Genomic DNA, 144,179 nt, shown 5'->3' with positions numbered 1-144,179 from the left:
TTTTTCCCCAAATACAGACAATCTGATTCCCAGCGAATGCAATTTAATTACTCTGGACCTATCATTATAAGTCGGTCTGGTGGTTAGAGCCCTGTATTACCACACCCTGAGCCTTAGGTTTAATTCCACTTATGGATCAGCTCAACTATGGTCTCCTGGAATACATGAGGCAACACTGAGCATCTATTTAGCCATAGGGCTGGGAAATTTCCCTTTAAAAGCCTGGTAGCAGACTCCATGATTCAAAAGTCCGACGACATGATCATTATGATCCCTTCTGGCCTTAAAATCAAACCAGAATCCTACATCTGAACATTAAGAGCTGAACTTTTCAGCTTTGGTTGATCTCTAGATAATTATAGTTATTATACAGGACTTTACTAAATCTGCATCTTAGTATTATATTTCACTAATTCAATATTATCATTGTAAAAAATTACATACACTGTTGACAGGTTTTCTTTTTGTCAGCTAGTTGACATCTGTTAGAATAAAAAAGCATTTGTGTTAATATGAATAAAATTCTGCACCCTCCATTCCACAATTAAAGATTATATGCATCACAAACTCTATTTTTAGCCACATGACACCACATTTTAAAAACTCAAAAGAATTTATTTGTACAATACCGTTCAAACAAAAAGTATGACAAAGCATTAGACAGAAGACTGCAGCTAAGTTATAACTAGTTCCATTGGGAGTTTCAGCTTTGAAGAAATCCCAAAATTCTAAGCAAAATTCAACTGACAGTATCAAACATTGCCTGGACACTATTTGAGTCCACCTGTTCTCATGGTATCAACCCATAATTATTATTCAGCAGAGACTTCCTTGAAACTAAACTCAAACTCACCAAAGTGTTCAAAGCAAATCTGGGCCAGTGTTAAAGTTATTAATGAATCTCTAAATCAGGCAAATGTTACATGGTTTTGAGTTTTGTTTTGAAAGGTTTGTAGAAGCCTACTTCTGATATATTATACAGGTGGAATCTGATGGAAAGGGGTGAAAAATGGGAACAAAGACCAAGGGCAGTTAAATCAATGGCAAAACTCCCATCTTCAATGGGGTCAGGATTTCACCGCAAGTTTCAGGATTCTGCCTTACCTGATGTTCCAGGAGGTATTGCTATGCTCAGATTCCAGTATACCTGTCTGTCTATACCAGTATTTCTCAGCCCATGGGTCATGACCCAGAAGTGGGTTGCTAGAATGTACGAAAGGTTTGCAAACAAACTTTAAAAATAGATAATATTTTGCATACATATTTTTAAACAGATGTCGCTTGTGCTTCACCGTATAACAACACTGTGCATACCTAGGGTGAGCATATTTCAAGTTCCCAAATAAAGGACACAGCTAGGGGGAGAGAGAGTAGGATGGGGAGAGGGGGTACAGCAGCCACTGTTCTTTGCCTTTCAAGCTCTCAGTAGCAGCGCAGAAGTAAGGGTGGCAATACCATACCATGCCACCCGTACTTCTGCGCTGCTGCAGACAAGCTTCTGCAATTACTTTCCAGACAAGCAACTCAAGGGCAAAGAATGGATATGAGATCCATTTGGAGTTGTGTTGGAAAACATGAGTCTACCTGTGGAGGAAGAATCTCAGCTGGTTGAGTTATCTTGCGATTGCAGTCTACAGAGAAAATATACTGAAATGAGCCTTCTCCAGTTTTGGTGCAGTGCTGCTGCTGGAGAATAGCCTGCTTTTGCTTGCCATGCTATTCGAATCGTTTTGCCTTACAATACAATATACTTGTGCAAAACTGGATTCTATGCCTTGGCTCAACTGAAGAATAAAAGCAGGAACAGACTTGATGTTGAACATGACCTTCGGATTGCGCTGACTACAATTACACCAAACTTCGATAAACTTGTCAAAGAAAAGCAAGTTCAAGTTTCTCATTAAGTGGAACCTAGGATTTATTATACTGTTGTTAATGTGTTCCTGTTGATGTTGATTTCTGCCTTTAATTTTCTGACTTGAGCTGCTTTAACATTACAGTAGAACCTCACAGTTAAAAACACCAGAGATACGAATTGACCAGTCAACCAAACTCCTCAGTCAGGCACCAGCTCACACACATACACAAAAAGCAAATAAGTACAGTACTGTGTTAAGCGTAAACTACTAAAAAATAAAGGGAAAGCAGCATATTTCTTCTGCACAGTAATGTTTCAAAGCTGTATTAAGTCAAAGTTCAGTTATAAACTTTTGAAAGACCAACCATAATGTTTTGTTCAAAGTTATGAACACTTCAGAGTTACGAACAACCTCCATTCCTCAGGTGTGGGTAACTCTGAGGTTCTACTGTATTATTAATTAATTATTATTATTCTATGTAGCAAGTAATAAGCATTCTGAGGCCAAAACACCTCTGTGTTTTCTACTTAAGCTATTTACTCGGTTGGGACTGGCCATCAATATTTACAAATGGATCCTGGTCCAAAAAGGTTGAGAACCACTGGTCTATATCACATTCATTACTCGTCTCTGCTAAAGTTCCACACTTGTACCTTCTTTGCCTAGCTTCATTTGCTTGCTGTGCTCATCTCCTCATATCAAAGTCACCAGCATCATAGTATGCATCTCCATTTTACATAGTCATTGAAGTGATTAGATGCACTGTCAAGGTCTGTGGACAGAGAATGATAAATAGAACAATCCAGTTTCAGTAAGCAGCATTAATTAATACTTCTCACTTCAAGAAGGGAATCTGAGTGCTCCTCCCCTCATTCCAGGAAGGAAACTCAAATTAAATACCACAAAATCTTAAATACAGAATATGATGTTGTTCCAGCCTGGTATCTTGGCAGTTGGTTGTGTTCCAAATAAAATGGGTATTTACCCTTCTAGAATTATGCCCCTCATTCAAAATGTATCATATTGCACCCTTGTTGCATCCAGTCTCACCATTTATAATACCAGTACAGATCAGTCCTCCAAATTACAGCAGACGATTGGGCCCCCTTTCTTGGGAAAGTATGAAGCTGGACTAACAACAGATGAGATTTTTTTAACATGTTCTGCATTGGCCTAACTCTACTCCCATTGAAGTCTATCATAAAACTCCCATAGACTTGACAAGGAACAAAGTTAAGCCAATGCTAAAAAGCTTTTGAAAATCTCACCCAATGTGTACACAATATTCTCTAAACCTCAACAGATTTTAATACAAAAAGGGGGGTCGGGGTTCTTTTAAGATTTTGACCTTTCAGGAAGAACACTCTAATTTCAGACACAGCAAAAGTTATACACCATTTCCTTGTCACTTTTGCTTTCATAACTATCCTGCTCATATTATATTTTTAGAGAATTTGCAGAATTCTCAGAATGGCTTACATTAAAATCTTTCACTTTTTTTTAAGTAAAGAGGCAAAGTCTTTTCTAGGCTAAACCTTGTAACTAATAAAACATCAAAGAAAGATGATGAAAGAGATACAAAGATAGTTTATGTAAATGCTACCGAGCGACCATAGAGTATATGATGAATTTAGTATAGCAAAGATTTGGAATTGCCAATTAATGTTTTAAAAAAGGGACTCACTACAACCTTACCCCTACATTTGCTAAGGAGTTTTGACCATGCAACTCCAATTGGAATCCATGGAATTTGCACAAATAAACCTCTGCCCACTCCTGCAAATTTAGGGATGCTAGCTACCTTCTTCAGAAGCAAGTGGCCACCTCTATGGCATGTTTCACCCCTCCCTCAACCCAGCAAAATACCTCCATCGTGGGCTCATGCTCTGCCAGTCTGGAGAAGGCAGGATTTAGAAGGATACCAAGAGCTAACTGTGTTCCTTCAAATTCTCCATCCGCCCCCAAAATTCACAGGGGAAATCGGCAAAAATCTGCTCCATATGAATTGAGCACCTTTCTGCTCCACTGCATAATCTTGTAAATCCAACTCCTCTGCAGCTAGGCAGTCTTCAATCATTTCTCATCCCCACTTATGGCCAGACTCTGCCCTCAGATTCACACACACTCACAAATTATGTTGATGTCAATGGCAGCGGTGCACTGACAAAGAAGAATTCAGCTCTTTGTTATCATTTTCCCCACTCCGTGAGGTTTTTTCCTCTGACACAAGGATTTTGACCTAAAATTCTATTTAAATTTAGGATCCTTAAAACATTGTAAAAGTCAGCATAACCTCAGATAAGTACCTCTTCAACAAGCTTCTTCTTTCAATGATCTGCTGCCTCTGTCTGCTGGACCTACTGCACTAGTCTGTTCAACTTTTTATGCCCTGGGGTTTCCTTAACAAGGTACAATGTATACTGGAAGCCTCTGACCCAAGAACCCCCAAAACATGCAGGATTTGAATAGAATGGCCGCACTAGGCCACCAAAGAGACTTCTGGTCTTTGTGATTTGAAAACAATAGCTGGGGGCTTGCTGAAGTTTCACAAGAGAGAGGTGGCGTCTCGGGCTAGTTTGGAGCCAGAGAAAGTGAGGCGAGAAAAGATTTTTACTAAGAGAGAGAAAAGTTGCAAATAATTATCCAAGTTTTCTGTGTTTTCTGGAGTAAAACCTCAACCCCATCCAAGGGTTGGGTATCACTAGTCAGCATATGGCTGACAACTATGAAAGAGTATTTTGATTTGAAAGACATAAGGGCTAGTAGGTAAATTTTCTTCCTGTGCCTGAACTACATCTTCTATTGCTTTGCTTGCTTTCTGGGGGGCTATGGTGAGCTTTTTATTGAGCATGTCACTGTACTAAAGAATGACAAAGTCCTCCAAAATTATTCTAGTCCACTGGTTCAGATTCTTCTTTCAACCAGCCCCTCTTGAGTTAAGAGAGAGAATTGAAAGTGCTCTTTAATTTCAAATGAGAACAGTCTCCTGGACGGCTTTAGCATTACCTTTCAACAGCCCAATTTACCACAGAGTCAGCAATTTAAAATAAAGTTAAGAAGAGAGGGGGAGAGAGAGTGTGCACACATAAATCCCAACTATTCCTGCCAAACCTATAGATAATGCTTAGCCTTGCAAACCCAGGTCATGAAGAAAAAATTAGCATTTTACAGGGTTGGCCTCATTATGTATTTACAACCTCTACAAAGTGCTTTGTGAAGAACCTTCAAGCACCACGAGTTTAAAAAAAGAGAGAGAAAAATATGGGGATTTGGTCACTCCTGACTCCCCTTAAGAGTTTGGATTCCAACTGTTCCTTCTGCAGTACAGCCCTCTCACTCTTAGCACTGCCTGACTCAGAGCCAGCAGTTGAATCCTCACATTGTAGGCTGCAGCTCAGCTGCACAGTGGTATCTTTACATCTGTGCCAGCTAAGGTTATTACTGAGTTTTATAACTCCTGCTATAAATAAAGCCTTGTCATCTAAGCATTCAATTTAAATACCTCTCCATTTATTTTTGAACAGTGGAAGTTAATAATAAATATCATCTTTGTTTTCTAATTTTTTTACTGAGTTGATTTAAATGCTCTTGACAGCTCCAATCCAATACTCCCGTCCAAGCTGACAAGCATGACATGCATCTCTGCATACAAGCTCTCAATTATGCATAATCCAATGTTTTCTAGGGTTTTAATTGAATCACAAGTCTCAAACTTGTTATTTTTAATTTACAACATTTGATTTCTGACACCGGCCCCTCTATGCCATAAATTATGCAGGCAAGAGCCTTAGTTGTGTGGGTGATTAAAAAAAAACTAATTAGGCATGATTAAAAAAAAATAAAACAGAGACCTGTTAAATATGTGCATGTTACCATGTAAGAGAGGCTTATTTCACTGGAAATGCCTGGGTGATTTTTTTTTCTCTTTCTCTGAGAGATTATGTTCAGTTCAGTACAATTTGATTGATTTTGACAGAAATGAAAGAAAATGTAGGATTTTTTCTTCCTGCATATATACCAGAAATTGCATTACATGGCCCGTTGATGTGAATTTCTCCCACAGCTCATTGAATGTAATTTTGTTAAGTGGGCAGGAAAATGAATATGAAGAAAACTGAATAGAATCCAACATTTTCCTTGGCACCAGCAGCAAAGCTCAGATATGGCATCTATAGATATAAATATAATATACATGTGAGGTACAATTAGAGGTATTAACCTTTTTATGCCTCAGCTAATGATAGCAATAAGGGAAATATGCAGAGCGTTCAACTAAAAAAAGGGTACTTAGGGTAGGAAAGAAATGGTTGAACAGACTGCAGCAATGCAGCAAGAGATTAAAGGACTAGAGTGGTTTTCCCTTAAGTGAATTTAAGAAGTTACAACTATACATGCTGCATGAACTGGAAAATATTTATTGTTATTATTCTCTGACAGCCTAAATGTGGCTACTTAAAATACACTAAATCAAAATAAGGATCTCCCCCCCCACCACCTTTACACGCACACACTTTGTTTAAATGTTCCTTCTGCAGCAAGCAGGAAAAACTGAGGAAATATCACTGCTCCCCTTCTATTACTTTTCATAATCAGATGTAATAGTTCCTGCGTAGCACAGAAATTAAAGTTTTGTATCCTGCCGCCATAAGACACGATGGCAGTATGTCTAAACCGAAGATGGTGTTTAAGTTCTGAAGCCCTGATTAAACAAGAATTTAATCATGTGCTCAACTTTAAGCATGTAAGTAGTCTCATTGATTCCAGTGGTACTACTCATATACTCAGACATAAACATGGTCTTCATTGATTTGCTGGATTAGAATCAGAGGCTCAGTAGGATGAGGCTAAGGAAGAGGTGGCAGATCTGTTGGACCTAACACCCTTAAAAGTTCAGAATGGTCAACTGACCCTCATCAAAATCCAGTAGGCAATCATTCATGACAAACACCAGTGCTCTCAACTGCAAAGTAAGATCCAAATTCTGGCTAAAACTTACTTGCAGTGTCACTGGTGTCCAAATGCAGTACCCCAAAGATGATAAAAGTGTGGTATTTGGAAAGAAGAGAGCTGAGATCTCTAAATCTATGGCAGAGATGATCACTCAAAGACAAGAAAGCATGAGGGAGAGAAGACAGCACATTTCCTGGCTTCAAGGATACTTTTTTATGTGACTAGCTCTGTATTGTCATATAGCAGGATCACTGGCCTACTCCGCATTACTAAGAGAGGTATTATAGGCGAGAGCTTATTGAAATGTTTTGAAAATCCGAAATTGTGATGAATATTTTTCACAACAAATTCAAATATGTTTGGCAATAAAATGTTACCAATTTTCAATTTTCAAACAGCTCTTCTGTAGTTCAAGAACTGTACAAGTACAGACACAGGGGAAAAAAGGAGATTTAAACTCTCTGCCTTTTCAAAGCTCTCCCTCTGTAGTCCCTAGCAGAGGTTTGTAATCAGTACCTGACACATCAGTGGCAATTAGAAAAGGGCAAAATTTTACATCCAAACAAATTCATGTCAGTTTCACCAGGACCCAAAAAATTCTGAAAAATGTAAAAAAATTAATTTAGACATTTTTTAAATTAAATGTTTTGATTTTTAGGGTCCAAATCACTTTTCTGAATTACCTGCAATTTTATTTTTAAAAGATACAAACAAGTAAAAAATGAAAAAACCCAAAATTGAAACTGTTTTTGTTTGTTTGTTTGTTCGTTCGTTTGTTTGTTTGTTTAACTTTTCAATTTGCTGAAAATTCTGAAACATTTTGGTTTTGGGTCAACCCAAATTTTTTTTTTCAGTTATTCATACCTTTCAATGAACTCAAGCATTCATTATTTGCACAGCTCTAGGGGCAATAGCAGGTATGTAGAGATATTGTGTTTAAGATCTGAGAAAGTTTGACCTCAACCAATCCATCCATCTGCCTCCCCTGATTCTGGTCTCAGCAAGGCTAAAATGCCATTTCATCACAGTCTGGTGGGAATTATCTCTTTTATAGGTAAACAGAGATATCTTCTGGAAGAGAACAGTGGAGAACATCAGAGAAGGCCTACACACACTGTTTCAAGGATTAGAAGAGGCACTAATTGGAAATATTAAAGGTAGAGTCAATGTGCTCAATTTTTGTTGTCTGCACTCCTGTGGTTCCCAACGTCCACTCTATTAACTGCCCTGTTCTAAACATTTGTGCGCAGATTTTAAAGTCATTTAGGCATTGCTGGGCTCAGCATTGCAACACCTATCTGATTTAGGAACTTGAATCTCATTTTCAAAAGTGATTTAGGCACTTAGAAGCCACATCCCATCGATTGTCAGTGAGATTTAGGCTCCTAAATCAGGTAGGCATTGCAATGCTGAGAGTGGTAATGTCTAAATACCTTTAACAATCTGGGCCTAAGTCCCTAAACCAGTTCATGACTGCCCAGACATTTCTCATGGACAGTCTCAAAAGGTCACTTGTGGATGCTAGGCATGTTAAAAAATCTGGCTCATAAAGTCAGTGCTAATTAAAGGGGATTATCTGGCAAAAAAAAGTACATTTGAGCAAAGCCTTTTTTACCCGCAATCCCTAGGATTCCCATGGAAGGGAGTGTTGTATCAGTGCTGGATAGCAGAGTTTGGGTTGTGCATTGTCACAGGGTTCCTTATCCATGATGGTCAGACCAGCTATAAATTCCCTAAAATCTATATCGTGCTTGGTCCTTGTATGTGCCCAGACATACGTGAAGAAGGCAAATGAGAAATAGCCTTCCCCATGCCCAAGCAACCTGCTCTAAAAATTTACTTTTACTTAATAAAAACCAGGAAGTGCTATGAAAATGAGTGAAAACGTTTGCAACATTGATGGACAAAATCTAACAAGGGTATGGAGAATCCGACATGGCACAACGTGTCTTTAAATGTCTTTTAAGCCGTAAAGTATGGCCTGTAGTGTATGTGCACATGCACACACACACACACACACACAAAAGACCAAATTCTGTTTCATGCACAATAGTGTAAATCCCAAGTAACTCCACTAAACATGAAAACAGAATTTAACCCCGTCTCCGGTTAGCATTAGATTAGAACTGGTACTCTACCTGCTGTTTTACTAAAAATGCTACTCTCAAGCTTTAGTGCAGTAAAATGCATTACGTACTCTCTATCCTGGGCCTGTAATTGCTGAGAGAAGGTATACAGTAGTGTGGAGAATGATGGTATTATGGGAACCTCCAGCTAAGACTGATAGGTTGTAAATCTGGATGCCTCTTGAAGATTCCAGTTCCTAAGCCAGCAGCCCAGGCTGCCATGTCATATTATAGAGAGTCCCTGGGGGAGACTACAACAGGGGACACACAAGTAACTGAAGATGATGAACACCCTTCCCCAAATTATATTTTGTTAAGACTTACAAAAGGGACAATTGATTAGACCTCACCTAACTCCCAGCAGGTAATACCACAGCACCCGGGTCTGTCAACAAGGTGATACAATATCAGCATCGTAAAATAATGCTGTGGATTTCTCCCAGTCCATGGAGCAGCAGGTGAGTCACTCAGAAGACATAAAGACAGACTTAAATGAAGTTCTAAGAAGCTAAGTATAGCCCAGTGTATAGGGAACGGCCTCTACAAAAATATGCTAGTTAGAAGCTTCTGAAGGAGAATCAGTTGAATTGGTTTATTTTATAATAATAAGTAACTAGTCTACGCAAAATCATATTTGTATTACTGGTACCCCATTTCCTTCCAGCCCCCTTCTCCCTGTTTGTTCACCCACCTAATGTATTTTGTCTTGAACTAATGGTCTTTTATTATACAGCACCTAGCACAATAGGCCCACTGACTGGGGCATCTAGACACTACTATAGTATAAATAATAATAAAGAAATTAACTCCCACCGCGGGATCCAAAAAGAAAAATTAAATTATTAGAAGACTTCAGATAGTTGTCTTAAGCTACCCCATCTGCATCTTTGCTGTCTTCTAAAATTCTCTATAGTATTCCATAGTAAAGGCCAATCTGCAGTGGGCCAAATTCAGTACTGATGTACGAAAACAAATGGAGCTGTGCTCACATACTCCAGGGCTGCATTTAATTCCTATATATGATCTTACCATATTGTTACTAGTGTTGGAGGCCCTATTATCAAATACTGTTGTCTCTTTTTTGAGGACTTTTTCCACTCGCATAATACTGGCCAGTGAACTGTGTCATTCATCTGGGCCTGTACGTTTAGTATGGTTTGCTGTACATATGACAACCTAACAATTAATTGTCACTTTGACAAAGAAAAGAAGACCTGGTTAAGCACAAACCAGAACAAACTTGACTGCACAGGCCAAAGAAAATTACCAAAATTGAGAATGATTTCTCTATTTTTCTTCAGCAGGAATTTTAGACGCCCATCTTATTACTTGAAGACATTCTGTAAAACAAAGTCCCTTTTCTAACTAAGCATCCAAAAGGAACTGCAATCAATCCTAATAAGCATTCCTTATCTGTCATGAGAAAGAAGACTGTGCAGTTGGCTCTTTGAATCGCCTCTGTTATTCTGGAATAAATCATCCACATTTCCAGAACATGTTAGTTCTGTAAACCTGTCATTCATGATCAGCAAATTGTTCGACATTAGGATACAGAAGAGCGTGGCTTTGATACACAAACCCTTGATACAGGTGCTGCAACTTCAGCACCAAAGATGTATGGTTTCTGCAAGTATGTGAGATGAAATTTTATACCAAAAAAGCCTCTACTATTATTCCTTGAAGACTTCTCAGTAAGGATTAGAATATACATATTTCATGCAAAAATCAGACATAAAAAACAAAATGGCTCTTATTTATGAGTGGGGAAATTCAAAACCTGGAGCTGCAACCTTTACTTAATGCCAAGGCCATGAAAATGCAATGATCTACAGAAATTCACACATTCGTCTCTGGGGGCATTGTTACAGGCTCATAAAAAGTCAAACTGCTGTTACTTGAGCTTGCAAATAATTTATACCTATCATTTGTCTTCTAGTCCCACGCATTTGCCTGCTGTGCTGACCACCTACCCATGAATGTATGTTGTAGTAATCATATTCTTGACACAGTCAATGGAAGAGAAGAATGTGTAATCTGAGAGTATTTGAAATGCCCAAACCCAATCTACCAAAACAAAATATTATGGTCCATGTACTTAAAGTATTTTTCTAAAGTACTGTATTGTGAGTTTATAGTGCATTTTTTCAAAAGGTAAATGACTATGCAAAATAGTGAGGACCAATTGCTCTGATTGACTTTTGCTTAACTTCTCTGTAGAGTTAGTGGATTGTTGAAACTCTATTCAGAAATAATCCAACAAAACAAAATCTAACCAGGATGTGTGTATAAAAGTTAAGTCCCTGAAAACAAAGCTTTGAGCAACCTTTTCTTCATAAAGAGTTTTTTTAAATTATTTAAATAGTAACCACCCCTATTTTTTCTAGTTATGGATCACAAACTGTAGAATGGTTTCAGAGTAGCAGCCATGTTAGTCTGTATCCGCAAAAAGAACAGGAGTACTTGTGGCACCTTAGAGACTAAATTTATTAGTCTCTAAACTGTAGAATGTCATTCAACAGGTTCTGAAATATATCACCATCCTGATCTTCCCAAAGATTACAAATAATGGTTACACAATTTATTCTGCTAACTGTGTGCATTTTCACATGCAGCATAGACAGAAAGGTTTTAACTATTTGATAGCATTCAGTAAAGTCTATACTATTTGATTCCTATAATTTCCTCTTTGATTGTAATGCTGCATTTGGGGAATGGGAGAAGATGTTTCTTCTAAGCAACTGCTATTTGCAATAGTTTCAACGTTTCAAAACTTTGACTGTGGGGATAGTTGGTTCCGTATCTTTTCTCCTTGGAACCATATAAAAAAGTTAGGCAGAAAAGGTTTATTGGATCACCTAGTTCATCCTCCTGCCTATCACTAGATCAGTAAGAACAACAATCCTGGGAGTACTACATATGAAGCATCTGCAGAATAAAGCTCAATATTTTTATACCCTTTCTTGCTGTATGTGGCCAAAAAATGTTTGAGAAGAAAGAAAGAAAGAAAGAAAGAAAGAAAGAAAGAAAGAAAGAAAGAAAGATGACCAATTCATAAAGGCCTGCAGGAGCTACACTACAACTGAAGTTTTTCACTTCTTCTTAGTTAATTTCTTACACAAAAGGTAATCTAAGTGAATTTACAGTGATGTCAGTCCACAAAGTAAGTGAATTCCCATTTACAGTACCAAAAGGAGAGAAGCATTAAACTTTCATCTAATAAAGTAGCAATATTAGGTCTAGAGAATATAAGAATCAAAATATTCTAACGTTTCCCCAGGTTCAGTTTAATTCAAATCTACACCATCCAGAAATTAGCAAGCTATATCCCTTGCTGAGTTGTTTCAGTCCCACTCTCTCCCCTCCCCTGACAAATTCAGAAAAGAAAATTGCTGCAAATCAAGCACATTCATGTTTCCTCTTTGTTATCAAATGGTGCCTGGGACTGCTGAAAACAATTTATTTCCACAGACATTTCCATCTTTACATTAAAAGAAAAAAAAATGAAGATTCTTATTTGTCAGATGTAATATTGATCCTAATGACTTCTGCAAGTTCCAAGGAGATATTAGTCCTGTTCCCTTGCAGCTTTGGAAAAATGTAACTGTAGCCTAACATCCTCAAACTATTTCACATTATAAGACAATCATTAATTAATTAATTAATGTTGATGATCTTTCGTTGAATAGTAACAATCTCATTGACTTGTATGGGAATAGGATCTGGCCCTTACATAGTTGTATGAATTAACTTTTCCAATATACATTTAGTTAAGAACTATTCAGACTGTACTAAGACTTTTACCTTTGGCTAGTTCTATTACAGTAGTTAGTACTGTATATTTCATCAAACCCACAGTATGCCTCACAGACAGTGTGTCTCAACTGAAAAGACAAAACTCATCAGTTGCAAGCGTTCCCATTGCTAAACTTGGCAAATGGCCTGATTAGTTCTCACTTTGGGACAAAACCTCAATATGAAGTCTGAAAATTAGTTTGTCCCTTCCTCCACAGGGAAAAATAAACAAAAGACCTCTAGCCCACTAGGAAGCAGAAGTCCTGCCTGAAGAATATTCCAGGTCTCAGACATGACATAAAGCTTTCTCCACAGTGGAATCAGAAGAAAAGAAAAGAAAAACCAGTCACCTAAAGACCTGAATCCAAAATCCTTCCAAGTCAATGGAAAGACTCCCAGAGAAAGAGTTCAAGGGATTTGAGGTCTAATCCCAAACATTTAAGAAATATTTTCTGGTCTATTTTCTGAGCCTTAGGCGAGAGTAATTTAAAAGTATTCAGTATACCTGTACTATGTATGTGTAATATAATTCCAGTGCATACTAGTAATTAAAGAATCAGTAATATTATAAGCAAAAGTACTGTTATAAATATGTAAATATATTTTAAAATAATATGTGTGTGTATGTATTTACTGCTACTACTTTCTCAAGGTTTCAGGCTGTTTCCATATATGAAACAAAAATAAATAAAGTTCAGTCACTAGCTTCCTTTTATTAGATTTCCCAGCTACATAGTAAAAAAAAAAAAAAAAAAGCAAAATATAAATTTACCCTTTCCATTTAACATATTCTCAAAACAACGGGAACGGTATGTTGAAACTTCCATTCAAAACTATTTCTTTCCCATAGAATGTTTTGAAATGACAGGGAAAAGGCAACAAAATTAAAATTACTAGAAATGATGTTTTGTTTTTAAATGAGATGAGTTTTGGTTTGAACTACCTAACCTATTACCAAAAGTCTTTATGGTAAACATTTTACTTACATTTATTAATCAGGTTAATTTTTTTTTCTTTTTTCTTTTTTTAAACCAAAACCACAAGTGTTACCATAAAAAGCCCAATCCTCTTTGTATTGACAGCAAGAGCACCAGGTTTTGGCACAGAGGGGCTGAGTCAAAGCTCATTGAAATCAATGGTAGTCTATTCATTGACTTCAGTGGACTTTGGATCAGTCTCTAAGTGTATTTCATGCTGTCCTGATGTTTAAGTGTAAAATGATATTGCTCACATTAATGATGGTTTGGTGTCATTGCTGTTCTAGATAACTAATGGGATTTAGCTGAATATATTTTAAGAACCCAGCTGAAGGTATTGATGGCCCTACTCCTGCAACAGTTATACATGTACATAGCTTTACATACCTGAGTAGTTCCACTGAAAGTCAATGGGGCACCTCACATGTCTACAATTAAGAACCTGCAGAAGTGTTTGCAGAATTAGGGCCTATATGTATAGGCCATGTCTATTTTTAGGACATCTAAAATAAAACTTGAAGGGGGGATATAGAGAGCAGCTCATGTGTCTCCATATGTGCTAGTTTAATTTTCAAGACAGACAGTAATCAGAAACTTGCCATGAGTCTATGCTGCTCTTTTTCTAACCTGTTTATTTCTTTATCATCGCCAGGATGCAATGGGAGTTGCCTCATTAGCTTGCATATGCTTTCACTCTCAATAACTAAATGCTGCAAAAAAGATAAAACATGATTACTTCGCTAACATTCAGACAAAATCACATCCAGCTGTACTCATACCATATTACCACTAATACACAAGCATGCACAGCCCATCTGATGATACATTTGGATTTATACCCCGCAAACCCTAAGGAGGTATTTGATTTTTTTTTATGTCCACTCAATAGGCATGGTAATAGTCATAATGTTCCCATTTTATGTCTTTAATCAGTAATTTTATTCTGAGGCTTGGTTACTCTATGGCGGGTTTGACTGTTAAACCCACAGCAGAAATCCCTAATAAAGGAATATCAACCTGATGTCCCCAGTGCAACCTCTGTGATATAGCAATGTACCCCTTTCCAGTTTAAGGCCCCAATTCAGGAAAGCACAAAACACACACATTTTAATTTTGAAATGACTGACAGAGGTCTTTAGTGCTAAATCCTGTGTCCCAGGGGACCTCACACATGTTGGGGAGCAATGAAGAATGAGGAAGGGATGTATGTATTTGTTTCTCTTTAAACAAAAAAACTGTTTTACAGCTAGGCTTGTAAGGATTGGATTTTTATCAGTAAATGTCAGTAAAAATTGATTTTGGCGTAAAACACAAGCTGACAAAAAAATACTCCCCTCAGGAACTGAAATTTACAGATAGGCAAAGAAAGAAAAAACGCTGCTTGGGAACTCATTAGAGTCAAAATCCAGTGATTTATACTTTTGACGTAGGCTTGTTACAAATGGACTAGCAAATGAATAGTAAAAACAGGTGTGATTTGTTCATTTAAGGATATTTAATTTGTATGCCATAATTTGATGTTATTCTGATGAATTATAAAGCGTTAACTTTTTGAATCTCAAAGTCTACGGTCACTAAATAATTTCCAGCAACTGTGAGAATTTAAATCAATAACAATATAAAAAAAGTTTTAAAATAAATATCAATATTATCAGTCAAAACTATACAAAAATAAAAATTGCTTTATGCCAATTCTGTTTATAACCAAAACCAAGGTAAATGTCCTATCAATACAGGCAAAGGAAGAAAAATACAAATCTCTCTGGAAGAGAAAGGAGGTGCTACTGTACCAAATGAGAGTCATACACTGTCCATTCCAAAAACATGTAAAAACATTTCTGAAAGAAAGAAAAAGACAAAATGCAATTATTATTTTTTAAATACTTAGTAATTAGGGGCCCACATCCAGTACTCATTTAAGTCCCAGGAAGAAGTCCCATTGACTAAAATAGTCATTGGATCAGGCCCTAAGACAGCTATAACTCAAGTAGCTAGCCACCAAGAGAATATCAACTGCTTTCAATACTGTGGATGAGTAGATAAGCCAACAATATTTATATAACATAGTAACATAGTAACTCTGGTTCTGCCAAAGATTTCCAGTATGCCCCCGAGCAAGTAATTTAGGCCAAAATTTTCAAATTTGGGTGCCTAACATTAGGCAACCCATTTCATATCTAGGTAGATAAATGAGAGGAAATGTATATATAAATACAAGCCCAAGTAGAATGGAACTCACTGCCATTCAAATATCCAGCAGGCATTGTAACTTGTGTTCTAAACAGTCTTCAGTTAATAGTCTTAGTTTTGATGGTTTTTCAATTAGCTATTGAGCAAGGAAAACATATGTTAAAAAGTTAGATAGAAGGACAACAGAGTTAAAAGAAATTGTGTTCCCTAGTTCGAACCAATTCTCAGACATAGGCAAAACATTGCAAAAATAATATTTACTTTGTGTTTTACCTCTTCAACAAGCCACGGGCAGGGAGGGGGAAGGAGAGGTAAAACAAGCATCCTAAATGTTGGCTAAGAGTTCCTGCATAACTAAGGCACCTATTAAAATGGTTACTGGTGAGTGAAAGGGAGCCATGTTCAGGTCTAATATCTGCACCAGGCCTGAATTTAGCAAAACCATAAAACGAATAAAGTTTCAATAGTTGGCATTATCAGACCAATATATCAGAGACTCTAAAAAGCATGTCACACATCCTATTTGCCTTACACATGGAGAGCACTCTTTAGATTAAGAGAGACCACTTCTGGGCTACATCGTCACAGCCCTTAGTCACCATGCAGGGGAAATGGGTGGGGAGGGGCAAGCCCATTTTAATCTCCTGTTTGGACCTGCTCAGATCACTTCTTCAGTCATGGGTAGGAGAACAGTGCCTACATGCTCAGTACTCCCCACTGTGAACACGTGTGTGAGGAGGTGTTGGAAGGAGAGGGGTAGGGTGTAGGAGGAGCTCTTGATCTGCCACCTAGCCCCTCAAATTGCCAGCCAGAAGACAATCAGCTGCTTCACAAACAGAGGTGAAATGACTTCTTCCCCATACTGGGGAAAATTTGTCTCTGGTCTGTGCCTGGGATGGTGAGCTCTGGACTGCATGCATACTATAAACGTTGCAATTTAGCTCTCTGTAAGTTGGGCTGTCGGTCATGTATAAGTAGTGCTCTTTTTCTAACCTGTCTGAAACCACTACGTAACAACCAGTATAAAATATGTGTGTTCCTGCAATGTGTATAGGGTCTCAGTCCCCTTTTCACATTTTCTCCTTCCTGTATATATCATTGTAGTTCTTATTGTTCAACATTATTTTTTAAAACCTGAACTCTTCTGGAACCAATGCCGTTTTTATATAGACCTGAAAGTGGATAAAAACAATATTGAAAGTCATTGGCCTACCTACATCTCATTTAAATAAAATGCTATTTCTGATGTCAGTGCAGCTGTGATTTTAAATTAAATACTGTTTTACAAGCAATAAGTCTTTCAGATATAAGCTGAAAACTTAAAACAGACCTAACTGGGGGTGGAAGCATTTAAATGCCTGAAATACATTCTTTTATAAATAAAATTGTAATCAAAGCTATAAATAAGTAAACCCCTATTAAAACTTGCAGATGATGTTGGTGCTCCAGATCCTTATGAGTGATGAAAGGCTGCTCATCAAAAAAATAAATCACCCAAAATAAAATCATTTTTGCATACACACAATATAGGCTGCATCTGACAGCTGCTCCATGGGCAGAGCTCTCTTTGGCCTACATTGTGTCACTAGGACATAGCCCAGAGTAAGAAGTTTTATCCCAGGAGCATCCCTCGAAAGCACTTGTGGCTCAGTTCCCTCTTTGATGCTCAGAGGAATTAGTTTGCTGCTGGCAAATTACTACCCACCTTTTTCCTAGTGCCAGCTCATTTCTGCTTGTTGGAACACTGAGAGGGTAGAGCCTAGTCGCCATCCAGTCCCCACCTAGCCTGTCCATCTACTTCACAGTGGAAATATGGGGGCATGCTGTGTTCTTTTATGCTATGTTCCTGAACCCAAGGTCCAGGTAGCCCTCACAGAGGCCTAAAGGAGACAGAAACTAGCTCTCCTGAGTTAGTTAACTGCCTTGGAGACAAAACCATCCCATCTTTTCCTGAAGTTCCCTGCTTCATTCACCGCACACCCTCCATCTTTTCCAGCAAATGAGGCAGGTGTCCCATGAATAGCAACCTAATTGACTATATAACCTTGGTTCATTTCTTGAGCACTGCTTATCCAGTTCACTGAATGAGGCAGATGGCTTGTGGAACAAACGTTATGTGATCATGTAATTAAAAATTATGTTATAATGCATGTACACAACGGGGCTGAATTAAGGTTACACAGGCAACTATAATTCTAATATTTCCTAACTTTTTAGTGCTTTAGTTTGCAACCTTACCAATGTTCTTTTGAGATAAACAAACAAACTCTAAATTGATCATTTGTTTGTGGGAGGGGGATTTGTACATGTACAGTAATACTCTACAGAGAAAGGAATCAGTCCAATGTAGATCAAAACTTGCTTCACTACCTTTGGTGCTTGGATCTGGGGATTCCAGTTCAACACGACTCCAATTATATCTATATACACACACACTTTTATTGGACTAAAATATATATAGTGATATAGGCATAAATTCTTGGCTAACTGGGCTCCTTTTCATGGGTGCAAAATTTACACCACAATCCAATACATGCACACTTGAATGAATAGCTATCTAATTTGCACTGGAGCACTAATTAGCTGTCCAAATGCAATCTAAATTCAAATCTGCATCCAAAATGAAAACATTTTTTAAACCTGTATAACAGAAACATAGAAAAAAAATCCTAAATAAAGTTTTGAAAATTAATTAAGAACAGAGATGGTCAATCCGTCAATTCAGTTGAGAGCAGAACCAATCTGCACAGGGGCCCTGGCACTTTCTATGCATATCTCGGTGTTGACTTACCCTTTGTCTTTGTGTGCGTCTGAAGTTATTGCAGGTTCTCCCCTCACATGTTGTCTATTAGCATCTGGGCCAACTGTCTGTATAATTAAATGCATTACATTAATTTATTTCTTCATTATTTGCTTGTTATTTTTGACATTTCTCCTATCACAGGGTGAGAGTCTCCACAAGAAAGAAGAGCTTTCCTCCCTGACAAAGCTGAGGGGGAAATAGTTTGTTCTGCATTACTCATATATGAAATTCAGATACAATAATAAAATGCACTCTTATGTAAGGTACCTTGTTCTCTCTATCACCTTGTTGTTGCCAGCTTCCTGCTGACAAATGCTGATTAACTCAACCCCAGAGCACAGGCCAACGTGAATTACAATGTGATGTCTAATTCCTTAGCAACACTTTCTCAAGGAACCAGATTTTTGCTTTTAAATGCAGTTTAGGTAACTAAATGTGAGGAAACTGTAAGATTCACAGACTGTACTGTACATTAGCTTCCCAGCTGCAGCTTTATCATATTATCATTTATAAACTTGGCTCCAAGTCCAGAGGGATTTTGGACTGCTTAATATTCAGTTAATTTCTGTTTGGATTGGAAAGGGGAAAGTAAACCTTTTGGAAATGAATTCATCATTTCAAACTGCATCACGGGCTTTACTGAAATGCGGTCTGCAATGTTCTTAAGTCAGCCTCATCACTGAATGTTGGGACTTATCTTAATTATGGTTGGTTGTAATACTGTACTTATATTAATAATGTTCTTATGTTAAAGAGATTTTTTTGACCTTTTGGAGTGCAGAAATCGATAAGAAGTTGATAAAGCCAAGTTCATTGCTGCCTAAAGTAAAGCAAGCCTGATTTGTTTACTTACCTAAGCTTCATCTGTCAGGCCCATTCTGAAATGATTTATAGACCTCTACCCAATGAAATCATTTAAAGTAGATTAGATTCAGGGAACAATCACCTCTAATATGACAAGCTGATGGAGGCTGACAGGTAACCAAGTTGCTCTGGATGGCAAACAAGTTCCTGAAATTCTGATTAAATTAAAATATTAATGGTACCACTGGGAAAATAAGATTGAATCATGTTAGGCGAATTCAGTATTAGAACCAAAATGCAAATACAGAGTCATTCTGTGTGAAGAAAGCTGGCTGCGGTACCAAGGGAAGTTGCCTCTAGTAAACAAGAGAGCAGGAAGTGAATTCCAATGAAAAGTATTGTGTCAAGAGCTCACCTTCATCATTCTGAGGTCTCTGAAACTCAGGGTCTAACAGGCTCTGGGGTGGTCTGAACACTTTTGAGAGGTTACATATCTATTTGGACTAGCAGCCTAGTGCTAATGAACAACTCTTGCTTCCTTAAGGTTATAAGATTAGTCTTTGAAGCAATGGTCCAAGCTGTTTTTCCTTTGTCTTTTTATATTTTAGTTTCTGTTTGCAGTCTCATACATTAAGTGGCACTGACTGCACTATAATTGCTATATAACTAAACTAACTGACCCTGTCTGTTTTGAGATCTGTATTAATTTTGACTCACAGAGTAATAAAATGTGCAATTCTTCTTGCGGCATTAAAACAACAATAGATGCCTTTTCTGTAGATATAGTCGGGTGTACACCAGATACGCCAAGATGTATAATCACAACTCCGTGAGGTTAATTTTGTGTTTCAGTTCATCGCAGCTATTGACAAAACTGTGAGATTTTCAAACATTATCTAATGGCAGCTGTCATGCTCGAGCTATCTCCTTGTTTTACATATGGGGAACGGACACACAGAGAGATTAAGTGACTGTGCTATGGTCACATAGGAAGCCTGCAGCATAGCAGACTACTGAAGCTGGGTCTCCAGTGTAGCACCCTAACCACTAGCCAATCCTTCTTCTTTAGATTGTGACCATAGGCACAACCCTGTTTAAGGGTCTATAGCAACCTGAATAGAACTTAGAGGGAGGAGCACAGTTTGCAGGAGGGAAGAGTTTGGAGGAGGCACCAGAAAATCAGTCTGTGTGCACCAGGCTAGAATGCTAGCTGCAGCGGCAGCATCTCTTTCAATAATTCTCTTCACAGAGAGGCAGTTTAATTTTAGAAACATGGAATTCTCTCATGTTATTATCCAGCCCACGGTACACGAAATGGGGGCAGCGTATAACCTATCCTGCTCCAAGAAGAAAAACTGACTCCGTTACAGTTTCCCCCTATTCTGGTGGGAGAAGAAATATTACACCATCCAAAGGAGTACAGCTAGGGTAACCAGGCAGCAAGTGTGAAAAATCGGGACAGGGGGTGGGGAGTAATAGGCGCCTATGAAAGAAAAAGCCCCAAATATCGGGACTGTCCCTATAAAGTAGGGACATCTAGTCACCCTCAGTACAGGCTTATTGCTTCCACACACCAAGCTAGTTCCTACATCTCTCTGCCACTCCTAGCCCATTTGCCTGCAACGGAATAGCCAGAGCTCAGCCCCTCATGTCTGCATAAGACCTGGACCCAAGATCCAGGAAGTAATAATGTGACTATGTGGGAGAGGGGGAAAGAACCATTTCTCCCCTGAATATGTCCAGCCCTTGATGATCATATTATGTGTAACTGTTGACCTATCTTGGGATATTATGGCAAAGTTTTTTTAAAGAACAGGGCCAAGTTTCCCTAATGATGTTAGGGAGCACACTTTTCCCAGAATTTCATCTCATTTAATCTATTTCCTGCTCTTTCCTTTCCAAAGACGATAAGATAGGAAGCTTGTAGGCTGTCTATCTTTCCACTCATAGTTAGGGCCACGCTGAGCATGCAACAAATTTCACTGAAATCAATGGAAGCTTTGAAAATCAGATAAGCCATCCAGGTGCCTAAATAGAGATTTAGGAACACAACTTTAGGCTCCTATTTTTTAAAAAAATCTTGCCCATTCCAAAAAACTTTGGAATATAGTGATGGGAAGCATGCGTACAAGCTATCAGTTACTAGCTTAGCTACAGCCCTGCTTTTCATAACATCAACTTACTTATCTATTAACTTTGGTGCTATTATTGTATTGCATACTTGTTAACTGGGCAATTTTAAATTCACTCCAACTATGCACTCAAGTGTCTGAGTCTAGTGTTCAGCAACAGGATTGAAGTCACTACATAAGACTATATAAGCACCAAACCATGAGGCAAAAAGGGGCAGGAAAAAAAGTAGATACGGCCTATGTTTAGTAGCCCAGCAAGGGGGTGCAGATGTGGTGCAGAAATTCTGATCGCTTGTCTAGGGAAAACTTAGACATGAAATTTGGTCATCTCACCAGAAAAGATGGTTGTCTCAATTTTTGCAGAGTGTTATTTTCTTCTAGGAAATAAAATGAAATATTGATCCTGATGTGATACTCCAAAGATATTGCTCTGCGTCTGTTTGTTCATACCATCATGCAAAGGTTGTTCTGATTTGGATTACTGCGCCATCAACTCTCATTTTCATTCTCTTGTTTTTACTGTGTCTGACTTTAATTTGGTTTTATGTGTTTTTGTTTTAGCTTTGCTTTAATATGCACTTAAATGCCACTTCCACCACCAACCACCTCCATTAGTCAACACTGAGATGATGAAAGAGTTTATTTCAAATCCAAGTAAATATTCCAACATCTAACTAATGTTATTGTAACCCTTCTGCTAGGTGTTGTTGGCAGCAAAAAGAGCCAGGTTCAATTTTCTAGGGATTCCTTCTAAAGGCTCAAACAATATTGGCTCAGGTCCCCACCCACCCTGGGAAACTATGCATACCACTTTGGTCCCTCCTGATGGGCAATACTTCCCCCACTCACAAGCACGGAGGCCAGGGGTTTAAAACAAATAAAAACTTTCCGTGGGGGGAAAAGAGGGACAACAGAATGAACTTGGGAAAAGCAGCAATTAATAAAACAACATTATTAAGTAAGGCTCCCACCCCCAGGACATCTTCACAATACTTCCAACCCCAGTCCTCTTCTGGCAGTTAAGAGTGGTTGGTTCAATATGGCACTTCCCTTGTCCTCAGCTTCTCCACTCACACTTTGTTGTCCTGGGTTGGTGGAGTCCAAGGATTATGTCAGGTCAGTGCTGCCTGGGCTGCTCCCAAAGCTCTACCTCCTGACCCAGCTGAGGTAATTTCAGCTTTGATTGCTGGGTAGGGAGGTCCACACCAGGGTCCCTTAGTTAGTCTGTTGTTCTCAGCACAAGACCCATCCATTCCCTTGAAACTGCCTCAGCACTGTGCCATCCATCACCTCGAAACCACACCATTGTTCAGCATTGCTTTGCAGCAGTCTAAAGGCATTAGAGATATCTAGGACATTTAATAAACTTCTTACCACCAGAGCAGCACTCCCAGAAAAAGGGAGGGGCCTCAGTCAGGATTACCCCAGGCACATATGTTGGAGAGCTCCTCTCTTCATTTCCCAACAGGGTCAAAATCATTTTATTGCTCCCAAATGCAAAACTTAACTGTATTTTAACCAAAATGCCCCAAAATGTCACACAACTACAATGCAAATGGGATTTGGTCCATTCAGTCATTCTCTCTTGCTCACCAACAGATGCTGACTGAGAACTCCCTCCCAAGTGGAGCCCCTGGTCATCTGGAGTTCTCAGGCATTCCTCATTAGTGCTAGGCACAGGATACTCACACAAACATATTCAGAAGGGTGGTACCAGACCACCCCGATACCAAATATGATACAATCCCTTCCTCCTCCCCGCCCCCCCCCCCGAAAGATAATGAGAACCCACTGACCCCTCCTAAAGATAAGGTTAGGGAGACAGTGTGGTGAATAGAGATGTTTTGATCAAACTAACCCGTACAAGGTAACTAGCCACGTCAGAGGGGCAATACATAACTTGTTTGTATTCGTGTATAAAATGGAGTCTCAAAAGAAATGTCTTTGGCCAGCCTAGGGAGGAATGGAAAGTCCTGCCATTCACTGAGCTGCGTCCATTGTCACGGGTATATATGTCTTAGTATCCCTTTAGAGTCCGACGGGTACTATTACCATGCTTCATTGACAATAAACCTGGCTGGGTGCCTTCATACCTTAACAGATCTTGTGGTTATTGGGTAGTTTGACTGAGGTCTGCTGTGCCAGCTACCTGCACAGAGCTGGAACAAACAGAGAGAACACACACACACTGCTTTGAAATCTAAATCTGATCACTTTGAATACCAATAGGCTAGTCTTCTATTAGTGCTATGTTCTGTTGCTGTTGAGTACTAGAGCTGATTGGGAATTTCCTATCAGAAAGGTTTTCCAACAGAAAATGCTCTTTTCACAAAATCAACATTTTCTGTGGGAAAATTTCAATTTTGCTGAAACATTTTGATTTTTCCATTGAGAAAATTGAAATGATGCCCCCTGTCTGCCAGCTGCCCTCATGGAAAATTGCTGTTGATTTTTATTTCTCCCTGCAGGCAGAAAATGACAAGAGCCTTCCAGATGGCAGACAGCAAGCCAAAAAACATGTTTTCATTCATCTGAAATAGAAGTTTTTGACATTTCTGGCCTGTGAAAAATTTTGAGGTTTTTACTTTTCATCCCAAATTGGGAGGATTCCCCTCCAGCCTTCAAACTTTTCCATAGAATGGAAATTCTTTTTTCCAGCCAGCTCTATATAATACTTCCTGTGATTGTGCCCATAAATATGTTTTGTACTTGATCTGCCTTCAAGCAAGTGGATAATAGCCTGATGGGATTGGAAAGCAGCAACACTTGTGCCATTTAATTATACCTTCATCAAGTGCTGGAGTATGCTTCACGGTCTATATGTGTGTGGGCTTGTTTTGATTAAATTCATTGTGGAAACTAATGTTCTACCACTGCAGTGCAATAGGAAAATCAGAACAATATTTTCACCAAGAGCAATATATCCTGAAAGACAAGTGGCCTGGTGGCTGAAAGCTTTATTAAACATTCATGTGTACTGGTTGTGAATTTGATGGTATTTAAGTGTAATTTTAGAAGCAACCACTGATGTGGGGCATTCATTTTCCTCTTTACTCAATATCTGTGTAGAGTGGAGTAGCAGATTGTCAATTTGTGCTCTGTCATAATGGGTCAATTCTTTAAAAAAAAAATCGCTCAGCCAATGTGTGGAATCAAAGCGTGTGACTAGTGGTTGCTGTAACCTGGTGACTATGTCATTCATATATCAAATTGCAACTTAAAGCATCCAAGTCTGATTTTTTTGCACTATGTGGCTTTAATGACCTGGTAATATATACCCCTTCAAATGTGGCATACCTAATTATATGTTTTTGGATTAAGAGCCAGGAGTGTATTTCACTACTACAGATTCTAGTAGAGTTCTAGTTTTTCCAAAGTTTTCTTCTCTTCAGACAAGAAGACACCTTTTCCTCGAAAATTAAGGAAGGCTTCAGTTACAATGTGATTAAGTCCATCAGAAAATACAATGTGTATCCAAATTAGCATGCCCTCATTTCCTTAAGAATGCCCCTAACTCTGACTACATCAGCCCTTGACTCACTCTCTGCTGTGTTCTAAATGGATGACAGCCAAATGCTATTTTATCCTATCTCTTTGTGTTAGGGCTTTATCACCATGGTATCTGAACATCTCCCACATAAAGTCAATCACAGTAGCAAAGAACCTAGCAGATTTCATGGAGTCTTTTCTCCACTGGGGGGGGCAAAACTCTGCTTGGAGTAGGGGGGATTTTTGTGCGTTGGTTGTTTGAGAAGAAGAAGATTAATAGGGGGTTGGAAATAGAAGGGGTTGTCCATACTGTGAGCGTCACTTCAAAGAGGTTTTGCAAGGTTTCCTAAAGACAGTCAGATTCTGGATTCACCTCTTCTCCTTTGGCAGATTGTTCCATAGCCAGATCCCTTCAACAGAGAATACTTTGTTCTCCACTCTCTTATGCTTCATGATGGGCTCTATGATGCACGTTGCATCAGAAGAATGCAGATGTTGCAATGGTTCATAGACCAATATTTGATCTCTGACGTAGCTGGGCTTTGATCCATTAATTGCTTTGAAAATTAGGACCAATGCGTTAAACTGGCATTGGAAGCTGACTGGGAACTAAGGGAGGGACTTGCTGATGGGGCTGATGTGCTCACAGAGGCCAATGTGCTCACAGGGGCCGGAGACATGGAAAAGGTAGGCAGCCACATTTTGTACCAGCTAAACACTGTGCAACTTGTTCATATGCAGCTTAAGATGTAATGTGTTACAGTAATCCAGCCTGGAGGTGACAAACCTATGGGTCACTGTGACCAGGTTCTTATCTGGGAAAAAGGGGAAAAGTTTTCTAGCAAGCTGGAGGAGAAGAGACACTTTTGGATACTGCCACTACCTGGTCATCCAAACGTAGTGAGGACTTCAACAGAACCCCCAAAGATTCAGACAACGTTGACAAATGGGGGCTGTATGCCTTTGATGGAAGGTGGAGACAACATCTTGGCCAGCTGCTCTTCATTCATGAGCTGATTGGTTGTAGGCATTCAAACATTTTAGAAGCACAGGTGGTTGCATCAGTTAAGAATGAGATATTTTCATTGGCATACTGTTGTGAGCTCAGCCTATGGTGCCTCACTGCCCCTCTCTGTGATCTCCTGTAGGTATTGAAGAGGGGATAGCATGGATCCCAGGAAATGGGGGGGTGAGAGATGCTTGCTGTGAATGGCGGAGGGCAGAGTGATAGGAGGGGAGCTACTGAGACTAGACCGTGTGGGGCAGCTGGCTCCATGCTGGGAAGGGGGTCCTGGTGCTTTCTACCTGCTCCCACACCTGACCCCAGAGGTTGCTCCAGTCCCTGCAGCTCCCACTTTCAACACCATAACACCCCTTCATGTGTGAACAAGTTTACATGGGAGCAGAGTCCCCACAGTATTTGGTAGAGAAGAAGGTGATCAGGAACAGACAACATGGATTCACCATGGGCAAGTCATGCCTGACCAACCGGATTGCCTTCTATGGTGAGATAACTGGCTCTGTGGATATGAGGAAAGTGGAGACATGATATACCTTGACATTAGCAAAGCTTTTGATACGGTCTCCCACAGTATTCTTGCCAGCAAGTAAAGAAGTATGGATTGGATGAATTGACTATAAGGTGGATAGAAAGCTGACTAGATCATCAGTTCAACAGGTAGTGATGAATGGCTCAATGGCTAGTTGTCAGACGGTATCAAGCGGAATGCCCCAGGCGTCAGTCCTGGGGCTGGTTTTGTTCAACATCTTCATTAATTATCTGGATGATGGGATGGATTGCACCCTCAGCAAGTTTGCAGATGACACTAAGCTGTGGGGAGAGGTAGATGTGCTGGAGGGTAGGGATAGAGTTCAGAGTGACCTAGACAAATTGGAGGATTGGGCCAAAGAAATCTGATGACGTTCAACAAGGACAAATGCAGAGTCCTGCACTTAGGAAGGAAGAATCCCATACACTGGTACAGGCTGGGGACCGAGTGGCTAAGCGGAAGTTCTGCAGAAAAGGACCTGGGGATTACAGTGGACGAGAAGCTGGATATGAATCAACAGTGTGCCATTGTTGCCAAGAAGGCTAACAGTATATTGGGCTGCATTAATAGGAGTATTGCCAGCAGATCAAGGGAAGTGATTATTCCCCTCTATTTGGCTATGGTGAGGCCACATCTGGAGTATTACGTCCAGTTTTGCACCCCCCACTCACCCGAAAGGATGTTGACATATTGGGGAGAATCCAGCAGAGGGCAACAAAAATGATTTGGGGGTTGGGGCACATGACTTATGAGGAGAGGCTGAGGGAATTGAGCTTATTTGGTCTGCAGAAGAGAAGAGTGAGGGAGGATTTGATAGCAGCCTTCAATTACGTGAATGGGGATTCCAAAGAGGATGGAACTAGGCTGTTCTCAGTGGTGGCAGATGACAGAACAAGGAGCAATTGTCTCAAGTTTCAGTGGGGGAGGTCTAGGTTGGATATTAGGAAACGCTATTTCACTAGGAGGGTGGTGAAGCACTGGAATGGGTTACCTAGGGAGGTGGTGGAATCTCCATCCTTAGAGGTTTTCAATGCCTGGCTTGACAAAGCCCTGGCTGGGATGATTTAATTGGGCTGGGTCCTGCTTTGAGGAGGGGGTTGGACTAGATGACCTCCTGAGGTCTCTTCCAACCCTAATCTTCTATTATTCTATGAATATTTACATTTTCCACCCCACCCCAGTTCCACTGCCCCATGGGACCCACAAATTAGAGCCTTTGGAGAGGAGGAGCAGTCACCCATTACCATTCCCTAAGTTCTGCTGGAAGGGGACAACTGGAACCACTGCCATGTTGGGCCATCTATTCCTGCTATGACATGTAGGTGAGTTAGTAGAACCTTGTGGTCCATTGTATCAAAGGCTGCAGAGTGGTCCAGCAGCATGAGCCTGGAGATCTTACCTGTGTACATGGCAGTGAGGACGTCATCTGTGTGCTGTGGCCTGGTCTGAGCCCTGATTCTGAGGCAGCCACAATGTTGGCTGTTGCCACACATTTCTGGAGTTTGGTGGTTATTATTTTCTCAGTTGTTTCCCCCCAGGAATGAAGGCTGGAAACAGGATGTTAGTTGAGGAGATCTTCAGGGTCAAGGATTGGCTTCTTGAGAATTGGCCAAACTGCAATTTCTCAAGGTGTTTTGTAGGTGTTCTCTTCTGAAGAAGGTATTGACTCTGTACATTAATAGTGAGCATAGTTCTTCCTTGGCTTTTACCAGCCAGGGGTGGATCCATTTTACAGGTTGTGACTAATATTTTGGGGACTTCTTGAGGTTTGGCATGTGTGATAGGGCCAAACTCAGGAAGGGGTGGATAATGAAGCCTGGTCAGGGATAGTTTTTTTCCCCCAGTTTCCTCCCTATGTAGTCAGTTGCTCTTATCAGTCAAGTATACTAACAGCTCTTCACTGCAGTCAATGCCTGGGGTGGCTAGGCTATGCAATCAGGTTTGATTACCAGTTGCTCTAGGTGAAATAGCTCTGCTAATCATGATTCTGCCACAATGATCGCAGCGGAGTAAAGGACTTATTTTGCCTCCTTTACTGCAGTGGCTTAGAACTGAAAGTATTGTTTGTGCTGCTGGCAGAGGGATTCAGCATGGTTTGGTTGGCAAATTAAGTTGTTCCTGCCTTGTCTGGCAAAAATAACTGTCTTTGAACTATTTGCCTGTGGCCTGTAGCTTGCAAACTTTATTCTCCCTCTTAAATTCCAATCTCACTGTGACTTGCACCACCAACAGCTGCTGGTCCTAAGTTTGTAATGCTCTAGAAGTGGTTATACAGCCTTCTCGGGCATGGCTGGAAATTTAAAGCAGTGTTTGGTTTTCTGGCAAAAATAATTGCTTTGGAATTACCTAACTGCAGGTGTTCAGACAGAGGTAGAATAATCTTCTAATCTATTGGATCGATTCAGATCATGTCCCATGACCTCCATTCCAGACATCACTAGATGTGTGTTTTCTTTATTGGCTGGAGTAGTTTATGGTTGCTGGTTTCAGTTAATATTTTGTTTTAATGGCATTGGAGTTTATTTTTAAAAGAAAGATTTTAACCAGAATAGCTACTGAAGTCAGTGGACAGTGACCCCTGTTACGTGAGAGGAATATTAACCTTTGGTAACACTACCCACTGTCATGTGACTCTTACCAGCACTCCTCATATGTTACATCTTTATAGTGTTTGGTGATACTGCGCATGAATAATTGGCCTAGACCAAGCAGAGTTAAACGAGCACAGATGCTGTGCATCCCTAAATCTGTCAGGCTAGTCAGAAGCTTTGGAATCTCTACCACAGACCACCACTATTCCCCCCTCTTCCTGCTCACCTGGGAGCAAAGCCCTCAACAAAAGATTCTTCGCATCCAGATTCTGGATTCTTCGCATCCAGAAAGAGGAACAGGCTGGGTGATCATCCTGGAGAACACAACTATCCAAATAATTCTTAAATACTAAGACCTCTCAATAGGACTATCAGCTGGAAATATCCTTTGGTTCACACGGATGTGTGCAGCGCTCATATCGGCATTAGCAGAGACACTCTCAAACTAACATTGTATCATCTCCTCAGCATAGCCACTTTTTAGCTACTTGAATATTTCTATGACACCATTCTTAATTTTAAGATAATATAGGTGACATAACTTTCAGCACTTCTTGAAGGACTTTTTAAAGTCACTCAGTTGGCCCCTTATAGTTGATTTCAGTGATGTAGGTATCTGGATGGTTTTCTCATGGCATAGCTGCTAACAAAACTCTCACCAGGGTAATGATGGCAGGCTTCAGCCCCATGCTTGTGTCTAATAGCACTGCATTTGATTCATTAGGAAATTTTGGTTCCTGTAGTTCACTGGATCTAACACAGATTCTCCAGTTCCCTAATCTATTCCTAGAGGCATCAAGTTTTCACTGTCTCCTGTATCTATTGATAGCTGGGATGTCTCAGATCTTTCAAATAAGTCTTGATTTCCCCCAACTTCTCATTATCCAGTTGCACAGCATCTAATCATGGCTCTGCCGTGTCGGTAACAACTCTTGCTGTTTTCCTGTCGGTGACAGCTGTTCCTACGTGGGCTGATTGTCTGACTGTCAGCCTGGAGAGTAGTTTTGTGTGGCCGTATAGCACCACTTGTTCATTTGGCCTATTTCTAGTTGTATGTGTAAGTCCAGTACTTGTGTAGATCTCAGTAAGTGAGCTCTTGTGGGGAGTGAAATCCTTGTTTGTGCACTGGCCTCCGTGCTAGGGAAGCCAACCTTTCTAGTGATGTAATTCAAACTCCAGAGAGGATCCTAGCTACAGATCCTAACATGGAGTTTTATGGCCACGTTTAAATTTCTCCAAGAGGTTTTTTCCCCTTTACTGTGAAGCAAGGAGGTTTGGGGATAATATAGATTTTCTTATTCTAAGTAAGTCTGATGTTCAGTGATAGAAGGGAGCAACTGTGTCTGTCATTCTTTACGTTGTCACAAGAAGGACCAAACTGGAAAACAGGAGGGCAGTACTCTTCCAACCTCCACACACAAAATGAGCTCCACCATTATGAACTCCAAAATATAGCTGTTACAATATGTTGTGCAGTTATTCAAAAAATGATTGTATGCATTGATTGGCTCCCCAATATGGCCATGGGTTTTACTAGCCTTCATCCCATACCCCCTCTCGCACCTCAACCCCCTATCCCAACCCTGAGCCCCCTCCCAAACCCTAAATCCCTCCCAGAACCCCCACCCACACCCCAACCCCCTGCCCCAGTCCTGAGCCCACTCCTGCTCTCCAAACCCCTTGGCCCCAGCCCAGAGCCCCCTCCTACACCCCAAACCCCCCAGCCTCACCCCAGAGCCCACACTCCCAGCCAGAGCCCTCACCCCATCCTGCACCCCAAGCCCCAGCCCAAAGCCCCCTCCCTCACCCTGAACCCCTCATTTCTGACCCCACCCCAGAGCCTAGGGGAAGCCCTGAGCTTCCATGCCCCCACATGGTGCTGTGTATGTCCCGAGACTGATTTTTTCTTTGCATCATTGGATCCTGATAGAAAAAAAAAGTTTCCCCAGCCCTGCCATAAAGAGTTGCGGGATTTTAATCTTGTCTTTGCTAGGTTCTGCAGGTCATCATGCAGCGGGATCCTCATATTTGCATTGGTATGGTTAAGAAAGCGAGCTGTCTGAGCAGCTCTTCTAATCTGTGGAGGCTGGATGCACGATAGGATGGGGAACCAGTTGACTGGAGTTGATTTGAGCATCGCTGACACTATGTGCATTACATTCTTGAGTTGAGCGTCAAGGAGTTTAGAGTAACTGCTGTGAGACCACACTAGTGCACAATATTCAGCTGCAGAATATACCAAGGCAATTGTTGTTTGGCATAAGGTCTGTGAACTGGAACCCCCATGATGTTCCAGCCAATTTTCTGATAATCAGGACAGGAGACCTGACCTTATCGCAGGTATTGTCAAGGCGTTGAAAGGTCAAACTCTGGTCCAGTGTAATGCCAAGATACTTTGGATTAGACTTGTGGCTGATGCTTTCACCGCAGAACTGCACATCAAGTTTGGTATGAGCCATTTTATTGTTCAAATGGAAAGTGGTTACCATGCCTAACTGATTTAGGAGCTTAAATCTGATATACAGGCACCTAAATTAGTTAGCTGAGCACAGGAAAATGTAAATACCTTTAAAAATCCAGACCTAAGTCCCTGATGCTTAATTATAAAGGTTAATATGTGACCATGAGTTCCAAACAGGCCCCCAGCTTCAATCTTTTAGTTCCAGAATCATGTACTTCCTGCCTCTTGTATTGACAGCTGATGCTTGGTATGAACTCAGAATGGTGAGTCCTGGTCTCTGGGTCTGTTGCTGTTCTGATCAGGGCTCCTCTGCTAGGTCTAAACCACTCTTCCAGCCTGGATGCAGGTCTACCTGACTGGCTCCCTGGGCCATTACCCTCTCCTGGGTTCAGGCTGCATTTGGGCCTCCTGCCTCCAGCAGCCGCAGCAGTAACACTTATGCCTCATCCATGTGGCTCTTCTCTTGAGCCCCAACCCTGTTCCAGCTGATTGTCCGCAGGGCTGAGCTCCTTTTCTAGATCCCTGAGTGAGGTATTTAAACAGACCTAACCCTGAGTGCTAGGTTGATGGGAGAATTCTCCTGTCAACCTAGCTACTGCCTACACCACTGGGAGAACCCGTTTTGTCAGCATAAGTAGTATCTTCCCTTAAAACACTGCAGTGGTGTTGTTGTAGCACTTCAGTGTAGACAAGCCTTATTCTGGAGAACAAGAGAATAGTTTCAGTCAGATGCAAGTACTCGCCACTATACCAGCTATTTCCAAGCTCTGGTGTGCAAGACATTTGTACGTTGGTAGAGCCTAGCATGATGGGCCAGCTGGAATGACCTCTAGGTATTACTGTGATATAAGCCAGGATGGGCAAGGATGGTGTCACTAGCCTCTGTTTGCCAGAAGCTGGGAATGGGTGACAGGGGATGGATCACTTGATGATTATCTGTTCTGTTCATTCCCTCTAGGGCACCTGGCACTGGCCACTATTGGAAGACAGGATACCGGGCTAGATGGATCTTTGGTCTGACCCAGTATGGCCATTCTTGTGTTTTATGTTTAAGTGTCAAAAAAACAGTTATAAAAGTAGTAATAATAAAGTTTGTCAAATTCAAATAAGTCTTCTCCAAAGTTTGTCCATTTTTTTTCTAGAATTTCATAACACTCCAACTAATCTTTTTAAAATAGATACATGTATCACAATGGGCTCGACTATCCAGGAAAGATGCTAACATTTGTATTTGGAGAGAGCAAATTTGATAAAGTATCATATATGAAATAAGTAGGATTTTTTATTATTATTATATGCATATGCTGAAAGGTAAAAATATTCATTGCCACAGAAAGAAATTTAGACTGGTTTTCAAAATATGGTAGCTTTAATGAAAATAATTAGGTGCACTTTGCTTCCAGCTTCCTTTGGTATATTAAAGGAAGAGCATGGAAATAAAGATATTAACATGTTAATGTTTTTGTTGAAGTATGTGTATACAAAACACATTCCTTCATACATTATTTAACATTTAAATTGCAAAAATGTAGAGAAGTTTAATAATTTGGCTGCATGTTTTTGTCTTAACATAATTTTCCACACATTTTAAATGAAGCTATAAAGAGTCACTACCTTTAGCAATATTTAAAATGGTCTTACATCTGAGGAACCTAAATCATAGCATCCTGAAAATATTACGAGTAACATGGCATTAAGCGCAATGATTATTTCTATCTTAATCAAAATGTGATGCATTGAGAATTTGAGCAAAACTATGATGAAAAACCATAAAAGTGCCCAGTGAAGGAGGGGGAAGGAAAGTTGATTAATCATAAATTGGCTGTTGAAATATACTGTCCGTATATGATAAACTATGCCTGGCAATCTGTTTTATTTCTCTTCAACTTATTCTGGCCAGTGCATTTTATTGCATTCCCAGGTGTCAGAGCTCAGACTCCAGCCTGAGTAGGAACATCTACACTATTTTTAGCCCCATAGCACAAATAGGTTGGCCACTAATGCATCCCCAGGATACTAGACATTCTGGTACTTCTGGGAATGATGTGGGGCCTGCCCCCGTCGGCATGACCTCACATGCACAGTGCATGCAAGATCATGCCCCATAGAGGAAGTCATTTTGAGCAGCACACCACCCTGCCCTGCCAGCATGACCAGCGCAGATCACTCTTCAAAATGGCATCTTCCATGCCCAATACTAGATGTAACCGTGGTGCTGGAGGGGCCATGCTGAGAATGCCAACTCAGGGCAGACTGCAAGAATTAGGGCAGACAATTCCCAAGACTGGTGATTTATTCTACAATTAGATTCACCAGGCCAGTAACAAAACAACTTCTGTAATACCATGCTGGTTAACCAGAAGTCAGATATAGTCCCCTTTAGGCAATCCATCCTTTGGCTCCCATCTAGACAGCCATGTCTAATATAGTGAGGAGTTATTGAAAACCTTATTCCACATACTTAAAATTCTACCAATCCCAAAGGACCAGACACATTTCCCACCGGGTCAATGAATATTTCAGACCTCACCCAAATACACACTTATAGCCAATCCTTATAAATAAAATCTAAGATTTATTAATAAAAGAAACAAAATAAGTTATATGGTGATTAGCTCCTCCTGCAGTGGGAGCCCCTAACATTTGGCAAATGATCAATGGGTGTGAGTGACTGTGCTGGGCTGTCCCCCGACAGGAACTTTGGTTGAAATTTGACTAAAAGTCACAGCCTGGTTAAAACCCATACCACATGTCTTTGCCTTCTTCCACACAGCAAACACACCAGTAGATGCACCCATAGTTGTGGTGAGTGCTGGACTGATAGTAGGAAGTTTACTCCAGCTCTGAGAGATTTGGAATATTTCAGGATGGGCTTGGAGAAATCAGACCTGCCCTTTAAATTTATTCTAAATGGATGATGACTGCAATAAAAATATTCTTTTACAGCCACTTTAGAGTTGAGGGCAAGTGCATAACGCTTCTAGGGGATTTCTGAGTGCACCATTAGTTCTGGCTTTTTTAAAAAAGAAAAATTTGTGGATATCTTTTGACTATCATGAGCCTTGGGAAAGCAAGACTTTTGAGGGGGAAATGTAGGTATTAGAGAATTGATCCTGCACCATTTAAGTCTACAGAAGTTTTGCCATGGACTTCAATGGCATTGCGAGTGGGCTCTATCTCCTCAGCTTGCTGTAGGGAGTGGGGAAGTGGATACCCTAAACAGAGACTAAGGCAGAATTCCAAGTTTCACACCTGACTATAGACCATCAATAAGACTCTCTTGCTAATCTCAAACTAGCGCTTTCCTTGAGAAAACCAGCTATTTCAGTATCAAAGACACTCGGGGCAAAATTCACCCCTCTGATTCACACTGCAGTTCTCTTATTGATTTCAAAGGGAATACTGCCTGTGGGCAAGAGTATAGAATATGCAAATACACTGCAGGCCAGAGAAAAATTGACTTTAAATATAAATTAAGGCATATCTCCTCAACAATCTACCCTTACTCCAGATATGCCAGTAGTATGCAGTAAAAATTAAAAAAAAAAAAAAAAAAGAGAGAGTCACCCTGCTAAAATGGGTGCAAACATACTGAGGTGGAGGGGAGGGTCAGGTAAATTACTTGCAAGTCTTTTTCTTTTTGTGTACTTAGGCTGACATCTCTTTGATACAATACAGTCCATTACCCATGCCAGAGTAGGGATGGCAGTGATGAAGAAGCATTGTGCAATTTGGATGTTCTTTTCAGAGTTTGTGTTTTGATAATTAGGCTGGAAGAACTGCAGTAATATGTCAGAGGTTGAGGCACATTTAGGATGAAGAGTTGGGATGGTTCTTTATGTATCTGAAGGGGCTCCTCCATCCCTAATTATGGGAAGTACCTTGAAAAAAAAAAACTAGTAATTACTTCAGTTCTTTTTTCCCTTAGTTCTAAAACTCCTGATCCATCTGCAGTACAAGATGACAACAGTTTTGCTAAAGAACCTGTTCACAGGTTAGTCTTTATTACTGTGTGTGCATTTCCAATCTATGTGGAGAGGGGAAATAGTGACCTTTATTAAAGAAAACGGACACTTGAAAATGAAGGGGGTAAATAAAGGAAAAAAATCTAGGCAAACCCTGGGACACATCAAAATACTCCCATAACTGGAATTAGGGTAGGAAGGAACAGTCCCCAAAGCAGGAACAAAGGACCCGCACCAGGTAGTCATTGAGCCACATCTGCTCAGCATGCCCGTACAGGACACAGGTTCCCTGCACCAGATCAGTGCAGAGCCACAGCCTCACCAACTCAATTTTGACCAGTTTTCAATCCGCAGAACTCCAGACATAGAGATCCCCTTCCCGCTGCACGCCCTGTCGTTGGAGAGCCTGCCCCAAAGAGTGTCCCATGGCTGAAAGAACAACTCACTGATGCAGAAGGGCCCAAAGAAAACCCAACAGAAAGGCTGCCTTGAAGATTGCAGCTTCACTTCCTAAGACATAGATCTGAGGAAGAACCTCAGTGAATTATAGAATCATGGAACCACAGGGTTAGAAGGGATCTCAAGAGTCATCTCATCTAACCCCTGCCAAGATGCAGGATTTGCTCTGCCTAAAAATTGCCTTTGGACTGGCAATGTCACAGGCTTCCTGACATTGCACCATTCCCAGAAGCCCAGGCCCTATCCTCCCACATCCCGTGGATCATGAATCCGCAATAGCAATCCAGATGACCTGGAAGAAAGGCTACCCCAGATAACCGGTTATAGTAAGATCATGGACCACCGTATTTGGGGTTCTGGTAAAGGTCAGGCTCTGGGTAGACCCTCACCCCCACTCCCCCACGCTGTTCAAATGCAAGTGTGTAAGCTGAAAAGAAATGTGTTGCAAATGCTCCCCTGACCATGGACACAGGTTCTAGATTCCACAAGGCCACCAGCAACTGTTCTGGCACTTCCCCGGCTTCCACAGCTAGTCCCATAGGGCAGTAAGCAGCCCCTCATGGGCATGGCCTACACCCTAAGGCAGTCAGGATTTCCCACTAGGACTGTACTTGGGCCATGGTACCCTGTCCTCCCTAGGAATTCCCAACCCCCACTGCCCTAGCGCCCCAAGCCTCACAGGGTAGGGGAGGCAGCCCTTATCTTGGCCCAGGACTTGGCCCATGAGCAGCTCCGCATGAGGCAGCACAGCAGGGAACCACTCTGAGGTAAAGCATTCTGGCATGATCCAACCAGCTCACACAGCTGCCGACCCTCCCTACAGCAGCAGGCAGAGCCCAGAGAGGCTGCCTCACTGCTGCCCCCATCTGGGCAAGAAGGAGGGAGATTGGATTGACTTACGGAGACCAGCAAACAGGAAGTGGCTCTTATCATGGCTCCAGATCTCAAGCCAAATCTGATGAAACATCAAGCCTACCCCAGAAGTCCCGTGGGGGCTAAGTCTCAAGGGAGCTGTCCTGCCCTTTTTGCCCCTCCCATCGTAGGCCCCACCAAAACAAACCCCTTGCTAGGCTCAGGACCCTCTTCAGGAAGTTGTTATTCAAGATTCGTGTCACAGAGGGAAGGAGAGAAGCCATAGGGTGGCTGCTCCTTCAAAAAGAGGATGAAGGAGGAGCTGCACAGCAGTCCTGGTGCAGTTTCTTCAGTTTTCAGGATGGGAGAAGGGAAAGGAAGCAGAGTGATGCGGCAGCTGTTTTAAGTGGCTTATGGACATAGGGAGAGAGTCTGTGAATGACTGGCCATCTGGGAGTGGATTGGTGTGCTCATGTGAGTGCAAGTGGGTGACTGGATTCAAATGGGTAGGTGTGTTTATCAATGAGTGAATGTATGCGTGTGTATGGGTGAGTGGGTGTGTGTGGTTGTATGTGGTTCATATGTGAGGGTGAATGGTTGAGTGCACGAGTAGGCATGGTGTTTGTAGAGGAGTCCATCCTTCAGTGTGTGTGTTTATGTGAGCCTGTCAGTGAGTTAGGGGGTATGTTTTATCTATTTATTATAATAATTTGAAGGCTGCAAATGTATATAAAAATGACTGTATTCCCCTACCATTCCTATCTCATTTTCCTTCTTAGGCCCCAGTCCTACTGCTCAGTCTATACGGGTGCCAGAAATCAGGCTCCTAAATCCACATTGAACAGATAAGGAAATTATCTGATTTTCTGAGCACCTGCCAGTTCCTTGGACTTCAGATCAAGCCCCTGGCGAGTGTAGCAGAGTGGGAAGAATTCATGAGTGTGGAAGAAAGGTGGAGAATCCTAAAAAGTCTTCATTAACGCACAAAAGTCTACAGACCCTCTGAAAAGATAATGTAAGGAACAAGAAGTTGCCAGTGTAGTTGCAGAGACTGACTGCTCAAAGATGTGAGTGAAAAAGTGTCTGTACAATAATTAATTAAGCTTTAAAACATCCCTCTGAGGTAAGTAAGTATTATTAAACAAGAATATACAGAATTAATTAAGGTTTGCAGGGAAAAGAAAGGGCAGAAAAAAGGAGAACGAATTAATGCTAGCCAAAGGGGCTGAGGATAAGACTTTTACAGACAGAATCCGGAGAGAAAGATATAATAGAGAGAAAGTATGGCCATTAATAATGGGGCTGTTATTGGAAGTGATTGCCAATGCCTCCCTAAGGGAGGGCAAAGATGCCAGATTCTTTGAAAGAAGTAGTTGTTAGACCCTTGCTCAAGAAAGCATCTCTTTATGCTGACAAGGGCTCCAGGTATCATCTTATTTCAAGTCTTCCTTTATGGAGGGAGGAGGTAAGGTTGTTGTGATGTGGGCCCAGCTGGGATACCTAAACACTCTGGGACCACAACTGCTGTTGTCAATGCCACTCATTTACCACCAGGGTAAAGCTCGTTTGTGCAGCCTGTCATGAAGGCTGTGTGACGGGTTGGGTCATAGAACCTCCCTTGGGACTGCCACCTGAAGTTCTGGGACTACCTCTGAGCCCGTTTTCCCTGGCAGCTTGGGACATCAGTACCTTGTCTTCATAGACTATCAGGGTTGGAAGGGACCTCTGGAGGTCATCTAGTCCAACCCCCTGCCCAGAGCAGGACCAATCCCCAACTAAATCATCCCAGCCAGGGCTTTGTCAAGCCTGACCTTAAAAACCCCTAAGGAAGGGGATTCCACCACCTCCCTAGGTAACTCATTCCAGTGTTTTACCACCCTCCTAGTGAAAAAGTTTTTCCTAATATCCAACCTAAATCTCCCCCACTGCAACTTGAGACCATTACTTCTTGTTCTGTCATCTGCTATCACTGAGAACAGTCTAGAGCCATCCTCTTTGGAACCCCCTTTCAGGTAGTTGAAAGCAGCTATCAAATCCCCCTTCATTCTTCTCTTCCACAGACTAAACATCCCCAGTTCCCTCAGTCTCTCCTCATAACTCATGTGTTCCAGTCCCCTAATCATTTTTGTTGCCCTCCGCTGGACTCTTTCCAATTTTTCCACATCCTTCTTGTAGTGTGGGGCCCAAAACTGGACACAGTACTCCAGATGAGGCCTCACCAATGTCGAATAGAGGGGAACGATCACGTCCCTCGATCTGCTGGTAATGCCCCTACTTATACAGCCCAAAATGCCATTGGCCTTCTTGGCAACAAGGGCACACTGTTGCCAAGAAGTCATATCCAGCTTCTCATCCACTGTAACCCCTAGGTCCTTTTCTGCAGAACTGCTGACTAGCCATTCGGTCCCTAGTCTGTAGCAGTGCATTGGATTCTTCCGTCCTAAGTGCAGGACTCTGCACTTGTCCTTGTTGAACCTCATCAGGTTTCTTTTGGCCCAATCCTCCAATTTGTCTTGTTGAGCCAGACATACCAGCCTGCTATAAACACAGGCCCAGGTCTGAACCACATCCCCCAAAAGCTGCAGGCTTAACTGAAGACAGCTTAAGTAGTGCTCCTGTCTCTAGCACCTAGATACCCAGTTCCCAATGGAATCCATACCCCAAATAAATCTGTTTTACTCTGTATAAAGCTTATACAGGGTAAACTCATAAATTGTTCGCCCTCTATAATACTAATAGAGAGATATGCACAGCTGTTTGCTCCCCCAGGAATTAATTACTTGCTCTGGGTTAATTAATAAGTAAAAAGTGATTTTATTAAATATAAAAAGTAGGATTTAAGTGGTTCCAAGTAATAACAGACAGAACGAAGTAAATTACCAAGCAAAATAAAATAAAACACGCAAGTCTAAGCCTAATACAGTAGGAAACTAAATGCAGGTAAATCTCACCCTCAGAGATGTTCCAATAAGCTTCTTTGGCAGACTACACTCCTTCCTAGTCTGGGTCCAGCAATCACTCACAACCCCGTAGTTACTGTCCTTTGTTCCACTTTCTTCCAGGCATCTCTTTAGGGTGGAGAGGCTCTCCCTTGAGTCGTCTGAAGACAAAATGGAGAGGTTCCCAGGGCCTTATATAGTCTCTCTCTCTTGTGGGTGGAAACCCCTTGTGTTCTCCTGTGCAGAATCAAAGCTACAAGATGGAGTTTTGGAGTCATATGGGCAAGTCACATGTCCATGCATGACTCAGTTCTTTACAGACTGATGCCATTGTTTACATGTTAATTTGAACATTCCCAGGAAAGCTCAGATGTGGATTGGCGTCTCTCAATGTCCCTTGTTAATTAAGTACTCCCAATTACTTGAATAATTACTCACACTATGTTGACCAAATCTGTCTTATGTGCTTCCTACAGCAAACACTTTAAATACAAGTATAGAGCCAACGCTCTTAACTTCAGATTTAAAAGTGATACATGCATACAAATAGGATGAATATATTCAGTGTATGATAACCTTTGCAAAGATATGTTACATGGTACCTCTAGCATAAAACATATTCAAGTTATGTCATATTTACACTCATAAGCATATTTCTATAAAGCATTATGGGGTGCAACGTCACAGGCTGATCTAGGACCATGGAACTCACTAAGACAGGTTCTAGAAGGGCAACAAACTATACCAGTTTCTCCTCCACTACTTTGACCTAGAACACAAGAATGGCCATACTTGGTCAGACCAATGGTCCAGTATCCTGTTTTCTGATAGTGGACAGTGTCAAATGCTGGCCTTCATTAATAAAATTACGTGGCACAACATACATAAGTAAAAGTTAAAACAATATTTTAAAAATCCAAATGGACTTTTCCCCTAGTGAGAGGAAGGGAGAAAACACGCACAACAAGCATTAATCACATTACATCCCTTCAAACATTATTGGAAGATACTCAAATACAATGGTGACAGATGTGGTTTAAGAGACTCAATAAAACAGAATAGTGGACCTAACTCAGCCAAAGTCTTCTCTGATGTAATTCCAGTGATTCATTGCAATATTTTGCCCTCTACACATACCCCAATGCAGCTCTCTTTGACATAAATGAGAGTCATGCTTGCATATTTGGTCCTGCTCTGAGCAGGGGGTTGGACTAGATGACCTCCTGAGGTCCCTTCCAACCCTGGTATTCTATGATTCTATGATCTGAGAGCCGAATCTTAACCAATGTGAGGTTAAATAGACTTCCCCCCCACCCCCCAAAAAAAGCTTTCACATTTTAAGCCACTATAAATCAAGTTTTGATTTTCTTCTAGGTTTCTTTATAATTTAATTATCTGCAATAAGAAACAAAATAGTTGAAATGTGTTACCTTTATTTCCAGGAATTTATGTTTATATCTAAAGAGAATTGGTCATCTCCTCTTCACTCCCAATGGAAAGTTTGGAACAAAGAGATTGGTTGAAAAATTGATTTTCTCCCTGCAAAAAAAGTTTAGGACAAGATCTTTTTAATGTGAAAATTTTTCATTTTTCCACAGGAAAATTTAAAAAATAATGTTTTGTCAAAAGCAGTTAAGTATTCATGTGAAATCAATTTAAGAAAATTTCCCACACATTAACTTCTTTTGATCAGCTTTATTCAACTTGCCACTAAAGCCATCAAAAATTGAATGTTTTCATTAAAAGTCATCCCTTTCTGTCAAAATTCAAAAATGTCAATGAGACGTGTCATCAAAACATCAAGAGTCAGAGTTTCAACCCATTCTTCCTACCACTATTGAGACGATCCTGCTTGACTGCTGCTGCTATGCTCTCTAACCCCTGTTCAAGCTGTCCTGTTTTTTCCCCCAAAATATAATTCTATCATTTACACACCAGACGATAAGAAGTACTCACTATTCTTTTTTTAATATAATAGATATACAAGCCAGGTTTGCCACTACCTAAATGCCCCTTCATGGCCAGGGGTTCTTCTGCATGCACTGCCTCTAGTAGCCCCCCCTCTTATGGGCCCCATAAGCACTTCAGAGAGAGTGTTTGTCCTGATTTACCACATCCCTTTCTGGGGCTGGTTTGGTACTAAATACAGTCATTCCTTAATCACAAAATAATTCAACAAAGTCCAAAAGCATAAAAATCTATCTGAAGACAGGAGTTCCCAGCCCTCTCTCTACCTGGAGCTCAACCCTGTTTGTTCTCATTCTACCAGCCACACACCTACAGCTTCCTGCTGCCTTTTATATTAAATCAACTGATTCCCCTCAGGTGAAACTCCTCTTGTAATCAGGGCCAACTTAGCCCCAGGCTCTCCAGCCCACAGACAGGCCACCCTGTTACATACATACGGATAGATATAAAACAGGAGTAATCAAAGAACTGCCTGGATATCATATGCAGCCCAGCAGAACAGTCAGCACTACAATAAGCATGTTCACATTTATGGTCCTCTGAAAAGCCAAATGTGCAATTAACTCAGTGGTGGGCAACCTGCAGCCCACGGGCCGCATACAATCCGTCAAGGTAATCCGCTGGTGGGCCACGAGACAGTTTGTTTACATTGATTGACCATCTGCAGGTACGGCCACCCGCAGCTCCCAGTGGCTGCGGTTCACCATTCCCGGCCAATGGGAGCTGCAGGAAGGGTGGCCAGCCCACACAGCAGGTTGCCCACCACTGAATTAACTGCTCCCAGCTGCTGCATTTGTTGCCATGGGGACACATGGGGTGGGGAGGGGTCACAAAAAGTAAATAGTAAAGTATTTTCCATCCTAGAAGGCAGTATGGGTAAAATAACTACAAGAGACAAGCAAGTAAAGCCACAGTGGCCTGAGGCAGTGCACTGCGTCAATACGTAAGAAGAGAAAGTGCAGCAACAACCCTGGGTCCATTTGGACATCTCGAAAAGAATATACTGCTAGTGATCACTGTCTACATCCCATGAAAGAATGTTCTCTGATCTTCTTGAAATATGGTTCAAGTCAATTTTCCAATGCATCAGCTGTGCTATCCATTTTAAATATTTTGTAAATCTGCAGAAACCTTAACAATACAGGGATCAACAGGAAAATTTGGCTGTCTTTGCACGGGGTCAATAAGGTATTTTTATATTCACCAGTGTTGGAAATGCCATGTTTTACATACAGCCAGGAAAGAATGGGGAGAAAGGTGGTGGTAAGCCAATTTTTCGCCTTCCCCCATCCCACCGCCAGTCTTAGGACAGCTCTACTCTACACTAGTTGATCACTGATCCAAGACACCATCTCAGAGCCAGGACCTGCACAGTACACACCCATACATTGGTTGCTGGGACAAGGCTTTGCCTAGGAGCTCTTACAATTGCCCATGGCACCTGGTATTCCCCCGTGCTGGTGGTTGGTTAAACCTATGCTCCTGCTGCTTTGTGCTGCCATAGTGACCCAAAGTAGTCAGAGCACAAACCAGGATCTCTCCCTAAGTGCACTCTACAAGTATATCTGAGGTGGGAAGCTGGTTTTAAGTTACATGGTCAGCCCTCAAGAAGATGGCTGCTCTAGCATTCAAAGACTGAAGCTAGTGAGTCTGCTGAAGAGCTGGGCACTTATCCAGTAGTGTATTTGGATTACAAATTAGTTTAACCCTAGATTTTAACATAAAATGGTCCCACTGAAGACACAAACTGTGTTATGTCTATTAAGTAATATGAAAAATACTGACTAGGGATCAGCCACATAAGCTGGCAGTAACTTGAACCCTGGCACATGAATTATGAAGGTGTTTCCCCATTTCACTTCAGTTTTTAAAGTTTTTTTTTTTTAAATTTGGTAATGACTGTTCCTTCTGCAAGTGTTATTATGCATGTCGTACAAAGTCCTGTATCAAATGACCCACGGTAGAGGGCATTGCATCTGGCACCAAAGGGATGAAATATTAGTCTGTTTTTAAAGTGTTTGAATTTCTGTTTCATGAACTCAGATCACAATTTATTTGATGCAGTTTTTCAGCAGTGTTCGTTAATCTGTCTGTGAGGGTTTGCAGTATGTTTACCAGCTGTTAGTGAAAACTAACAATAGTTTATGCTATTAGCTCATCCCTCACACAAACAAAATCTGTGGTTAGAGGTTTTCATTACAGAAGCTCTAAAGTAAGTAAGTAACATTGCCATTTTGTCTGATTACAAGAAGGACCTGATTCAACTCCCATTGAAATAAATGGACAGAGCCCTATCCACTTGAGTGAATCTGGATCAGGCCTCAAATGAGAAACCTGAGCTCCTGTGAAAGACGTCGGGAGGGGGGAATTTATTTGGGGGGCTGTTTTTGTTGTTCGTTTTCATTTGTTTTTTTTCCTCCTGTTTTTAAAATGTTATCATTTAAAACAAGAATGGATAGGGCTAGCAGTGCAATATGGCTGCACGCTAATCCAGCTCCGATATTCCCATGGAACTGGATTGGGAATCCCTTATTCGCAGGAGTCGTTCCATTGAAGACAGATTGCTCATGTGAAATAAGTGTTCACCAGTGACAGTCAGGAGCCTGCCCTCAGAATGTAACACACTAAAAACAGAGGGACACATGCTCTTCTTGACATGTTGGACTCAGGCAATATCAGGGTGATAAAATTTGTTGACCTTGAAGAGTGGACATTGGGTTTTTTGATACCACTGCTCAGCACTAGTTATGCCTATAGAGCAATCCAAAGTGTGATTGCAGCTCAGGTAGACATACTTATGTTAGCTTTAACATTGCTAAAAATATCTGTGCGGATGCAGGGGTGTGAGCTTCAGCAACGTGAGCACCCAAAGTTCCAGGCAGGCTTGTACAACCCATGCTGCTGCATCTACTCTGCTACTTTTAGCCATGCAACTGTGGGTAAAGCGAGTGTGGGTATGTCTACCTGAACTGCAATTACACCTTGGATTATACCCACTGTGTGTGGAGCTTCTGGTGGGAGAGCTCAGTGGCTTTGAAGAGAGACACAGATTGAAAGGAGGACTCAGCAGCCCTAGGAAGGGAGAAGTACATAAAATGGGAATTGGGCTCAGTAGCTCTGAACAGAAAGTTATCTTTAGAGGAAGACTTATTACACAGGAAGAGGGAGGAATATTGGCTGGGAGAAGAGCTCAATACCTAAAGAGACTCTGTCTTCTATGCATTTGTAGTCCTATAATATTTCACCAGTCTACCTAAAAGTCAAGTAATAGCCTTGGAATGAGTTTATTCTTAAGGAATTAAAAAAGGACAGAATCCAAGGAGCAAAGCACAGCAGAACATTTTCTACAAGTACATGCCAGTGGTTCATATCCAGGTGCCCTCCTCAAAGCATTTTCAGGTGCAGTGGCTGAGTGGTTAAGGCAGTTGACGTAAAGTTGATGGTGGGGGGATTGGCATCTCACACTGAAAGGCCACCTCCTCTTCACCTAACTGCAAAAATGGGTCCCTAATCCATGGGGCTAGGGCTGTCAAAGGTAGCTGGGCATGATGCCGACCACATCACTCCTTTGTGTACTGTTAGCTATGAAAATGATGTGTGTTAACTGGATCCACTCAAAGAGCCAATGGCTCACAGGATCTTTGACATGTCTGTGAATAGGCCCAATGTGCACCAAATAAAGAAATAACTAAACAATTCATAACAAATAATTTATTCTATGAATGTAGCCCCCTTCTCTGCTTGCAAGTTATCCAAGAACAGACTGTTTGAAATTTGTAGTTGTTTGACAGTTGTGCAAACAAATTTCAGCTTAATTTTTTCAAACTGTTTGCTACTAGTATTCATTTGGGAATTTAGATTCTCAAATCAATTTTTGATCAGTGTGACCAGTCACCTAATTAGGTGCTCAGATGCCATGATGATAATTATTGTTTCTTTTCCCCAACTGGATGACCTAATATGAATATTAGGAGCAGCGTCTAAGGAAATCATTGTTCCATGGAGAGAGAGAGTGTAAGAGACAGCTTGAGATAAACAGGCATAGGGATATTTTGAACATTTAAACCCTTTTCTTTTCCTCTTTTTCACAAGGAAGAGCATTACAAATGGTCCCCAATTGTAAAACATTTCTTTCTTTTCTGAGAGAAAGAGAGAGGCCTGCCAGCTGTATATATTATTAAAGACTACTTCGCATTTTTTATATTCACCTTTCTCATCACATTCACACAAACTAATCATGTTTGCATGTATAGATACAGTCCTATTTGCAAATAATTCTGGCATCTCTATCATATGATTAAATGCCTCAATACCAGGCTTTGACTGGGGGATTTAGGGAACAGATGTGTATTCTTCATCCCATATACAACATTGTTTCATCTTCCCTGGTCTCTATTTTATGTCATACTATTGCCAGTAACGCTGTCAAAACATTTTTGACATTTTTTTTTCCATTGGAAAATTCCAATTTGTCAAAACCCAAACCTTTTTGTGGGAAAGGGTCAGTTTTGATTAATTTCTCATTTTGTAAAGTAAAAAAAAAATGAAATTATTTTGAAATCTTCATAATGAAAAGTTCAAGTTTTCAATTCAAAACAACTCTTTATTTTGAACTGTAAGTAAAACTCTTTAATTACAGTTGAAAACAAAGAAGTTTTTTAAATAGTTTAAAGAGGGGGTTAAAATCAGAACAAAGCATTTCAGAATTATCAAAATGAAATGTTTCAATTCACCCAAACCATTTTTTTTAATTATCAGTTCACAAAAATTTTCAAGATTTCTACTTTTTGCCCCCTTTCAGGATGGGAAAATGTTTTCAAAATATCAAAGTTTTACAGGATGGAGAAAACATTTCCTGTGAGGCTCCAATCACCCACCATTCCCCTGACCAGCTCTATTGGTTATAGTGTGGTATAAAACAGAGACCAATGAATATGAATTAATGTTGTATATGGGTTGAGGAACACACATCTGTTCCTTAAATCCCCCAGCCAGAGCCCTGGCACTGAGGCAATTAATCAAGTGTTGTTAATTGCATGTACCTGTGCAGTTCTGTTTGTGCAAGGTAATCTCACCTATCTTTAAAAAAAGAAAAGGAGGACTTGTGGCACCTTAGAGACTAACCAATTTATTAGAGCATAAGCTTTCGTGAGCTACAGCTCACTTCCTCAGATGCATATCGTGGAAACTGCAGCAGGCTTTATATATACACAGAGAATATGAAACAATACCTATTCCCACCCCACTGTCCTGCTGGTAATAGCTTATCTAAAGTGATTTCCAGCACAAATCCAGGTTTTCTCACCCTCCACCCCCCCACACAAATTCACTCTCCTGCTGGTGATAGCCCATCCAAAGTGACAACTCTTTACACAATGTGCATGACAATCAAGCTGGGCTATTTCCTGCATAAATCCAGGTTCTCACATCCCCCCCACCCCCATACACACACAAACTCACTCTCCTGCTGGTAATAGCTCATCCAAACTGACCACTCTTCAAGTTAAAATCCAAGTTAAACCAGAACATCTGGGGGGGGGGGGGTAGGAAAAAACAAGAGGAAACAGGCTACCTTGCATAATGACTTAGCCACTCCAAGTCTCTATTTAAGCCTAAATTAATAGTATCCAATTTGCAAATGAATTCCAATTCAGCAGTTTCTCGCTGGAGTCTGGATTTGAAGTTTTTTTGTTTTAAGATAGCGACCTTCATGTCTGTGATCGCGTGACCAGAGAGATTGAAGTGTTCTCCGACTGGTTTATGAATGTTACAATTCTTGACATCTGATTTGTGTCCATTTATTCTTTTACGTAGAGACTGTCCAGTTTGACCAATGTACATGGCAGAGGGGCATTGCTGGCACATGATGGCATATATCACATTGGTGGATGTGCAGGTGAATGAGCCTCTGATAGCGTGGCTGATGTTATTAGGCCCTGTGATGGTGTCCCCTGAATAGATATGTGGGCACAGTTGGCAACGGGCTTTGTTGCAAGGATAATACTCACCAACAACCACATACCACACAACAGAACCACTAACCCAGGAACTTATCCTTGCAACAAAGCCCGTTGCCAACTGTGCCCACATATCTATTCAGGGGACACCATCACAGGGCCTAATAACATCAGCCACGCTATCAGAGGCTCATTCACCTGCACATCCACCAATGTGATATATGCCATCATGTGCCAGCAATGCCCCTCTGCCATGTACATTGGTCAAACTGGACAGTCTCTACGTAAAAGAATAAATGGACACAAATCAGATGTCAAGAATTGTAACATTCATAAACCAGTCGGAGAACACTTCAATCTCTCTGGTCACGCGATCACAGACATGAAGGTCGCTATCTTAAAACAAAAAAACTTCAAATCCAGACTCCAGCGAGAAACTGCTGAATTGGAATTCATTTGCAAATTGGATACTATTAATTTAGGCTTAAATAGAGACTTGGAGTGGCTAAGTCATTATGCAAGGTAGCCTGTTTCCTCTTGTTTTTTCCTACCCCCCCCCCCAGATGTTCTGGTTTAACTTGGATTTTAACTTGAAGAGTGGTCAGTTTGGATGAGCTATTACCAGCAGGAGAGTGAGTTTGTGTGTGTATGGGGGTGGGGGGGATGTGAGAACCTGGATTTATGCAGGAAATAGCCCAGCTTGATTGTCATGCACATTGTGTAAAGAGTTGTCACTTTGGATGGGCTATCACCAGCAGGAGAGTGAATTTGTGTGGGGGGGTGGAGGGTGAGAAAACCTGGATTTGTGCTGGAAATCACTTTAGATAAGCTATTACCAGCAGGACAGTGGGGTGGGAATAGGTATTGTTTCATATTCTCTGTGTATATATAAAGCCTGCTGCAGTTTCCACGATATGCATCTGAGGAAGTGAGCTGTAGCTCACGAAAGCTTATGCTCTAATAAATTGGTTAGTCTCTAAGGTGCCACAAGTCCTCCTTTTCTTTTTGCGAATACAGACTAACACGGCTGCTACTCTGTCACCTATCTTTGTTTCCTTGATCTGAATGGTTGCCAGGCTTCTCACCAGGAAGGCTTGGGGAACTAAAATGTCGTTTTAAAAATTCCTCCTATCAACCTCCAACCTCTGTGATATGCAGCACGACTTCATATACCTACCCATAGCATGGATTGAACTGAGTGGTGTCCATTTCCTTTCACCTTCACTACCATCAGTCAGTCACAAACACAATTTAACACTTGCATGGACAGGCTAGGTTCCAGATGCAAAGGAGCAAAGTATCCTCATTCATCTAATTTGATTAACTGTGATAGAACCACACCTCTGGTCAGTAAACAGCTGTTTAATGTTCTGTTGAATGTCCATATACAAAAATATTTCTTCTTAACAAAGTGGTTAAATTTAATGTTCTCTGTTTTCTAATTTCCAACACCAATCATCGCAATCATTTTCACAATCTGGTCTAGTCATATAATTGCGGTCTTAGTTGTGAAGCAACTTATCTTTGTGCATTTCATTCAATTAACTGCCCCAGTGCCAGGTCTCTGGCCAGGGGTGTATAGGTAACTGCGGTGTTAAGTGTCCCATCTCATATACAAAATATTTATATCTACCAAGTGCATTTACTGAATGTACTAGTCTCCATTTTCTGTCACTGCTATCATCATTCATGACAGGCATTTGTCAGAAATAATTTAGCAGAAGTGTATGTGTTCTGTCAGCCCTAGCTGCAAAGGACACATTCAGATCTCTGTAATAGTCTGTGTGCCACAGTTTTGGGAAACAGATCTGTCCCCATGCCATCTTATATTAAACAGTGTTCCATTAGTAACTTCATATAAGAGGGCACATAAATAATCAAAGTAGTTATAGCAGAAGGGAAGGAGATTAGGCCTGTGCCCTAATTTAAAGACTGGTTTCGGGTACACACAAACTATTGATAAATTATATAGTCAATTGCTTGACCACACTTTGGTTCATTATGAAATATATTCAAGAGGCCAAATAGCCAATGTCAGTTAGGTTTATTGCTCTCAGCCAATAATATACTGGGAAAAGGTTCTATGTGACACCAGTCTCCGGGATCCCACTCCATGCAGCAATGTTACATTCACCTTAAGCAAAAGGTGTGCTCCGACAGTTACACAGCTCAGCTGCTGGTATCTATATGATGATTTTACAGGTTACACGTCTCGTTACACGTCACGAAAATCCAACCCATCAGTCTGTCCCAATTCCCTAAGCTGTTGTTCTGTTCCTTCCTTATCTTTGTTTTGGATCCTAGCGTTCCAGGTACTGGTCTGTGAAGGCACGTCTCTAGATTATACTAAGACACAGAATGAATGTATCTGCCTATGCCGAATGCTTGCTTCAGTAAATGCAAGGTGCTGTGGGATACTCATTATAAGTGAGCAGGATTACGGTATAGGTCAATTTAGGCTATATCACTGTTACAATATTTGTGTTTAATGTTATTGGTGCTTAATGTGGAGAATACATATAATATACATATATGCTAGCCAGTATATATATTAGTCAGCAAGACATAGTGGGAGAGCGTCCTAACCTGGGCACCACTGGCATAGCTTTGTTCTCACAACCTGTCACTTTTGATACTACCAAATCACAGGGAACTGCTGCACCAAAATAACAATTTCATCTGAAAAAATGTCAGGGACGGAGGCTGGGGCCTTTGAGTACAAAGGATCTGCAGGAACTCTCAACCACTAACTGAAGGGTGCAGAGGAGGACAGATGTAGCTTCACAGAAGACTGAGCAGGGGAAGAAAAAAATAAAAACAATGAGAGTGCTACTATAGTACCAAAAAGAAAAGGAGGACTTGTGGCACCTTAGAGACTAACACATTTATTTGAGCGTAAGCTTTCGTGAGCTACAGCTCACTTCATCGGATCACGAAAGCTCATGCTCAAATAAATGTGTTAGTCTCTAAGGTGCCACAAGTCCTCCTTTTCTTTTTGCGAATACAGACTAACACGGCTGCTATTCTGAAACCTATAGTACCAGTTACTCCCAAGGAGCAAGAGGCATCCGAGTGAAATCCTGTGGTGTGTCTCAGGGCATGTGGTTTGTGTAAATAGAAGGGGAGAAGAGCCTGGAATTCTATACTGACATTTTACTTCAAGAGAGTCCCAAAAGAAAGTGTCCATAGGGTTGTGAAGAACTTGTTAATGCTAGTGGAACAAAAGAAACTGAAGGCATTAGGAAGGAGATTTCCAGGGTGCTGGTCCACACACAGTAACACTTTCATATATACAATGTCTGGCCTCCAAGACAGAAGATGATCCTGCGGATGGGACATCAACTAAAATACATATCCATTCCCTACCATATGCTCAGAGCTAACAAAGGCTGAGTGGACATTGCTGGGCCATTAAGAAAAGCCTACTATAAAATCATTGTAGAAGTCTTATAACCAGAAAAAAATGTGGGTTTCTATTGGAGTGAAGCAATCTATCTTCTGGGACTGGGAGGAGGCCAGAAAATGGGTTAAAGAAGTCTACTCTGAGCCCCAGATGAAGAGATTGAGAAATGGGACATGGATCACCACAAATTCCAGACTGAGGCAGATATTTTGTACCAGAATGCACCCTATTTATCCTTTTTATTTGTATGGTATGCACACTTTCTTCTGGGACTCTCTTGAAGTAAAATGTCAGCAGTGTACAATTCCAAACTCTTCCCATCCCCCCATTTACAGCTGATCTCCCTCATATTTTCTCTGAAAACATTTGGGTATAATATGTTTCTTTTTCATTATACAGAACTGTTTCTGTTTAGCTCAATAATGGAAAAAATTCAGGAAATATATAGAAACTGTACAGAAACGTTACTGGCCTGTCATTACTATTGTGGAAAAAAGAGTAGACTAAGCAAGAGATATCTGTATAGAACCACACAGAGAAAAACAACAGAGAGAGACTTAAGCAACAAGGGGATGTTTTTCTTATCTGTTTGCTTTTATAAATGATCATTCAGAGCCAGATTCTGTAAACTTTGCTCAAGTTGAGTACTGTCCTACTCCTCACACAATCCCATTCACTGCAATGGGACGACTCAAGGAGTAAAAGACTATGCAACATTAGGTTAGAATCTAGCCCTACATTATTGGTTGCTGGGCTCTTGATAATCAATTAGATTGTCCTTCTCCTGGTACTGCAGGCCCACGGTGTCTTTAACATGGTATGTACAGCATTATTTGCTTGAAATAAAAATTAACAAAAAATTAAGTGAAGACTTTCAGTTTGGTAATTTCTTGAGAAACTAGTGTGAATTTTATGTAGAGTTTGAAAAAGATAAGTGTCTTTGAGCTTGTGAACATGCTACTATGATGCAGTAATGTTGTCCTAAGAATGAAAAAGACATTATTTGAATTAACTGTTCATTATTTTCTGAAAGATGTTTATTGTGGCATGCAGGGAATAAAAATAGAAGCACACTGCTGAGAGATGGAGAATCTTGATATTGTTTTGTTTTCACATATGTGCACTTAATGCAGTGATTGTTATAAGTTTGACTTTTAGACATTTCCATTTTCAGGGGTAAATATTCAATATTTAGAGCTGATAAAAATGGAAAATAGACAATACTCGCTATAACCAAGTGTGGTGCAGGCGGGCACTGCTCATGGTTCCTGACGTAGCCTTCTAAAATCAATGCTTTTCAGTACTCTGAGTGAGCATGGTGCTATTAGTAACAGATTGTGGGGTGGGGTTTTTTGTTTTTATTTTTCTTATGTGGTCTAATGTTCACATAGGACTAACCTGAGCCCACCAAACTCATTTAGCAAGTGACCTAAGTCAAATTTGAATCTAGCCCTCCAGTAGTGAAATTCTAGTATGTTAAAACCCTGCACCAAATTACTCCCCACAAGTCATGTTTTCATAAACCAACTAGTGATCAAAATCCAATTAGCCCATCTATTGAGCCCTAAATGTTCCACTCTGTTTGCAAAGTCAAGAAATTATATTCAGAAATGATGTAGTCCTGTAATATGACTTATGAACATGATATTACTGTAGTTTGGTTAACTGTTCTCACTAGACTTTGCTTAATAGACCTTATATTTTATGTTTTCAATGAACAACTCATACAGGGTTGAGCCAAGGGCTTAATCACTCTTAATACAATAAAGCAGCACTTTAAAATATTATTAACCTCATCTGTCTAGATTTGGAACTAATAGACCATTGTGTGTGTATTGTCTTTATCCCTGCCAGTTATGTACATATTTATTAATCCACTCTTCCAGAGGAACAATTTCTAAAGGAAAACCAACAGTAACCTTCAAGTGAGCGGGCACAGGTTAGAAGGGCACTAATTAAATGTCAGACTTGACAGATTAAAATTATGAAATTTAAAATCACCGTGGAGCTCTTTGTCATTGTCAAATTAGGAGTCAGTGTGATGAGGAGCAGGGAAGTGAATGGTTTAATGAATTGAATGGGAATGTGGCTTAGCAGCAGGCTTCTCTTGAATTCAGATCAGCCTGTAGTTCAGATCAAAGGCTGCTAGTTCAATTTCACATTCAAAGAGTTGGAGCTTACCTGCATCAGTAATAGATGTGTATATGCACTAAGGTAAAAAAAAGGAGACAAATACCTTTCATGAAAAATAAATTTTGCTCACGTGATTTATGGATTTAGATTAGGGTAGCAACATCATTTTCCCCATTATTTGGGGTGTGAGGTATTTCATGGCATTTTACAGTCAACATTTTGCATAGTGCTCATCATTTGTTTTTGAAAGCAACTTTTCCATTTAACAACATGAAGCAGAGAAAATGATATATGTTAGGTGGATTATGAAAAAGAGAACGAGATTAAATTCAAGTGACTGGGCTACATTCTGAACTCAGCTGCACTGGTGTCAATCTGGAAGAACTCTGCTGGCTTTCCGTAGAATGTACACCAGTATAACTGGATGATATTAAATGATATGGAAAGGTATGACAATCAGAATCAAAGCATACTTTATATATAAATTCGCCTTATGAGGGAAAGGATTCAAATAGCCTTGTTACAAAGTAAAAAAAAAAGTTATATCTGAGTTTATTCTATTTCCTTCTCCTTCCGAAGACTGGATGTAATAAAAAATCATTTAAATCCAAAAATCTACTTCTTGTAAAGAATGTCTTACCAAGAGAGTTTAAAAATATAAAAAAGAAAAAAGCAATCTCCCCCTCTGGAGTGGCTCAACCAGGATATTGGAGAGTGTCTAGTCTGGGATCAGAATAGCAGCTGGGTTAGTCTGTATCCACAAAAAGAAAAGGAGTACTTGTGGCACCTTAGAGTCTGGGAGGTAATAAAAGCTCCTTGACCACTTTCTTGAGCAAACCAGAAAGCCACTCCACATAGCACCCACCATTCTGTAAAACCTCCCAATTCAACATGGTTTTAGAAATTATAGAGGCTTTATTTATTTACTCAGAGCTGTATAGTACCATTTAAATCAATGGGAATCTCTTTATTGACTTGAATGTGTGTTGGATCAGAGTTTAATTCTTTAATCTATATATCAAACTGCACCAGTAGAAATAGCAGAATTGATTACATTTAAAATGTTTGCTAAAGGTCAAATTATACTGAACATAAGCCAGCTAGATCTTAACCATGCCCCATTTCCACCCAGACATGGCTAAGGCATTTGGCAGCACCAGATAGTTCAGTTCAGATACAGATATAAAGCTGGGTGTTGTAAACATGCTAAAAACACCAGTGCCTCCTCTCTAGCCCTCACAGTGCCCTATATTCACAGTGAACAGGAAAAGAAACAAAATGGAACCCTGCAAGACCCCCACATGACAGCACCATTGGAGATAATGAACAACTGCCCAATGTCACCATTGAGAGTACCCAACAAGGAATGACTGACGTACCCAAGAGCAGCCCTATCAAATCCTGCTACAGTCCACAGGAGTATCACTAACACATCATGATCAATAATATCCAAGGCATTTGATGATTTCAACCATATCAGTACAAACACATACCTCATGGACACATCCATCACTAAGAGGAAGTCAACGAATGCAACTAGTGAACTTTCTGTCCCATACTCAGGTCGATACCCAGACTGGTCAAGATCCAGGAGATCTGAGACTTCCAAAGACTGTGAGAATTGTGTCACCACAACCTTCTCAATCATCTTAACCCGAAAATGACTGAAACAAAGTTGGACAAAATGTCAGCATCGAGAGATGATTTCTTGAGCAAAGCCTGTAAAATAGAAGCCAGCAAGCTGCCCTCCCTCAGAGGCACTGACAGTTTCTTCAAACAATGGACCAAGTTTTTTTCCCACTGGACTTCACCAACTAGCAGGAACATTGATACAAAAGACAAGTTGTTGAATGGAAAATTCCCAACACCTCTAGTAGCTCAGCTAACTTCATCAGAGAAACAAGTGTTGCCCTCTCCAGTTCCCATCCTGCATTCTCAGAAGGAGACCACTTGAACCAAATACACTCATTTTTACCCACAAAGTAATCAGAAATTTCCTCACAATGAGTGGAACTCAAATCACCCATCGGGTGACGGCAGTTGAGTATAACCAAGCTGACTGAGACTCTCTAGATGCTATCGGGGAGGCCAAGAAATATAGCTATGGCATAAGCATAGAAAAAAAATCTTTATGGAGTAAATGGTTAGCTTCATCCCTTAGCTGTATTTCCTCTTTCCTTCTAATTTAATCTGTCACAAGCCATCTGTAATCTAAGGTGCTCTGTGAGGGTGAAGCTTGTGAAGAGGGTGCTGATAGGCCACTCTCTCAAAAGTTAAGGATCCATCAGAGGAACAATAAAGTCTCTGAGAGTGTTGTTGAAGCACTTTGGTTCATTTAGCCTTCAGGAAAGGATTATCAAAAGAGGTTTTGCCACTGACTTCAAAGAGGGTAGAATTGGGCCTACCATGTATTAGTCAGCATAGTCATCCTTCAGCCAGGGAGGTGGCTTGGCCTTAAGGCATGAACATAGAGATGGAAGAGAAGAAATCCTCATTTTTAATCCTGGCTCTGTCTCCAATGATCACTATTATATGAGAGATTATTACTTGTAAATATGTGATTTCCTGTAGCTTCATGCCAATAGGTTAACAACTGTAATTAGTAATGTTGACCATCAATTACTCATTAGCCAATAGACCCTTATACCCTGATATAAGTCTTTTTCCATAACGATTCCAAGTGCTCCAAGGAAAACAGGTATGTCTGATTTGAAATGATTTAACATTCATATTAAGTTAATAAAAAAACACTAGTCATTCTAAAGAGGTTAGGATGCCAAATAAGTGATATTTATTAAAGGCCCTTTTTCCATTTTTCTCTTTTCTGAACGCTGCCTAAATTATTTTAAAAATGCCAGTGTTTCCTCTTGAATTCAAAACTTTCATTTGCCACAGTCATGCATGATTTATCTTGTCTGAAATACCCCAGTGACATACATTTGCAATACAGAATCTTATCAAAGGGTGCAGGTGATTTTAAGAATAAAACCTTTAACCCTCCTCCTGTATGTTGGAGTCCATTTTGAAATGCTCTGTGAAAGAAGGCTGGCAGGCTGTTCCTGAGAAAAGTGACTGCACTTTTGTAAAACATGAAAGAATTGCCACATTGTGGCAGATCTTATGATGACACATAGGAAAGGAAGTGTATGAGGATCATCCCCCTCACTGTGTGGCCCATGCGAGGGCATGAGACAATTGTAGTCTCTGCACTTGGGGAGCACAAGGACTGTTCCTTCAGTGCGTCCAAGTTGGCAAAATCCTTTTTTTACCCCTTTACTTTTCATTATGAATTTTTTCTCAGTTTACATACCCTCCTGCCTATGGCTCCTTCTTTCTGATGGATAGGCCATCCCTCTGGGGATTGCCATTACTCCTGTCAGTTTAACTTGATTGGTCACTTGAGAACAATTCAAGGCAATCCTTCCCCAGGGGTTGTGCTCACAGCATCTGTGGCACTTCCAGACATTGCTGGTCTGGAGAAGACCTGGAAAATTAAGCCAAATTACTGACCACAAGGTGACTGAGACAACCAGACTTTTGTACTTCTGCATTAAGTTTTGGGGATTGGAGGGAAGGCAGATGGTCCATTACCTATCTATAAAAAAGCTGTAAAGAAATGAGATTGCCATCTGAAGAAAAGTTTCTTCATTGCTTATGTGTCCTGCACAAGTATATTATAGTGCTTGGTGGTGGATGATATAGCAAACAATAGCTAGATAGATAATTATGGCCCTGGAGCACAGATGCAAACTACGTGGGTGCTCCAGGGCTCAAGCACCAAGTGAAAAATAATAAGGGGTGTTCAGCACCCGCCAGGCCAGATTAATCTTTTGTGGGCCCTGGCGCCCAGACCATGGCCCCACTGACTGATCCTCGCACACTCTGCCCTGAGGCCTGCCCCTTCTTGACCTCTTACCCCAAGGCCCTGCCCGCTCTCTGCCCCAAGGCCTTGTCCACTGCTCTCACAGGGGTCGGGGGGAAGGGAGCGGAGAGGAGCACCAGTCGGAAAAAACAAAAGTCAGCGTCTGTGCCCTGGAGTAGATAGGTGGCTCTCTGTTCTGTTTCACTCCGTCATCCACATTACTGTACCAACTGTGCTATCGTCAATACGTTGCTTCCCCATTGAAACTGATAGAATGTTACAGTGTACCTAGTTTATCTGGCAACACAGAGTATCATCTACTAGATGTACCAATTACATCTGGCAGGTGTCAGTGGATTGAAACTCCTTTAAAAGTAGGATATGGTTTGGCTCAGGGGACCAGTAATGGAATGGAGAACCTTTTGCCCCTAGGTGACCGGGTCAAATTTGGATTAAGATTGATCATCTTGATGGCTGTTTAATTGCACGTAAGCCACTAATCAGTGGTCTCTGCCAAGTTCCTAACAGACAACTGTCCACCTTTAAAAATAAAATAAAAAACATCCTAAGAATTGGCCCTACTTAGCACTCTTGCTGGTATTCTATGCAGAAAGGCCGAGGCTGCTCTCTCTCTTGGAGGTGTTCCGCCCAGAGCAGGCTTGGGATGCTTTGGTAGGACACTAGAAAATTCTGCACTGCATGGCTGCTGCCTGTGATCTATAGGGTCAGAAGATAAATAAAGGATCTCAGCCTTTGTGTGGCTATCAGTGAGGTATATTTCACAAGCACTATATTCACACACAGTAATTCTAAAAAAGAAAAAAAATCCAGTGGAATTAGATTTGAGGTGATGCTGGTGGAGTTAACTGGAGTTTCTGAGTTTGCCAAGTTTACCATCTGTGATCACATGAACATTAAAACAACAAGAAAACAGCTACAAATTGGCCCAACAGCCAAAACAAAACAAACAAAACTATGGCCAGCTATCCAGCTCCCTCAACAGCCACCTCTATTCACCTTCTTCTTCCTCTTGGGAAAAACACAGGAAAACAGATGGCCCTTTCAGCATATCTTGGAAGTAACTAAATCTGAAATTCAATACCTGAGTATCGAATAGCAGTGTGGGATCAGACAAGAACCTGAGGTTATAAGCCAACCTAACAAACATTGAGCATGTCCCCAAAATCAAGGGCACTGTTATAATCATCACCATCTCTTCAGGTTGCTTCTTCTACCTTATAAGCATGATTCCAGTCTCATCTGGGTTGTGCTTCAACCAACTTGCCTTCATCCCCTGTCAGTGATTGAGTAAGTCATTCTACTACAGTGACCGAGTCAGAAGAGATGGGAATATAAAGGAGGGGAGGTAGGAGGAAAGCAGCATATTGAAGGCATCTAGGCCCATCCTTACACATTAAGGTTCCTTCCTAATATCCCATATGCACCTTGAACAAACGGTTTGTATCATAGCTCCAAACATTAGCCAAACTTATCATAGTTTTGTTCCTAAGTTATTAGACACGTGTAATTCATAGATTAGAAAACTAGAGTAGACAACCTAAACATTTCAAATCTGTAAGCAAAAAGGCATCTTAATTTTCTTGCAATGGGATAAGTATTTTCTTTTTTGCATCTTCCCATCATGCAAAAATGGTTGATGGAATTTTGTTTATCGGTCAAAAAACACATACATGTATATATTACCTTCAGGCTGATACAGAATAAGGAAACCATCAGCCCAAAAGAAGAATTTTTCAGAAATTTATGAGCACATGAAAACAGGGCTTATAATGAATATCTAATTTAACTATGACTATAGCAAGTGCTAAAAGGCACCTCCTAGAATAAATAATCTGAGACCTGGTTTTGATGTAATAAGCATCTTCCCATTGACTTCAGAATGAAATGAAGGTTGAGAGAACCACTCAAGATCAGACCCTGGTTTAGTTAATCTTAAAATGCTTGGGAAATGTAACTTTTATGTAAGTACTATGTATTACTATAAACAAGAGAAAGCTTATGCTCTTCATAATATTAAAAACACATAAGCATTTCCAACTGAAAATATGCTCTTTAATTTACTTATCTCTGGTTTTGTAGCATCCATGCACTATACAGAAAAGGGCTGATTGTGGACTCATTACTTACATGGGTGAACAGTTCCTCATGCATGTTCTAACAGTTCCACTGAGGTCTCTGGTGCTACTTGCATAACCAGGGCTTTCCAATGTTTGTAAGTGCTGAACAATCAGCCTGTACAAGTTTTCACTTAAGATATCATATTAAATTAGTGATCAGAACGGTCAAGTAAGATTTGTTATTGTTATCTTTGTAACTGTCATTATTTGTAATTTAGGATACTGCATACAATTAAAACTGAAACACTCCATATGTGAAAAAGATTTGCTTTTACTGTGATGTTAAAATTTAGCAAAATAAATGTAGCAGAATATTGTTGTAACCGTATTTCCTTGCAGAACAGAATGATCCACTAAAACTGGCAAATATTAGATAGTACTACTCCAGTTCTGTAACTGCTATTGTCATTGCATCTGTTTAGCTCTATTTTTGGTTGGAGAAGATAGTAATTTTGCTATATTAGATCCTGATCCTGCACTTCTGACATTAATGGAAGCTTTGCCATTGACTCCAATGGGCACAAGTTAAGGCCCTTAAAGGAGATAGTAAAAAAGCTGGCTCAGGTCCTTCAGCAGGGTTATATAGGGATCTTTCCACGGAAGTCAATGGAGCTGTGTGGAGGATCCAGACAGCTATTTGCGGTGTACTTTCACAAGACTTAAACATACCGTGTGAAAATTTCAAAAGCACCTAAGTGACTTAAGAGTACCGACTCCCAAACATCATCTGGGAGGTGACACTATGTTTTTCCGCAACTTGTGTCATTTTCCATCCCAATCTTATTTCTTCTCTTTCCTATCTTTGGATTCTCTCTAATAAGTGTCTGGCTTCGCCGGACAAGACTGCATAGTTTGCAACACTGCTGTAGAGTCTGTGACCAGAAAGAGGCAGCTCAAAGTAATGCCCTAACAGCCCGACGCTGTTGACAGGTCTTGGAGTGGCTGATAAGACCATGAGCTGGGCCTGCGCTTTTCAGCAGCGAGGTCGCAAGTGAAAAGTCAGTGCCTGAGACAGAAGCTGCATTTTTTATCTTTGCTATTCTTTTTGCTCCCTTTTGTGTGGTTGTCTTCTTAGGAAATGGGATTGGATTTTAACAACAACAACAGCAACAACAATTCCAGCCCAACTCCAAGACAGTTATTGCCGTCTAAGAGACTGGCAAACAAAGGTTTATTTTCCTTCTCAAGACTCTCCCCAGCTAAAGAGAAAAGGAACACAGTCAGTTGTTAAAATTAAAGCTTTATTTAACACTTCGCCTTTCAAATGCTTTAACTGTTTTTCCTTCTTATAGTTTTAATAAAAAGTTAAAATAGAATTTCTAATGGTGTGTTTGCCAAGGTACTAACCAGGCTGAGATCTCTACCAAATGGCAAACCGTGTTTAACACAATTTAATGTTGGACAGTGACTGGGTTACATTAACACCTCAGACTCCTTGGGCCAATATAATCCATCTAAACAAATACAACAGGGAAGGAATTGTGATTCTGTCACAATTGCTTCTGGGGCTCCTGATGGGGCAGTGCAGCTGTGCACAGTCCCTTACTCGGGACTACGTGCAAAAAACACAATCTACTCCTTGGACCGTAAACTTCTTGGAGCAGGAGTTTCTCATGAATACATCTGCAAAGCTTGATGCACACCTGTGGCCCCGAAGAAGTAATAAATACTCAAATATATTGTTATAACTTGTCTATTTGAGATACTTGCATTTCCAACACTTTGTAAAATATAACTATTATATTCATCCATTTTTTCATAGAATAAAGGAATTGTGATACTGGAGAAAGAAGGTCTCACATCTTTAATTGTTGTGTATGTTGTCAGTGCAAATGAAATGGAAATGACCTACCTGCTAATAGAGGATGCTCTGATGTTGCATTTTATATGTAAAACCTGAATGTGTAAGTACATTCAACTGGTTTTAATTTGAAGTATAAACATTAGATTTTGATCAACCACCTTTCAAAAATTAACTTCCATATAATTTACAGTAGACCGTTTGAGCATTGGCCTGCTAAATCCAGGGTTATGAGTTCAATCCTTGAGGGGGCCATTTGGGATCGAGGGCAAAAATTGGGGATCGGTCCTGCTTTGAGCAGGGGGCAGGACTAGATGACCTCCTGAGGTCCCTTCCAACCCTGATAGTCTATGATAGTGTTCTATGATAATCATCTTTATCATCAGCCTGTTGGTATTGCCGATATTTTACCTCTTCATCATCTACACTTAAATCTGTCTTGCTTTGGGATGCTGTGCATGTGCAGATGCAATAAAGAATCTGAATTACCTCTTCCCCCTGGCGAGGGTGATCCCTCCAAATCAGAGCTGTGGCTATTGGCAGGCAGTACACATCATTTGCATTGTGACTGCCTGCACCCTGCTTGACCTACGTACGAATACTTCAATTTGCATGATCCCAACTACTTGCCCAAACATTTCAGCTACATAAGAAAAAGATAATTGCTGCTGCTGCCTGTCACTGACACAGCATCATACTGTAGTATTCGTGAGAGCTTGCACAAAACGGTAACATGTACTAACCTAGCAGGAGAGTTGCAGAGTTGATAAACACAGGCATTACCTTGTTCCCTAACTACATGTGCGGGAAATAAAAGAAAGGATTCTTTTTTTGTTTTATTTTTGTTTTTGCCAATACATTAGCTTTTCCCCTTTTTGTTTGTTATTACAGTCATGCTTCAAAGCCCACAACAAAAACAAGGTCCCACTTTATTATAGGACAGTCAGGTTCAGCGCACAGCTTGCAATAAAGAAATTAGCAAACCAGAAGCTGCAATTCTGTAGAAACACTCGAAAACGAAGAGGATTTAAAGTGACAAGATCCAATTAAATTTAATTACCCAAGCTGTATTTTCATTTTAACTGACACTTTTTATTAAGGAGCCACATGCACTAAAGCTAGAAATCTGGGCCAAATTGCATCCCAGTAATACAGTTATCTTATGCAAAATTCTGAGTATCTAATTTTCTAAAATGAAATTAGAGACATGGGGTTTGTAAAAGGTTCTCTTTGTCTGATACGATAAGACACTGTTTTCAATGTACCCACTGTACTGTATTACTTTTGTTGTACTAGCACCTGATGTACCTAATAAAACTTATTATTTGGGAAGCGTTTTAAAACAATATTATTATTTTTTAAAATATAGATACAGTCAATTTAAGTGAGAGAAACTTAGCAACTTAAAATCTCAAAGCTTACAGTCTGAAACTTAAAGTCTTAACAACTTTACTTTAGAAACTTTTTCTCTATCAGCACTTTTTAATTTTTATCGTTAACAATTACATAAAACTGAACCGAACTGGGTTATCTGTATTCCTACTTTTACTTTTCACCATACCAGTAAAGTATAGAAAAGTGTGATGAATAGCTACAGTTGTGACACCTGCACATGGCAGTGTTATTCATATTTGTGCTTTTAAGCATTTTTAAATAAAAACGTGACAGTTTGAAAAGTAGCAGAGTTATGATGAACTACAGCTAACAAACAGAAATATGAATGTGTACTTATGGAAGCTTAAAAGAGCAGTCCAAGAAATAGAACCTGTTAAGAAAATGTTTTAAGTCTAGGTGGCAAAAGAAGGTTTAATATTGAAGAGAGATATAACCAAAAGGGACTGTGTTTTTACAAAATATGCAATAATAGGGAATGTTATCATGAGCTACATCCATGAAATTGAATTTTGTTTGCATAGCTGAAAGAAATAATCCTTCAGTATATGTTTCTATATTAACAAAAGGGTGGTCTATGGTTATATATATATATATATTGTGTGTGTGTGTGTAGTTATGTCTCAATCTCTTTATCTGTAAATTAGGGATAATAAAAGTTAGAATTACCTACCTCTTAAGTGTATTGTGAAGATAAACTAATGTCTGTCAAGCACCTGGAAAATGTAAAGCATCCATAGTACAGTGATGGTGATAACCCGCAGTCACATGCCTCCCACTCAGAATTTCCATTGTATCAGTCCATTGTGGGAATTCTGAGTTTACCTCCCTAGGGAAGGCGCGAGGAGCTGGCCCGATCCATTGATGCCAATGAGAGCCTTTCCACTGACTTCATGAAATTCTTTTGCTGTTTCCTGGTCATCTGAGACTATCCCAGAATGTAGCATCACAATTACCAGAAACATCCTTGCAATCCATCGTATCTGTCATGACACAGACTGCTCCATTCGCAGATACCCTGAGTGAACCAAGTAATAAATACCAAGAGACAATGGGAGCAGGAGAAGAATTTGAAAAGGTAAGTTTAAATGTATTTATATATTGAGTGAGCCCTTCCCCTACCCCCCCACTCAAAGGCTTTGTAGTTGACAGACTCAGCACTCAAATCCATTTTTACTTCAGTGGTTTTTTTTCTTACCCAGGATTTCCCTTTAAACATCGTCATCAAAATTAGGGCAGGTTGAAAATTTTCCACTGAAAGTATTTTTTCTCCAAAAATTGTGTTTTCAAAAAAATGAAATTTTTCACAAAAAAGTGCCTGCTTGTGACAGAAAGTTTTGCTATTTCACAGAAACCACACACCCGAAAACGGAAGTTTTCAGTCAAAACAGAAAAAAAAACTTAAAATGCTTCATGGAGATTGTAGGTCAGGTGCTGTATATCCCCATTTTCCTTTTGGGGATGGGTTCACCCACTAGATTACATCTCCCAGAATGTCCCCTGAGTTCCCTTGATGCACTGCGGTGAATCTTCAAGAGGGGAGACCATAGTGTATCATGGGAGATGTTCAGCCAGGGAGCCTGGCCCACAGAAGAGCACTGCAGCCTAAGGCAACCAAACTACAACTCCTGTGAGGCGCTACGGCAGCATTTCTGAATCCAAATGTTTGGGTGTCAGCCAACAGTGTTTGGGTTTTGGATAAAAGTTTTCAGGTTCCTGATTTTTTGCTGAAAAGTCAAAATTTTCATGGGAAAAAAAGGTATTTTCCAACTGGCTCTAATTAAAAGACTTCCAACTCCCCAAGTGAAGACCAGTGATATGCTCAAAAGCTTGAAAATATTCAAAAACTAATGCAAGGAGAATCTTGCTCTAAGCAACAGAAATATGTTGGTGACAGTCAAAAACCATTAAATGATATGTATCACATTTCCTTCGTCAGGCACGTTCCTTTCCCTTTTTGATCCAAATTAATTACTAAAACGTGGGAGGAGATAGGATTCAGGTGGAGTGAAAATTGGTCACCCTAAAGCAAACTCATTTTGAAAAAGGTAGGGTTAATATTGAGGCGAGGGTATATACATGCAAAATTCAATTGGCTACATTCTCCCCTCCACCAGAACTCCCTATTCCCAGGGGCCCCAGCTCCGACATGACTTAGAGCTGCTGCCTGGCTGTTCTAACTTGTACCATCCCCTCTCCTCACAAGTCCTCATTCCCAAAAAGCCCCCTTCCATCCCTGATACACCCCCACTATTGGGCATAGGCACAGGAGCCAATTACCGCACACTTGCATCCTGTTGGTGCAAGCGTGCTGCAGCCAGGTCCTGTGCTTATGGGAGTTTTGTCAGGGGAATTCTCTGTTGGGCATTGATTTATAGCAGTTTCCAGCCCTTTTGTGCCTCCTGAGTACCACAGGGAGCAGTAACGGAGTACAGAATCTCGACCAATATATGCTGTTTACGGTGAAAACATGACAATGGTGAGTGTTTTGGTGTGTTTATCCTTTAGAAAACACTGTGCATCCCATAATCAGTACCTATGGCATGGAACAGTTGCTGTGATCAGACTACCTAACTTTCTTCCTTTGAGACCCAACCCACCTCCAACTGAAGTCAAGGAAAAGACTCCCATTGACTTCAATACGAGTTGATTCATGCTTTTGAGTACAGGCATCAACTCTATACTCTGAAGGGGGGATAAAATCTGATGCACTGAAGAGATAATATGAAACAAACATCTTCCATCCCTTCCCAAAAAGCAGTATTATTGAGAAAAAAATAAAGCAGTCTTTGTGATTGAAAGCACCCCTGTATTCACACCCTACACATGATTGTAATAGTCTTTGGGTAAAATATGCCTTGTGAGGTATCATTTAAAAACTAGTAACACACTGATCATTAATATTCTTGTGTAATGTATGTACAAAATGCATATTAAGAGTTATGAACATAAGTTGAAGTTATGACTACAATGTGTTTACCAGACGAGTCTGGGGAGCGGGTAAATCAGAACTTTTTACTAAGGCGACCCACCAACTGCATTTTGTCTTGCTTTGTGACACACCATTACATATATACACCCTTTCACCCCAGCACCATAACTCTAATCCTGGCCTGAAGCAGAGGGGACACTGTGGGAGGCAGTGGGGAGTTTGGAGAGTGAGCCCACCCTATATTCGCCCCACAGCAGCAGCTACTGTCCCACAGGGCTGGGCCTGGCTCCCCGAGCTATGCATTGTAACCTGACACACAAGGTCACAGCACTGCTCAGTTTTGCCCTGTCTGTCCCTTCAACATGATGATGGAGTGGCGGGTGGCCCAGATTTATGTGAGTGGCATCATAACATGGTGCATGGGGTCGCAGCGCTATGCATCCCCATGTGCCATGTCACAACACCTGGAGCAGGTGCCTTGGCCAGGACATGGTCACGGGTTAGTCCTGCTACAGACATGTGGACCCATATAGAACCTTCCCAAGACACACTAGTAGGTCAGGGCCCACCGCCTGGGAAATACTGAATTAGAGGGCTTTGTGTATTAGGCACCAAATCCCAATTAATTTTATATTTCTCATTAGAATTAGTATTTTTTTCATATACAAATAATTAAATGTGCTGAAAGAATCGTATTGGAAGAGGCTCTAAGTAATAGCAACACCTCTCATCAGGCAAAGCAAGGGGGATAAGGGGGAGAAATCAGGAGATCCCATTTGTTTGCTTGGTTAAGCTTTATTGTTATGCTCTGTCCTCCCTTTTGTACTAATCTCCCCCCATCTGCTGCCAGCTAGGCCAAGCTCAAACAGCAGTGTCAATTCAAGGGTCAGAAAGGTCAGCAGTGACACCCGATTTAAGTGTTATTCACTCTGATGCCCTGACAAGACAGATACAGCGTGGCCTGACTAAAGTGATATATGTTAAATTTGTTGCAAATTACTGGCATGATGGATCTATCGATGACCCATTGCAGCTGTCAGGATGTCTCTATCAGTCTCTCAGTTATGCTTTCTCCTGAAGCTCTGCCCCATCCCCCTCCGTTACCACTGAGCCAAGCACATGCTTGTTTTATAGTTACTGAACAGTACCTCAGGATGGATCATGAAAGGAGACAAAGCAGCAGCACCCTGGTGTGAAACTGCAGAGGATAGAAGGGGTCTTAAAGATACAGGTTTCATTTTTATAGACTTCAGGTTTCTTTCATTTATGTGTAGATCTTAATCAAAACACCGATTACAAATATTTCATTTCTAATAATACATTTTCATGCGGTCTTCATCCAAAATATTTTAAACACTGACATCTGTTATCCGTACTTAAAAGTACATTTGAATTGTAAAAGACTCTTTAAAATGACATTAGGCCATGGCTCTTCCCCCACCCTCCCTTGCTTACACAACACAAAGGAGAACTAAGTGCCCCCAAATTCCACAATGGAGAGTTGGAGGGGGAGAAAACAAGGAGAGGAAAGTGCCATATATTTTCTGTGTACTGCTGCATAGCCACCTCTCTCCCCTTCAAAGCCACTGCCATTAAAATCCAGAACCATTTGACTGGAGATGGGTAGCAAGTCACAGCAGCGGCCACAATACATAGCATGTTCCTCCTGTTCCCTTTCAAGTCCATTAGGACTTAAGATTCGCTAAGCAGCCACAAATTATTTGCTGCTCAGAGCAGCAGTAAATCCCCATTATTGGCCTTCTTGCACCACAGAAGTGGTATGCATGTGGAGAGCCAGGTCTAACAGGTGTCAGTCATTTCCATGAAGCAAGACTGGGAGAGACATGATAAAACAGAGGTCTTTGTGGATTAAAGTCTCCCTAGCTATTGTAGGTCACTTATATTTCCAGACCTGCTCTGACTTGCCAATCACAGGAGGAGAATATTGTGGAGTCATAGATATTAAGGTCAGAAGGGACCATTATGATCATCTAGTCTGACCTTCTGCACAACGCAGGCCACAGAATCTAATACACCCACTCCTGTAACAAACCTCTAACCTATGTCTGAGCTATTGAAGTCCTCAAATCGTGGATTAAAGACTTTGAGGTGCAGAGAATCCTCCAGCAAGTGACTCATGCCCCATGCTGCAGAGGAAGGCAAAAAAACCCCAGGGCCTCTGCCAATCTGCCCTGGAGGAAAATTCCTTCCAGACCCCAAATATGGCGATCAGCTAAACCCTGAACATGTGGGCAAGACTCACCAGCCAGACACCCAGGAAAGAATTCTCTGTAGTAACTCAGATCCCACCCCATCTAACATCCCATCACAGGCCACTGGGCATATCTACTGCTAATAGTTGAAGATCAATTAATTGCCAAAATTAGGCCATCCCATCATATCATCCCTTCCATAAACTTATCAAGCTTAGTCTTGAAGCCAGATATGTCTTTTACCTCCATTGCTTCCCTTGGAAGGCTGTTCCAGAACTTCACTCCTATGATGGTTAATAAACAGTGACAGCACTTTTGATAGTGCAGTTTTTCCCCACTTACGTTGCTTTTTATTTTTGCATTTCACTCATTTTGGGCTCTGAATTGTCACCAGTCAGTATTGCTTTCATTTCTAAGCATCTTCACTTTCTGCTTCTCTTTGTTTGTTTGTTTTTTAATTCAAAACCTAAAATTGTTTCTAACCCATCCCTTTGGTCCGATATTGCAGGGTTATCTTGAATACTGTTGTGATGTTACACTCCATATTCTTTATGAAAATATTCTTATGATATGGATATGACATAACTAAGATACATTTTATGCTAGATGGCTTATCTAAGATATCATTGGAAAGGTTACGATTTGCTGAATGGTTTCAGAGTAGCAGCTGTGTTAGTCTGTATCTGTAAAAGGAAAAGGAGTACTTGTGGCACCTTAGAAACTAACAAATGTATTAGAGCATAAGCTTTCGTGAGCTACAGCTCACTTCATCGGATGCATACACTGGAAAAAATAGTGGGGAGATTTTATATACACAGAGAACATGAAACAATGGGTGTTACCATACAGACTGTAACAAGAGTGATCAGGAAAGGTGAGCTATTACCAGCAGGAGAGCGGGGAGAGGGGGCCGGGGGGACCTTTTGTAGTGACAATCAAGGTGGGCCATTTCTAGCAGTTTACAAGAACAGTAGGAGGGGAAATAAACAAGAGGAAATAGTTTTACTTTGTGTAATGACACATCCACCCCCAGTCTTTATTCAAGCCTAAGTTAACTGTATCCAGTTTGCAAATTAATTCCAATTCAGCAGTATTTCGTTGGAGTCTGGTTTTGAAGTTTTTTAGTTGAAGAATTGCAACTTTTAGGTCTGTAATCGAGTGACCAAAGAGATTGAAGTGTTCTCCGACTGGTTTTTGAATGTTATAATTCTTGATGTCTGATTTGTGTCCATTTATTCTTTTATGCAGAGATTGTCCAGTTTGGCCAATGTACATGGCAGAGGGGCATTGCTGGCACATGATGGCATATATCACATTGGTAGATGCGCAGGTGAATGAGCCTCTGATAGTGTGGCTGATGTGATTACGCCCTATGATGGTGTCCCCTGAATAGATATGTGGACACAGTTGGCAACGGGCTTTGTTGCAAGGATAGGTTCCTGGGTTAGTGTTTTTGTTGTGTGGTGTGTGGTTGCTGGTGAGTATTTGCTTCAGGTTGGGGGGCTGTCTGTAAGCAAGAACTGGCCTGTCTCCCAAGATCTATGAGAGTGATGGGCCATCCTTCAGGATAGGTTGTAGATCCTTGATGATGCGTTGGAGAGGTTTTAGTTGGGGCTGAAGGTGATGGCTAGTGGCGTTCTGTTATTTTCTTTGTTGGGCCTGTCCTGTAGTAAGTAACTTCTGGGTACTCTTCTGGCTCTGTCAATCTGTTTCTTCACTTCAGCAGGTGGGTATTGTAGTTGTAAGAACGCTTGATAGGTGTTTGTCTCTGTCTGAGGGGTTGGAGCAAATGCTTGGCTGTAGACAATGGATCATGTGGTATGGTCTGGATGAAAGCTGGAGGCATGTAGGTAAGTATAGTGGTCAGTAAGTTTCCGGTATAGGGTGGTGTTTATGTGACCATCGTTTATTAGCACCGTAGTGTCCAGGAAGTGGATCTCTTGTGTGGACTGGTCCAGGCTGAGGTTGATGGTGGGATGGAAATTGTTGAAATCACGGTAGAATTCCTCAAGGGCTTCTTTTCCATGGATCCAGATGATGAAGATGTCATCAATGTAGCGCAAGTAGAGTAGGGACATTAGGGGATGCGAGCTGAGGAAGCATTGTTCTAAGTCGGCCATAAAAATGTTGGCATACTTTTGCTGTATGTGATTATCCAATCTGTATTCATGTATCATTTCTGTATCTAAAGTTAGGGGTATGGACTAGGTAACAATTACAACTGGGTGTGTATTGGGAAGACACCACCTGACCATCAGATTTGATGGGCCATTAGGAAGGAACAACAAGACTGTGAAGATACTAATCTCTCTCCTTCCTGGGAGGTGTCCTGAGACATAGCTGTGACACTACTAGGTCAGGTGGTCTTCTCACCTGATACTAAACATTATCTTGGACTTCTTGTAACTTTCCACTAAAGGAGAAGGGGGTCAAGTTTGGGAAACCAAAGATTCCTGCCTTATGTAAATCTTATTTAAGGGTGGGGAGGAAGGCAAACGGGACTCTCCTCCATTGCCTACCCAAGAAGAAGGACTGCTGAAAGAATCTGAAGGGACAAAGGAACTAACCTCAAGGGAAAGGCAGGGGAGAGTCCAGACTGAGAGAAAGGTCCAGGCTGTAAGAAGAAATAACTGGAACACTGAGCTACCGAAACTCTGCATCCTGCCTAATTCAACATTTAGGGTGAGAAATTGCATTCTATAACCTGTTTCTTTAGTGAATCAAGCTTAGTTTGCATGTTTTGTTTTATCTGCTTAGTAATCTGCTTTGTTCTGTTTGCTATCCCTTTAACCACTTTAAATCTGCCTTTTATAGTTAATAAAATTTGTTTTGTTTATTATTAAACCAAGTTTCTGTAATTTCTAACTTGGGATGGGGGAGAGAGAAGCAGTGCATATCTTTCTTCACATTGAGAAAGAGGACAGAATTTTATGAGCTTGCACCGTGCAGATTCTTCTATACAGCACAAGACATATACCTTTTGGTCTGGACTCTAAGGGAGGTGGGCACCTGAGTGCTGGGGCAAGTCCCTTAAGTGTCTGTGTCTTTCTGCAGCTGGGTGTGGCCCTGCCTGTGTCTGTGTGCGCTAGAGGAGGCTAAAGAGCCTGGCTCAGCAAGACAGGGTAAAGGGGGGGCATGCTGGAAGAGCAGGCAGGCTCAGTGGCATCTCAGCATATCAGGTGTCTTGGCATCTTGAAGGGGGCAACCCATCACAAACATGTTATTAAATAATGTGTTAATTTCACTACTAGCAAGGGTGATAAAACTCCACTGAAGTCAGTGTATTTTCATCCATTTATACGAGTGGTGATTTTGGCCTATTGACTTTAGTCTGTCACACACTCTTGAATTTTGCTGAAAATCAGCCTGTGAACCTGGAGATTCAGGATTCACGGACATTGTACTAACTGGGAGACACAAAGCACCAAGAGCGCTGAATGATTTCCCATTCTCTGAAGATGAAGGACAAGGAGTAATGGTCTCAAGTTGCAGTGGGGGAGGTTTAGGTTGGATATTAGGAAAAACTTTTTCACTAGGAGGGTGGTGAAACATTGGAATGCATTGCCTAGGGAGGTGGTGGAATCTCCTTCCTTAGAAGTTTTTAAGGTCAGCCTTGTCAAAGCCCTGGCTGGGATGATTTAATTGGGGATGGGTCCTGCTTTTGAGCAGGGGGTTGGACTAGATGACCTCCTGAGGTCCCTTCCAACCCTGATATTCTATGATTCTATGATTCTATGTTCTTAAGAGCTCTCAGCAGCTTTGAGGAAGGAGTGGTGTGAGCCTCTGTGACTTGTGTGAAAGCAGCCTGCTGGTAGAACCTTTGGCTACTTCTGGTAGGATAAATGGGAGCAATGACTATGAGTCTTTTCTAGTGGCAGTCTAGTCTTTTCGTGGCAGTTTCCACGATATGCATCTGAGGAAGTGAGCTGTAGCTCACGAAAGCTTATGCTCTAATAAATTGGTTAGTCTCTAAGGTGCCACAAGTACTCCTTTTCTTCTAGCTACCTAGGATCACAGATAAGAGGGCTGATTAGCCCAGTCGCCTATCTCCCACTATGACTTATATCATAGACTTTGAAGGAGGTTTTATCAATTTGCCGAGGGGTTTTCATGTCAGCAGGATCTCTGCCTAACTTCCAGGCTAGTATGACTCTTCCATATCTTTACCTCATAGACTTTAAGTTCCGAAGGGACCATCATGATCATCTAGTCTGACCTCCTGCACATTGCAGCACACAGAACCTCACCCACCCACTCCTGTAATAGACCCCTAGCCTCTGGCTGAGTTACTGAAGTCCTCAAATCCAGGTTTAAAGATTTCAAGTTACTGAGAATCACCATTTACACTAGTTTACCTGCAAGTAACTTGTGCCCCATGTGGCAGAAGAAAGCAAAAAAAAAACAAAACAAAACAAAACAGGGTCTCTGCCAATTTGACCTCAGGCAAAATTCCTTCCTGACCCCAAATATGGCATTCAGTTGGACCTCGGGCATTTCAGAAAGACCCACCAGCCAGACACCTGGTAAAAAATTCTCTGTAGTATCTCAGAGCCCTCCCCATCTAGTGTCCTGTCTCCAGCCATTGGGGAGTTTTGCTACTGGAAGTCTGACAGCCTTCTGTCCACTTCTCTTAGTTTGTTGCTCTCTATCCTGTCCGGGTTCTGGACCACCATATATTTTCCTGTGCTTATCACCCACCATGCTGAGGTCTGCCCTCTATTGGCCCACTCTGTTCTTACCTTAAAAAATATTGCAGTGCCCCCTGCTTTGAATTTTTGCAAAACACTCCACCACACACACACCACACCGCTACCCCTGGGGAGAAGAGAAAACAAACACGTGACAGATGTTATTCCTGTTGCTCAATGCACTACTGTTTGCCAGAAGCTGGAAATGGGTGACAGGGGATGGATCACATATTGATTACCTGTTCTGTTCATTCCCTCTGGGGCATCTGGCATTGGCCACTGTTGGAACATAGGATATTGGGATAGATGGATCTTTAGTCTGACCCAGTATGGCCATTCTTCTGTTGGAAGGCACTCAGACACTACAATGAGGAGTGTGTTATAATAAGCATATCGAAGGGAAGTCATATACCACTACGTATTAACTTCTTACTTCATTTTATCCTCCACTTGAAAGCAGCCAACTCTGACATGCCAGCAGCCTTACAGTGTAGGAGTAGAGAGTGAAGACGAATACCTTTTCTATATATCTAATTAATGTGGCAGGGGAATTTTGGGAGGCAGGATATAATTACAGATTTCAGAGTAACAGCCGTGTTAGTCTGCATTCGCAAAAAGAAAAGGAGGACTTGTGGCACCTTAGAGACTAACCAATTTATTTGAGCATAGGCTTTCGTGAGCTACAGTGCATCCGATGAAGTGAGCTGTAGCTCACGACAGCTTATGCTCAAATAAATTGGTTAGTCTCTAAGGTGCCACAAGTACTCCTTTTCTTTTTGAGGATATAATTATTTATTCTGTTGGAATTTGGCCTGAGAAAGATGGCCTCTACCAGAGAAGATGCCCCCTGCTCTTACAAAAAGTGCAGTGGGAACTTTAAAGATATCAAGTAAGCAGAACTTCAGTTTTAAAACCTCATCTGAAAGTCAGCACCTGCCTGTCATAGCTGTGTCACGGACAGCCAGACCTAGTAGTCAGAGCCAGAATCAACAGTCACGAGTCCAGTGACAGATAGGTCAGGATCAGGAGAGAAACTGGAGGTCAGCAGCACAAATCAGATGCCAAGTCAGGATGCCACGAAATCAAGGCAGGGATGCAGGAGTGTTAATTGCCAGGAGTTCCTTGTCCAGGATTTCATAGTTATGCTCAGATGTAAGCTTCCTTGAGTAGCAGGCAATGGGATGCAGTCTTTGCTTCAGTGCATGTCTTTGGGAGAGGATTGCTCCACTCACCATACTAGAGGCTTGCAACATGGGAGGATGGGCCAATACTGCAGCAGTGTAAAGGCAAGCTTCAATTGCTCAAAAACATCCCAGGCCTCGGGTTACCAATGGAACTTGGCTTTTTTTTTCTTTTCTTTTTCTTTCTTTTTTTTTTTTTTGAGAAGGGCAGTGAGGTTCTCAGCTTATTTAAAAAAACCTAAATGAACCTCCAGTAGAAGTTCACAAAGCCTAAAAACCATTGTAGGTCATGCAAATTGTGGGGGGCTGCCCAGTCGTGGACAACTTGGACATTGCACGGATCCATATTGATGCCTTCTGGGGACAGAATGAAACCAAGAAACTCTGCTGAGATCTGATCAAATGCACATTTCTCTAGTTTAGCATAGAGACCGTGTTGTTGTAGTCTCTCCAGGACTGCGCAAATGTGAGTGATGTGTTGGTCCAGATCATCTGAGAATATCAATATATCGTCAAATACACTACTATGAAATGGGCCAGTAAGTCTTCTAACACATCTGTAATGAAATGCTGGAACATTAGTTATGCCATTCAGGCTGAATAAATATTCAAAGTGGCTGCAGCGAGTCTGAAAGGTAGTCTTCCATTCGTCACCTTCTCAGATATGGATGAGATTATAAGATCCCCAAAGATCCAGTTTTGTAAATATGCAGGCGGCCCCCACACGCTCCAACAACTCGGGGATCTGGGTAATGGTTCCAAATTGTAATCTGATTTAGGGCTCAGTAACTGACACATAGGCAGAGGTTGCCATCCTTCTTTTTTACCAAAAGGACCATCTGGGTGCCAGCTGGTGAAGTCGTTTTGCGGATGAACCCCCCAAGCCAGGTTCTCTTGGAGATATCCTCACGATGCTGCCGGTTCAGGAATCTGACATTGTGTATATTGTTCACATCTGGCTGAAGTTCTATGGGGCAGTCATAGTCCTGATGTGGGAGAAGGTTTTCTCCATTCTTCTTCTCAAAGACCTCAGTGTAGCCATGGTTCTTGGGGGAAGTTCCATATTTGCCCTAGTAGGTGTTTCAGTAAGGGCAACTACCCCTATTGAGCCTCCTTGGGTCTGGGTGCAATGTTCACTGATCCCTGGCCATGCTGTCGGCAGAGTTCTGATGGGTCGGTGACTTTCTGTTCTCATCAGTAAATGGTGGGGGTCTTGAACAGTCAGCCAGAAGATTCCAAGGATCAGAAGAAAATATGGGGAATGGATCATACAGAATTGTATTATTTCTCTGTGTCACTGAATAACAGCCTGCAGGGGGGCCAGTCTCCTCCACAACTGGACCAGAGGACAGCGGGGAGCCATCAATAGTTTTGATTGTCTCAGTCATGGCCTTGCATAACAGGGGATCTGTAGATCTTGAGTGGTAGCTGCATCCATGAAATTGTCTGCTGCTCCTGAATCAATGAGGGCCTGTTGGAGGGAATCTGTTAGGGGTCCTCCAGAATGTACAACTGGATAGGCACCTGAAAATGGGAAGTCTGTGGATGGGGCTTAGGGTGTACCTCAGTGAGGATTAGGGTATGGGGAAGTTCTCTTCTCTCAAGGTCCAGGTCAGCTCCCCCCACCAGGCCTAGGTCAGCTTGTTTCCCCATGCTTTTTGATGTTCATACTGGGCAGACCAAGATGGCACAACCAGTTTCACCACAGTAGAAGCAAAGGTGGTACTGGTGGCACTGTTCCTTTTCTTCAGGTGTGAGTTGCTGGCAAGCCAGGTCAGCTCACATGGGTTTGGCAGGTGATACAGAAGCTGGGGTCATGGTACACAATAAGGGAGGCTGCAGACAACCTCCTTTCTCCTCCTTCCGTTCTCACTGATGATTATCTATGCAGATTGTGAGGTCCACAAAGGTACCTAGGCCCACTGGCATCTCACTGTGGGCCACGTCATCTTTGATTTCTTTCCGTTAAGTCCCCTTGGAATGGATACAGCTGTGCTACTTCACTCCATACTGTATCCAATCTGAGGTGGCAGAAGAGCACCACTGTGGCATGCCCCCGCCAGAGTCCCCTAAGGGCGCGATTGGCTGTTCACGCTCAGTGCAGGTCATCAAAGAGGATGGACTTCGGTTGAAGAAAAAAATCTCAGTCCAGGATGCACCAGGCTACAGCCTTCCAGCAAGGGGGAAGCCCAGTCTAACACATTTCCTGTCAGCAGGCTAATTACCGGGGCCACCTTGACTTGGTCAGAGGCCTAGATTTTGGGACGCATCAGAAACAGAAGGTGGCATTGGTTCATGAAGCTGCCAGACCTCTGGTGGTTCCTGTCAAACCACTGAGCAATGGTAATGCAGGCCCCTGTTCGGGGTAAGGCACGGCACACTGCATTCTCAACACAGTATTCTCAGTGCTAAACTGCCTCACTTGCTCCTGCCATCATTGGTTGACTGAGGTCAGGTGCACAACTTGGGCCTGCAGTGCTTGGTTATCTGCCTGAAGGTGAAGGGCCCATTTGGGCAAATCTGATGCTTCTAGTGGCTGCAGTGGTGCTGCTGGGTCTATCCTTCTTGCACCAGGCTCAGTGCTTCAGAGTAAATGTGGTCCAGACAAGTTGTCACAGCTGGGTCATGGGCAGCCAGACTAAGTAATTAGAGCCAGAGTCCACAGTCACAACTCAGGAGCCAGCTGGCTGAGGATACCAGGAGGTCAGAGTCAAGAGACAAACTGGAGGTCAGAACCACAAATCAGATGCAAGGAGCCACACTGGGTAAGGATGCCAGGAAATCAAGCCAGGAGAGCAGGAAGCACAAGGCATACAGTCCAGAACAAAGTGAAGCCCAATTGCTAAGACAGCTTCCACTTCCTGCTGCTGATTTAAGTAGGGCCAGCAGGCCAATCAGTTGCTCTGGGACTCTACCAATAGGACTGCAGGGGCAGAGCATCACAGTGGGGCTTGGCTTCAGAAGTCCCAGGCAAGCAAGCACCACCAGGCTGACAGATGGAGTGCTGGAGTGTAGCTGTGCCTATACACGCTGTAGACTCAGGTTTAAGACCTGTCGGTCATGACTTTGCCAAAGCACAGTAGTATCTGGTTCCTTATTATTTAGACATAAAAAAACCATCTGATGAATCCGCAACACCACTTCCTGTAGCACATTGTTGTTTTCCTTGGTGATCTCCCATCTAAGTGACAGATCAGACCTATAACTGCTTGGAACCTTCAATCTAATGAGATCACAACCTAAGCTGATATGGTTCCTGTAAGATACTAAGATTTTGTATTAAAGCAAAATTAACGATTGTGGTGGGGGCGAGATGGTTGTTTTGTTTTATTTTGTTTTTTCTTTAGTACTTGACATTCAGAAATAGAAAAAAATCTTGTTCACATTTTTGCTAGGTGGGCTATTAATATAATGTGAATATTTTATTGTATTAATAACTTTCTTATTATGTTAATATGTTTCTCATTGTATTAGAGAGCTCTATTTTGCTAACAGAGTCCAGAAGGTATGCCAATATGATAGCATATCTGTTAATATAATCTAAATTCTTTTAGGCTTATTGTATCAGTGATATCACTGTCATGTTAACACCCCTTTTGTATCAGATTAGTGAAAACAGACCCCATAAATGTGATAAGAGACTTGTATATGCGATATGCACACTGCTAATATGATATATCAAATTATATTACTAGTATGAAGAGTTTTTCTTAGCAATAAAATCAATAAACACCAACATGCCATTTCTGCCAGTTTGAGATCACATGCAATATCTTATCACCATCCCTGCAGCAAACAGTACAGTTCCTCCAGTACAGTACTGTGACCCACAATAATCTATGTGTGAGAATCTACACTAGTATTGATGTCACAGTGCTGATAACAATTGTCATTTGCATTTATTACTTGTTATGAATTCACAGGTTGGCTGGGGGCAATTTTCAGAACAGCATTAACAAATCTGATAAATTGCCATCACATCTTAAGAATTTCAGATTAAACCCATTGACAACTTCTTATGAACTGAGGAATCTCCACATTGTTTAGAGGTGTGTGTGGATGTGTGTATATTAAATAAGAGTGAGCAACAGAGCTGCTCCCCAGTGAATAAATAACTTTAAACTATTTCACATAAAACATTTGGGAAGGCTGCCAGTCATTGATGATGGAATTAAAATACATTACAGTAATAATAACAATGAATAATATATTTTATTCCAAGGGCTCTCATGCCAACTATAAGTAAAATAGAACTTAACTACAACAATAACAAAAAGCCACATAATTCTGTAAAGGACCTCCATAAATACCCAACCTGCCTACCCTCAAAACCATAGGGCCAAATTCTGCCTCCTTTATTTGCATTGGGTAGCACTTTGGAAAATAGCCCAGTTGAACAATCCACTCAGATCTATGGGGTTAGTTGAATAGTAAGGTACTTCTTAAATTAAGGTTATTAAAGAGAGTAATTTGGGTAGTTAGTGTCTCCGTCAGATGTGAATGTTCTGTACAAAGCACCTGATCTTTATGACACTGATGTTAAGCAATTAATAAACTTCAGAAATAAACTTCCCATGATATGGTTCAACAACTTGCATTCCCAAGGAATGACTGCATTTGAAACCACTCAGGCTAGAAGGAAAATAATCCAAAATCCTGTCCTTTCAATTGCAGGGAACTTTGGAATCTTTTTCTTTCCCATTCCTCAGGGTGTCTCCATGTGCGGTAACTTCTCTATGCATGGTGGGTATAGTTAGTATTTTCATTTGCTGCCTAAGTAGCAAATTACTCTGTAAACAGCCCACAAGAGCTGGTCTGTAATTGAATTGTAACTGTTGACTTTGGACATTTGGTATATTTGCTGCAAGAAGTAAATTTTCAAAACTTCATCGTGATGCAGTCAGAAAAAATGAAAGGTAATATTCTTTATCTGCCACAGATTGCTGCAGATGAACTGCTTTCATAGGAGCTTAAATAAGATTTAGTGTATTCCATCCTTCAGCTGGCCACAATTGAAAGTGATCAGGATCAATATTGCTGCCCCGGCATGCAGCCCAGTATTGTGCATTACAATAGAGGAGATGGCTGGATTCAAAATTTTCCCGTGTCAAATTAATTTCTATGTTATCCCCAAATTCAATTAGATGGGAACCCCGTGTAACTAAAAAAGTGTCCAACATCCCTCAGTGACAAATTACGGTGCTTAGTGTGCATATCAAGGTGAAGTGTTGAGCCTTGCTAATCTTCTCACTAATTCTCAATTACCGTAAAATGAAGCCATAAATCACACAGACAGGGGATCGATGGAAATGTTGTTTTCAGGGTGATTGGCAGCCTCCCCAAAGGTTTTCTGTAAGTTGGTTTAAGGTTACCATTCTCTAAGGGGGAGGGATAGGGTAGTCTTGCTCAATCTCTATGATATAGGCCCACAGGCCTTTGGGGGATAGTGTGGAGGGACAGCACCAATTTCAGCCCATCAGACATCCAATTTTTCTCCTTTTCATACCTGCTGTAGTAAATGAGAAACAAATTAAATTTCACTCCACTATCTCCACAGAAACCATTTAAATTTTTCATGGAAACTAAATTGTCCCTAGACAAATAGCCCCCTGATTCTATGAAAATATACTGGAGCACTGGGGACAGAAATAAATTTGTGTCACTCTGGATATGCCATTCTCTGTAATGTCATTCACCGCCGACCAATAAAGGAGTCCCTCTCAGAACACAATGGTAAAGCCTTGCGCTCTGGTGGATTTGCATTGTTCCCCAACTCTTGAGCGGTCTAATATTCTTCCTGTTATTAATTTGCAGCCTGGGTTTTACATTCATGAGGCCAAGATTGAAATGTAAATGAGGCACAAAATAAGTAGTCAGCAGTAGCCCTGGCCGAGCAGCCTGTGTCATAGACTCATGGACTTACATGAAAATAGTTATCACTCAGAGAGATTAGCAGCTCAGAACATCAATCATTGCTGCAAGGAAACAATGAATAAAATCACCCCGACACAAGGAAGGAAATTACAAGAGCTTTAAAGTGGAATGGGAATATGTAATAGTGCTACCTGTTGTTGAAGTACTAAGATGGCTGTAATAAAAGAAGCTGGATTCCTTCTCTCTCCCTTTCTCTTTCCCCTGTTCATTCTTGATCACTAATATTTAAATCGTGCCATTTTTGTCATCTCAATTTATCTATTAAATGAGCTTCAGTTCCCACTAAGGAGGTATATGATGCTTCTCACTGCACTCAAATGAAACCCATAGCTTTGACTTTAAGACCACTTTACAATGATGGGACCATGTCACTGTAAATAAAGGGAGAAATAAGGTCTGATTTCTCAGCTTTGGCTGAGCCATGGACAGTGCAGGACCCTGAGATGGGAGACAAGGGGGTCTTCTCATCACCACATCACTTTTATAGTTTCCTAATTCCTGGGCTAGTCAGGGACTGGTAGAGCCCCTGGTGTAAAGTAGAAAAGCCTCAGGGCTGCTCTAATTTAAGCCAGGCTTTGTATGGCTCCAGGTGGCCTTTTCAATAGCTGTGAATAATCAGAGCATAGACATGCTCTAGCCACCCCCTTTTCACTTCCAACTGTGAGAGGGTGTGGCATGCAGCCCCCATGCCAGCTCTGAACCATGCAAGGACCCTCTTATGCAGGGAGAATTCCCACAGGTCCATATCCACTGAGCAAAGGGACTGTAGTAAAACAGAGTAGGAGCTGTGTTAGTCTGTATTCGCAAAAAGAAAAGGAGTACTTGTGGCACCTTAGAGACTAACAAATTTATTTGAGCGTAAGCTTTGGTGAGCTTCAGCTCACTTCATAGAATGCATAAAATTCTGTGCATTCTATGCATCCGATGAAGTGGGCTGGAGCTCACGAAAACTTATGCTGTAATAAATTTGTTAGTCTCTAAGGTGCCACAAGTCCTCCTTTTCTTTTTGTAGTGAAACAGAGACCCAGGTCCATACTTTCTACTTCATCATTTTTTAGTGTGCTAATTCCCATTTCTAGCAGGTATCGTGTGCTTTTTTACACTGGTTATTTATAAAAGTAAAACATTTAAAAATTGTTTATTATTAGACAGGAGTGCATTTTTACCCAGTTCTTCTGCATATCAAACATGAAATAGGTTGTATTATTTATATTCAAAATTGGGGGGTTTTTTCTGTGTGTTCTCGTTGATCAGAGAGCACAGAAAATCTTCCTGGCCTAGGAAGGAACGTTGTCTTTGCAAGGTATTATTTTCTAATGGTTATAGACAAGTAATGAGAGTTCTTAGTTCTATAGCTAGCACTGCTACTAACTGGCTATAAATCCTGGGGGGGAGGGGGGAAACTCTCCCCCTCCCTGTCCTCTCCCCTTCCCCTCAAAAATGCTTGTTTTCAAAGACACATTTTGACAAGAAAAAATTAGAGAATTGTCAGCAATAAACATAATTCCAGGAATGTCTTCTAGCAGGATGAGTGCCAAAAAAAAAAAAGTCCAGGTGAATATTTGCGGATCTTTTTCATATTTTGAGATTTCTTAGTTGATTGTGATTGGTCCCATGAGTTACCTAGAATGACTGTTTTAGAGTCACATAGCGTTAGTGTTCTAGTCCTCCATTTGGTTTGGAGGGTTTTCAGAAGCCACTTTGACTTGTTTTCTCAAAGAATGTAGCTTCATTTTGTGTGCTTTCTCTGAAAAACCTGTTAGTGGTGAAAGCTGTGTGCGCTGGTCACTACTACAGTGTGGGCAGAAGTTCACTCATCTTTCAACCCTGAAGACCACCAAGGGTTTCTAATGTAACAACTAGAGAAAAAATGATCATCAATTTTGTTGAGCCCTACCGGCTTTGTGACCTTAGGTAGCTCATTTAACCGCCTCGTGCTGCAGTTTACCATTATTAGTATAATAACAATAATAATTGTCATGTGTATAATATCTTTCATGCAAGGATTTCAAAGCACATTCCAACGTTGGGTATTATTATCCCAATTTTAAAAATGAAGAAACAGGAGGCTTATATTGACAAAAAGATCTGTCCAAGGTAGCACAGTACAGCAGTGAGTTAGAAATAGAACCCAAGTCTCCTGAGTCTTAGTCCACAGCTCTAAGCACTAGACCATTCTGCCACCTTACAGGCATCAGCCTTCCATTGTGGTACTTTAAGGATTAATAAATTAATGTTTGTAGAACACTGAGATAGTATGAATATGTAGATTTTTTTTTCTACCAGCTATCTCCTGCTTGTTTTCCATGATACGGACAGTGGATGTTTTGGTCAAATAATCACTGAAGAGTGAGGATTGAACTAAACAGGAGAAGTATTATCATATCAGAGCTATGGTACATTATAGAAAGCGACACTTTTCTAACATCAACTCTTTTGCACAATATAGATGTTCCCCTTTTTATTCCATGTTCATTTTTTAAGCACAATACAATTGTATTCTACAGGGCCAGCATTTGAAATGTAATGCTTGAAAATGTGTCCAGCAACCTTTATTCTGATTCTCTCTGAAGCAGTTCACTAAGGATAATGCATGCAACTAAGCAAAGGAATATGAAATTTAAGAAAAGTAAAAAAACCATGATAAAAGCAGGAGGTTCAAGTGTGTATTTCTATGTTCTTTGAAAAGGCTAAGAAATTGAGCATGGAAGGGTTAGTAGAAGATATTGTGCCCTAGGCTGGTTTCTGCCCTAGAGTCAAAGGGCAAAAACAGGCACAAGTTGTTATCAGAGCTTTCCATACCCTCAGTGATGTGAAATTGTTGACTAAGGAGTAGAAGCAATGCAACTCACTGACATGGTTTGCATTCTGGCTAGCTGACTTGTGCTCTTGTTCCCATTGTCTTCACCCTCAGTGTCTCAAGATAGCTTTTTAATTGCTTATCAAATGGATAGTTATTGTATCATAAAATCTTCAAAGCCATTTCCCAGTCCCATTCTGTTGTGGAGCTGAACTTTTATATGATGATCTATCACATTGGATTATGCTAATAAGCTTGTTAATAGCTCTCGTGGTGTTAACTCAGAGCTTTAAAACAAACTGGCCCTTGCAATAGATTGGGAAATGTTTTATAAGGCATGTGATCGAGGAGCAGCCATGACAGGGCCAGTAAATAATGGCAGAAACTGGGAAGACTAAAGAAATACTCAGTTAAATTATTTATACGTTAATCAAAAATACAGTTGTTAAGCAATATCATTAATTCATTACTAATTGTTTTGTGAATTTGTGATGAATTACTTATCTGAATGCAAAATAAACCCTAGTCTATTTGCTCAACATTTTTTAACCTTTGATTTTGTAAAGCTTTTCCCCACACCACCCTGTTTCTTGCCAGATTGATCACAAAAGAAGTAGATTTTCTAGGTAAATGTATGCTTTTAAAAGACAGTCCTTGTCCCAAAGAGTTTACAGTCTCAATTAGTGGTTCTCAACCTATTTACCACTGTGGGCCACATATGCCACTCTCTGTATTATGTGGGCCACATCCATACAATATGTACACTACCTGTATGGCCCTGAGGATGTCACATGGTCCGCATTGGGCCATAAGCAGCCCGTGGGCCACAGGTTGACAACCACTGGTCTAAACAGACAGGTCAGAGACAAGGTGTAGGAGGTGAAACAGACTCATAGAGGTGAAGTGGTTTGCCCGTGGTCTCACAGTAGGCTTGTGGCAGAAGCAGAATTAGTATCCAGGTCTCTTAAGATCCAGTTCAGTGCCCTATCTGCTGAGTCAGGCTGCCTCTCTAGATCCCACTAATGCATCCCTTACGTCAAAGAAATCAAACCTCAGAGGCATTCTTGTGGATCATTTTGAGTGGACCCAATATTTCAGAAGTGACCTCCTTATTTCAGAAGACTACACAAAATGAGTAAAGTTTTCTATTTTAATTGAATTAATGATGAAGGAAGATGAGGGCTGAGTACAAAGAGTTAAGTTATTTATTTAGCCACAAGAAATAACTACAGCACAGGCAGCCATGGTGCAAATCTCAGCCAACTTTTCTGCCAGTGTAATACACAACCCTGACTTGGAAGACTCCATCTTGGAGATTTTGCAATCCTTGGGACCACTGAAGAATGGCAGATGGCACTTGCCATATTGATCTAGCAATTAGCCAGTTCTTTTAATCTACAGAGCCAAAATGGAATACCAGAAAATCAGGTCAAGCCATGTAATGTTCAAATCATTGGTCAGCCTCTGAGTGTGCAGAAAGAAGACTTAATTACCTTCCTGCAAAACCAACAAACCACAATGAAATTCTTTCAGCTCATAACCAATAACATTTTGTTATACATGTGTAAGCGGGGGAATAGTCCCGCTATTGTGGGGAACTTTCCTGGCTTCTGCACTACCCTGGTGAAGTGGGCTAGCGAAAGGATCTGAGTCCTCGCTCCCACTTCCTTTATCCAGTGGCCTCCCTGCCCTTGAGGACTCCCCTTCCGCTCTCCTGTCTGGCAGAGTCCTCGTAACCCCAACAAGGCTGGGCCCAGGATTCCTGGGGGGGCTCGACCCCCAACCCTGCTGTGGTCACCAAGGACAGGGGCTAGGGTGTCCCCACTCCGGGGTACTCTCTCTGCACTGGGCACTTCTCTGACCCACTGACCATTACATACAAGTTAAAGCAAATGCAAGTTATTTAATCAACAATTAATTTTAAAAAGAATAAGGAAAAATGGGAAAGGTTAAAGGAAACACATCACCCCGCTCTGTGGCAGGGAACTTCACAAACAGTGTCTCTGGAATGTCCGGGCAGTTCACAGTCTGTTCCTTGTAAGGCCCAGGCCTCCTTCTCAGGCCCTGATTGTGCTGCAGGGATGCTGTGGGTTGGACACTCGCTCTGGTGGTGGCCACACGCTCTCAGGCTCTAGGTGGCAGGACCCTTCTTCCCAGTGTCGCCCCCGCCCTGTCAGGGTAACCAATCTCGCTCCGAGTCTGGCCTGCAGAGCCTCTTGGCTGAGGTGTCTCCCTGTGCTGGGCCCGCTGCCCAGGGTCCCCCTCGCTCTCCCCAGCTGCTCACGACACCCGGCTCCGGACTGCTCCAGCTCCAGCTCCACTCTACCTCAGCACGGCTGCTGCTCTGCCTCCAGCTCCCTGGGCTGCTTCTCTGGCCCCTCTGGCTCTGGTTGCGGAAGCTCTGCTCCCAGGACAGGTCTGCTCTCTCTGGGCTGTGCCTCTGGTTTTCGTTGCTGCAGCTCCGCTCCCAGGACAGGGTCTGCTCTCTCTGGATCTGGCACAGCTCTGCTCCCCAGCTCAGCTTGCGCCCCTGCTTTCTCCTTAGCTCAGCCCCACTCTGTCTGATCCAGGCAAGTCCAGCTCACACGGAGGACGGGACCTCCCTGGCCTCCTGACTCCCTGATTAGCCTTCCCGCTCTGTCATTCAGGCTGACCTGGAGCATTGGCCTCTCCCCATTGTTCCTGGGGGCTGTCAGTCTCCGGGTCCTGATTCCCCATCGACCCTTCCCCCTTTTAGTACTGGGAGCTAGCAACTGAAACACCCCCACGGAATGTTAGTAGTTACAAGAGAAATGGAGCAAAACACAAGATTTGCAGCTGCATGTTTCCTAAACATTGATAATTCCATCTAGCAATATTAACCTATGAGGAAAGGTTGAAAAATTTGGGCATGTTTAGTCTTGAGAAAAGAACAGTGAGTGGGGGACCTGATAACAGTCTTCAATTGTAGTCAGGCCTGTTATAAAGAGGATGGTTATCAATTGTTCTCCATGCCCACTGGAAGTCAGACAAGAAGAAATGGCCTTGATCTACAGCAAGGAAGATTTAGGTTAGATATTAGGCAAAGCTTTCTACTATAAGGGTGGTTTAGCTCTGGAATAGGCTTCCAAGGAAGGCTGTAAAATCCTCATCATTGGAGGATTTTAAGTACGGCTTAGACCTGTCAAGGATGGACTAGGTTTACTTGGTCCTGCTTCAGTGCAGGGAGCTGGACTAGGTGACTTTTCAAGGTCCCTTTCAGCCCTATACTTCCATGATTGTTTCTTCCTCCATATTCTGGATGGAGAGAAAAGAGACATTATCTAAAGGTATAACAAGTAAACAAGCCAGAAAAATATTGCTAGAAGTGAGATCACAGTCTGCAGTTTTAGTGTGCATTGGCTTATAAAAGTGTTTTGAGGGCACCATAACAGGGTGCTGGTGCAAAAGCACCTAATTAGCCCCTGCTCAGCCAGCTCCAATCAAGAGAAATAGATTGGGGCTGGTGGAACAGGCCTGATGCCTGGCCTGGGGATTGGCCCCACCTGGGGGCCTGACAAGCCAGCAGCTATAACGGCTGGGAGCCAGTATAAAGGGGGCAGCCAGAGAGAAAGGTCAGGCTCCTGGCTGACAGCTAGTCAAAGAGGGAACTAACCCTGTAAGCCTTGTAAATGGTGTAACACTGGTGGTGGGAGAACTGTGTGTGTAATTAAAGCCACGGGTGCTGCATAACTGGAAGCCTCTCTGAGCATTACTGGGGCAGTCAGCGGGCCCCAGGAGGAGGGGACAGAACTTCCCAGGCAGAGGACATGTCACAGGCACAAACAAGGACCAAAGTATTTTAATCACAAGGAGTTTAAAAGCAAATATTCCAATCACATATAATTTATCTCTGAATCAGTGCCTGGCTGTTTCCAACAAATATGAAACTCTGATCTAATTAGTGAAAAGAGTTATCATGAACCTTCCAAATCACCCTTTTGCCTATGCAAACTTTGCATTTGCATGTATAAATCTGGTATCTGAGAATTCAGCTACCTGATTTAATTATACAAATGCCCGTTTGAGCATGCAGCATCTACAGGGACAATTTTCAAAGCTCACTTTGAATATTCAGCTCTGTAAATTTGGAGGCCAGCTTTTGAGGGACTGATTCTGCTCTCACTAACACAAGTTTTGCACTGGTGTAGCTCTATTGTCATTAATGGAGTTACTCTGATTCTCACCAGTGTAAGTGAAACAAGCATGGGGCTCCAAGACTCTGAAGGCGAAGAAGACTACTGACATAAGGTTGGAAATGGTAGACCCAGTCAGCACCTACCTTTATATGCATGGCTTCAGGGAGACTACTCACATTCTCAAATTTAAGGGGTGAAAGCCTGGCCCTATCATTTCACTATTTCCGCATGCTCCCTGGCCTGCTGCCTATACCGACCCGTTCCTGCTCATCTGATACTTACATTGTAAGATCTTTGTATGTTTGTACAGTGCCTTGTACAATGGGTTTGTGTTCCATGACTGGGGCTCCTAGGTGCTAATGCAATACAAATAAATATTACTAATAATTAATATTTTGCACAAGTTTTGGTCATGCGCTATTTTTTTCAAGTTGCGTATGGGGGGGGGGCAGGGTTAATATTGAAACCAGAATTAACATGATCCTAGAAACTTAACTTGACCTTAAAGCAGATACCTGCAGACTGGGTCAAATGGAGGCTATCACCATAATGAATGGCATGGCTACGTAGAACTTTACTGGATGCAAGATGTCAGAGTTTGCTATATTGGAAAAGTAATCACCTCCAAAGCACGAAGGCTGGTATAATGGACTGGCAGACCTAGCTGTGAAGGAAAGGATCACTACAATAGACAGCAAACCCCAGAAAACATTGAGTGCATCTGGGATAATTTCCAAGAACTGGTCAATTAAAGATCCCTGCAGGAGGCCTGGATGAAAGGCGGAAGATAAATCCAGACGCTCTCTCCCTGTTTCCTCTCCTCTTTTCTCTTCCCCTCCCCTCCCCTTTTCCTCTTGGTTATGATTTCTTTTTTATTTTGTGTGTGTGTGTGTGTGTGCGTGCACGTGCGTGCCACAAAAAGCTACATGCTGGAAATATTGTGGTTAACACAAGAGAATCCAAGCATAGTGTAAATATCTTGGTCTTTACTCATTTGTGATGTATAATATTTTTGTATGTGTTCTAGATGTTGGTACCTAGAATTTGTTTGGTTTCATATAAAACAAAAATTGAAAAAGTTCAATAAATAATAAATGTAAAAATAATAATTACTTTGAAGTCAAGGGTAAAATTCCCATTGAATACACAGGACCAGAATTTCAGCCAAACACGTGTGTGTTTACAGGATTGAGGCGCTGGGTAGTTGCTGCCTTCAAACAGATCCTGTGATTTCATGTTTTCCTTTTCTGAGGATGGGTGGAGAGTACTATCCTAAACATCACAAGCTACCTTCTTCCTTTCTCCATCCAGCTGCTGCCACTACTGTCATGCTTCTTCACTCAACAAATCGCATTGCCTCAGAAAATTATAGCTGCACATGTGAAAACCCAGAGTACAAACTCAATGGGCTTAGCCATCTACATGAGGATTGTCGCCTCTCAGGAAACAAAAGAAAGCCCCAGAATATTCCAGGGGATCCTGAGGCCATAAAACTGGACAGCTGGCAGTGTATTCTGAGCACCTGGCAGATTTCCCAGGACAGCTACCTCAAAAAAGGGGTAATTCTGGGGAACCCTGGACATGATATAAAATGCAACAGGGGTGAAAGACATTAAAAATCAGTTGGAATATGTTCTCATTATTGTGTTAAAGTGCAGCTCTTACAAAATTGAATGGTATTTTCAGGGGGGAGGGATAGCTCAGTGGTTTGAGCATTGGCCTGCTAAACCCAGGGTTGTGAGTTCAATCCTTGAGGGATCTGGGGCAAAAATTGGGGATTGGTCCTGCTTCAAGCAGGGGGTTGGACTAGATGACCTCCTGAGGTCCCTTCCAACCCTAACCTTCTATGATTCTATTTCAATCTATTATATTGTTAGATGACAGCCACCAAGGAAAAACAACAGGAACCAGTAGATGTTTGCCTGGGAGCTTAAACAAGGCTGGGATGAAAAAGGCAAACAAATTCTCCTTACAGTAGCATGATTGTCAAAAAGAGCACACAAAAAGAATCAGCCTGCTACACAGAGTGAAGTAAGTGATCTCTTCCCATTATAATCAGGAGACAGAGCCTGTGATATCTCTAGGAGCTCAATCTAAATAAGGCTTTATCTTCTCGTCTCTTTCATATTATGAATAAAAACATGAAATTAGTTTTATGTCAGAAGAACAACCCTTAAGACACTTGTAACTTATAATTATAATTTCTAAGCTGTTTGGCTTGTCAGTATCGACGTATTCACAGCTCCAGACTTCCAGCACTTTATAGACTGAGGCATGCAGCACTAGCTGTTGAAAATTAACTATGAATCTCTTATCTGCATTCTGATTTATTAACTACAGTGAAAAACAGAAAGTAAAAAAATATATTGTACATTCATACCATGCTAGCAGAGAAGAAGTTATTAGCTGTGTCTAGCATCTAACCAAGAAACTGCTCACTAGAGGTTTCTTGATTTTTAAAAGAATGAAATAAATTTCCAGAATTTACCAATCACTTGTAAATGTTTTTCAGTCATTTGCTCAAGATTAGAACTGATCCACTAGAACTTCAGGCTATGGCCAGAGTTTCATGGTGAAAAATGAAGAAATGCTGCAGGCTTTTTTGGAAAAAGTTTCCTGTGCAAAGTTTCATCCCATTTCTAGAGCTAGACAGAAACTAGTAAGTATTTTTATTAATATTTTTGAAAGAAAAACTTTTTTTGAAATATTCATCTTTTTTTTACCAAAAAAAAAAAACCTGGAAAGGTTTTCAGTTTTTGTTTTTTTAATTAAAAAACAGGATATTTACCCAGTAAACAAACATTTTCTGGAAAAAAAATTCTTTCCAAACTAGGCCACTTTTCTCCCAAAAAATTTCAACCAGCAGCCACTTCGCTTAGTTCTGTATTATTTTAACTTTTTCAGACATTTTCTTGGTGTTTTCTTTAAATTACCTGTTTTTGTGGCAAATATTCTACAGCACAAGTGAAAAGACAATGATTATTTTTAATTATAGAATCATAGAATCCTTGGACTGGAAGGGACCTCGAGAGATCATCTAGTCCAGTCCCCTGTATTCATGGCAGGACTAAGGGTATGTCTTCATTACCCGCCAGATCGGTGGCAGCAATCGATCCAGCGGGGATCAATTTATCGTGTCTAGTCTAGACGTGATAAATCGACCCCCGAGTGCTCTCCCGTCGACTCCTGTACTCTAGCACCGCGAGAGGTGCAGGCAGAGTCAACGGGGGAGTGGCAGCAGTCGACTCACCACGGTGGAGACACCATGGTAAGTCAATCTAAGTACGTCGACTTCAGCTACGTTATTCACATAACTTAGATGGATTCCCCTTCACCCCAGTGTAGACCAGGGCTAAGTATTATCTAGACCATCCCTGACAGGTATTTGTTTACCCTGCTCTTAAAAAATCTCTTAATGCTGTCTATTGCTTTAGTATTCTGGTACCTTTTCACAAAAATAGATAAATACCCAAAGTTAGCTAGTGTCCCTTTATATGTGAAACTTTTAAATAATAAATATAATAAAACATCGCTTGTATACCGCTCCTCTTCCACAGATCTCAAGCATCAGGTTTCAGAGTAACAGCCGTGTTAGTCTGTATTCGCAAAAAGAAAAGGAGTACTTGTGGCACCTTAGAGACTAACCAATTTATTTGAGCATGAGCTTTCGTGAGCTACAGCTCACTTCATCGGATGCATACCGTGGAAACTGCAGCAGACTTTATATATACACAGAGAATATGAAACAATACCTCCTCCCACCCCACTGTCCTGCTGGTAATAGCTTATCTAAAGTGATCATCAGGTGGGCCATTTCCAGCACAAATCCAGGTTTTCTCACCCTCCACCCCCCCCCACAAATTCACTCTCCTGCTGGTGATAGCCCATCCAAAGTGACAACTCTTTACACAATGTGCATGATAATCAAGTTGGTCAAGCATGTAACCAAAGAAGGTAAGAATCATTATCACCATTTGATGGGAGGAGAAACTGACACACCGAAAGATGAAGTGACTTGTCAATGGTTACACACCAGATGAGTTGCAGAGCCAGGGAGAGAACCAATATCTCCTGATGCCCAGTCCAATACCTATCTGCTCTACCACACAGCAATGCTTTACCCAAGAGCACAACAATAGCTGTATTTAATAAGGTTCCCATTCTAGTCTCATTCTCTTAGCCACAAGAAGATATGAGGAGTACTTGTGGCACCTTAGAGACTAACAAATTTATTTGAGCATAAGCTTTCGTGAGCTACAGCTCACTTCATCAGAGCTGTAGCTCACGAAAGCTTATGCTCAAATAAATTTGTTAGTCTCTAAGGTGCCACAAGTCCTCCTGTTCTTTTTGCGGATACAGAAGAACACAACTGCTACTCTGAAAGAAGATATGAGTGCTATGTAAGCTGCACACTTAACCCCAAGTGAGAAGTGACCCTGTGGTGATTCCCTTCTACTGCATAAGGACTGGTGCATAAAAAGAGTCCCAACCAGCATTTTCATCAAGCAGCGCTGTGGCATGCGGCTCTAAACGGGGTGAAGAAAAACAGCTGATCCTTAAAACTTCCTGAGCAACAAAGACTCTTTTCCTCCATCCCCTGAAAAAAATATTGCATATGATTAGAAATGAGTCAACGCAAGAAACATTTATCACCTAAACTCTGGGAGTTCCATGAATATCAGACTCATTTCTAAATCACTCCTGATTTTTATTTGCAATATCAAAATCCAGTGCCATGAATTTGAATAACTAAACCACCTTCCTACCATTTAGTAATCAGATTCATAATCAGATCTGGGATGTTCACCCTCCCCCTTCTCTTTGTGAAAAGAGCTCCTCTAACACATCTCAGGTTCAGCCAAATACAAAGAAAAATATGAAATGAAATTTTTGAAGCTGGAACAAATGAAAACAAAGAAAATGTTCTTGACTCACTTATAAAAAAAACCACTCAGCAGTTAATAAACTCTTGGGATAGGATGGGGTTAAAATCCTGATCACAGATTTGTGATTTATATTGAATATAACAGATTAAAAGTTAAAATTTATTTGTAGCGTAAATCTAGTAGATTAGTATGTAATGTATATTCTTTTTTTTTAACCACAGGAATAGAATGCTCTAAAGATTTTATCCCTCAAAATGCTATCTACATCTTTTCCTTCATATTGGTTATTTGCAAAATGATTAAGTTAGACATGGGGTGCCTCTTAGTCAAATCCTTTTTTAGAAAATAAAAAAGGCTGCCACTTTTTATCATTTCGTAACATCAGAAAGTCAGTAAAATCTTCAGAGCTATTGTGTCTTCCCCGTGTGCTCCTCTCTCTCTCTCTCTCTCTCTCTCTCTCTCTCTCACCAGATGTTTGACTTGTCTCATGTAAAAGACAAAATTGAGTTACAGCTTCAGAGTGCAAGATTTGCAATGTTTTCTACAGTTTATTAATGTTAACCAAATAAAAATGACATTAGTGAAAAAGATCTACATGATACCTCAGAACTCCCAAGATTAGGCCAGATGGTCACTTCTAACGGATATAATCTAGTAAAAGTCTGTTGAGAGACAGGCTATTGATTGAATTTCTGACTTTAAATGCAAGCCCCATATCTACACATGTCCACACTGATATCAGTTGCTTGAAATCCAATACAGAGGTGTAGATTGGGAGATGATGTTAGTTGCTACCTATTAAAACTGTCAATTCCATCTGTTGTCTAACATCCGATGAAGTGAGCTGTAGCTCACGAAAGCTTATGCTCAAATAAATTTGTTAGTCTCTAAGGTGCCACAAGTCCTCCTTTACTTTAAAATGGTGCGTGTAGTTTTTAATAGATCAGTATTAGATTAAGTGGCCATATATTAAGGTTCTTATTGGCTGGGAAGTCTGGCTAAATCTGTAATTAAATAACGCAATGGAACAGGAGCTCTGTTGGTTGGAATTGGACCAAAATTCACATCAAGCAAATGCTATAATTTAAGATTGCAGGAATAACCAGATTTCCTCTAAAAAAAGTATTAGTAATGCACAATGTTACTGAAATTCTCTTCAGAACCAAGCATATAATGATGAAAATGTAGAAGTATTATGATTATTGTGCTATCCACATGGTGCATTACATGGTACATATATGGTACTTCAGTGACCCTCTGCACCTCTGCCAAACGGCCACAGTCTGATAGCATTCCCAGAAGAATTGTCTCAAATGGCTGGTGACAGCTCCATCAAAACAGGGCTGGGATTTTGTAGTCCTGAAAGTCCCACCTTCTTGCTGAAATAAGGTTGAAAAACATGGCTGCTCACCCAAGGGTATGTAAAGGTGCTGGCTCAATATTCACCCTCTCCAGAGGTGTGTAACTACTGAAGATACTAAAAGTTGAGAGACAGCAGAAGAGAGAGGCATTTCCCGGATTACCAATATGACATCAGACAGCTGTTGCTGTTTGGACATAGTCAAACAGAGAGGCTGCCCTCATCTAGCCATAAGTACCAGCAGGACTGCAGGAAAGGGATAATTGCTGGGTCCAAGGAAAGGAGGTGTGGCAATAAACAAACTAAAAATGAGAAAGGACTAGGTTAATAATACAAAGAATTGGCCTCAAAGAGAGATATACACTACAATGCTTTGCATGTTTTATTGTGGCATGCAGAAACAAAACGAACACAACCAGCATGCTGAACAAGCAGCATTATTAATCCTCCGGCTCCATGGAAAAAGGATTAGAAGTGAGTGTTCCATAAAAACTGATGGTTTATTTTTCTCATAAAGTTGTTTAGAGCGAATAAATAATCTCTAAACTGCTGACCATTGCTCGACTAATAGCCTCAAAAAATTGAGTTGAATATTATCTCAAATGAAATATTATATTGACTTCAGCTGTGTTCATGCCCCTTTCATGCTCATTTCCTTAGAATGTTCCAGTTTATACAGGAATGTTCACTGCAGCAACCTGCATGGAACTTGAAGGGAAGAACACAGGTTGCAGGTGGGAAGTGTTTGAAGGAGGAGCCAGGAAGCCGGTCTTTGTGCACATGGCTATAATGCATTTACAGCATCTCTGTAAACAGAGAGATGAATGGGTTGCAGGGAATGTGGGAGGACATACATATATGAATTGAGCTACATGTATTATATCTTCTATATTATGATTTCATATTTATATTTGTTTACTACGTTGTTGAAAAAGTAATACAAATGTCATGATCAGAGTAACAGAGTCGAACACCAGAAGGGATCAGCAGATCGTCTAGTCTGACCACCTGTGTATCACAGGCCACAAACCTGCAGGCTAAACCCAACAACTGAAATTAGCCCTCAGGAGACTAAACTATTATGTGCTACAAGCAGAGAATAAGAGGGACCGAGGTGCACAAATGCCCTAGGATCCTGCAATGGCAGGGAACTGATTAAATGAGATATACCCAAATGAGGGCCCCATTATGAGCCTGTATGTATCTTTGAAAATGTAAGACAAAGTGTCCTGGCACAGTGGATGTCCTGTGACCCTGATACACCTGACAATCCTAATAAATGTGCTTTCTGCTCTGAACAGAACTGCATCAGAAGGCAAACTTTCACCAGTCACTTGCGAACTTCACTACTATTTTTAAATAATATAGATCAGATTTTCAAAAGAGCTCAGCACCCAGCAGCTCCCATCGAGAACATCCCAATGGGAGCTGCTCTATATACAGTTGAAAATCAGTCCATTCATATGCCGGAATGGGAGCTGAGCTCTTTTGAAAATTTGGCCTAGATTTTGGGTGCCGAGCACTTTTGAAAATTGGGCCCTGTGAGTCTAAACTACTTAATAATCCCAGTATAAAAACTGAAATGCCTCCTAGCAGTCTGTTCCCTGGTGACGGGCATAGCTAATTTTTTTTCTGATTTTGCACAGTAAACATCATCAGGCCAGTTATGTACCTGACCGTGCAGTCCTTTCCATGAATACTGACTGCTTGCATGAGTAAGAATTACTGAGCTCAGTAAAGGTTGCAGAGTCAGGGCCAGCATTTTTTTCCTGTATTTTCAATTCCACACAGAGTGTCCTGCCTGATAAGGAACCACTGAGTAAGACTGTCCTTTTTGAAAGTTATTGCAACTACTGTTCTTTTTGCAAGTTATTTATGTTTACTTATTTGTGATATCACTTAGTACAATTCTTCTCTGCTCAGATCATTATTATAACAATGACTGTCACAGATGCACTCACAAGAACCCAGAGAAAAGACTGCTGCAACTCATTATCATTCAGTACCATAGTGGAGAGAGATTAGAAACGCATAATAGAAGCTGAGAGAAGATGTACCTAAGGGCATGTCTATGCTGCCCCACAGTTCGGACTATGGGTGTGTGAATAGCAGTGTGTATCAAAGTGCTGTGCTGTAAATCCACCATGTGGATGCTGCTGGTGTGAACTAAAAGTTTCCCACTAACAAGTCTTCTTCAAACAGGACTACATTAATGTGAAGTGGGAACCTTGCAGTAGAGGAGACGAGAGTAGGAGTTGGGAGATGTGGGGGAAGGAGTCAAATAGTGGAGGAAAGATAAAAACAGAGGCGGAGAGGGGTTGAGCAGGCAGGGACGGGGCTTGCATGCAAGCAGAAGGGGACAGAGACAAGCTAGGGGCACAGGGGCAGAAAGGTCTATAACGACTAGAGTACATACCCCTGCAGAACCTGGATCTGAACCCAGAGTCCTCAGTCTCTACAATCCTCTGCTGTCAGCAGGGGTCAGCAATGTGTCCATACATGGAGAAAAGTGTCTGTGGTAAAAATTTTGAGGCCCATGGTAATTTTTCAAAAATTGAATGACTGAATGACATAACCCACCCCGCCAATGTCCGTCACTAAGTACAGTAATTTTGTCAAGTGTCCATTACGCAACATGGTGGTGCCAATCCCTGGCTGTCAGCAAATAGTTGTGATTGAAACCAACTGACGATGGATATGTCTCATCCCCTCTCCGGTGATGGGCCCACATAAAGTATAACAGGCTTCTACTGTTACCAGTTACTCTATTAGTTTAGGTGGCAGAGATCTGTGCTGTGAACCTGAAGGGGATTTTAATATCAAAGGTTAAGATTTTCAAAAGAGACTAGTAATTTTGCATGCCTATATTGTAGGGCAGTGGTTTCAACCCGGGGTACCCATGGGGGTACTCAGAGGTCTTCCAGGGGTTACATCTACTCAGCTAGGTATTTTCCTAGTTTTAAAACGGGCTACATAAGAAGCAGAGTACAAGCTAAAATTTCATACAGACAGCAACTTGTTTATACCACTCTATGTGCTAGATCAGAAATTCTCAAACTGTGGGTGAGTTTATTTCAATGGGCATCACCAGGGCCAGTGTTAGACTCTCTGGGGCACAGAGCAGAAAGTTGACGCCCTAGCCCCACCTCATGGGGCTGAAGCCCAGGCCCACATTTTTAAGTGAGGTGAAACTTGGGGGCAGGCAAGACAAATCAGACTCCTGAAAGGAGTACAGTAGCCTGGGAAGGTTGAGAACCACTGGTTTGGGGTGCCAGCTTGATTTTCAGAACATGCTGAGCATCAAAAAGTTAGACACCCCAAAACTGAGATACCTGAGATCACTATTCACTTTTGAAAATCACAGCAACAACACATGACCCTTGTGCTGACTGTTTGATTTTTCATATTTATAAAAATTAAAAGGGCATTTTTCAATTGCTACTAATAATGTAATATTGTAATGTAATGTAATATTGTAATATTGTACCACCTAGGAGCCTCGGTCCTGGATCAGACCCCATTGTGCTAGACACTGTACAAATACAGAACAAAAAGACCGTCCCTGTCTCAGAGAGTTTATAGTTTCAGCATAAAGCATCTCCAAAATTTCCATCCTGCCGGACCAAAGTGACATTGAATTCAGGAAGCTGGCCACAGAAATTAGGTCCAGAATGCCACTGAGAACATGGGGCCTTGTTTATTTGGACTTTGTAAAAAGAACAGATACAAAACTCTTTTTAATTGGTGTCTCCTGTTTGCTTAGGAAAATATCTAGAATAGGACAAACCTTTGCTTGCATAGTTTTTTAAAAGACATGAACTAATCTACAGTATAAGGCTCTGATGACTAGTGGTTATGAGCGGATGTTGCATTGCCTGTGGAATAACATTTCCCGGTTTTACTTTCTTTGAATGGGTTCCTAGCATTACCAGTTATAGTGTTCAGAGAGAATAAGGCCTGACCACAATGATGTCTCCACATCATAGCACATAGAACAAGGGCGGTGGTGGGGTGTGTTAGGTTTGTAAAATTCACTTAGGAATGGAACTATGGGTATGTCTGTACTGACATGAGACACCCGCATCTGGCCTGTGCTAGCTGACTTGGGCTAAGGGGCTCAGGCTAAGGCACCAGTTAATTGCAGTACAGATGTTCAGGCTTGGGCTCTAGAACCCTGCGAGGTGGGAGGGTCCAAGAGTACTGCAGCCAAAGTCCAAATGTCTGCACAGCAATTAAATGGCCCCGCAGCCTGAGCTCCGCTAGCCTGAGTCAGCTGGCCTGGGTCAGCTGCACGTGTCTAATGGCAGTGGAGACACACCTTGCGAGGCCCTATGCTTTCTCCACTGCCTGGTGCTAAGGGTAAAAAGCAGTGGAAATACTGTCCGAAAAGAGCCAAGTAAATACAGAAGAGAGGAGTGGAGCCTGTGAAGCATCTTCTCTCCTCTCCCAAGTTCTCCCAAGCCAGTGGCATTGAGAACATGCTTGTGCTTCTAGGAGTGGCAGGACACAAAGCCACCAGTATTATCAATATGCTCACCTTTAAAACCAGCAGGTCTTAGAGCACAAAACCCCATGGGAGTTTAATCTTCAGCCCAGAGCTTCCACCCTCTATCTTCCTTGGGGGAGAAGAGTTAAAACCAAAGCCTGCCTCATTTAAGTCAATGGGAGTTTTGCCATTGACTTTGATATGAGCAGGAGCAGTCCCTTGCCATGTGATTTTGCAAAGCACTTGCCTAATGGTTCGAAAACGTGTACCTATCTGTTGATTTCAATGGGAGCACAACTGGTCCAATAAGGAACACCTTTAAAAAGCCCGCCTTTTGTGCACAGCTGTGGACAAAGCAGGGAACTCCTAGTGGCATAGATACAGTATTGCCAGCCCCAAACGTTCAAAAGTAATGAGTTGGGTGCCCAAAATGATTACACTAGATTAAAAATCATGAGATTTTAAAAAATAATAACTCTGGGATTCTTATTGATTGCCATCTGGGATCATAGTCTGTAGAGTTCATGTTTTCAAGCTTTCCTCTGCAACATGAGGGCTAGAAACTTAGTCTTATTTAAATACAGCTGAGAGTCTCATCTAATCACATGATCCCAGAATCTGGGGCTTTAAGAAAAGCACCAATTATTGCACGAGTCATGACAAAATCATGAGAGTTGGCAACACTGTAGCAAGATGCCAAACAGGAAATTTCAGCAGTTTTTGTCATTATCCTTTTTCTTTTTTAAATAATAATACTCCCACAATTATTTTATTTATAAAACACCCTCTTCTAAGGGTTCTCTGGGTGCTGTATATTAGTGCAGTAAAAACAATAAAAACGTTAGTATAAACCTTCCTTGACAAACTTCCAAAGAAAAGAATCTTTCCGCTATTGTCAAAGGAGTTAGGATTCTATCCATTATTTGGATTTGTCTGTTAGGAACACCTAGCTCTTATGTATCCTGTCTTTTACCCACAAACTCAAAGCACTCTCCAACGAAGGTAGGAATCATTTGTCCGCAGTTTACAAATAGAGAAACTGAGGCACAAAGAGGTGAAGTGACTTGTCCAGGATCTACCAGTAAGCCACTAGTAGAGCCAGTTCTGGAACCCAGGGTATCCTGAATTCCAAAGCAGAGCCCTAGCTACTGAATCACGTTGCACCCCCTGTCTTTAATAGGTTACTTGCTTATGCCATTTATATGAAAATGTCAATACAAATGTAATTTATATACACACATTTAACTTAGGCAGAGAGCAGTAAAAGACACAATCGTGTCTGGTTTGATTTTTTTTTTTTAAATAAAGACAAGTATCACGTATTTGAGAAAAACACTGCCTATTGTAGGTGTTTGGAAATATGAAAATCTAGGTGCTAATACAAGTCCGAATTAAATGTACGAGTCTGAATATGATATTTGTTATTGTCTAATGTTGTTTTTAGCTCAAACTGCAAGACAGCCTCAAACCAGACACCTCTGGATCTTTCATAGAATAATCTTCCCCACTCTCCGTACAGATTTCCCTGACATCAAAAATATGGCTCAGTGATCAGTATATATTGGATTGCAATTTAACAAGCTTTTATCATTCACTGTTAGCATTAGCCTGAATCTCTTGGCTTGTTGGGAGTTAATTGCAAAAGGTTTTATGATACACGTAATTGGTTCAGTCATCTTTCTGTACCATGAACCCAACCAGACTGCCAGTATGCCCTGAACTCAAATACAAGGTAAGAGCCCATCAGTTATTTAGTATGTGCTAGAAGTTTGCATTTTCTTTTTTGCTCCATGTGAAAATAGTTAACCACATGGAAAGGGTTCCACCCCTCCACTTTGCAAAATGGTGAAATTAAGTTTTCCGTACAGCTACCAGGGGACCGCAGTAAATTACCCTGGTAACAGAGTTTACATTGATTCTGAAAAAAGCACTTGTCCATATGTAACAACGATAACCTTTTAGAAGGTTTGGAAAACAAATCTGACACCCCATTAAAAGGCAAATGATTTTTTTCTCCACACAAGAAAAAGAAACTTTTAAAACATAGAAGGCTATTAATAAATAATGGGGCTTTTTTATAGGAAAGGCTGACATGAAAGCTTAAGCTATAAACTGTATCAGAGGCAGTATTTTGACTTGTGGGGTTTATTTGTCAAAGCAGTGAGATGGGAGCTCATTTTTATTAGCTGCACAAAAGATATTTTATTGAATGTCACATTGTAATTTGATTTTAAAAGGAATAGAAAAAAATTACATTTTCTCAGATACATAATACTGCAAAAACATGATATTCATACTAACCACTAACACAATAAGAAGTAATGAAAGCCCTCCAAACTATACTCTAGTGCTCTATCAATGAGAGTGTATCTTTTCAGTTTTCAAGTACCAGAATCTTTTTCCTGAATTCAGCTTGACCTATAATTGTCAGAATTAAAAGTCATTTTGTCCAAAACATATAGATACATATACAAATAATTAAAAAGTTAAATAATTTTATGAGTTTTTTAATATTTCAAACTTTATTTCTTTATTTTTTTAATGAATTTGGTAAACTTTTCCATGATGAGAAGACTAGTAATAAACAGCATCATATGACTGGGAATAAGAAGACCTACTGTCAGCTGTGGTCTGTTCTTTACTCCACAACTGACTTAGGTTAAATAACTTGCCTAAAGTTTTTTATCCTATCTACAGTATTCCTCAGTTTCCAGATTTTGAATACCTCTTCTAGTTCTGATTCCAGTTCTGTCACACACTTCTGCTGAGACATTGGACAAGTCACGCAACACATTCTACCTAAAGAAACAATAAGTAACTAAAAAGTAAAATCTGGCGGGCCAGTTTTTCTCAGCCGCAGCAAAAAGAAACACACAGGAAAAAGGTCTTTAGACAATGATACATATTTTAACTGTTAACACTTCTACTAGACCTAAACTGCTAAATTAGAGTATTTACTTTATCATGGAGCTCAGCTGGCATCACGCTCTGGCAGCTGCTAGAGCTCAGACTCCCAGATGCTGGATCCCTGCAAGAAAAAACAGAGGGGGGGGGGAAACATTACAGGGTTTACAAAAATCACCCTGAAAACAGCAAGTAGAAGGATGTATACACTGTGCTAAGCTATGCCCCATGTGCATCCCCACAACCATCCACCCACAATTGCTTAAAATTCACCTGACCCTGCTCTGCAACTTAAAGGCTTGTTCATTCCCCTTCTCTCATCTCTGGATCTTATTATGTACAGTATTATTATTTAATATATAGCACCCAGAAGCCCCAGTGTCACCGCCCCATTTTATGAAGCACTGTGCAAACACAGCAAGACATGGCCAATGCCTCAAAGAGTTGACACTCTGAGAAGATCACAGAGGGAGACAGAAGAGAGAGAAAACAAATGTTCCACCATACTATAAAATGGACCTGAAGCTTTCAGATGGGATTTTAAAAAGCACCTATGGAATTTATGAGCATAGATCCCATTGACTTTCAGTGACGCTTGTGCTTCTAAGTCACTTAGGCACTTTTGAAAATTTCCAACTCAGATTAAATGAACTAAGTGTGCACTACACACGTATTAAAAAGTCCCAGGAAACTAATAAGGATTAACAAAATAGGACTAATAAGGATTAACCAAATAGGACTGCATAGAAATTCAACAGGCCTCTATAGAAATTATTCTAGAGAGAATGTTTCAAAAGGGTCAAAGGGATTTAGGAGCACAAGTCCCACTGAAAGTCTCATGCTCCTAAATCCCTTATTTGCTTTCGAAAATCTAATAAAGAATGGTTTAATTTTCATATTTATTTGCAGCCATCGATAGATTCCATGGCAGAGCTCTAATTCTCCAATTCATTGTACAAGATGGGTAAAAATAACCAACAGAAAGTGTATCATTTTCTGCTCAAATCTATTTGAAAGCCTAGCCTCAGCTCAGAAAAATGAAAAAAGAACACAGCATTAATAACTATTGTAAAAGTTAAAAACCTGGCACCTCTCACGTGGACCACACCACCACTCTGAACTGGCTGTTTTCACTACAGCAGGGGCCAGGCTTTCACACACCCCAGCAACTGGGAGATATCCCTTCTAGGCCATTGTAGTTATCCAGTGCTGTGAGGGCATATTCCCTCAGGATGCATGTATGCCGTCCCAGGCAGGCCAGAACCAGTGACTGGAATAAACCATTGGACTAGCATAGCATGGGGTACACATTATCTATTCCTCTGCTCTGTGCCTCTACATGGCTTCAGGGTAGAGCACTTTTCAAATGTTGTGTCACTCCTCCGACTGTACCTGCACAGCTGTGTGGCCTCATCCCAACCAGTCTTATTAGCATATGCTAGTAGATCATTAGCATACCCCATTGTTAGTTAATATATCCTAACCGTTGCTGTGCATGAAAAAGTGCCCACAGCAAACTATACCAGGGAAAACGTAAGTGTATTCAGCTGCCCAGCTGACTCCATTGGTGTCCCCAGTGATTCTCCCTCTCTCTCTGCCTCCCCTCATCATTCACTTTAGGGCAAAGACATACCAGATTCCCTGCAAAAACTACCTTCTGGTTTACACCTAACCCAACCCATAACTAGCTTGCATGTGCCCAATTTATGTTGGTCTTGAGGGATTCAGAACAGAGGCTTTGTAAGGATATGGGATATCCTTATCCGACATAAGGATATGGGATAGCCCCTGTTATCCCGGCCAGTCTTTATGCACCCATGCTTCAGTGTGCACATGCTCTGGGTGAACGAAGCCACCCCTTCTGAAAACTGTGAGCATTCCCTTTTCTCACTTATACCCCACAATAAGCATGAAAATGGCCCTTAGCAGCTGCACAAGCTTTTGGAAATTCAGTCTTTACCTCTGTTTGCCTCAGTTGCCTGTTCTGTAAAATGGGATAAGAACATACATCTAAATCACTGTGGTATTATCAGGATCAGACAACATTTGTACGGCACTTTGACATCTTTAAATAGAGCTATAGAAATGCAAAGTGTTGTTGCTATTCTCTTTGGAGTTATCAGATCCACGGTTTTAGTTAAGCCTCATCATTAATTATAAAAATAGTAATTCCTAAGAGATCAATTTCACCAGTTTTTGAAATTCTTCAGATGGTGACTAGCAAGTCAAATATCTGAGTAACTCCTTGTTTGTTTTATCAAAAGGATTGACACCAAATCAGACTTATTTTAGTTATTGTGTCAATTCTGTGTCAGTCAGCATTTCTATGGAAGGAAGAGACAGGCTTTGCATACCACAGCAGGTGTTTAAAGATACACCGTAGGCATGCTACCATCGCTGTTCATTCCGAGCACATATTCTCCACCTATGTCTTCCACCCTGGCCTGTAACAAGGAAGAGTGTGTGTGGAGTGAACGAAAGATGAGGATGGCCTCTTTATGCCTGGCCCTCATAAATTCCATTTGCTTAGCAGCTAATTTTTGTAGGGGATTCAGTTATTTCTGCACATTTGGAGGCGTGACTGTAGATCCTCACCAAAAGTAGCTGGCAGGGATTAGGATGGGCAGTGGGACTGTCTTTTGCATAGGTTTCAGAGTAACAGCCGTGTTAGTCTGCATTCGCAAAAAGAAAAGGAGTACTTGTGGCACCTTAGAGACTAACCAATTTATTTGAGCATAAGCTTTCGTGAGCTACAGCTCACTTCATCGGATGCATACGTGCACCCGGCTTGCTCGCACCCTCTCTCCAGCACTTAGACCTTCTAAGGCAGCCGGCTCCAGAGGGGACCCGCGCTGGGGAGAGGGTGCGAGCAAGCCGGGTGCACGTATGCATCCGATGAAGTGAGCTCTAGCTCACGAAAGCTTATGATCAAATAAATTGGTTAGTCTCTAAGGTGCCACAAGTATTCCTTTTCTTTTTGTGAAGTCAACAAAAGTCTTTCCCCAATGGGAGCTGGCCTGGGCCTTGTGTGACTGCAGGTTTTGTAGCATTGTAGCATTTTATTTTTTATAATTATCGTATTTTAATTTGCATGGAATCCTCGGAGTTCTCTCTCCTTGCTTTTGCCAGCAACTAAAAAAAATAACATATTAGTTTCCTTCAGCTGTGTTAATAATTATATTCAGACCTTTTGCAATGTGAACAATCTTAATATTTTTTTCATCCTGTTGAAATTCACACTATCAGAGTTACATTGTGTATTATTCCTTATCCCTATTAAGAGTAGATAGATTTTATTTTTACTCATTACTACTGCTTTTTTAGCTACTTTTCCAAAAGTTAGTTTTCATTAAACTGGAATATCACTTTCAAAAATGAAGTGTTCCTCTGTCATGTGAACGCTATTAAAAATGTCCCCTTTTGATGTACAACCCCTTTAAATCTCTCTATATATGTGAAAGTCATCTGGCTCTAAAGCAGGGGTACTTATTCGGGTTTTTTTACAACCTGCAGAGAATAAAACTAATAAATATTTCTAGTTCTTCAAAGATTGATTTATTATCAGTTCCAAAAACATGCCTTTTCATTTGGAAGTCATTTGCTCAGTTATGATTACATATAAACAGCTGCTAAGGGTCAACATAGGCCAGGGTGCTTGTTACTGCTTGCACTCCTTATGAGTTTAGCTCAGTGTGGCTAGTATGGGTGTCCTGGGATTTCAAAGTCTGTACTGATTACCTGCAAACGCCTCTTTAAAATCAGCAGAAGCAGTCTAGGGATTAATGGTGCCAAGGCAGTCTGACGCACTGTAGCAATGCCTGAGGTCATAAAGTGAGCAATGACAATTGTCCTGTCCTTGCTGATTTTATCACTCTCAGAGTTTTTTAGCATCACACAGAAGTCAAAAGGAGTCTTTGGTTCTGAGTGATACTATCATCTAATATGAAGGGGTTTTTTTTGTTTTTCAGATAGGTAGTATGTCTTAGTTACATTGACTGTATGAACTTTACTCTGGAGCATTGCACCTCTTAGCTAACTGTTCTGATTTTTTAAAAACAAGTTACATGTTATAGAAAGAAAGGAAGGAAGGAAGGTGAATATTTTCACAGTTATTTGATTTGTCACTTAGGATATTAGGAAATCACTAAACATGCACAAAATTATAGGTCTGTTAGGTCTAAAAAGTATCCAATAGCCCCAGCCCTGGGGAAAACAGTGATATTAACTATTAGGTATATGAATAGTTGGGAACTAAGTCACATACTTTTCACCTCTAGACATTTAATATCAAATCCTGGCTTAGGTAAAAAATTAAAAAGATTTCTCATTCCTGGCACACGAATGCATCAGGACACCAATGCAGGGTTGGCACTCTGTGCTGAAGATCTGGGGATGGAGCTGAAGAAGTATTCAGGATTCTCGTGCTATGAAAATTTTGAATGAGAAAGATTTCAAGGAATACTGGGAATTCCCCTAAAGTGACACCAAGGATGAATCTGGCCTTCAGAGTAGGATTTTGTATATTACATTGATGCACAGCAAAATATTTCATCACAAGAAGGATATACTTTTTTTAAATGCCTTAAAACTATTCCCAAATGAGGAAGTATCTCTCCAAATGAGTGAGATGTGGCAGATCTACAAATCAGAACTGAGATGCATTGGTAGAACTGTGCAGGGAAATTTTCACAGTGGCTGCCCACGCTGTTCCTGGCTCAAGCCAGTGCTAGTAGCCATATTTCATATGGATTAAATCCACTGTCAAAAACAAATAAACCAACCAACAGTTCAGGTTCACAGTGCTCTAGCAAATAATTTGCTATTCTGAACACCAATAAGTACAGCATATATGTCAAAGACCTTTAAATCAAGGGTGGGATTTTCAAATGCATTCAAGTGACTTTGGAACCGGCATCGTATTGACTTTCAATGGGACTGTGCTCTGAGGTCACTTGGGTGCTTTCAAAAGTCCCATTTTAAATTCATGGGAGCCCTTTGAGGACCCGAACATGTATTCACTGGGCATGCAAAACTTCCACTCAAATCAGCAGGAGCTTGGGATCACAAAGAATAGTGCAGGACCACATGCCTGTAGTTGATCTGTAGGTCTTTTATATTTTTCATGCATAATTTTAAATATGATTAGGCACAAATCATTACCAATGGCATTTCAGAGTTCAAATGCAAAGAACATGGATTCAGCAAGGCAACTCATTTCTGACAGGATAAGAATGTTAAATCAAGAACAGGACATTTGCTTAAGCAGTATGGGAGACACTGTGCTGCATATCACTTCTATATTCAAGATGCCTGTGTACTATTTCAGCTGTTTCTCCATAGTCCAGCTTTAGCTTCTCCATGTAACACATCTAACATTGTGAGGTATGGTCTCATCTCATGTGGCATGGCACAGAGAGACAATTAGAGCTGTGATAACTAGATGAGCAGAGACAAGCCCACTAGCTTAGCAGACCTAAAATAAAGTTAGATGACAGAGAAAGGAAAGAGCATAAACTAGAGGACAGACCAAAGAAAGGCTGTAATAAAAGAAAAGAAAATTGCATGGGAGGTGAACATTCTCTCTGCGGCCACCAACTTTACCACCAGAGTCACCACTGCACACACACACAACTATTCTCTAACTAAAGAAAGTGGTAAGTTTTGTAGATGGATGTGCTATAGTATATAGAGCACTCTGCCCACAGGACCTGATCCAGTTCCTCCTGAAGTCAATGGCAAAACTTCCAGAGACTTCAGTGAATCTGGGATCAGTGTCATATGGTATGAAAATTTGATTTTGGGCAGGAAAGCTAGCTAGAAGCAACTAGGGCGACGTTAGGAGAGGGGAAGGAAATCTCCTACAAAGCAAGAGAAGAGGAAAGGATGGGGCGGGTTGCCTTGAAACTAATATTTCTAATAATATTTCTAAAGCCAGAGCTTCTGTTCTTGCTACCCTCAGACCAACATGAAACAATGATCAGTTCTCTGTCCTTTGCAAACAGGCAGGTGATTGGCTTAATTGGAATTAGATTGGCATAGGCTTTGCTCCAATGCTAAAACATAAGCTTCTGTAGCTTGTGCTAAAAAAACTAGTCCCCTACTAGGACCATGTACAGAGAGGGATGCATGACACCAACTGAACAGTAGCTTGCACTAGTACATGTACATATAATGAGGCCATAACTTAACACTAGTATTATGCTCTGCTCCAAGAGATTTCCATTTGCTGGACAGTACCCTAATGATATTTATAGAGGTGTCTGGAGGACGACAATTCCACTTTGTGACAACTATCACATTTTTTACAGTACAAAATTTGTTTTAATTCTGCATTGGAATGAAAACAAAACTTTTCAAATGTTTTCGTGACATGGAATTGTGTTGAAATGGATGTTTTCAGATGGAAAACTCAAGTTTTTGAAATCTCTCTCTCTCTTTCTCTCGCTCATCGCCCTGGACCATGAAAAACCTTACGACAAAAACTTTGTTGAAACCGATACATCTCTGCAATACATTTCAGCTTCAAAAAACCAGCTTATTTTCATGACATTTCATTTAGGCAAAAATGATCTCACCAACTCTAGATATACATGAATGGCAGAGGAAATATAAACAATATCCTGCCTCTCTAAGGGCCTGATCTAAAGTTCATTGACATCAATGGAAAGCCCTGATAAGCACTCTGACCCTAACTGAGCTTTAGTGGTTCACAAGCCAAAAAGCCTTTAGGAGGCAATCAGTAGTTTTAGCCATTAACTTTCTTTTTATATATATATTTGCCCTTTTTCATTACGTTTGACTTTTGATAGAGCTTCTTTTTGGACCATGCTTTATAGCCATGAGTTGGAGTGAAAACAATTTGGTGGAGTAACAGGACAATATTTGTGTTACTGTAAGACTGTGATGTGGACCGTGGAACAGGCTAGATTATCTGTGCATCCCAGATACAATCGACAGGGATCTAATTTCATCCCATCACAGGCAATCAGTATGACATTTGTCCTCCTGTTTTCTGTACCTCAGCCAGTTACACTAAACTGTCCCAAAACCTGTTCATTATTAGCTGGCCAAATTGTTTTTGAGGCATTACAGAAGAAGCGAGTCTTGAAGAGGAATTGGTCAAAGGAGAAGGTGTGGGCAGACAGGATCAGTTTGGGGGAAGACATTAACTAATACAATGGCTTTATTCTGGACTCTAACATTATTATAGAAATGCTACCAAGCATTATTTCTTTTTGGAACTTGATGGCCACAATGAATGTCTTGAGAAAATCACAGTGCCCTGACAGAGACAAACTGGAGGACCAAGAAGATTAGAATACTTAAAGGACACTGTTCAACTTTGTCAATATGACTTAATCTTGTTCCCCTCACCTCATAACCCCAGAAGTGAGGACAATAATAATACCCAAAGAACACTGAAGACCAGACCTTTGTGTTTGTGGCACTTCAATATCAGAACCAGAACGTATTTGTGCTTTACCGACTTCATGGCATAGCTCTTTTATTGCTCTATTGGGAGTAAATTGGTTAATATAAAAATTATTAGGTCCTACAAATATAAAATTTTGTCATGTAGACAGTATTTTGACCTCTAGCTATTTGAGGTTTTGCTAATTTCATTTGAATATGACTGAATTTACGATCTCTTTCCAATTGCAATGTGTTTGGTAAGAGTGGAAAGTAAACTAAATTGTTCTATGGGATCCTGACAGTGCAAACACCTAGACATGTGTAGTTCAGTTTAAATCAATGAGGTTACTCACATATGTAATTCAATTTAAATCAATGAGGTTACTCACTTGAGTAGAGTTGTGCACATGTTTAAATGTTCATACAATCAGGATCTATATTTATATTTCTTTGTTTACTAATGTCTATTGTTCCCTGGGTTTAAAAATAAAACAGAACAAACAACTAGTTTAAACAAAACAGAGGTCCTGATTATTGTTCATAAAAAGTATAAGCTAAAGAATGCATATTTGTCCTACTATGAGCATCTAAAACCCCCATAATCCAGAATCTTCCACATATTTTCCAAATTACTCATATCCCCTTTATGTTTCTTTTTATTTCTTTAAATCCAGAAATCATCAGGATGTAGTTTTCAGCTACAGATATTATACATCCTTTTATATAGATAACACTGAATTCTATTTTAGAATTGTGAAATATAGCAACATGCTGGCCTTATTTAGTGATGACAGTGAGTAATAAATAATGGTGAAAAAAGGGAAGTTTAATATTAGGTCCTTCAGTCATATCCAGTATTTTGGTCATCTTTCTTAGGAAACAGAAAACTGAAAATGCCATGAAGTCTCTGAACTTTGGAAGTATACTATAATAATTAGAGACTGAACTATTAGTTTTAGCCAGTTTTTCAAGCTCTGATGAATGGAGATATAAACACTGCCAACTGGCAAACCATTCCTACCATTGACATAAGTGGGAGACATATTTCTATTAAAAGCATAAGTGTACAAAAGGAGATTCTACGTTTATCGTAGAGTGAACAGGAAATAAAAAATCGTGAGGTCCAAACAAGCAAGAGAAATAAATGGAATTTTAGTTTCTCCCTGTTCATGGTGAGCTGATCCAGAAGTGCAGATCTAGCAAACCTACTTGGAATCTAATCTCCAAGACTTTATCCATATCTTCAAAGGTTTTGTTTCTCATTTTGCCTCTCCTCACTGGACTCTTTTGCATTGCACCAGCTAATATAACCCAATATGGAGTGAGCTAAGCCATGGTAAGACTATGATTAGTTAGAAATTAAAAAACGAAGCCCACTCTTTTCATATCTGTTACAAACCTTGTACTAAAGTATCCTTGTAGTACCCTGTTGAGACAGATTTTGGTGGAATGGCTGTAAACAAGTTGGAGAAAACCAGCAGATTAAGGTCTCCTGGGGCTCTGGGCCACAGCAAATGGGGCGCGGGGGGGGCCTGGCACCAGAACCGTTGCCCCACCCCACCCCTTCCACTTGCAGTCCTGCCCCCATTCCACCCCTTCTGCCTTCAGCCCTGCCCATGGCTCCATCCATTCTGCCTCTTCCCCGCAGTCTCGCCCCCATTCCACCCACAGTCCCACTCCATTCTGCCCCTTTCCCCATGGCCCCACCCTCCGCTCACTCCTTTCTGCCCTCACCCCCTTTCTCTCCTCCCCCTCACCCCCCGCCGCAGCCTCGAGACTGGAGGACCTCTGTGCCCCCGCCAGCCCTGGGGCCACAGTGGGAAACGAGAGCTCCTCCGGCCCTGGGTCCATGGCAGGGGGAGATTTTTTTGGGGGCTCCAAATTGGCCAGGGCCCCTGGGCACAGGCCCCATAGGCCCATGCAGTAATCTGCCACTGGATAAAACACACTTTTCTGTGTAGTCAAATAATTTCTAAGCACTTCAGGACATCTGTAGCTGCTATATTTATTGCACAGCTAGTAAAATCTCAATGAACTTAAATTACAATTTCTTTCTCTTATGTAGGAGTAATTCCTAACAGAAATACAGAAAAGGTAACAAAGATCCCATTTCCAACACTATGTAGGAATAATGCAATATTCCTAAGGGAAATTGGTAGATAGCATCAAACGGGCAATAAAGAATAATCATGACTAGACACACATGCTTGCATGTCTGCTTTCCTCTTGGCACGGTGAAGGAAGGTACAGAAATGCTGTGGAGTTTCTTTACATGGGTCACTGTCATGGAAGTTATGTTTATCCCTGGGACGGTTTGGGGAAGCTGTGTATAGTTTATGAATTCTGATGGATTTTATGAACTCTGTGTATAACTCTAACTCTCAGTGTGTATTGAATCAGTGATCTGCTAGCAAGGACTGACCAGGTTATATCACAAAACCTGTCTGGGAGCAGCCAGAGGATAATCAATAGCGTAGTAACATTGAATGACTCTGCTACAGTAGAACAATGATTATGCTAAAGATATTGGCCAAGCTAAAGGAAGCTGGTTCTCCCCCGGTTGTCTGCAGGGAAGAGGATTGTAGCAATGGAAACTCCCCAGCAGAAAAGTGGAGTAAAGAGGGAGGTATAGAAGCTGCTGTTAAAATAGGACATGGTCTCTGAGCTAGGGGGAACCTGTTGACCATCAGTCCAGAACAAGCTGAGGAAAACTTTTTTCAGGGGCAGAGAGAGAGGGGAATCTGAAAGATGAGCAGGAAGAGAAGAGGTCTTGAGTCCTCAGAAAGGGTTGGTAGATGAAGAAGCAGTGTAAATGCTGAGTTCTGTAATCCAAATTTATTTTCTCCGTGTTGCATTCTTAGCTATATTCAAGGTAATTAGTTGGATGTGGTGTAACTCATTAGGACAATATGCTAGGTGATTTCTTCCCAGTTCTGCTGTGTGAATGCAGGCAAGCTACTTCACTGTTCTGTTTTCCCTTCCACCTTTTGTTTGTCTTGTCAAAGTAGACTGTGAGCTCTTTGGAATAGGAACTTTGTGTCTATGTGTCCCTAACATAGTGAGGCCCTGATATCAGTGGGGCTTCAAGGCATTACCATAATAATAAAAAAGGTGGCTAGTACTTTACATTAATAACTGGAGTTAAGTGGGCATACAAACGTTACATGAGTGCTATTGTTTTTTCTCTATACTTGATCAAATTAGCAATGGGGTCCAAGGTACAAAGTTAAGACCCAAAGCTGAACTTTCCCAAATTTGGAGGGTGTTCAGGACCAGGGTTCTGTTTCAGGGGCATGCTTATTTTAATCAAATATAGTCATATAAAATATAAATAAATCCTGTGCAGTGCATCACTGAATTCATAGCATCAGCCTTGGTCCCCTCCCTACTATAGGCTTGTGGACCTTAGATGTGTGAATTATTTGCCTGGAAAGTTTTCTCTGAATGTTGCAAGTATAATTGCAGCAAAGAGACTGCCTCTGTTTCCCTCTTCTGCAATGGCTGTAGTGTAGACTGCCAGGCTCTGCACGGCATTTCTCAGAACAAATTATTCCTTTGCTAACAATTCAACCATTCTGCCCCTCTTGCCTCCTTTTTAAGGGTCATGCCTTTCATGTGGTTGAAAGCATTGCTATGCAACCTATACAAAAAGCTTATTATTGTAAAACACATTAAATAAAAGTGTAGCAACTAATCACAACATAAAAAGGGGATTAGGCTACATATTCCCACTGAAGAAAGTTCTTATTTAACTCTTTCAGAGTATTTGCATATACAGCCTTCTAATCAATATTTACTTTGGCTGCAGTATTGGTCAAAAAAAGACAGCAGTTTCTCCATCCATTACTATGTTTCTATTTTGGAGCAAAGTCCTGTTTGCAGGACTTTTCTTCAAAGATGTCATAAAGCATAAACTGAAAGATCAATATCTGTATAAACATGTGCCATAATTTGAGGAATTCTTAATCACAGAATCAAAGATGTTAGAGATAGAAAAGAACTATTAGGTCATCTACCCGCTCCCAACCTGCCAGCAAAAGACTGTTCCCTGCAGTACATTCTCCAGTGCTTTGTTCAGTCCAGCTTTAAATGACTCAAACCAGGAGACTTCTACTATTTCCTTTGGGATTATTCCCCAGTCTAATCAGTTACAGGGGAGATTTTCAAAGGCGCAAAGGGGAGTCAGGCACTTTCTATACAACTTAATATGCCACAACTCTGAGCTATAGCCAGTGAACAATATGTAATTTCTCTCCCTTCTTCAAAGGTGTAAATCTAAACTACTTCTAGATAGTTACAATTTCATTCCCACCCTTAGTTGGCTGGCAAAACAATACATAGCTGGTTTTTCGAAATATTTTTTCTTATTAAGTTGGGCCAGCCCAACATTTGGGAAAAAACACCCTTGAGCCAGGATTACATTTTTGTCATGATGGCATGTCAGGAGGACGTTCCTGAAGAGCACAGTGCTCTGAAAGCATGTGGTGGATCAGAGCAGCCTGGCTGCTTACACATTTGGTTGGTTTTCCCCAGCCACTTCAACTTGATTACTAGAACACTGGCTCTCCTGAACTAGCACCTCTATGGAGCAAATTGTGATACTCCGAGGGCAGGTCTATACTATGGGGCTCAGTCGACCTAAGTGACACAACTCCAGCTATGTGAATAACGTAGCTGGAGTTGACATAGCTTAGGTTGACCTTTTGTGGCATCTACACCATGCTGGATCGACGGGAGAAACTCTCCTGTTGACTTCTTATGCTTTGCATTCCGGTGGAGTGCCAGAGTCAACGGGAGAGCAATTGGTGGTCGATGTAGCGGGTCTTCATTAGAACCTCTGAATCGACCCCCGGTGGGATTGATCACTGCGTGTCGATCCCCTGGTAAGTGGAAACAAGCTCATAGTGAGTAGTACCTTACTCCATAAATAGCCTACTTGATTTCAGTGGGCCTGCTCATGGTTAAATGTGACTATTAAATGTGATGAAAAGAAACAGCGGGCCCAAAGTAAACATAATTTTGGTGTGACACTGTGACCCACCATCACTAAAAAATAATGTCCATATCATTATATCATTGGGTTTAGTGAACTTTTCAACAAAGCCACAAACCAAATCCAAATGGTTTGCAGGTTACCTTCTTCTACTTATTACAGTTCTTCCAAACCTTTAACCGTTCTTTGTTGCTCTTTAAATTGCTGTCAATTTCTTGATGTGTTTCTGGAATTGAGCTACAGAGACGTGCACGCATTATTCTGGTCCTGCCTCAACAGAGCTGTATAAAGAGAGACCATCATCTTCCTTGTCTGTGATGTGTTTATATACAGAGTCCCAGATTTTACAGATTTTTCTTACTGCTGTTATGCAAATGCATGTAAATGAAGGCACAGAATATTGATTACAGTTATCAGCATCCACCAAACTACCTGATTTCCGTCCTCTAGTCAGGTAGTTCTGCGCCTAACAGAGGTGAAAGTAAGCCAGTATGGTACAGTATGGCGTACTGGTAAGAAAGCCAGTTCACAGCCGACTGTACCAGCAGGGCCGCTGATGGGGAGACAAAAGAGGCAGCTGCCTCGGGGCCTGGCGATTTAAAAGGCCCGGGGCTCCTGGCAGCAGCCGGAGGCCCTGGCCCTTTAAATTCCCTGCCGGAGCCCCAGGACTCCCAGCTGCCGCCACCACTCCCAGCTGCTGCCGGGCTCCAGCAGCGATTTAAAGGGCCCAGGGCTCCTGGCTGCTGCTACCCTTACCATGCCAGCCCCGGACAGTGCTGAAGGGCTGGCTGGGGGAGTCTGACCCCGGCCCCAGCCCTGCCCCTTCCACCCAAGCTTCGTCCCTTCCAGGGGCCCTGAACTGCCTCCCCACCCACACACACCCCCACCTTGCCCAGGATCCCAGCCGCCCTGCGTATCCGTTAAGTTACTTTCACCCCTGGCACCTAAGGGCCAGATTGTGAAACTTGTATGCACACTGAATAGTATCTGAAATAATGAACTGAAGTCAATAAGATCACTTGTGGAATAAGGCAGTGTTTAATGTGAGTAGGGGGCATGACAATTGTGAGATGCTCAGATACTATAATGATGAGGGCCATAGAAGTACTAGATAGAGTATAACAGAATGGAATCTGGTCCTAAATGAGTGTAATAGAGGGTGTAAATAACTGTACCTGCAATATTGGAGGCTCAGCTGAGGCTCAGGTAAAAGTCAGGGCTATTAGATGTGAGACTCATTTCAGTGATCCCTGCAGTACATCCCTAGAAACTAGGGATGGGTACACTGATTTGGATATATTAAGAATACATTATCACCGTCAATACACAGTGGACCTTTTTAGAACCAAGACCAAACAATTTTGTTGTGAAATTCTGAAATACTCAGAAAAGATTTTTCCACCTGTTGTTCTCACCCAGATCCAAAAAGTGCTGACATAGAAGGACTGTCTGTACTCATGGTATTTCTGGTTGAGAGTGGAAGAAGGAATACTTGTGAGAGAGCCTATTCTCATGAGATATCCAGCTTAATTTCACAGTCTAAGAGGTTGGAACAGTTTGTATAAGCTTCAGATAAACATCTAAGGCCAGATTCACTTGTACACTCCAGTTGCTTTGGGCCACTCCGGTGACGGTGACGCAAAGCAGCAGTAAACCAGTTAAGCCAGCTTTATGGTTCCTTCGCGTCCCCAGAGCAGCACAAAGCAGCCAAAGCATACTAGTGAATCTTCTCCCGGAATTTTTGGACACTTAGCTGAACTGAACCCAAATTCTGAACCTCTGAGGGTTGTCCATTACTTTTGGACACAACCTCCTAGTTCAACACATTGCTGTTTATCAAAACCCTTTGTTCACAGCCCTATGGAATGATCTAATTCAGAACGAGAGCACTTTTGGTCTACAAACACTCTATAAAGCCCAAGGTAGTAAAATGTCTCCATCTAGTTCAGATAAATGTTCTGTAAAATAACATAGCATTTCCTACCAAATTAATGTGTCTCTCTCCCCCACACCCAGGTGAATTATAATGGGGATAATATAATCCCCTCATTTCACAGGGGTGTTGTAAAGATAAATCCCTTAATGTTTGTGAAGCACTCAGATAATACAGGGATGAGCACCATAGAAAAGCCCATGGAGAAATTAATAATTCTGTATTCAGATCAGAGTTTGAATGGTGTGCAATACATAAAGCCTGGGGCCACTCATTGATAAAGAAGGATAAACAAAAATATTGGATTATGCTGACTATGTTTTCTCATTAGAACTTTTCTTTCAGTCCTGGTCTGCTCTTGGATAGGGCTAGATGTTGCAGTAAAATAAAATAGGAACTATGGGGAGCCACATCACTCAGTATGCAAGAGGTATAGCTGGCAGCTGCATTTCTTAGGAGATTGTTGCATGTTCTCCTTCTGTAACTGATCAGCTTTGTTGATGAGTGAGGAGGGGATTGGCAGGGCCAGCCTGTGACCAAATGATGCCCAAGGCAAGGAGCGTCTTCGGCGCCCCCTACCCATTTGTTAAACTTTTGAATACCTTATTTTTTATTGCATTTGTAGCCCATTTCATGACTTTGATGCCTGATTTGCATGCATGATTTATCCACAATTACACAATAAAACAAGGTTCACAATATCGCAGCTGAGTTCTTACTTCATTCTTATATCTCACTGACTGACTGGCAATGCTCTCCCCTTATATACCTACGAGGGCATGGCTGACAACATTCTAGGAGGTTCAAGGACAACGTAGTTCTCAAAAAGTCTGGAAGGTTCCATGAGATTCTACAAAGGTCCAGAACATCTAGGAGATTAGTGAACTATGAATCCACACACGGAATGCCTGAAACATTTTACTTCAAACGTTCTATTTTCCCTTTTGTTACTAACAACAAAAACAGCACCCCGAGTCTGGTGCCCCCCAAGCCCAGGACCCCAGGGTGGTCACCTGAGTCACCTGCCCCTAAATCCATCTCTGTGGACTGGGACCTTGACCCAATTTTCTCTCAGCTACATTTGGAGTTGGTTAGCACACTTGGGGCACTAGCCTCAAACAGATCTTGAATCAAGGGGCAGAAGCAAAAGGGGGAAGATGACTGGACCCCTACCTGATTTTATATACCCATTTGGGAGCCTCCTAAAACCTAGTCCATCGCATGTCTCTATTTGTTTTTTCCCTACCTCTCTATTCCTTTCTCTTGTCGCATTTTTTCTTCTCTATTTACTCATTGACTCTCATAAGCAGGACATAACCCCCCTAATGTTTGACTTCAAGTCCAGCTTTCAAATCCACAACACTTCAGTAGTTTCAAGAATAGGCGAGGCAAATTTGTGCATTCTCATTGTATATTGTGCATACTGTAAAAAGAACAACAAATTATAAAGTCAGAATTGTTGGAATTGAATTCCTAGGGAATTAGCAATTGAAGTTCATGACATACATCATTGTAAAGTTAAATTTCTCTAGATTTTTAATAAGGGTTCTTTTTTGAACTACATATCTCATGATATACCATGGCAGTTCAGCTAGAGGGGAAACAGTGATGCATTTTGGGAAATGTAGTCCAGTCAGGTACAGAATGTCAGAGAGAATGGGAGCCTGAGGTACCCAAACAACAACCCAGTGAAGCACCACAGCAGCCCATGTGGACATAGTTTAATATAAAAAAATCTGATTGTGCAGATACTTCATTTTCCTTAGAAAAAATGTTTTGATTGAAAATTCCCAGCCACATTGTATTTGACCTATAGCCTCAATGTCATGAGGTATTATTGATGAGACACACAGGTGAGACACACAAATAAATTGACAGTTATCTATTTCATAGATCTGCTACAGTTTGATTATTAATTAATGCAAATGCACCCATCTTTATTGTTATCTTGTCCCTTACCTCACCTCCATATATCTGCTTATCCACTTGTTGTGTTCTGTCATAATCCTAGACTGAGTTCTCTGGGGCAGAGAACCAACATTTTGATTACATGTTAATAAACTGCCCAGGACAATGGGGCCTTGAGCCCTTATTGAGTCCTCTAGGTGCTACTACAGTATAAAGAATAATGATAATAAGCTCAGTCAGTAGAATTCATTTCGTTCTAAAAATTATTTTGTTTAGAGCACACTACAAAAATGTTTCCACAAATATCCATTCACATTTTAAAATAAATTTGCTTTTTCTTTCACATCCACATCCCTTTGTGTTAATTTTGCAGGGCTATTCTAGCAAGGGAGTTTACCAGAAGTCATTCTAATAGAAAGAGAGAACTGTACATGTGCAAGGCAGAATATTAGTGAATTCTGAATTTGAAAACCATGAGATTTCATACCTGAAACCTGTTTCAAAGGACTTGATTCTCCTCTCGCTCGGGGTATGTCTCCACTTCAGTTGGGAAGTGTAATTCCCAGCATGGGTACACAGACTCGTGCTAGCTTGGCTTGAGCTAGCGGTCTGAAAATAGCAGTGTGGACATTGCAACTCAGGCGGCATCAGTTCAAGTTAATGGCCTGAGTTCAGACCAAAGTGTTTAGGTGAGCTTGCACTTAGGCAGCTAGTCTGTGCTGCAGTCTCCACGCTGCTATTTTTAGTGCACTAGCTGAAGCAGAGCTAGCATGGGTCTGTCTGCCTGGGCTGGAAATAACCCTCCCAGCCTCAGGTGAGACATACTCTTAATGCTACAACATTGTAAATCAGGAATAATTGCGTTGTAGTCAATAATTAGACCAATGTTAATCCAGAATTAGTGAGGCCTTAAGAGTTACCTTTTACAGTCTTGAAACATACTGTACATGACACATGAGCCCAATCACAAGGGCTTGAATTTCAAATGTTGAAAATTTGCAGTGAACTGCAGCTCATGAACAAGCTTCAGGCCAGGAACCATTTGTAGAAATTGTTGGATAAGTAATGTGAAATAATGACTACATTCAAGAAAATTGCTATTTGTTCAAGAACAATTTGCAAACAGAAAAAGAAGCAAAATTGGGTATTTGTCATGAATTACTTAATCCAGCTGTAATTTACCTATTTGCTGGAGGGGCAGCTTCACTGGCAGGCTGGTCATGAGTAAGCAACATGCATTGTACTTTGAAAACTTACAAGTTATATAGACACTTGGGGCAGTTTATTATTCTTTGTCATTCTGGAGTCCCTATATTCATTCACCTCACATCAAAGGTTTAGGGAGAGGGGTTAAGGATAGCAGCAAAATAAAGCAAAGAGGGAATTTTGTAAATAACTGAGGAGAAATGTAAATGTACGTGTCACGCTGTCTGGAGTGGCTCAGGACCATGAGTGCCAACCACAGGGCAGATTGTCAAAAAGCAGGGCAGACACCCCAAACTGGTGGTGTGTACTATAATTAGATTTCACCAACCCAGTAACAAGTGTGAACTCCTGAAGCACGGTGATAGTCTTACCAGGGAGTCACAGACAGTCTCCTGGGACACTCCAGTCTATCTTGCCACTCAGCCAAGCTGGACTTAGTATTGAATGGTCACTTATTCCAAAGATTACCAAATATTCAGGTTGCTCCCATTTTCAAGAGACCAGTCACTTACCCCGGGTCAATTTGTACCTTAGAGCTCACACCAAAAACAACACTTGTAGCCAATCCTGTAATAAATTGATTAAAGGTTTATTAACTAGGACAAAGAAATGAGAAAGTAATTTACAGGTTAAAGCAGACAACATATATGACAAATGAGTTACATTCTAGGGTTTCAAAAGGTGGCTGAGTTGTAGTAATCTGTCAGCACTGAATGTCTTTTAGAGCTAACCCAAGTTGACACTGGGGATCTCAGCTTTTGTTTTCTAGCTCCAGCCTGTGAGAATCCAAACAGCAAAGAGATGAAGAATTTACATATCAGCTATCTTTATTGCCTTCTTCCACAATCCAAGCTAATTGACAAGCTTCCTTGCACATAGCACCTTTATGGGTGTGAGAGGGCTATTAGCCCAATTTTTGTATCCTGATGTTTCACAGTGGCCCATTTAGTTTGATAGTCCTCCTTGATGGGTGGAGGAACCACTTCTCCTGCCTGGGTTCACAAGTTCAGAGCAGGTATTTTTACAGTTATAAAGCAAATCTTATATTACCTTATAACATGAGATACAGACATTACAAGTAAGATTAATGCATGCAGCAACTTATACACATTTTACTGAGTCTAAACACATCCTTACAAGTCTAATACCCGTCTTGAACTAACATACAGGTAAGCTGGTCTGGTTTCTAGCTATGAATGTGTCAATGCTCAGCTGACATCAATGCTCAGCTGACATCTACAGCCTTGACAAGAGATGGCACCCAATTTACCAGAGTCACAGTACATAACACCTCAGCATGAACGACAAGATCAGACAAAAGAAGGCAGCTCGCTGAACCAAAGGAGTATTCTGTAAAAAGGCTAACACATTTCCAGTAAATCTGTGTGCTAAGGCTGTATATTTTACTGAATACATTTCAGGTGATCACTGTGAATTCTGTAATGCAGGCCTTGTTTGTGTGTTTTGCTGTTGGAGGAGCGCATTGGGAAATCCTCTTAGTTTTAGGGGACAAACCAGGCAGGAGTAGATAATTAGTTGTGTCAGCGACTGTTTAAATATGAGCCATTCTCGAAAATCCATCCATGAACCTCATGAGTGTAACATCTAAGATGACCTTTTACTGTGTTTCAAACCCTATTATTCTATACTAGTTAGTCCATACATCAGATTTTAAAATGAATGTAACAATATCATTTACTTAAATAGCCATGCCACAAGTACAGGAAAAAGCCAGTGAGTAGGATTAACAAGGAGACAGCTTTTAGGATGTCTGTGTTAGTACAATATATTACATTTAAAAATACACAAAATTAAGGCTGTTGTGGCTGCTTTTTCTCTAGTTAGTTGTCCAATAGGCTATTTATTTTGGAAAATAGTGATTGAATAGAGGCTGCCAGGTAATAAGCTTTCTCTAGTCTGTTATAGAAATTAAATTATTAGCAATCAGTGGAGCTCCTGGTAGCCATGTATTATGTGTACAACACACTAGCTGTCCTTTAAATCAAGATGTATCTTTTAATCAGAAGTGTCTTCTATCCATAAAGACTTCAGAATTGGTTCAAGTCCAAACTGGTTTAGAAACAAAAACAAAGCTCAGCCCATTCTGAGGTTTTGTTAATGTCCCTCCTACAGCATGTATTATTATTATTGTTGTTGTTGTTTTATATTTGTATTGCAATGGTGTATCTATGCGTGCTGCAGTCACACCTCTGGTTGCAGTATAGAATCACCCTAAGAATACACTTGCTCTGTACTTCATTTGCATCTCACTGCAAACTTAATTTGTGATGTAGTATCCCTCTGGCAAACAAAACACTAAGGTATCAAAAACTTCATGCAGCAGGCGCTGTCCTATTTTCCATGGCATTTTTTTGTGAAAAAATTATATGCATGTAACTCAGTAGAGTGTCATTTTCAAGGCTGAAAAATTGAGACTAATTCTGGAATGTTCAAAAGCCTCTGTGGGCACAGGTGGGTCTTGAAGAGGCCAGCTGGTGCTCACTGCATAGTTGACTGCTGAAGGGATTTTCCAAACAGGGGGTGCAGCTCAGCCAAGTCCCCTGAGCACTCTCGGGGCTGACTGCTGCAATAAGGTAGGTCAGGGATATGGTTGGGACTGGCCATTCAACCTGGGTTTTCAAAAGCCCTTACATATTCAGGTAGGTGCATCTGGCTGAGTCATGTCAGTGACACAGCTACCTCAAGGCTTAAATGAAGCCACTTAGGCAGTGGCCATTCACTGGCTGCACTGCACAGTGTACATCCAGTGACCCACTCCTAACTGAATAAAAAGCTCCCAAACACATGAGACAATGTGTGTTAGAGAGAAAGAGAGAGAGGGAGGGAGAGAGAGGGAAAGAGCAATGGAGACAATCAGTGAGAGAGAGCGAACATTTTCTAGGGGCCTTTGAGGTTAGGGCGGGGCTGGAGGAGGATGGCAGGATAGTTACAGGGAAAGGACAGGAACAGATGGGATGGGGCCAAAAGGACAATGCTTTTAGAGTTTTGTACATAGGATGGGGCTGCATCTGCTACTGGCTGCAGCAGAACACCCAAACATGCCACACTGGTATGACTGGAGGCAGGTGAGGAAAAGGAGTCTGACCTTGCCTCAGAGAGGGGGAGATTATGTGTGGATTAGAGGCAGGACAGCTGTATGCGGTTCTGCCTAGTAGCTCTTATGCCTGCTTGTTATAAATCATCCTGGCACATGCCTGTTGAACGTTTGGGGGCAGAGGGGTATGACCCAGAGGCAAAATGGAATAGTCTTGTAGACTGGGTGCAATGTAAGGGTGCTTCGTGAGGGAAACTCCTGCCGCCTCACCCTGATGTGTTTGGTAAAACAGCAAATGCAGTGTTTTTTCAGCTTTGGTTTCTGACATCTGCTATTCTCTGCAGTAATAAGATCTCCATTTTGTATGACTTGGTGTCAGCTATTTATAAAGCCCCACTACTTCCCACCCACAGTCCACTGGCTATATCAAAACACTCTTCCTCATGTGTATGTATTGTCCCCAGGCATAGGTTTTACAGTCCTTTTTTACTCTTATAGAACACATACATGCATAACAGCTATTTGTGATGTCTTGCATCATTACTGGATCTCAGGTTCATCACATGGCCAAGCATGGGTTCTTCCTGAATGCTAGAAGCCCTGAGCAATAGGGGAATGCTCTGGTGTATGCAATCAAGTGGGCACAGAAATGGCTGCATACAATAGCCAGATAATGTTTGCTACCCTCTGAAAATGCCAAAGCCTGGGTGTTATGCTGAAACTAGAGCACCAAGAAAGCATGAATGATTAGAAAAGCAACCACATTCTCAAAAGTCTAGTAGCACCCTTCCTCAGCTTTGAAAATTCTTCTAATTTCCAGAGCAGCCCAGAGTGCCTGAGTTTCCTGCTGCATACCCCAGATGCCTCCTTTGAAAATCCCCCTGCATGACATTTACTTTAATAGGTCTAATTATAAGGAAATGCACTTTTTCAATCAGTACCAAAGAACCAGTAGGTTTTCTTCTTTAACATGCCAACCAGCTGTTTTGAAAGGTACATCTCTAATCTCTTTCCTTCCACATGTTCAAACAGATGAAAGTAATTTTGTACTCAACTGTCTATAAGTAATTAGGCTAGGATGTAAAGGAGTCTTTATGTATCAGTTCAGAAAGAGCTACACTCTTAGCATACAGAATAATTATTAGCAATCTTCTTCATCTGTAAGGTATACCTTATGCATTTTACATGAGTCCCCATTATTAACATAACCTGACTATCAAAGCTCCATTGAATCTAGTGTCTTCTTTTTCATGTAGCTGACTGAAATTCCCCTGAAATATAATAATCTGAAAACAGCAATGCCAATGATTTATTTCAGCTGTAATTTGTAATTTTTTTCTCGTCTTTGTTGTTTTTCTGTTAAAGACCTAAACCAGTGGGGCTCCAATATACACAAACAAGTGTTCTGCTTTTGCTACAAGATGGATATTAATATTCAGTAAGGGTCCTAGAATACTGCCTTTTGTCAGAATGCCAGGCTAAATTCCCTTAATCCTATTAATTAGGAGGTCACAAAAAGAATATTTATTGGGAAACAAAAGTGAGTACCCTAAAGATATATTAAGTCAGATTTAGAAAGTTACTGGGAACTATAACATGGGGGTGGGTTCTGGGACCTTGCATGGGAATGCAGCATTTGTCTACTGAGTCATCCTGGTGTCAGATGCTTCAACACTGCATAACTGTGCAGGGTAATTACTTCTGAGTCAAAGAGGCAGGTGCAGCTTGATAACTCCAACCAAGATATAAAAGCGGTTGGATTACCTCTTTCAAGGGTGGTGGTAATTTGGGGGATGGGATGGACTGGACTGGACTGGACTCGACTCATAAGGAGAACACTAAGCAATGTGGGTCCAGCTCTGGGAGTTGCACCCTGTGTAGATAAGGGCAAAATTGAGCTTTATGTGCTCAGGTATGTTTCTTGTGGGATGGAGCCACACTGGGATGGAGGGGGTGTTAAATTATATTAGCTACAATTTTTGAACCTCAGGTGAGGCCCCAAATGCCATATTTAAGCAGCTAGCGGTCCAGTGCTAGGACACTGGCCTAAATCCTAGGAAAAGTGGGTTCAAGTCCCTGTTCTGACATAACTCCCTGTGTGACTTGGTTGGGATAGTCACAACTAGTTGGTCTGTGCCTCTGTTCCCTGCCTGTAAAATAGGGACCATAGCACTCACCCACTTTGCAGGGGTGTTGTGTAGATCAGCCCACTAAAGATTGTGAGGCATTCCAACGCTATGGTCACTGGGGTCTTGGACAGAATAAGTGACCAGACTTTTAGCAGTACTGAGCCCTCCCAACTTCTTTGAAGTCAGCTGGGGATTTAGATCCCAGAGGTACCGAGCGGATGTTTATGGGAGATAAGATCCAGACCTCAGTTATTATCACTGCCTCTCAATAGAACATTCCCTAAGGAACACTAGAGAAGTGCAAGTTACTAATCTAAAAATAAGGAGTGATATTACTGAACAGCATCAATGTGCAGTCTGTCCCATAGGCCTCCTCATTCTCCACTGTATTAACTGTTAAAGACTGAGAGATGGTAAGAGGTAAAAGAGCTCACACAGGGGTCCTGAGTGGTGGTCGCGGCAGCAATAGGCTTGCCAAAATTACCTGTATCCTCACCTGACAGATTGTTTTGCATACCCTGAAATTAGACAAAAGAAGGTACATCCTGCTGGGTTCTCTAAAGTGTGTGTGGGGGGGGTTATAAAAAGTAAAAAGCAGCTAACCTCTTGGTATTGCTTTTTGCTGCAGTGCAGGAGACTCATCTTGGATTTGTAATTCCCTAGAGAGAGGTGTGGTCTGAGGCCGCAATTAGAATTAAAGAGCATGTGCTTTCTTTGCATAGCATCATTGGTGTGCATGGCACTTTACAGACAAGTATGAACCCAAAATCCCTCTCCTGAAGAGCATACAGGCTAAGCAGACAAACTCAAAAGGCAGAGAATGAAGTGCCACAGACAAACAAAGTGAATGAATGACTGCTTGGTTCACTGTGTGTTAGTTACAAGGTTTCTGCCTGGATCACAGTAGGGAATTATATGACAATTTTATGAGAACTGGTCCAACAGACCAAACCCAGCATACTGTGATATCAAGTCTACGTGCTCCATTGTGGTGATGGCATTTCAATGAAAAACCGTTATTGTGTCAAAACGTTGCCATATTGCAGCTAGATGTAACTGGGTATTTATATGACCTTCGTCTCAGTTTCTACTGAGATGATCTTGAGTACTTACAAATAGAAATATCAATCAGCCTGATTCACTGATATGCTCTAGCTACCTTATACCACTCTCGGGAAACTCATGGGTGTATCCAAAGGTATTTTGTTCTGTTATTTAGAACATAGTACTAGTTCCTGTCTGAATAGATACCATGAGTAGCAGAGAACAGGGATCTCAGGGATAACTATTAATATGATTCAATTTTAATGTTATAACAGCTGCGTACCATTACAGTAATAAACATAATCTAGATATCACACACTAGAATAAGTGTTTTGGACATAATACCCCATGATTAAGGCAAAAAGGAAGCACTAATCTTATTTTTATTATTATTTTACCAATGAAGGTAAAAGTTGCATTAAAATTTAATTTCCAAATATATACAGGCTGTTATCCACCACACAGGAAGAATGCTTACAATGAAAATAGCATCATGCATAATACTTAATGCATTCATGACCACAAAATAAGTATCCCACAGGGACTCAAAAACATGGAAACAATACAGGATAGGAACTAAAATTATGTCATATTCTCCTATCCTCAACATTACTGACTTTCTCAGTCCATAAAAAGTTTATAAGGTGCATCTCAAAATGTTCTTTCTCTTGAAATAATGATAAAAATCAAAATGACTACACAAGTGTTTTCCATCAGCACATTTGTACCCTGAAAGCAGGATATCTCCAACCAATATAAAATGAGCTCTCATCAGATATGTTGGACATGACTGGCTTGTGAGAGTCCAGAGAGACAAGGGATAGAATGATGATTACTGTGGAGGGAAACACTCTGATCTGGAGTGGCAACAACAGAATAAGACAGGACGGGGTTGTGCTGCAGATCAGAAAGTAGATCAGTCCCTAATAATGACCTGTAGACCGGTTAGCAGCAGGTGATGACCCTCAGATTGGCAACTCATCCCTATAATGTAACTGTTTTCCAGCACTACACCCCAACTAGTGACAGTGATGAAGAGGTTGAAAAATTCTATGGCAACATCAAGGAGTTACAGTTGTTCACCATATGTACATGTTAGGGGTTGTTTACACGGAGGGTTCTCGCTCTGCATTGTCAGACGCATACTAGAAGCCAAGTGGGTTCAAATTTTAGTTTAAAATCCCATGTTTCTGCTGTCTCCTCCCCACACTTCCTTTCTGGGTGGGATAGCGCCCTTTTTGAATTGCTGTCAGCAAGCATGAACCTGACAATGCTCTGCTCTGTTACGCTGGCAACTGTGAATTCACAGAGGCTACTTGGGCTGTATTTTAGCACTCAACATTAGATGAATTTGGTTTTAGGCTTCACCTGCCACATCACCAAACAGATATGGTGGCAGCATCAACTCCTCTAGCAGCTTCAGCAGCAGCGGAGGAGGAAGAGGGATGAGGAGGACTGAAAAGCGGAAAACACTGAGTAACTGATACTAAAGGAATGGTTGCAGGAGCAGATTCATACTATGCAGCTTTGTTTCTGGGCTCAGGAGACTTTCAGGATGGCAAAGGCAACCTTTTTTGAGCTATGTTCCAAACTAACCCTGAAGCTAAAGTGAACGCATGCCAACATGCTAGTCGCCACTGCCCTCTGGAAGCTGGCCACCCCTGCATGCTACCAGGCTGAAGCCAACCAATTTGGCATGGGGATATGAACTGCTGGGGTCATTGTCATGCAGGTGTGTGATGCCATGGAAAAGGTACTGTTGCACTTGGATATAAAGATCAATAATACTCAAGAGATTATTGATGGCTTTGCATGCATGGGGTTCCTAGACTGTATTGGGGCAATTCATGGGAACCCTGGGCCTATTATTTGACTCTCCCTCCTCCCATGAGGATTCAGAATTTGTAAACAGAAATGGGAATTTCTCCACGGTGCTCAACGGGCTGATTGTCCACTGTGGCAGGTTTACAAACATAAGTGCAGAGTGGTCTGGAGGGATTCATAATGCTAGCATCATATGGAGCTCAGTTCTATTTACATTAATGGATTAAGGACAATTTGCTCCGAGGATCCCAATGTACATTAATGATGTGGAGATTGTTCTGGTTATCCTGGAAATCCCAGTTTATTCTCAGTTCCCCTGGTTAAGGAAGTCATTCACGGGCTTCTTGGACAGAAGGAAGGAACTGTCTAACTACTGGCTCAGAAGTTGAAGAACAGCAGTGGCATATGCATGTGGCGATTTGAAAGGAAGGTGGTGCAGTCTGTGGAATAGATTGGAAGCTTCGGAAAAAGTGTGTCTAAGATTATAGCTGTACGTTGCATTTTGCACAATATTTGTGAGAGTAAGGGAGAAAGCCTTAGCGACGGGTGGGAGACTGAGGTGTAGAGACTTACTCTGTGGTTTGAGCAGCAAGCAAGGCACCCAATACAAAATGGAAACAGTCTGGGCAATGCTGTGAAGGGTACCTATAGCTCTTCCTTTGAGACCCAGGCCTGACAATGTGCAGCTGTGCATCCAACCATTAAGCCATGGGGGAGAGGCCTGGGATGGATTCCAAGCAGAGTAGCATTGCTGGCGGAAGTGAAGTGGACTGTTCTGGCAATCCTTATTGTACCGTGTGTCTGTGCTTAGACGCTTTTGTAAAACCATATTAATTATTTATACTCCACAGAGTTTCTGTGTGAAATGCACTGATGACTCTTTACAAAAAAGGAATGCTTTTTATTATTCAACAATGTATTATACAGCAAATAGAAATAAACCTTTATTTAGAACCGTTATGAAACAAAAATTCAAAGTGCCACAATGCAATGGAGGGTCCAACACAACAAGGGGAGGTGGAATTCAAGTCACAGGCAAGTATATACCTTGTCTCTGCCTCTTCTTGTTCTTGTGCTCTCTGGTGAGGCGTAAAGTTATTAGGGGCTTTAGAGGGTTCAAAAGAGCTCGGCTCTGAGGTACAGCTGTTCTCACAGCCCTTACCATGTCTGAGGTTGCCACAGGAGTGGAAAGCATCTCAGGGAGGGAAAGTTAGAAATGCACCCTAGGCTGGAGGACCCGATCACCAGCCAGGGACAAACAATCAGCCACACTTAGTTCCATTGGTAGCTCTTGTCTGAGGACTTCAGTTATGCTCAAATACAAAACAAAAGGAAGTGCAGAAGTGGGATTGTGGGGCCCTCAGGCCTCTGGTAACTAAAGGGTCTGGACTTCCCCAGTCCAGGGGGGGTCTCTGGAGTCTGTCTGCCCCCTTGCAGCCTTCTGCTGCAGGAAAGTTTGTACTCTGTTCTCTCCTGCTAAGTGGTTTGCACGTGGGGAGGGCTGGATTGAGATTTTTGCTTGGGTTTAGCATTGTGCATTGGAGGCTGGGCGTGGGTGGGAATTATGTCATAATTGGTTTGGGTTTGCAGTTTTGGTTATATGGTGTCAGAGGAGCGAGCAGGAGGCCTCAGGGGTTGAGCTGGATAGTAATCTCCGCTACATCCTCTTTAGGATGTCTGGACTTTTGTTGCTGTTCTATTGAGGTGAGTGACTAGAAGGCAGAGACCAAACTAACTGAATTCACATTAAATCATAGTTCACTTTAAAAGAGAATCCCAGAGTTTGTGATAGATACAGCGTTAGTGCATTATAATGAATTGCATTGTATGTACACTAGCATTTTCAGACCGGTTTAACTCATTTTAGGCTGGTTTAATCCCGCCATGTAGACAAGCCTTAATTGCACAAGATGACTGGAATGTATGTTTTGGTCCCAAGAGTTACCTAAAACAGAGCAGCTGTGTTGGGGAGTTTGGGATTTTGGCAAGACAGAGGACTGAGATTTATGCAACTTGTGAGTGAAAACTATTTAGTATTAATTAATACTTTGTTCAAGCATAAACTGTCAAAGTGATGGACTTGGACCTTGCTGGATTTGCAGACTAAGAACCAGATCAACTTCATAATGATCTTGTTCTGGTGTGATGGGGAGTTGATCCATGAAGAAGGCTGACATAGGATACGATCATAACTTAGTAATAGCCAACACAAAGATCAAACTGGAAAACAAGAAACAATGAGCAAGTACCTTCAGAGTCCATTGTAGCACTGACAAACTGAAAGTCTGTGAAATGTAATTGAATTTGAAAAGACGATTGAACAAAAGATGCAAGCTGTGGACCTCTGCAGGGGTAGCATAGATCAGATAGAGCACAACATTCCCTGCTACATTGCAGAGACCATGAATGAAATCCTAGGGAAACAGATCCTAAAGAAGACTTGGATCACAGAGAAGATTATTGGATTGTCTGATTAACAAAGGGTACTACAAATACAAAGGAAGACCGATGAAATATCAAGAGATCAAAATCCCCTTATGACACAAGATGTGCTGATTAAAATGGCAAAAGAAGAGGGTCTAGAACAACAGTGCATCTATGTACAGAACTCTTTTGCTGCAAATACCACTAGGAAGGACTACTTATGGCCTAAATCATCAACACTCTTTTGAAAGGTTTCTCTGGAAGGAAGATTACCATTTCATCCAACAATTGGGATAGGTTTTGCATCAGAAGAAGTGGGTTTTTTACCCACGAAAGCCTATGCTCTAATAAATCTGTTAGTCTTTAAGACGCCACCGGCCTCCTCATTGTTTTCGAAGTGCTAAAGGAGCACTCAAGGATGATAAGACCATTGCGGAGAAACTAAATGAATTCTTTGCATTGGTCTTCACGGCTGAAGATGTGAGGGAGATTCCTAAAACTGAGCCATTCTTTTTAGGTGAGAGATTGGAGGAACTTTCCCAAATTGAGGTATCATTAGAGAAGGTTTTGGAACAAATTGATGAATTAAACAGCAGTAAGTCACCAGGACCAGATGATATTCACTCAAGAGTTCTGAAGGAACTCAAATGTGAAATTGAAGAACTACTAACTGTAGTCTGTAACCTATCATTTAAATCAGCTTCTGTACCAGATGACTGGAGGATAGCTAATGTGACGCCAATTTTTAAAAAGGGCTCCAGAGGTGATCCGGCAATTACAGACCTGTAAGCCTGACTTCAGTACCGGGCAAACTGGTTGAAACTATAATAAAGAACAATATTGTCAAACATATAGATGAACATAATTTGTTGAGGAAGAGTCAACATGGTTTTTCTAAAGGGCAATCATGCCTCACCAATCTACTAGAATTCTTTGAGGGGGTCAACAATCATGTGGACCAAGGGATTCAGTGGATATAGTGTTCTTAGATTTTCAGAAAGCCTTTGACAAGGTCCCTCACGAAAGGCTCTTACCCAAAGTAAGCTGCCATGGGATAAGAGGGAAGGTGCTCTCATGGATTGGTAACTGGTTAAAAGACAGGAAACAAAGGGTAGGTATAAATGGTCAGTTTTCAGAATGGAGAGAGGTAAATAGTGGTGTCCCCCAGGGGTCTGTTTTGGGCCCAGTCCTATTCAACATATTCATAAATAATATGGAAAAAGGGGTAAACAGTAAGGTGGCAAAATTTTCAGATGATACAAAATTACTAAAGATAGTTAAGACCCAGGCAGACTGCGAAGAGCTACAAAAGGATCTCTCAAAACTGGGCGACTGGGCAACAAAATGGCAGACGAAATTTAATGTTGATAAATGCAAAGTAATGCACATTGGAAAGCATAATCCCAACTATACATATAAAATGATGGGGTCTAAATTATCTTTTACACTCAAGAAAGAGATCTTGGAGTCATTGTGGATAGTTCTCTGAAAACATCCACTCAATGTACAGCGGCAGTCAAAAAAGTGAACAGAATGCTGGGAATAATTAAGAAAGGGATAGATAATAGGACAGAAAATATCATGTTGTCTCTATATAAATCCATGGTATGCCCAAATCTTGAATACTGTGTGCAGATGTGGTCGCTTCATCTCAAAAAAGATATATTGGAATTGGAAAAGGTTCAGAAAAAGGCAACAAAAATTATTAGGGGTATGGAACAGCTTCCGTATGAGGAGAGATTAATAAGACTGGGACTTTTCAGCTTGAAAAAGAGATGGCTAAGGGTAGATATGATCGAGGTCTATAAAATCATGACTGGTGTAGAGAAAGTAGATAAGGTGGTAAACAACTCTTCTTCTCACAACACAAGAACTAGGGATCACCAAAGAAATTAATAGGCAGCAGGTTTAAAACAAATAAAAGGAAGTATTTCTTCATACAAAACTCAGTCAACCTGTGGAACTCCTTGACAGAGGATGTTGTGAAGTCCAAGACCATAACAGGGTTCCAAAAAGAACTAGATAAATTCATGGAGGATAGGTCCATCAATGGCTATTAGCCAGGATGGGCAGGTATGGTGTCCCTAGCCTCTGTTTGCCAGAAGCTGGGAATGAGCAACAGGGGATGGATCATTTGATGATTACCTGTTCTGTTCACTCCCTCTGGGGCACCTGGCATTGGCCACTGTTGAAAGAGAGGATACTGGGCTAGATGGACCCTTGGTCTGACCCAGTAGGGCCATTCTTATGTTCTTAGACATACCTGGCCAAATGCAGTCCATCAGTAAGCAGGTACAGCTCCCATGGAAATATCTGGAGCAGATTCACTGGAACAAGATCATGGCCTGATCTCATGTGGTCCACAGTGGGGAGGACATAAGTAGCATAACCTTCCCCCACTCATTGCATAGTCCATACAAAATCCACTCTACCAGGCCCTGCTGCCAAGAGAGCACAGGATCTGCTTCCAAATTCTTTTTGCTCTGAGAGCAACTTGCCAAAAGAGGGAGCAAGAACTGGTGGAGAGTAGAAAGAGCCATAGCTCCACCGTCCACCCACCCACTGTTCTCTACACCAGCCAGTAGAGCTGTCCAGCTTCACAGGGGGGACATGCTGCACTCCTTAACAGGTCGTGGCAAGTTATTCAGAGATCTCCAGGAGGCACTGTGCCTCTCTGAGACAGAGATCCAAAACTAACATAAAAACAAACAAACAAAAAACCAGCCAACCAACAAGATAACCCAAGCAGAGTTTTCATACCCCAAAAAGAGAGAAGGGCCAGAGACCCCATGAAGTTCACCCAGCACTTCGCTATAATTTATTCTACATGGAAGGTGCTCAGAAACTGCAGTGACAGTGGAAAACCCTAAGACAGATTTGCAGATAAATCCTCCCTGTGCTTCCCTTGTGGAAGTGCAGCTTTACACAGCTCATTGCAACGGACAGTGGCTTCAAAGGTACATTCTAGTCATTGGTGACTTAAGCAGTGGTCTGTGTTACACAATGCAGTGTAAATGGGTGCAGATGGTAAGTGTTACTTGTGACAACTTGGCATTTAGTGAGTGTGCAGAATGACTGAAATTTACAAATGAAAGTCTAGCTTCTGCCACCTATACTCACCCTGAGTAATGCTCGCTGGATTCTATCCTGTTAAATCATGAGTAGTAATTGAGGGTAGTTTCAATTTATTTTTCATTTTGATGAGGTACAAACGTGTTTAGAAGTTAAGTACATTGCTTCTCCAGCCCACGCAGAGGAGGACGATGTGTTGACAGATCCAGTTGACATTACGTTTTCCAAAAGGTATTCTTTGACACAGAATTTCAATAGCTCTCCCTCCTCCTTCTCATTTTTGTTTATATTGTAGCTTCTCTCTGTGCTTATATTTTTTACACGACATAAATTATACTAATGGCTAATGTCATGGGAATACAACCCTTGTTGGTTTAAAATTGTTTATCAATTTTTTTCTCCCTTCATTCTTTAAACTATAATTGTCATTTTCTCTAAAATATGTTAATTCTCTCCAGGATTTTCTGTTGTATAATCTTTCCATCTATGAAATTCGTTAATGTATACGTGGAATTGAAAACAATGGGCCAGATACATCACTAGGCACTGGCTGCTTTGTGCCACTCTAATGTAACAAACAGACCTAAACCTACCTTAATATTGGCTCAGTCCTTCAAGGTGCTGAGCACTCTGACCCAAGTCCAGCAAAGCATTTAAACACATGGCTTCAGTGAGACTATGCACATGCTTAAAGAGCATACTTACATGCCTCACTGGATTGGGGACTGAGCATTCAGCATCTTGCAGTATCCAAGCCCTTTGTGTACATATAGCCTAATGTGCAATTAAGAGGACAGAGCCATGTCCTTTGTTTTTTATGTCTTAAGGCAGCGGTTCTCAAACTGTAGGTCACGACCTCAAAGTGGGTCATGACCCCATTTTAATGGGGTTGCCAGGGCTGGTTTACACTTGCTGGGATTTGGGGCTGAAGCACAAGCCCCACTGCCTGGGGCCGAAGCCCAAGGGCTTCAGCCCTGGGTGGCAGGGCTCAGGTTACAGGCCCGCTGTTTCAAGCTGAAGCCCTTGAGCTTTGGCTTTGCCTCCCCCCGCCTCCTCCCAAGGGCGGTAGGGCTCAGGCTTCGGTTCCTCCTCCTGAGGTCATGTAGTAATTTTTGTTGTCAGAAGGGGGTCGCGGTTCAATGAAGTTTGAGAACGCCTGTCTTAGGGTGATTGTTGCTTATTGATGACAGAACAAAACTAAGCCATGAGTGAATTATCCCTGTTCATTCCAAAGGAATGAAGCAATGTATGGAGCAACCCCCATTTAAACAAAACTCTCCATTACCCAAAGGGCCTTCTTGTCTCCTGACAGTAATACCTACCATGTGTTGCACACCTGCTTGCCCTGTTTTTTCTGAAGGTTTTTGCCAACTGAGGTTGTACCATATTACTCTGAATTCTGGCCCATACCATATTTCTACCAAAACAGAAAACACATAGGGCACTATTGTGGGTTTAAGGGTATGTCTATGCTACCGCTTAAGTCAATCTAACTTAGGTCGCTCAGTGGTATGAAACAGGCACCCCCCTGAGTGACGCAATTTACAGCCACCTAAGCGCTGTTGACACCAGCTCTCTGTTGGCGGGAGACACTCTCCCACTGACATTACTCCACCTCCATGAGAGGTGAAAGCTATTATGCCTACAGGAGAGCGCTCTCCTGTGGGCATAGACCGTCTTCACCAGCTGCACTGATGTAGCACTTCTAGTGTAGACTAGCCCTAAGTCACAACCCTATGTTAGGGCCAGTGTGGTGTGGCATGCACTCACTACCCTGCTCAAATGGCCAGTTCTGCTGGGCAGTGCAGATGGCCGATAGTTTGCTTGCCTCTCTGCGGGAGGGAGTTGGGAGCAAACAGAAAGAAGACTCCTTCTGGCCTATTTACACATGGGTCAGACACAGTCTGGTCCTTTTTAATTATTATAGGATGTGATTTTCATAGCTGCAGTTGGAGAAATGATGTATTGACAGTGGTTCTTATTTCTCAATAGCATTGTAAACATAAGTAACTCTAATGGACCAAAAGATAGATAAATAGTGTGTTAAGAGAGTTTCTTAGTCCAGTGAGGTGGACCTTGATTAGAAAAGAGTTATTTTTGACTTTGCCAGTATGGGTCTAGGCTCTTTCCAGAATGTGTCCTTTGTCTCCTCTTTGAGATTTCATCAGCATCATTTCTAACGGGTAGGAACTCTCTGAATAGAGATGTTGCTAATCCAGACATATTCAGAACTCCAAGGTGGAGTCTGTTTCTTTTTGCTTGCTTGAAAAGTCACTTATCAGATTGTCTTTGAAATTCGTTTGCACGTTTGCTTCTTGTTTTTATTTCCTTAGAAACACAGCCAATAAGGAATGCAGAAGAAGCCAAGTGGCACTAAAGAGAACTCTGGAGTAGAAATGTAATCTTTCACTCATATTGAAATCTTTTCTTCTACTGCTTTCTCTCTGTCTTACCTGAGATATTGTTCTTTGTGTGTTCCTCTCTGGGAAGAAATATTCAACACACTTTTAAGCAGCTTGATTTTATTGGGGAAGGTGATGATGAGCTAGAGGTAACATGAGTCAGATTAAGTACTTTCAGGTGTTGTGTCTCACTCAGGCTGCTGGTTTCCTTTCCCCCCCGGTTAATGTATTTACAAGGACAGGTCTTTTCTCATCTTCATTTGTGCACATCACAAAAAACACCTCATTATCTGAGACAATTGGCAACTGTCCCTGCTCAGGATTGAAAAAGCCGAGTTTGGGAAGGTCAGTTTTGATGTGTGTTGGCAGAGCTGCACAATGCTCCATGAATGAATCTGTCTAAGCAGTACTGAGTCCCCCTCCATTAACCATACTAACTTTTTTAAAAGGCACTTCTGTTTGTACATCAGTGCTAGATTGTGTCCTGCTCCTACAAGGCCATGCAGGGTATCCAGGGAGATTAAAGCCCCCTCCTCTCCACCCTCCAGTGGAGCCACATAGAATCAGACCAGATTAGGGCTCTGAGTTTGGGCAGGGTAGCAGGGGCTGTGTGTAAAATAATCTATCCCACATCAGCAAATGGATGAGGAGGAGGCAGGGAGTGGGTGGTCCCTGTTTAGAGAACATTCTCAAGGAGAGAAAGGATGGTCTGGTAGTTAGGCTGCTGTGTGGGACCCTGGAAGATCTAGGTTCAAATCACTGCTGAGTCATGTGTGCTGATTTTTCTCTTTGTGCCTCAGTTCCCTCTCTGTAAAATGGAGGCAACAGCACTTCCCTACCTCATGGGGGGGGCGTTGTGAGGATAAATATGTTAAAGATTGTGAGGTGCTCAGAAATTATGGTACTGCAGCCATATAAACCTACCTAAGATAGATGATTCTGTGGAGCTTTAGTTCTGTAAAAATGGCTTACTGCATAGCATTGTGGCGGGGGGGGGGGGAGAAATGTATTCCCCATAAAGGGATGGAGATTAAATTATTCCCCCACCTCCCACCCCTCCAACACACCCTGGTCAAGAGTGTTCACTCTCTGAGATACAATTCTTTCCAGGGCTTCTCCAAAAGTGGGGCATCTACATGCCTCCTCATAATCAGGGCTGAGTCTAAAGTTTCCATCTGTTCCTTAGTGAGTACAAGGCTGTATAAATCCCATGTAATTTACCTTGAGTTTTAAAAAAATGAACGGGATTTGGAAGTTCAATCTTTGTATTTATTTTGCCTCATAAATATGCATTTTCCCCATGACCCTCCTGCATCCTGGCACAGAACGGTGCCATTTTTCATTTTACCATTATAGAGTGTCACATAAACAACCAGTTCCAACAGAGACGCATAAATCTCTCACCCAACTGAGCCCATAGCTTTCCTTTAATAATCAAATGCTTCATGTAATCCTTTTTAAACTGATAATTATGAATATCTATTTGATCAGCCTATATGCTTGCTTTGGATATCTGATTAGCCAACACTGTATTGCATGCTTTTTTTTTTCTTGTCAGAAGCCATCGATCTTCTACTAATGTGGTCCCCATCACCATAAGATGCAAAGAATTTCCATGTATTTAAAAATAGAAACAACATTTTTTTCTTTCTTTTTCCCAGCCACTAGGAAAACCAGCTTGATTCTTTTATAGGTTGGTTGGTTGTGCAGATTTGTGTGCAAGGATAAGTGCGTGAGCTGTGTCTCTGTGGATGGGTGCATATGGAAATGATTGTGGGAAAGCTAAGTTGAAGAAAGGGGTCTTGCTTTTGGTTCTGAAAATGGTTAGTTCACTTGTCATCCTTACCTCTAGTGGCAGTGAATTCCATAGTCCCGTTCCTGTGGAAGGTCTCTTTCCTGCACTCTGAACAGCCTCTTCTCTCCATTGGAAAACAGTTTCATTGTTCCAGTGGAAGGCAGCTGTCATGCGAGGTCGTGGTCACAGGGGGAGAACTGATCTCTCAGCTAGCTAAGGCTTACCCAATGGAGGGCTTTCAATGTCAGGATAAAAACCTTGCACTGTCTAGACCTGTATTCTGAAAATGATGGGCTGCTGTATTTTGTACCAGATTATCTTTTTCAGGGTTTCATTCCTAGGTAGTTCAGTGGAACCATACTGAATTTCAACAGCTGAGGTGACATCTAAATAAGTTGCAATAACCAAGCCTGGACATGGATCATGAAACCATGGATGCCAAGGCCAGTTCTGTGTCTGACAGGATAGAGTATGATTTTCTAGCCAGTCAAATGGAAATGGGTGTCTTTTGCATCTATGGCTACTTTGAGCTTCCAGTACCACTGAAGAGTCCAAAAGGAGTCCAAGGCTGCAGACTGATTTAATAATCAGAGGGCAGTTGCCTTTGATTGGGGAGGAAGGTTATAAAGGAGGCAAATTTCCCAGAGCTATCTCTCTTCCCATCAGCGTTTCCTCAGGCAGCTGCTTTTCATCCCATTGGGTAGGTGCACTGAGAAACCCAAGAGATCCTTCAACACTAACCTGGGACTCATCAAAGTGATATTGCTGAGCCCATCTTCTGGCTATTGCTGTGGACAAACACAAAGCAGTCCTGCTCCTGCAATAGCGTCAGTCTAAAACCAAGCCCTGCCATCCACTTAGCACCTCTGTGAGAGAGCTAAATGGATTTTGTAAATTCCATTGGTAAATTAGTGCTAGAGCCATTCACATAAATCTTGCCATTGGAATGATTTACCACAACTGTGCTATTATTAATATTCAGTAAATTAGGTCCATAAAACAACATTTGCCTTGCCATTAACTGAAGATAATCCACAAAGCTAATTTCTACCCCTTCTTTATTTTTTTATAATGCCCTTCAGCTCTCTATGCGGCATGTACTCATCAGTATCTTGATAGCACTAACACAGCATGCTCTTCAGATCAATTACTGAACTGGGGAGACTAGTACAGACAATCTTTACTTGTGGTCTGAGAAAAAAAGCATTATTTATGAGCGCAAACAAAACTGTATCATTGTTCTTCAATACAAAACATATGTTCCTGGGAGCACCAGCCATTTTCAAACTATCATTAGTCAAAGTACAGGTTAGCCCTGGACAGTATTGGTGATTTCAGAATCTGGTTGAACTGACATCTTAAAACAAAACAAAACCCCAACCTTGGGAACAAACAAGACAAACAAAAATGATTAACAGCCACTTTAAAAGGTAGCCAGTGGACAAGTGTCACAGAGCATGAGACAGCTTCATTATGTATGTTACTAGCAGCTCTTTTTCTTGTGTTTATAAATGAAAACCCCAAGCCCTACGTTGCAATAATATAAAGGCTGTGTGAACATTGATGCCCGATTCTTAACACATGGTGTTGTATTCAGGGGAAAAGACTTAACAGTGTGTAGGTAATCAGCCTGATCTCTCAATTTTCTGATTTTTTTTTTCATTTAAACTGAACTCTTTAAGTGCAATGCTCTGAGTTGCTGAGCTTCCTCAAGTCCTGTTGAACTCAATGGAATATGAGAATGACCAACACAAGATCAGGCCCTTACTCGGGGGTTCTGCAATGCATGTTGGCAGTGATGTTTTGATGCGAAGAGGACATCACAATACCAAACCAGAAGAGTCTTTCTGGCCAGTGCTTCAGGTCTAAACAGCTATGTGGGGAATTGTTCAGTCAAGAAGATGACCATACTCAATAAATAATCCCCAGAGTAATGAGAGTAAAGGATTCCAGCTTTACAAGGCAGATAGCGTGATTTGTAGACAACATAAGTAACACCATATCATTACACAGTTTGGATTCAATGGAGATAACTAGAAGAGTGCATAGTCTGTGTGAACAGTTTTGCATGTGAGGCTTTTATTCCACAGTCCAACAGAATAAACCCAACCTGATACTCCACTTCGTTCTCTCTGGAGGAATCTCTTTCAGAAGACCATATTCTAACCCAGCACTTCTTCTGGAGAAGGGCATATCTCCACAACTGTGCAAGGTCTGATTTTATTTATACAAACAGAAAAAGACAGATGTGAAAATTTGCTGTATTCTAAGTGCAGTGACAAAAGAGGATATGATCCATAGAAAGTAGGCATGTTCTCTCTTCAGCTCCACTGCCTGCATAGCTACCCCCATCCCAGAAGAACTCATCTGGGCTCATCGTACTTAAATTTATTCCATCGACAGATGGAGTGAGTGACTGCCAAGGATCAGGTCCATCTTTGTTCCCCCACCTGGACCATCCACGCTATGCAAGCAGAGGTGGGTGAAGAGTGCTTCTGCAGGTGTCAGCTGGGATTCACCAGGGAACCTACAAGGGAACAGTGGAAGAGAGAAGAACTTATAACCCTGCAGCACCAGCCAGGGTGCCTGCTGTGGAGAATAGGGATGTTGATCCTAATATGTGGAGTGGGGGCAGAAAGGGCACTTCCCCCCACAGCAGCCTTTAGGTATATGTATGATGCCACCGCAAGCATATTATGCAATTGACAAAGGAGGCTCAAGACACAAATTTTCACACGCTTCAGTGTTGCGACCTGAGGGCACCAACCAACCACAGCAGCACCCTGTGCCCCTGCACCACAACCCTAATTTGAGCCTGGTGTGGAAGGAACGCCTCAGAGAGGTCAGAGTGGCTGGAAACTGTGCCCACCCTCCATTCACCCAGAAGTGGTGGCTCCTGCAGCTCAGGGCTGAGCCTGGCTCCCCACTCCAGGTGTTGTGACTAGGGTTGCCAGGTGTCCAGTTTTCAACCGAACACCCGCTCGAAAAGGGACCCTCCCTGGCCCAGTGAAAATGAGCGAGTGAGTGAGGGTTGGGGAGAGCAAGTGACGGAAGGAGAGGGGATGGAGTGAGTGGGGTGGGGCCTCAGAGAAGGGGGCAGGGCAAGGGTGTTCAGTTTTATTCAGTTAGAAATTGGCAACCCTAATTGTGATATTGCACACAGGTCATGTGGCACTGTGACCCCACACATCATGTTGCAACACCACCCACTCAAATTTGGCCCAGCCACTCCTCCTGAATGGCACTCTGACCCTGTGTGCAGGTTACAATGCCTAGAGTGGGGAGCCGGCCGGGCCTAGCCCTGTGGGACAGGAGCCACTGCTGCCAGGTGAGAGCAGGGTGGGCTCACTCTCCATCCTTTCCCCTCCCTTCCCTCAACCTTCCCCTCAGGGCCAGGATTAGGATTGTGGTGCAGCAGGCAGGATGCTGCTGTGGGTCGTCAATGCCCTTTTGATGCAGCAAAGAGGAGGATGAATGCACCCATTGACTAGGGAGGCTCCACGCACAATTTGGTGGTCAGAATACACAGACATGATAACGTGTGAAATTAGCAAGTCAATAGAGATATCTGAAAGTGGTACCCCCAACGACCATCCTCCCTGGCTGCAAAATCTGGCTCCACCATTGGCGGACCTTCATGCTGCAGATGTTCTAATAGGCTCCAGCAACAGCTTGGGGGACAGGAGTGATAGCCAGGGGCAGCAAAATTCTCAAGTTGGGCGAGGAAGGGTGTTCTCACTTCATCCCATTGGGTTCTGGATTCCTGGAATCTGCTGTTGCTGCCCCAGATTCCCACCTCGGAGTACAAGGTTTTGCCCCTCTCTCATTTATATGAATCTGTGGCCCCTGATAATCCACTGCTGTTTCTCTTAATGTTGCCACAGTATTGCTGCTGAGCTCCTGCTCTCCACTGGAGTCCCTTCTGGCCTTGGATTTCAGTTTCCAGTCCTCAGTGAAATTTATGCAACATTCACCCACTTACACACAGAAGAATTTATAATATAATATATCAAGTCATGCATAGTTTTTTAGATCATGGAAGTTACAGAATCCATGTCTCCCATAGTAGAAATCCAGCTTTGGATCTAATGAATAATGTATGTCACCTCAGACATTTTTTCTTTCTGTATATGGTGGCTTGCTTCATGAGACATGCAAATTAGTTTCATCCTACTCTTTAGTGAGTACAGATGCTCTCTCAGCTTTTGTTACGTGTTCTTCATAAGTTATTATTTACACAACTCTAAAATTTATTGGGCAGGGTTAGTTAATTGAAGGAACAAAAGGGAAAAACCCAGAATGTTACCTAGTGTACGAACTGTTAGTTGTACAACACAGTTATCTGAAATTTACTCTGAAAATGGAAAATAAAAGTTAGCAACAAATTTTCAACTCTGGTGGTACAGGACCTTAAAGGACAAAAGAACTAGGCCTTGTCTAAACTACAGTTTTGTCAAAAAAAAGAGTCAGCTTTTTTGACAAAACAGTGGAGGTGTACACACTGAAATACTTCTCCCACCAACGTAACTTCCCGGCTACACCAACAAAATAAAACCACCTAAATGAGCAGCATGGAGTTTTTTGTGATGTAGTTAGCCAAAAAAGGCAGCGCCAGAAGCCTTTTAATCTGCCAAAGGCACATACAATGATCATTTGGCACCTGCTGAGCCTGTTGTTGAAGCACTCCTTGCTGCTGTCTAGGTTCCCAGTGTAAGGCTTCATGACTCACAGGAGTAAGGGCTAGGCTGGGTCTCCAAGAATCACTATGGACATTTGCACATCCCCAGTTGGAATCTTCTGGCCTGGAAAGAAAGTCCCAGCATTCAGTGTTCTATACAGTCCGGTGTTCCTAAAGATACATGCATTGTGCACTTTCCCTGACCAACACACATTCATGTCAGTGAAATGGCCCCAGTGATCCACCCTCATCAAGTATCTCAACAGATCCATTAAAAAAAAAAGAAGAAGGATCCTGGGAACTACAGGCCAGTCAGCCTCACCTCAGTCCCAGGAAAAATCATGGAGCAGGTCCTCAAGGAATCAATTCTGAAGCACTTAGAGGAGAGGAAAGTGATCAGGAAGAGTCAGCATGGATTCACCAAGGGAAAGTCATGCCTGACTAATCTAATTGCCTTCTATGATGAGATAACTGGTTCTGTGGATGAAGGGAAAGCAGTGGACGTGTTATTCCTCGACTTTAGCAAAGCTTTTGACACGGTCTCCCACAGATTTCTTGTCAGCAAGTTAAAGAAGTATGGGTTGGATGGATGCACTACAATGTGGGTAGAAAGTTGGCTAGATTGTCGGGCTCAATGAGTAGTGATCAATGGCTCCATGTCTAGTTGGCAGCCTGTATCTAGCGGAGTGCCCCAAGGATCGGTCCTGGGGCCGGTTTTGTTCAATATCTTCATTAATGATCTGGAGGATGGTGTGGATTGCACCCTCAGCAAGTTTGCGGATGACACTAAACTGGGAGGAGTGGTAGATACGCTGGAGGGTAGGGATAGGATACAGAGCGACCTAGAAAAATTGGAGGATTGGGCCAAAAGAAATCTGATGAGGTTCAACAAGGACAAGTGCAGAGTCCTGCACTTAGGACGGAAGAATCCAATGCACCGCTACAGACTAGGGACCGAATGGCTAGGCAGCAGTTCTGCAGAGAAGGACCTAGGGGTGACAGTGGACGAGAAGCTGGATATGAGTCAACAGTATGCCCTTGTTGCCAAGAAGGCCAATGGTATTTTGGGGTGTATAAGTAGGGGCATTGCCAGCAGATCGAGGGACGTGGTCGTTCCCCTCTATTCGACATTGGTGAGGCCTCATCTGGAGTACTGTGTCCAGTTTTGGGCCCCACACTACAAGAAGGATGTGGAGAAATTGGAGAGAGTCCAGCGAAGGGCAACAAAAATGATTAGGGGTCTGGAACACATGACTTATGAGGAGAGGCTGAGGGAACTGGGATTGTTTAGTCTACGGAAGAGAAGAATGAGGGGGGATTTGATAGCTGCTTTTAACTACCCGAAAGGTGGATCCAAAGAGGATGGATCTAGACTATTCTCAGTGATAGCAGATGACAGGACAAGGAGTAATGGTCTCAAGTTGCAATGGGGGAGATTTAGGTTGGATATTAGGAAAAACTTTTTCACTAGGAGGGTGGTAAAACACTGGAATGAGTTACCTAGGGAGGTGGTGGAATCCCCTTCCTTAGGGGTTTTTAAGGTCAGGCTTGACAAAGCCCTGGCTGGGATGATTTAGTTGGGGATTGGTCCTGCTCTGGGCAGGGGGTTGGACTAGATGACCTCCAGAGGTCCCTTCCAATTCTGATATTCTATGATTCTATGAATGCCTGCAAGACCTTGGAGAAGTAGCGTTTTCAGCTGATGTACTCCAACACAAGATGGTCTGGGGCTAAAATTGGGATATGCGTGCCATCTATCACCCCACTGCATTTAGGGAATCCCATTGCCGCAAAGCCATCAATTATTTCCTGCACATTACCAAGAGTCACAGTCTTTCGTAGCAGGAGACAATTAATGACCCTGCACACTTGCATTACCACAAGCTCCACAGTGGACTTTCCAACCCCAAACTATTTGCAACTGACCATCTGGATCTGCCAGCTTCCACAAAGCGATCGTCACTTGCTTTTCCATTGTGAGGGTAGATCTCATTGTGGTGTCCGTGCACTGCAAGGCAGGGGTGAGATCTCTCACACAGTTCCCGGAAGGTGGCTTTGTGCATCCAAAAGTTCTGCAGCCACCGCTCGTCATCCCATACCTGCATAACAATGCAATCCCAGTGCTTGTTTCCCAAGCCCAGTACCAATGGTCTACCACGTGCAGCTGCTCTGTGAATGCCAGCAGCAATAATGAATTGTTCCTTTCCATTGCACACAGCATGGCAGGCATCACAGATTCACTTTCTGCTTCCCAGCTCATGAAATACTGCAGGACCAGCCGCATTGTGTTCATAATGCTCATCACCAGACTGGTCAGCAGTTCAGGATCCATACTTTCAGGCAGAGATGGCAGGCACACAGTTTACAGGTGCTGTTCAAAAACTGTGTGAAACTAAGTCAGAAGCCCCTGGATTGATGAGACAGAAAGAACCTCACCATGGGATGTTGAGCATGCCCCCATGATGCACTGAAATCCATTCCCAGATCTCCCAGTGGCAGAGCAACCTGTCATATCTTTAAGGCACCTAGAAATGCTGTTCACATGCTACTTTGCTGATCCCAAGAGAGCATCTATAATACAAAAAGAATCTGGACTAGTGAAACTGCAAAACAAGTATAGTGCTTATGGTTTAGACAAAGAAAAACAGATTAGAACTATGTGGACTTCCAGGAGAGTCAGCTCTGTCCCTGAGCACACTGATATGGGGAAATTAGACATATAAAGGAGATTCCTGAACTTTCATTGAGAGTTGTGCTGGTTTAAGTAAAAGAACTTTTTAGAAAAAAAATCACACCTTTTGGGGTAAGTTGGTACAAAAGGCCATTGGAACAATTTTATTTGAGGCCTATTCTGGTTTAGCTGAAGTCAAATAGGAACAGTTTCAAGCTAAACTGCAATAAACCAGTCAAGTCAAAATTCGCGTGTCTATATTCAGTTTGCATCAGTTTCACTAAACAGGGCAAGTTTGTGTGGAGACAAGATTATAAAAAAGTAAGTTTCTAGCCTTTCCTTGTGACAATAACCCTGATAATATAAACTAATCACTAGCATTTTGGCTCCACGTCTGCCACAGGAGGCTGGAGGGACACCTCCCTTCCAAAAAATAGAGACGTTTTAGGTAAGATTAGTCAGTTCAGTTTGGGGTGTGTTTTAAAAGATCAGTCTCCCCCAAATCCTGAGGCCTAAATTTGTGCACAGTGCTGTGATGGTGGTGGACAGACATCAGTTGCTTTGGGTGTGATAGCACCAAAGAGTCATTTCACAGATCTGTGCCAAAATGCTAAGGCCAGCTCTGAGCTCTGATCCTCTTGACAACTTCAGAATAAAATCACAAAAAGGTCAAACACCTACTTGTTAGAAGTGGAGTAAGTTAAATGAGAGGTGATGAATAAATGTATCTAGTACAGGTAAATTAGTGTGGAGTGGGAGAGCAGATTAATGTCAATGGGCTTTAGATCAGAACCTAATTCCAAACGGCCGTGTTCACAACTACTCCAACAGTGTTTACCTTCCAAGTTACTGTCAGTCATAATAATAATATAATAAAAATAATTTTGAATATGAAGCAATTATACAGTGCTTCACAGTACAAAAGCACTGCTGAAATGTTAACAGATTGCTCCTTACTACCCCAACGGAGCAGATAAGTTTTAACATCCATTTGATAGATGGACATTCAACATTGGAGAAGTTAAGTGACCTGCATGAGGCCACCCCATGAGCCAGTTATAGAGCCAGGATTAAAATTCAGGCGTTTGGGCCTTTCAGCCCTACACTCAAGGCTCAAAACTATGTAAACTCTTAATGAACTAAGATCATGCTACTAAACGCTATGGTGCCAAAGAGAACCCAGACAGGCTGCTGATGGGATTTGGGTGACAATGATCTATATATTTCCATGAAACATTAAATAAACAGTAGTAGCTGGAAGAAGATTTGTATGTTTCTTAAAAGGACAAGATGTAATGAAAGCAAACCAGTGGTTTTAAAAAGGAAAAAAAACACAAAAAAGAAAAGAAAGAAAGCTGTTCCTAAAAGTAAACTTGACCCACCAAATGTTTAATGTAAAGAGCCCAGCATGTGGTTGCATCACAAATATACAATATCTTGTCTCTGGAATAAATTTCCAAACAGAGAATGTAAAGTATGTTTTTTATACCATAGCTTT

This window comes from Lepidochelys olivacea (genome assembly GCF_965140295.1).
Source record: "Lepidochelys olivacea isolate rLepOli2 genome assembly, chromosome: 1".
Taxonomy (NCBI): Eukaryota; Metazoa; Chordata; order Testudines; family Cheloniidae; genus Lepidochelys; species Lepidochelys olivacea.
Note: the sequence above shows the minus strand (reverse complement) of the source record.